The 136,273-nt window shown below is 44.9% G+C and overlaps 2 protein-coding genes across 2 annotated transcripts; both read right to left on the reverse strand.

The window, feature by feature from the left end:
- Positions 1-24,918: 24,918 nt before the first annotated feature.
- On the reverse strand, positions 24,919-50,994 carry engl (endoglin, like; the record flags this gene model as incomplete). Its single annotated transcript, XM_080723082.1, has 15 exons — positions 24,919-25,028; positions 25,572-25,704; positions 26,595-26,822; positions 27,115-27,283; positions 27,774-27,922; positions 29,625-29,849; positions 32,964-33,113; positions 34,021-34,202; positions 35,379-35,571; positions 37,146-37,290; positions 38,072-38,270; positions 38,834-39,011; positions 40,285-40,431; positions 41,350-41,528; positions 49,956-50,994. 15 exons carry the CDS (start codon positions 50,992-50,994, stop codon positions 24,919-24,921), a joined length of 3,426 nt encoding a protein of 1,141 aa, XP_080579208.1.
- Positions 50,995-54,184: 3,190 nt separating this feature from the next.
- On the reverse strand, positions 54,185-100,409 carry pkn1b (protein kinase N1b). Its single transcript, XM_080725098.1, has 22 exons — positions 100,296-100,409; positions 93,605-93,905; positions 91,674-91,813; positions 89,224-89,344; positions 82,673-82,818; positions 81,903-82,116; positions 78,852-79,073; positions 77,937-78,046; positions 73,933-74,076; positions 72,133-72,208; positions 71,889-72,030; positions 71,228-71,315; positions 69,966-70,057; positions 69,134-69,206; positions 68,883-68,974; positions 67,847-68,023; positions 67,125-67,187; positions 57,908-57,984; positions 57,105-57,247; positions 56,104-56,211; positions 55,285-55,365; positions 54,185-54,408 (listed from the first exon to the last, which is right to left on the reverse strand). The coding sequence occupies exons 1-22, from the start codon at positions 100,368-100,370 to the stop codon at positions 54,205-54,207; spliced, it is 2,889 nt and encodes a 962-aa protein (XP_080581224.1). The 5' UTR covers positions 100,371-100,409; the 3' UTR covers positions 54,185-54,204.
- Between the last annotated feature and the right edge of the window lie 35,864 nt (positions 100,410-136,273).

Consider the following 136,273-nt stretch of genomic DNA (forward strand, 5'->3'; position numbering starts at 1 on the left):
GTGTGCTGTTGTTTAAATGTCTTAATCCTAGAGTAAATGTTGCGTGTCCTTGCTGGATCTTAGAGACAAAACCACAATTTACTTCACCTGATTTAAGCCAGCATTCTTCTCATGACAGAGTAAAGCACAATTAAATCAAGGAAACATACATCCACTCACTACTGTCTGTAAACATAGACACATTTATTCCTTCAATTTCTATTCTGGCAGAGAAGCCAAAGTGACGGCTTCCTCCCCAGTGCTACTCTAACACAGACTCACTCACTCCACAACCTCATCCTCCTCGACCCCAGTGCTGCTTTTGACACCATAAAGTAAATCATTCTACACTGATCTCACGGCCCAAATCTATCCTCAGGATCACTGACACTGCCCTCTCCTGGTTCATACCTCTCTTACAGGGTTCAATTCATCTCTATAAACAGCTGCCAATCATGTATGTCTCCTGTCACCCATGGTGTCCCCCAAGGCACAGTGCTTGGCCCTCTCCTTTTCATTCTTGTACACGCTCCACTTCGGACTGATACTTTGCCGACATGGCCTCCGGTTTCACCATTAAGCTGGCTACATGCCAAACTACCGTCATTCCTTTACTACCAGTAAGACTCCCTAATCGGGAGATAAGCGACCGTCAGGTGACATGTATACACAAAGAGGGCTGTAAGTGCCATTGGTTCCTGGGTGTAGGGGGACGTGTAGACATAGTGTGTACCGATTTGTGTGATTTTAGGGCAAAATCTGTAGGAGCAATGTCCAAAAATGTGTTTTGCAAGAATCGGCCTCATGGTGGCGCTAGAAGAGGGGCATGTGAGAAATGAGGGGTGGGGTCTCCGCGTTGCCTTGGCGGACGAATAGGTACCGGCCCCGGCTCTCCCGGACGCTCCTAGCCCGAGTTATGGCATTTTATGTCAGCTGCAGTGGAGGGGGTCCTCCACTGGGGGCGCCACCACTTTTGCATCCGTTCTGGAGCACCAGGAGTCGGTGGTCCCCGGGAATTCCCCGTGAGCAGCCCCGTTGGCGTGGTCATTTTTGCACATTTGGTCATTTTTTACATCTGGGGGTCCCCCAGGGACCTGGGGGTCCTTGGAGCTCCGGGGGTCCTTGGAGGTTGTAGTTTGGCAGGCAAGGAACGTGTGTGCAAAATTTGGCATGGATCGGGGCAACGGTTGCGGAGATATGAGCAGGGCAAGAGTGTGACGTGTGAGGTGTGACAGACAGAGGGACTGACACTACTTACACTACTTACACTACTTACACTTTGTGGAGGTTTTGATAGTAAATGCGACCTACGGTCGCAATAACTTTACTTTATTATTACTATACTATTATAAATATTATTATTGCTTAAGGTACCTGTACAGCATACTGTAGGTGTAATCGTTTTTAGCAAGAGACCTTACCTTTAGAAGATCATTTAATGATCTTTAGTGTCATTTCTTTTAAGGGAGCCTGGATAGGCTTGTATGATGACATCAACAGCTGGAGATGGTTTCTGGTGGATCAACAGGAACAGAAGTTCTGGAATTGGGCTCCTGGTGAACCAAACAACTGGGATGGTGCAGAGTGTTGTACAAACATGTATTCTGACGGTACATGGAACGATGACGACTGTGCAGTACGTGTCTGTGCAATCTGCTTCGACGATAGAGGTAAGACGTGTTTGTCACCGCATTGGCTATCAGTTCTGAGCCTCACTCACTATTTTCCATTCTCACGCAACTTCACCAATCAGATCACACAAGTGCACACGAATGTTTCAACATTTCACTATCACTAACATGCCAGTTAACACTGCACATAGTCATACTGCTAGGACGTACTGAACGGTATGGCTACCACTAAATGTACGACTAAATCACCAGAGCATCCCATGTTCTTGTCCATTCCATACAGAAACTGACTGTAGTATTATTTTCAGAGCCGATAGAGAAATACATCTTCATTAACGAGAGTCTGACATGGGACGAAGCTCAGACACACTGCAGGGAGAGACACACAGACCTGGCCAGTGTGAGGAACCAGGCTGAGAATGACAAGATAAGGGAGAAGATCCCCTCCAACAATAAGTGCTGGATAGGCCTGTACCGAGACTGCTGGAAGTGGTCTGATGGGAGCAGCTACTCATTCAGGGACTGGAATACAGGGGAACCAACTGCAGGCATTAAGGAGAACTGTGTTTACTTGCCGTTTGACAAAGGGCTCAAATGGGAAGACGGGAATTGTGACGTAACACAAGCATTTATCTGCCACAGCAATGGTAAGAGAAGACTCATGGTTGAAATTGGTTAGATTGAAATTGCTGCGTTTTCAGTAGTTTACGGTTGTTGTTTTGCAGTTTCCATAATTAGACTTTTTTCTTCACAGAATAAAATGTTTTATGGTCATGATTCACCAGGATCCTGGATGGCTTGATTCTAGGCTTATAGTTATATTTAAAATTCTTTATTTAGGAATAAAACCCCTTGAGATGTAGCTTGTTTTCGAGGGGGTCCAGGGTCCTACTAGTTGATAATAGAATATTTTTGGAAATCTCTGTGGGAAAAATGTATCCATGGGCCTGCTATGTCTTTATTAGCACCAGGAGGTAGTGGCAGCTCAGAGTGTTGCACTTGTTGATCTGCGTGCTAGTGCTATGGAGATGATATCCAAAGGACCCTTGCGTTCATAAAACACCTATTAATGTTTGTTTTCAAATTCCCAGAAGTCTCCATGAAGAAAGTGAGAATAGAAGTGACCAGAAGAAACTCCTCCCTGGATCTGAACAACCCTGACGTGAAGGAGGCCATCTTGGAGCAGGTACGAGTAACGCCTTTCTATTGAAACACAAGTCAAACTGTAGGCAAGAAAGGCAAAGAAGTTTAGGGATAAGGGGTAAGGAAAATAGGGTCCAAAATGACTTTTGAACTCCGCCCTTAGGTTTTCCACCATTTGGAGCAGTTTGTAAAACACTTAAACCCGTTTTTATCCTGGGATTTTTGAGTAATTTGCATGAAACATTCTACACACAATCTAATGGATCATTATCCAGGAGAACTTTGTACGTGAAACAATGAAGCGTCCATAAGCCAATGGATATTGTAAAGACCTGGCTTCGAGGTGGGCGGAAGTGGGTGGGTGGGTGAGGTCTTCTTTCTCTCAAGTTCAGTATTCCATGTTTCTATGACTTATAATATCTTGCTTATAGTTTCATTTGTTTTCTGTTTGCCTTAGTCTATAGCTTGGCCCCGTTATTGCTGCTTGCAGCAATATTTCTGATGTGTATTTGTCAGTTCAAGCAGAGCCTGAAGGACGAGGGGGGAACGGCAGACATCAAACTGAAGTGGGTGGAGCAGTCTGATGGGAAGGTCTTCCACAAAGAAGACAAAATTATAATTACATCTAACGATGCTTCTCCTCCATTCACGTTTGGTGAATGTAGCCTTGGCCAGGAAAATTTGATGTCATCAGGTGGTAACCATCGATCATAAGGTGTTTCGAACCGCAAACCACAACACCCTCCTGATGGCCGGTTCGGCAGTGGTGGCCAAATCACTGCCCATCTCCTCCTCCTGACCAAGGCTAAACTCCCCTCTCCTGCTCTATTTGTTTTTTCCCAACAAGAGGCTTCTCTGGGGAGGTATTGGGTGGGTCCCTCCTGAGGTCTTGAGGTGACACAGGTGCGTAGAGTTCTCCAGTACTGTGGGGTTATTCCTGCCTGGAGTTCTCCTTCGTCTCATCAACTCACCAACCAAGTTGTGCGCTGCACCTGTGACCCCTCTTCTCCACACTTGGTCCTGGCTTGATGTATTTTTACCTTTTGTGTTCCTGCAGATGTTCTCGCAGTGACACTTTACTTCCAATTTCTCCCCAGCTGATGTTGTTTAGGTGAGCCATCTCGTTAGCTGTGATTAGTTAAGGGCTGTTACCGTTATGTTGTTATTGTTGAGTCTCACATACTCCCCCCCTCTCGGGAGACTCTGAGGGTATCTGTATAAATGTCTTTAGCTTGAGTTGGTGCCCTCTCGCGAGTGCTGTGCATGAGGTTGCTAACCTCATACACCCACGCCAGGCTCTTCCTGGTGGTCATCTGTCTCTCCAGCGTCACCAATCTTCCTCGGTTTCCATCCAGACTTTCCTGGAAGTCACTGGTTGCCCAGAGTTCTATGAATATAATTACATCTAACGATGCTTCTCCTCCATTCACGTTTGGTGAATGTAGCCTTGGCCAGGAAAATTTGATGTCATCAGGTGGTAACCATCGATCATAAGGTGTTTCGAACCGCAAACCACAACACCCTCCTGATGGCCGGTTCGGCAGTGGTGGCCAAATCACTGCCCATCTCCTCCTCCTGACCAAGGCTAAACTCCCCTCTCCTGTTCTATTTGTTTTTTCCCAACAAGAGGCTTCTCTGGGGAGGTATTGGGTGGGTCCCTCCTGAGGTCTTGAGGTGACACAGGTGCGTAGAGTTCTCCAGTACTGTGGGGTTATTCCTGCCTGGAGTTCTCCTTCGTCTCACCAACTCACCAACCAAGTTGTGCGCTGCACCTGTGACCCCTCTTCTCCACACTTGGTCCTGGCTTGATGTATTTTTACCTTTTGTGTTCCTGCAGATGTTCTCGCAGTGACACTTTACTTCCAATTTCTCCCCAGCTGATGTTGTTTAGGTGAGCCATCTCGTTAGCTGTGATTAGTTAAGGGCTGTTACCGTTATGTTGTTATTGTTGAGTCTCACATACTCCCCCCCTCTCGGGAGACTCTGAGGGTATCTGTATAAATGTCTTTAGCTTGAGTTGGTGCCCTCTCGCGAGTGCTGTGCATGAGGTTGCTAACCTCATACACCCACGCCAGGCTCTTCCTGGTGGTCATCTGTCTCTCCAGCGTCACCAATCTTCCTCGGTTTCCATCCAGACTTTCCTGGAAGTCACTGGTTGCCCAGAGTTCTATGATTATAATTACATCTAACGATGCTTCTCCTCCATTCACGTTTGGTGAATGTAGCCTTGGCCAGGAAAATTTGATGTCATCAGGTGGTAACCATCGATCATAAGGTGTTTCGAACCGCAAACCACAACACCCTCCTGATGGCCGGTTCGGCAGTGGTGGCCAAATCACTGCCCATCTCCTCCTCCTGACCAAGGCTAAACTCCCCTCTCCTGCTCTATTTGTTTTTTCCCAACAAGAGGCTTCTCTGGGGAGGTATTGGGTGGGTCCCTCCTGAGGTCTTGAGGTGACACAGGTGCGTAGAGTTCTCCAGTACTGTGGGGTTATTCCTGCCTGGAGTTCTCCTTCGTCTCACCAACTCACCAACCAAGTTGTGCGCTGCACCTGTGACCCCTCTTCTCCACACTTGGTCCTGGCTTGATGTATTTTTACCTTTTGTGTTCCTGCAGATGTTCTCGCAGTGACACTTTACTTCCAATTTCTCCCCAGCTGATGTTGTTTAGGTGAGCCATCTCGTTAGCTGTGATTAGTTAAGGGCTGTTACCGTTATGTTGTTATTGTTGAGTCTCACATACTCCCCCCCTCTCGGGAGACTCTGAGGGTATCTGTATAAATGTCTTTAGCTTGAGTTGGTGCCCTCTCGCGAGTGCTGTGCATGAGGTTGCTAACCTCATACACCCACGCCAGGCTCTTCCTGGTGGTCATCTGTCTCTCCAGCGTCACCAATCTTCCTCGGTTTCCATCCAGACTTTCCTGGAAGTCACTGGTTGCCCAGAGTTCTATGATTATAATTACATCTAACGATGCTTCTCCTCCATTCACGTTTGGTGAATGTAGCCTTGGCCAGGAAAATTTGATGTCATCAGGTGGTAACCATCGATCATAAGGTGTTTCGAACCGCAAACCACAACACCCTCCTGATGGCCGGTTCGGCAGTGGTGGCCAAATCACTGCCCATCTCCTCCTCCTGACCAAGGCTAAACTCCCCTCTCCTGCTCTATTTGTTTTTTCCCAACAAGAGGCTTCTCTGGGGAGGTATTGGGTGGGTCCCTCCTGAGGTCTTGAGGTGACACAGGTCCGTAGAGTTCTCCAGTACTGTGGGGTTATTCCTGCCTGGAGTTCTCCTTCGTCTCACCAACTCACCAACCAAGTTGTGCGCTGCACCTGTGACCCCTCTTCTCCACACTTGGTCCTGGCTTGATGTATTTTTACCTTTTGTGTTCCTGCAGATGTTCTCGCAGTGACACTTTACTTCCAATTTCTCCCCAGCTGATGTTGTTTAGGTGAGCCATCTCGTTAGCTGTGATTAGTTAAGGGCTGTTACCGTTATGTTGAAGAAGAAGAGAAAGAAGAAAAGACAGAGGAAGCCTGTTCTAACAAAGATGGAGCTTTAAGGGTGGGGTGGGGGGGGTCCAATGGTGGTTCAATGGTGAACAGTGATTCCCATGTGTGGGCCGCGAAGGTATTACAATTGGGCCCCCAAATAATTGCACTCGCTCCTTCTGGAGTCTACAGGATAGGCTTGCTGCATGTTAGTGCTCATGTTGTAGTTTTACACTAGATGGTGCCATTGAGCTACACACAGCAGGAAGTTCAGGAACTTCCTTTGAAGGATTACCTTTCTGTTTTCTATTTTATTTGCGGCAAAGCCACGGAGTGGCAAGGCCACTATTGATATTGAAGTTTATATTATTATTCCGCCACTTTTTCTCTCCTGGCTTGACCGTGCAGTTGCTTTTTACGAAACTCAGCAATATGGTAGAGGACTATGCCAAACGGCAAAAACACGAAGCTCGCAACAATTGGCCAAAGGGTGGCACTGTAGGAAGCCTTTGAAAGTGCAAACTTTGAACAGGTATAGCTCATGCTCTGTTTGACATACAGCCATGACAACTGGACACACATATGCGTCTCCTCATGCCGAACAACTTTGCCACTCTGACTTTTGACCTCTGACCTTTAGATCTCCCACCATTTTGAATTATATGAAAAACAGTAAAAATCTATCTCCTCCTGGGATTTTCGCGTCACATGCACAGAACTTTGGACCAATATGGTCAAACTGTCAGATTGGATTAAAAAAAATAAACATTATTTTTTAATAATTCAATGAATATTGCAGTTTTATGCAAATTATTCTTCTGCCTCTCTAAAACATGCATGCAAACTCACATTTTCATGATGAAATACTGTAGAGGGTTAGTCCAAATAACACTGAAACCAAACTTACCCCAATTGGCCAAAGGGGGGGCGCTATATCATTTTGAGCAGTTTGTAAAACGCTTAAACCTGTTTTTATCCTGGGATTTTTGAGCAATTAGCATGAAGCATTCTACACACAATCTAAGGAACTTTATGTAACATGCCTATGAAGAACAAAAATATATATAATAATATTAATAATAATAATAATAAATATAACTGCAAGCAGCGATAAAGCCAAAAACGCCTCAAATCATGAACACAGCCTGCGATGTGCGTGAAATTTTGCATGCACACTCCCACTAGGTCAAGGAACAGATGCCACCCTTCTCATATTGGCCTGTTATAGCACCACCAGCACCACCAGCACCACCAGCAGGTCACTTTTGCATAACACATTTTTGGAACAAAATGCCTCAAATCACACATGTAGCGTCCGATTGCCGTGAAATGCCCAAGAGCACGTGGCACCCTTTTCAAATTGGCCTATTACAGCGCCACCAGGAGGCAAAAAAAACCTACCTGCACTGCGGGAGACCAGTTCTCGGAAGAAGACTGCTTCTAGTTTTTCTTTGCTTTCTTTTCCCACTTTTCTTGCTTTTCCTACTTTTTTCCGCTGCTTTTTTCCTTTCCTACTTTTTGAGCGGTGGTCACACCGTCTCCATAGCGTGGCCGTGTGTGTAGGTATGTTTGTTTGTATGTGGGTGGGTGGGTGGGTGGGTCTGTATGTAGCCTCAAGCCTGTGGTGTAGTACCTTTTATGACCACACATGTTAAGGGAGGGGCGCTGTTTTCAGGCCAGGCCAGGCCAGGCACACACACACACACACACACACACACACACACACGCACACACACACACACACACACACACACACACACACACACACAGGGGGGAAGGGGGGAGGGGTAAACCGGTTGGTGGGTAAACCACCGCTCAGTTCACACGGGTGTGATTTTTCCTGGCTTGGCCACTTTATCACTGCTTGCAGCTATATTTTCTACTTATTTTCATTTCATTAGTTTTGTTTTCAAAATATGTTTATTATGCTCTGTCCTGATACCTTAAACTGCCGCAAGGCCCAGCACAGTTTGGCAACATTTATATTTTATCAAAAAGTTAGTTTCTTTTTTCACCTTAAAGGTGATACACCATGAAATTTCACTTTTCCTATTTTAAAACCTTTTTTTGGGGTCCCACTAGCACCTTCTATCCTCACAAAGTCCCATTTCTGACCGTTGTGTCTTTCTCTGGTTTTGAGAAGGCGAAGGTTAAAAGTATCCCACAGGTTCTCAAAACAGGCTATCCAGCTTTGGTGCCGCAAATATATATATAATGCTTAATGTTTTTCTTTTTCGTTTTCTTTTCTTTTTTTTCTAAAGCACTTTAAATTCCCTTGCAGTTGTGCTACGAAAAAAAAACTTGCCTTGCCTATAGGGATCATGTTGGATCAGAGGTTATGGTGAGTAGGGTATCATCATGTATGTGATTAATATTTAAAATAAAATGTCCAGGTTGTCAGCTTTTCCAATTGTGTTGAATTAATTTAAGAGAGGTTGCAGAGAGGAGAGACAGAGAGAGACAGAGGGGGAAAGTGAGGGAGACACACACACACACACACACACACACACACACACACACACACACACACACACACACACACACACACACACACACACACACACACACACACACACACACACACACACACACACACACACACAAAAATACCAGAAGACTCTCCCTAAAACACAGTCGCCCTGGGCGTCTATCCGGCGGAGCGGTAGGATGGTCTCTGCCTGGTATTCTTAAACGTAACCTCTGTAAACTATGCCTCAACGGTTAAACCTAACCTTATTCCTAACCTTAGCCTCAGTGAAACGGTGAGAAGGTTTGTTGGCGAGTAGACCGGTTACCGCACACAGCGCCTCGCATCGCAAGGTATTGTGTGCTTGTAGATCTGCTATTTTCCCTACTTTTGTGTGACACTTTTCTATGATAAAGTTGGGCTTTAATTTACCAAAAAACATACAAAATGTAAACTGCCTGACAGTGACGACATGGAAAACTATAAAGATTAAGCTGACAAACAGATTCTCTCTGCTGATTGGATGAAATTGTTAGCAACCCTAAACAAGTTCTGATAAATAGAGCGATGGGGAGACCCTTGTTATGGAGGGAAAAATGATTAGATTGATCGGAATATAGTGTACTGATTTGACCATTCAGCAACAACAAAACATATTTGTTTTAACCCAAACAGATCACTCAGAAAAAAAACTTTAAAGAAGGATTTGTGTACGGTCAAAAGGTGTTCGTTCAAATCAACAGAGGAGAGATTTAATTCAAAGTGGCAAAACAAATCCATTTTGAAGTTGCACTATGCGGACGCCTTCCGTTTTTTCACCTTCTCTTGCAACACACGCTCTCTCACACTGTGTGCATGTGTGCGTGTGCATGTGTCCGCTTTTTTTTGTCCTCTCAGGGTGGGGTTGTTAATGCGTGTAAAGGGGAATCACACTTCCACCCTGCTAAAGCGTAACGTTACAGACCGCACGTGTTAAAGCAGGCCGTGTGGATTGTACGTTCCATCAAAATCGCCGCACCATGCATGCGATGGTGTGAATCTGTTTCACACTTTGGTGCTGGGGAGGTGAGAGTTACGCTTAATGCGCACAGAGTTTCCTGTTTGGCGGCAGGCGTGGTGCTGTTAAGAATGCTGCAGATTTTCTCATATACAGTATAGGCATATTGCAGTTATAGTCAAAGTACATTATGTAATCCCCTATCATATCTATCTTATTGTATCTAATCTATCTTATTGTATCTAATCTATCTTATTGTATCTATCCATCCATCCATCCATCCATCCATCCATCCATCCATCTGGAGAACTTGGAATATCCAGTCAGGGTGAAGGTTGACAATGTATTTCAGCAGAGCAACAGCATTCACATATCATCAGGAGCAGGCCTCCTGGCCTGTCCCTGGCAGCCCTGTTGGGACACCAGCCTCCCCAGCCCTAAATGCTCATCTAAGGATATGTACTAAAGATAAGATATATACAAACAAAAACCACAGAAGTACATGATTCACCAACCGAGCAAGAGCAAGCGTGAGGGAGACAGCTCAGCTGTTAGATTGACAGCGGTAGACTAGTTGAGTTGGAATTAGCACAGTGATGTCAAAGCTTGCTGACTAGACCTTCAGATGAGTTTGAATGGAAGGCCAAACATATATTTGGCAATCTATAGAGTTCTGCCACCACATCTATCTATCTGTCTGTTTTGGATGAACCATGATGAAGATGTACATTATAGTTCACCTTCTATATGCATGGTTCAAGAAGAGGTGTGGCTCTGTATGAAGCACGCCGTCTATGAGAGGGTCTGTGTGTGTGAGTATGTCTGTGTATTTGTCCGGAGCTAATTTCACAAAGCCCCGGACCTGATCAGCGGCAGGTTTCTTGCTAACGTGCCCTTGAAGAACGGAAGAGCGTCTTCTTGCCTGTGGTTAACTGTTTGCTATTGCTCAACTGAAGTGACTTGTCATGACTGAATTACAAATGTGTTATTGTTTGTTTATCATATTCGCACGCAACGCTGTGGGCTGTGGGTTCAGGGACTGTCCCTTTCGTCACCAGCCCTTCACATTATCTCATGCTTTGTTACAATACATGTCACCTAGCCTGCCTGGTTCATGTAGGCTTATTCAAAGTGAAATCCAGCACACAGTGTTTACAATTTACAATCTGGGCTGGGCTTAATCCAGAGCGATTTACAATAAGCAAGCAACTGAAGTGGATGGTAGCGTCTTGTTGTCGGCAGGACAACAGGACAGCCGTTGGTGTTAAATATCAGTTAAAGTTAGTTATAGTGCCCGGTGGGAATGACGTTTTAGTCCAGCTAAGACCAGCTATAACCAGCTAAAATCAGTAACCATCATAAGCAGTTTGAGGGTGTTTTTTTCATTCATTCATTCATTCATTCACAACCTTTATTTAAACTCAGAGTATAATTAAGGGTCAGGCCCTCATTTTCAATATAGCCGAGATAGAATACAATAATCAACAGCAAAGTCATCATCATCAGGGTTGGTGGTGGTCTCTTCCCTGAACTACCCAGGTAAAGCCCTGCACTCTCCGTGAACCTAACTAACTAGAGAGGCAGTGAAATGACTAGAATGGGTGGGCGAGAGATTCTGGTGACACGCAGTTGGCCGTGGGAAAGTGGCACACAACCATTACCAACTACCCTGACTGAAACCACCGCACGATACCGACCGATATACCGTACAGGGCCAGCGCTGCATCTGAGACAGTGTTCCTTTGGTCGAAAAATGTTTGTTGACTACCTTTTTTCACTGAGGAAAACTAAATAAAAACTATGACGACTAAAACTCTGACAAAATATATTGATAATTTCATCAATAAAAGCTAGACAAAAATGTCAGGGAGGGACGAGTGGAGAAAAGATCCAGTAGAACTAAATGACACATCAATCATTTTATGTTTGGTTGAGCTCCGGTGTTGCGCTCTGAAAATAGCAGATCTACAAACTATTTTCAGCATGCAACCAATAATATTAGGTATTACAACGCCATCAAGGCCCGCCAAAATAAACCTCGTAGGCATTGTAATGAACTTGGTTGCATGCTAGAAATGTAGTAGAGGCAAAAGTACTGACTTACTTGACTGACTGACTGACTGACTGACTGACTGACTGACTGACTGACTGAACTATCGACCAATCAATTGATTTGTGACCGGAGGGAGATTTTACAGTCTTTATTTATGTTTCTTAAGGTACAATATCTTATCAACCACAAGGAACAGGTTGAGAAGATACGTTTTTAAAATGTCACACCACTGACATGCATCAACAGATCAGCAGTAGCCTACTGTATAGTGTAGCTGAGTTTCACTCACATATAATTAATGTGGTATCCAGACTATAAATAGGCAATTTACTGGACTATAAATAGGTCAAGCTTCACATGACATTCTATCCAGACTATAAATAGTCTTTCTTAATAGATAAACTATCCAGACTATTAAATTGTCAATTTACTGGCCTATAAATAGTTCAAGCCTCACAGTGGTTGCCCAAGAGAGGGCTTCACATGACAATTTGGCGATCCAGACAATAAATAGGCAAACACACTCGCAATTTCCCAGAATTGCATTCTTTTTAGTTACATATTGTAAGCATCTAAAATAAATCTTCCCTGAGGACTTCAAAACATGGAGTCCCCTCATTGCCTACCTGGAAGAGAAAGATCACCTAAACCTATGAGGTCGAAAGCAGATTATTTTTGACACCCTTGGGGCTGTGGGAGAGGGTTAACCACACAAACCCATGTGCTTGCTATTTGACGCAGTAACAATGCACGGTAGGTTGAGATCTAATACTCCTCTGTTGTTTTGTTTAGTATTGTGCTGAGGAAATGGAAACATGAAACATTCACCATACGATAAGTTGTCACCAAAACAGACGTGGAATCCAAAGCCTCTCTGTAAACACATTTGAAAAACAAACAGTCTCTTGTGGCTTACAGTAGGCCTACAGCTGTCACAAGTGTCACACTAAAGGCATCTGCAGCATTGTGAAGCCCCAATCAGATTGAAATCAAGCCATAACACAAGCTGGGACATGTCGAGTGAAAACCTAGCAGTGGTTCCCAAACTTTTTAGCCTGTGACCCAAAAGAGAAATGAGCAGCAGCAGAAAATAGCAGATCTACAAGTTCACAACACGCCGCATTGTGAGCTTGTAGATCGGCTATTTTCACAACTTCCTAGATATCTGTTCTAATTCAAGGAATGTCTTATGATTTCTTTTATTAGGCTAATTAAATCCATTTCATGGAATCAATCAATTCATGGAAATCTTAGCTTTTCGGGGAATGTAGTTTTGAAAATGCTTTATTATAATAATTAAAAACAAAATAAAGAGGGCTTCTGAATGGGGCTGGATTGTCACACGAGCAGGTGTGACTGTGTGTGCGTAGAGTCCCGGTGCGAGTGCACGACGGCGGCACACACAGCAGAGCTCCAACAACGTGCCTTGATGTGCTTGGTGAGGAGTCTGGAAGAGCGCTGTGTGGTTGGTGTGTGGTGGTGGCTGGGGGGGCCTCGCAGCCCTCCCGTGTAGGGAGCTGAGACGAGACGGGCTGGTGGGTTCGGTGGGTTTGTGTCTCATGGGTCTCGGGGGCTTGTTGCTGTACCCCCGAGGCTGGCAGAAAAGCTGCCTTTCTAGGAACACCTGAGCCCCTCGGGGGGTCTGTGGAGGTGAGGGTTTTGAACATCACAGGTAAAACACTGAAAGGGGAAAGAGCACCACATGAATGTCTGGCATTTAAAAGTTCTGTTTTGTTTCCAGAAGTTATTTTACTGTAATAGGCACTCTGATTTTACGTAGCTTTTTCGTAGCTATATATGAAGAACGGATATATGCATTTTTCAGGGGGAAAAAACGGAAATGTTCCAACCAATTTATACAAACGATGTAGGCAATTCTGTGGTGGTTGTTGATAAGCCACTCTAAAATAAATGTTGTGATTGTTGAGGTGAAATGTCATGAGAAAATGTCTTTGCAATGTTACTGAGAAGGCACATAACTGAATTAGGTATTATTGAAGAACTTGAGGTGTGCTTCAAGTTCTTCTTTTGTATAATTAATTTACATAGATAGTTTACATTTGGTTCAACACGCATTATCTAATAGCACTTGCACGTTTGGGATTAGGATCGTTTACAATATGCCTGTTTTAACATAATCTGCTGAAATCACACCGATCATTTCTTCTTTATTTGTTCATTTAGTAGGGACATAGCTCATTAATGACCGTTCCCAAAGAGAATATGTGACGTAAACATGCCGGAGTTAGAGTGGCAAGAAATCAGAAATGACATTTGTGAAATCACGCGAGCTCAGCTAATGTTTCTGTGTCAGGTTTTTTAAATCCCCATGACTCATGCACAGTACAGCTCAACAGCTCAGAGTAAAGTTGCAGATGATCTTTACTCACGCCAACGTGACACCTCTGCTTTACACATAATAATTTATGAATGCACACATTGCACGGTGCGGTCTGCCGTGTGATGCTGAGTGGGTGTCAAACAGGACAGTACTGTCAACTGTGGGTTCCCCTTAACAGCGAGCGTGGCAAACACTCAGCACTTTGACATTAACACATATTCTGCCACAGTCTCAGACATGCTGTAGTACAGTCTGATGCCTCGATGTGTTTATGGTTGTCAAAAGGTTAATGCATTCCGTCGGCGTCGCCGAAAAGTAGCAGATTTAGACATACATTGTTTCAGGGGTCCTTGATAGGGTGTCATAATAGATAGTTAGGAACCAAGTAGCCCCTTTCCATTCGGTTCCATTTGTATACTCACAGTTATGGGGGGGTCCATGGGCAAATACTGTACAAAATTGGGGGTCCTTGAAATTAAAAGGTCTGAAAACCACTGTTTTAGTGGTCTAAAGCAGTGTTTCCAAACCTTTTTTCCTCCAGGGCACACTTTTCATAGCCAAAAGATCCCAAGGCTGTGTGCATGCTATTTTCAAAATGTTTGCCTCTTTCTTATATTATTTTAAAATTTGGCCAATGTTTTACCAGGTTTTATATCGTTTGTTGATTACTTTTGATGCAGTAATAGTCTTTTTTCTTTTCTTTCTTGAGGTATTAAAAAGGCTTTAAAAGTCCTTATAGTGTGACATCAAATTTCAAAGGGAACACCAAAGCATCTCAAAGGGCACACCAAAAGGTCTGCAGCAGAGTGGTTGGAAAGGTCCTCCTGGTGACCCATCAAACGAGAAAAAAGTGTTTGGAAACGCCTTCCGTATAGGTGGCTGCACTTTCACTAGCGGGGCAAAAGGTGTGCACCGGCTAGCGCACTACTCCCCCCCCCCCCCCCCCCCCCCACACACACACACACACACATACATACCCACACAGAACGTGTGTCAAGGGTACATGTAAATTAAAGGTTCCAGAGTTCACATGAGAAAATGCCGAAACTTTCCAAAGGTTGTTCACTTCGCCCACTGGCACTGCATAGCTCAAATCAGTGAAGTGAAGTCTGATAAGCTTCACTCAACAATTCACAATGATCACATTTTACCGATAATGGCAGCAAATTCTAATGGGGGAAATGCATGATAGGAACAGTAATCAAGTTGAATAATCAATAAGGGTAGACATTTTTAAGTTAATCGAAAATGGCAGTTGATTATGGAAATTACAGTTTTAATAGAGGCAAATTTAGCTTGAAAGCAAAAGATGGATTCTTTTTTTTTTTATAATAATGGTGGCAATAATCATGATTTTTGACATGTTTTGTGAAAATATTACTCTTGTTGTGTATATAAATGAATTATTTTTATGATCATGCTGTTTCATTAAGTTTCATATACTGTTAAAAAGTCAAGCTTAAAACGGTTCATACTCCTATAAATCGAAGGTTTGTACAGTACAATGTTGTTGTGTGACAACTACGTTTGCCCCTCAATCCGGCTGAAAATCAAACCCAATCTGTTGGTGTCATCAGTGTAAGGAGGTTTGAGGAAGAACAGAGAGGACCTGAGCAACAGTGCAGACATATGAACCACTCAACATCCAGCTGTGCATTCCTGAGGTAAGAGCACTGTACTAAATTAGAACAACATTACAACTGTATATACTTGGCATTGGGGTCATATTATTAGCATCTTAATTTATTTGTAAATACAGATTTAACTACGATGTGTGGGCTGTAAATATAATCTTCTACTGTGAGATACAATGAGACTATTAGTTAAAATATATGTTATTAAAGTAATTAACACAAAAAGTCCTAACAGTTTTATGTTCCTATATCAGTCTGGTGCTCAAAACCTTTTCATGTCAAGGACCCCAAAATTATATATATGTGGCCACAGACCTCCTATCTCAAACATTTTGTTCCAGGGACCTCTCAGAAGCAAGGATTTTAGTTAAAAAGGTTCACTTTAAATTTATGCATAATATGCTCAAATGTTCCAAGATTTTTCAAAAATAGCAGATCTACAAGCGGCACAAAGTGACACGCTATGCTAATTTTGAATAACCAAAGTACAAACACAAGATTCTTTCCTGGTTTTGATGGGTAAGGGATGGGAAATGTGATGCATTTCAATTGATAAATATTGCATACAGTAGTTATGGCCTTAGTTTTCTGAAGATTTTGGAAATTATGTTAAAGATCCAAAATTAAATCAAACAAAATCTTCAAGAAAGTTAATAATAAATTCAATACAGCAAATCAATCTAGCTTTTAGGGATTTTCTTTATGTTCTTTGAATAATAATGATGAACAACATCATATGTGCATGCATACAGTAACAAAAAACAATATGTGGTTAGCCAGTCACTATGTATGTCATATATTATCATTTATAATCAGATAAGTACGTGGTTTTCTCCAAGTTACTATTTTTGTTGCAGCGCTGTCGCACCGACATCCAAAAAGTCTTAACGGCAGATTTATACAAAGTCGGGCCGCCGGTGCCGCACACAGAAAATACCCGATCTACAAGCTCACAACACCTCATGGCACGACACATTGTGAGCTTGTAGATCGGCCATTTTCTCAGCGCGCAACCACGTACAACTCAGGCATGACGATCCCACAATAGGGTTATCCACGAAAAAAAAAGAAAAGAAAAAGGCCCTGCAAAACTGCGTGCAGGTGTCCGTGGTGTTTGTGTCACCAACCTCAAGCTCTGCTATTCTAACTGAAAATCCTTCAGCAGGTGTGCAACTGCTCCGGTGTGTGTGTGTGTGTGTGTGTGTGTGTGTGTGTGTGTGTGTGTGTGTGTGTGTGTGTGTGTGTGTGTGTGCCAGCGTGTGGAACTATAGTCGTTGGAACACCACAATGAAAAAGCTCTCACTCTTGTTCGCTCAGATTCTCCTCCCTCGCCGCCACCGCTCCCCGTGAGACCACCGCTCCCCGTGAGACCACCATGCCCAGGTCCTTCCTCATCAAGAAGAGCAGGAGGACGCCCTGTCCCCTGCCCCGTCCCGGTGGCCCTGCAGGAGGGGGGGCCGGGGACCCCAGACGGTCCCGCGCGCAGTCACACGCCGGCCTGCAGCACGGCGTGTGGCAGGACAGGAGGCCCCCTGCAGAAGCCCTGCGGTGGCCTCTGCCCCCCGGGGGGTCCGAAGAGCCGGTTAGTGGCTGCACATCGCGGGACGGCATGGGGAATGACGGACCCCCCGGCACCTTGCAAGCAACTGAACCTTGGTTAACAGGTAACCAATATTGCTTTTTTTACCAAGGTCAACAGGTACCAACCAGTATTGCTTTTTTTGTCCAGTGTTAGGAACATCAGGCTGATTCTACAGAACACCTTCTAAAATCTGTAGTTCTCAAATGCAGTGACACAAATGTAATCTGTAAACATTCTCAGAGTTAAAGGTTAACTAGGTAACCTTGCGCCTAAATTTAATATATGGATTTTTTTTATATATCTTGCATTTTTTTCCCTCTATCAGCCACTATATAATTATGCTGGGATGTTTCCTGCAGAAAGACACATCCCTCTGGCTGTATCACACACAGATCTGTGATTCTACCTAGTATGCCTTTAAATGAACACAAAGGATCTTGCTGTGTAATGTTGTGGTCGTACTATTCCTGTATGAACTGCTGCCCTTGTAAGTAGCTTTGAATAAAGGTGCCGACTAAAATCCTGGAATGTTAAACACTGAGATTATTTTAAAGGTGCAAAATGTTAGGACAGCTCGCTTTAGCATTCATTTAAGGGTTTGCAAGCTTTTCAGTCCGTGAGCCCCTCAAAATAATCACATTTCAACTGTTGGAGTTGTAGGAGTTGACGCATTAGATGTAGTTTTACTCTGTTCCACAGATAAATATTGTGATAGCCAAATACAAGCTCATAACGCCTCACATTATAAGCTTGTAGATCAGTTATTTTCATAATATTTGCCTGTTTCTTAGGTAATATTTGACAATTTGGCCAATGTTTGACCATTCTTATAACATAATTGCTGGTTAATTTTGACGTAGTGATGGTTTTATTATTATTAGTTTATTTATTTTCATTTTAGAGGTGTTAAAAAGATCTTAAAATTCCTCAAATTGTAACTTTAGAAATGTGCAAATACCTTGTATACACTTAAACTGTATGTTAGTTTGTTTACTGTTGAGTGAGAAAACAATGTTGCACATTAAGTTAATCATCTGAGACCCCAAAATAATTTGGAGACCCCCAGTTAGGGAACCATTGATTTAGAGCACTATTAAATCTATGCAATGATGGGGTAAGAATTTAAACAAATGTTTCTCACCCTTTTTGGGCCTGTGCCCCCTATCCAATATCCAGGTCCCTTAATTGGTCAATGGTCCCCCAATGAAAATGGAAGCTTTATTTGTATTGCATATTGTGCTACTTATATAATTCAGCTCATCGAAGTATCAGTTTTTACATTAAACTGGATTGTGATTATTATGTAATTATTAGGCTTCTTCCCAGGGAGAGAAAAAAAAGCCTGTTACTGTATACTGTAAGTAGAATTGTATCTGGATGTCAGGCCCCTATCTCTCACAGCACTGCATGTGTCATGGCCCTTTCATGTTATCATGTTAGCATGGTAACATGTTACTGCCTTACCGGTCCTATCTCAGGCCCTGTCACATCCCTATGACATAATACTGACCACGATACTGACATCCTCACTGGCACAAAACATTATCAGATGGGAGTCTGTGACCAAGTACATATCATAAAAATATGACAACCAAATGATTTAGAAGGCAAGTAGGAGATGTCTGCGCGCTTCAGCCAGCAGTCAGGTAGAAGGACTCGTTGGTGCTCAACAAGGACGAAATGTATCAAAAAGACATATTACCTGGGCACTTCAAAAATGACTACCCAGATAAAAAAGATGGAGCACTCAACTGGTCTGCACGTTCATTTATTGCGACAGGGTGACTGACGTTTCGACTTTTCGTCCACCCTGTCGCAATAAATGAACGTGCAGACCAGTTGAGTGCTCCATCTTTTTTATCTGGGTAGTCATTTTTGAAGTGCCCAGGTAATATGTCTTTTTGATGATTTAGAAGGCATTTGTAAAATCAGCCCCAGGTCTTCTCTTGAAGGGATAGTTCAACCAAAAACCTTTTTCTATCGATTACACACACCATGGAGACATGGATATTTCTTTGTTTTCGTCGCATTCCTAGGCCAATAACTTGATGTCCAGCAGTCACCCTATGGAGACACAAAGAGCCTGCTTTGTTCCTTATATGGAGACACAAAGAGTCTCCTCAAATTATTGGCTTAAGGAATGTAAAAAAGAAAGTAGAAATTTTTGGGGAGTAATTGATTGATTGATAGGGAAAAAAGTCATGTTGGGGGTGAACTATCCCTTTAACTTTAATGGGTGAAAATTTGAAAGTTTGAGAAGCACTGCATTTAACCCTGACTGTGGTGGGGTCCCGTCAACAGGGGGAGCCACTGAGCACGGTGGTGCGGCAGGCCTGTCTCTGGTGTCTGACAGAGAGAGACAGCTAGAGGCTCTGGTGTTTGTGCTGCTCAGCCACGCCTCTCACACTGACCTGCAGTCCACACTCACACAATGCCTCCTCTGCCAGAAGGTAGGCTCTCACACTGACCTGCAGTCCACACTCACACAGTGCCTCCTCTGCCAGAAGGTAGGCTCTTCTTGGAAAAAGTATGCAACTTCTTTACTCAAGTAAAAGTATCAATAGGCTGTGTGCACGGCAGACATTTTTGGAGAGAAGTTGGGTCTCTTCTCATTAGAGTTATCAACAGGCCTGAAAATGAAGGGCCCTAACTTCATGGGCTGGCCCGAGGCCCTACCCAGCCTGACTAGTTAGCATACATTTTAGGCCCTACCCGGCCCGAAAGCGCCGGGTCGGGTATGGTCGGGTTTGGGCAGAATTTGAGAACTCTACTTCTCACTTCTTTTACAGGTGTTACCAATAATAATAATGATGAAGTCGCTGTTTCATTCTGGCCAAACAGAGTCAGGGCGCGGATATTGTGCATGTTGGCTAAAAAAAGAAAACAGTACCTTATCTCATTAGATAGTTAAGATCAGATGATTATATGGAATAATAACAGTGTATCCGTGTCTCTCCAGTCTCTCTCTCAGGTGCTGCCATCGGGAGCCGACCTGGAATCTCACGTTAACAGCGTGCTGTCTGTCCCTCTCTGTCCAACGCCCACCACAGCCTCACACACCACGCCACACCACCCTTATGGATACAGAGCCTATGGTAGACCCAAGGTACTCATCATGACACGATGTCACAGACAGTCACACGACCCTTATGGCTATAGAGCCTTAGGGGCCTAAGGTAGACCCAAGGTACTCATCATGACACAATGTCACACCACCCTTATGGCTACAGAGCCTTAGGGGCCTAAGGTAGACCCAAGGTACTCATCATGACACAATGTCACACCACCCTTATGGCTACAGAACCTTAGGGGCCTAAGGTAGACCCAAGGTACTCATCATGACACGATGTCACACGACCCTTATGGCTACAGAGCCTTAGGGGCCTAAGGTAGACCCAAGGTAACTCAATCTAATGACATGATGCCACAAGGCCCTTATGCAGTGGTCACCAATATGTCCGTACACGGACAAATGTGTCCGTGGCAAGACTTGTCGTTGTCCGTGGGAAATACTAGACTTTCTGTTTTACACACCATTACTGAATGTCAAGTGTACAGGGTTTCTTCAGAATATGTATGAAACTGATTTACCATGATGACACTAGTAGGCCTACTAGTGGTTCTCAAATGTTTTGTTTGCAAGGACCCCCCTTAGCTCTGAGTTACAGAACTGTTATGGTCATTCAGGGTTAGGTCTTTATGTATTTCTGATAATAATACGGTCCGCTCATTTAGTATTGACAAAAATGTCCACCGCAAGCTAGCATGGTGGTGACCCCTGCACTGCTGGCTACAGAGCCATAGGAGAAGGGTTCTTCAACAGGGGGCCAAGCCTTGTGTCCCCATTCTGAGCAAACCTTGGCCAGAAACAGCCAAATACTAGCTTGTAGATATTTTCAAAGAGGCAAAGAGGTTTGGTGTGGAGGAGAACTGTGTAAAAGTACAATTTTACTAACTATTGACAGTTTGGCAAGTGGCAAATGTCTGAAAATACACATGGAACATAAATCCAACATAGGCCTACATGATGTTATAATATCATGTGTACCTTGGGTCTATATGTGTTGTCCCATCACAGGTTTACAATGGTAAAAAAGAAAAAAGAAAAGAAAGTTAATTAAAAAAATTATTGCTGGACTATAAGCCGCACCTGAATATAAGCCGCACCAGCAAAATTTAGAACACAAAACAAATGTTTACATATATAAACCGCACCCGACTATAAGCCGCAGGTGTCCTTCCTGCTAGAGCGCCCCTGGTCACTGTTAGCTGTACAAATCTATATATAAATCCTTGTTAAAGACCATTCTAAAACTAACTAACTGGCCGTTAGCTGTAAAAATCTTTATATAAGCCGCACCGCTGTATAAGCCGCAAGGTTCAAAACATGTGGAAAAAGCCGCCGCTTATAGTCCGGCAATTACGGTATCTACATATACACGTTGTATATCTATCTGATGTGGTATGTTCCTGACGTTAAACATGATTTCTCCCATAACATTTCCAAATTTGTGAGAAAAAAGAAAAGAAAAGAGAAGTGAATAAGCATGCTGACACAGACTGACACAGGCTGACACCCAGCAGAGAGATATCTCAGCAGAAGTTACATACTTCTCTTGTTAACACAAAGTGAGAAAACCCTGTGACCATTTAATAGTGAGACATTCAGTGGGATATCGGGCACTGTTGTTCTACGTGTCAGCATGTCAGTGTCTGTCAACGTGCTTACTTGGTTCATTTCATTTATTGATTGATTTCATGTCTCCAGGAGCGTAGCTTTGGCTGTAAGGTGTGTGGGAAAGTGTTCAAGCGGTCGTCCACTCTCTCCACCCACCTGCTCATCCACTCAGACACCAGGCCCTACCCCTGTCTGTACTGTGGCAAGAGGTTCCACCAGAAGTCTGACATGAAGAAACACACCTTCATACACACCGGTGGGAGCATACACACACCACACCATAGTCAGAACCAGTGTCAGCACCAGTCATAGTCATTAACCATAGCAGCAGTCATTAACCACTGTCAGTACCATACTCATTAACCATAGTCATTAACAACAGTCAGTACCATAGTCATTAACTATTAGTCAATACCATAGTGACCCATTGTAAATACCATAATTCCACACGCACGCACGCACGCACGCACACACACACACGCACACATGCATACACGTACGCAAACACCCTGCAGTTTGGTAATGCTCTGTGCATTAAACCAGAAAAAAGTGTTTTGAATCACTGGCAGGTCCAAAAGGAAAAAAAAAACAGGCCACAGGCACACGCACACACACACTTCGAGTCAGTATCATGTCACATGATAGTGTGACAGAAAGACAGACAGGCAAACAGACAGACAGAGGTCTCTGCAATTTATTTATACATAATTTAGATAACCTTACAACTGAAGCTCTATGTTTCCACTATTGCAAAGAGCACATCTTGACGACCACTGTCCTTAATTCCTAAATCCCATTTCTCCCTTCAACTGTCTCCCCCTCGCCCTGCCTGCCCTACAACTGTCTCCCCTTGCAGGTGAGAAGCCACATGTGTGCCAGGTGTGTGGCAAGGCCTTCAGCCAGAGCTCCAACCTCATCACCCACAGCCGCAAGCACAGCGTCTACCGGCCGTTCAGCTGCCCTCGATGCCAGCGCTCCTTCCAGCGCAGTGTGGACCTACAGCACCACCAAGAGGCTCAGTGTAGCTATGGCAGCACTGTGTACACTCAGAGCTGAATGATGCCCTACAGCACCACCAAGAGGCTCAGTGTAGCTATGGCAGCACTGTGTACACTCAGAGCTGAATGATGCCCTACAGCACCACCAAGAGGCTCAGTGTAGCTATGGCAGCACTGTGTACACTCAGAGCTGAATGAAGCCCTACAGCACCTCCTAGAGGCTCAGTGTAGCTATGGCAGCACTGTGTACACTCAGAGCTGAATGATGCCCTACAGCACCTCCTAGAAGCTCAGTGTAGCTATGGCAGCGCTGTGAACTCTCAGAGCTGAAAGCTGCCCTGCTGGAACTAATTGCAGATGGACATAATTCAACTTTTTTGAAACTGCAAAGTTTCTTTACTTATTTATTTCAAGGACCCATGTAAATCTTAGAGTTTTACAAACTTGTATGAGTGAATTTAGAACGTTCTCTGAGGGAAAGAATGTGTTACAAGTCGGAACTCGGAAATTGGCACAGAGTGCCGCGCTGTGAGCTTGTATATCTGCTATTTTCGTGAAAGCGACATGGACTGTTATGAGGATTATGCAAAATAATTGTGATTAGCTCAAATAATTGCAATTAGGTGATTATGTAATAATTGAGAAAGGCCCAGTCATAACCCCAGCTTTGGTTTATTCCACACAGTGATTTGTGAGAGAAGAAAAGCAATACAGACCAAGTAAATGGTGATATCTCTGAGCTTGTTTAATGTGTGCTTCCGTTAGCAGACACATGCTGTACAGATAATAGTTATCACACAGATCAAATAGTAATAGTTTGTTTTATGACAAGCCCAGCAGGGGTTCACAGTTATGACATAAATACTCCATATATTATTGGCACAGTAAGTTCCTCGTCTCTAGATGACAAAGATCTGTTTTTCGGATCATCTATGACAACTTATATCAGTGGTTTGATGGCCCAAGCTTACAAAAAGACATGATGAATGAAGCACGTGAGCCCTATTTCAAAGACAGTGAGAATAGCATCACAAAGCATCGCATTGTAGCTCCGAAAAAAAACACAAATGTGTCTGATTTTCGTTTCTGAAAATATATTTTTTTATCATTATTTAAAAACATAAAAATAGGAAAGGAGAAACGGGATTTACTCGAGCCATAAAAATTGCTCTGGGACCCATTTTAGGTCACGGACCCTACAGTATATATTTGGGAAACCCTGCTTCTACAGAGTTAAATGCATGTCACGCGCGCGCGCGCGCACACACACACACACACACACACACACACACACACACACACACACACACACACACACACACACACACACACACACACACACACACACACACACACACACACACACACACACACACATTTGCAGGAGGAAATCCTGAGGGGAGAGAGAGGGGGTGGGGTCCAGTAAACCCCAAAATGATGTGTCCTGCACACTGTACAGTATCTTCACTGTTGCTTGGAAACTCTGAGTGTCAAATCAACAGAATGAGTCATCACTACCTCTACATAGACGTGTACTCCATCAGCGCAGGGGGGGTCCGGTTGCCATGGCGACCCTGACTCTCCTCCACGCCGTCCAGCACACTCACTTTTCTGATTGGTGGAGGCCGTCTCCCTTTATCCAATCACAACACATCAGATGACCCCATTGGTAACAAGCAATCAAACATGACACAACCTTGTATGTCCAAAATTGTTTTAAACTAGTTTTGTGCAACAGTCTTGTATGATGAAGCAGGGCTTTACTTTACGAGAAAAAAAAAACATACACATGTGAAACGAGGTTTCTGCCTGACAGTGACGATATTTAAAGACATGAATGAAATTAAATGAATCTTACGCACACTGGAATAGAGTTTGTGTTTCCATAACACAGCGAGATCAACTGGTGCTGGTGGGACTGGAGTCATTTACCTGTACGAGTGAAGATGAACCACAGCGCCCCCGTCAGGCTGATGCCCAGAGCAAAAGCAGCAAACACGATCCCCATCACTGGACCAGTATCCAACACCCAGTCTACAATACACAGAGTACAGCATTTACTCAAGTATAAGTACTTCAGTTCACAGGACCAGTATCACCACCCTACTGTACAATACACAGAGTACAGCATTTACTCAAGTATAAGTACTTTACAGGACCAGTATCACCATCCAGTCTACAGAGGAGACACAGGCAACAGCCAGAAGTCTATACTTCATTGATCTGCAAAGTTTTTGGGGGATTAACTAACCCTTTAAAGGGGAATGCCACTAATTTTCAACATTGAATTATGTCATTAATATAATGTACCTTAGAGTGTGGAAATAAGACAAAAGTTCCCCCTCATGAAGATGTACTCTTTGGCTTGCAGAGTACATTATTCATGATGTCACTGATCACATGACCCCACAATCAATCCTCCAGTTCGAGGCAACACAGAATGGGAGGACCTTTTTCTTATTTCCACACAACAACTCTAAGGTATATCAATGACATAGTTCAAAGTTGAAAATGAGTGGTATTCCTTTAATGGCGTAAACACAAATAACCAATGAGCTCAAAGCGGCAGCTCCTTACACTCCCGTTCTGGGCTGGGATTGGCCAGCTGGGACACAGCGGGTCTCTTGGCCCTCTGGCCAGCAGGGGGCAGCGGTGGTGCTCTGATGGGCTGGGTCACCACCATGGGCCTGGACAGATCCCTGCTCTCACACTGACAGGTGAGGGGACACAAAAAAACATCATAGTTAGGAGACACACACACAAGCTGCGGAAGGCGCGCATCAAAACAGCCGTCCCCGTTATGTTCAATGAACATACCAACACCGGCGGTGTCAGACACGTTCATGCCTCGTCCGCCACTCCGATAAGCCATTTTCCAGAGTTGACTCACAGTGAAAAATGTCTGCTGCCGCTCCTCAGACTGTGTGTGTTCCCCTTTAGGGATAATTTCCAGCACTTCTGTGACCGCGGAGAGCGGAGATTCGTATCTCAGTGGATTTGATTAAGGTTAAATAACGAATTGAGCCCCTATTCCCCTCACAGAAATGTGGCCAAAATTTGTGAGAGCCGCATATCCAAAATAGACGTGTCAATATCATGAAATACATAAAATGGAAAATGGTGCATTTATATAGCACCTTTATCTAAGGTGCTTTACATAGATTGTGCATTACATTCACCCATTCATCACACACACATTCATACACCGACGGCGGAGGAAACCATGCAAGGCACCAGCCTGCTCATCAAGAGCAATAAGGGGTTCAGTGTCCTGCTTAAGGACACTTCGACACTAACTCGTGGGGAGCCCATGATCAATTATTACAAAACATAGTTAACCACTTCAAACCTATACTTCAGCCATTTGAAAATAGCCGATTGCGACGCATTGTGAGCTTGTAGATCGGCTATTTAATTTTTTTTTATACATATACTTATACTTATACACATACTTGAAATGAGACACTCTGCATAATGAGTACTTGTATTTTTGGCACTTTAAGTACATTTTGATGCCAACACTTGTGCTACTCAAGTGATTTTTGAATTCCGGACTTTTACTCCTAACAGACTATTTCTACGTTGCAGTATTGTGCATACCTGCTTCGTGGAGGAGCCAGGGGACACCAGGGGAGGCAGGCGCAGTAGGTCACATGTGTCCCGGTCCCTCCTGGTGGCTGCTGTGTCCCCCCCGGTGCCACACAGACGCACACTGCAGTGCAGGAACTGCACTGAGTGGTTGAAGACGGGACGCAGGACGAAGCTGAAACGCAGCGAACGCAGGGTCCTCCCCTCCTCCTCCTTGGCAGGCAGTGGTGTTGATCTGGACTGCAAAGTTTGATTTGGTTTCAAGTAATGGTCTTTTGGGTACAATTTCATTTTGTTTTAATGGCACGTTAGTTTAGTTTTGGTCTGGTTTTGTCGAATAAATATCATGTAGCAGAACTATTTTCATAATAGAACCGTGTTATACAAAATGTAACTCTCTGTGGGGGGGTCCCCAGTTAAAATATGATTATTTTGTGGGTCACGGCCTGAAAAGGTTGAGAACCACTGGACAAAATCAACACTGGCCAGCCAGGCACCTTCCTCCCTTGATTCCGTTTTTGTTGTCCCTTACTGTGGTGCCGGTGGCAGGGTCTTTCGCCCGGCGTCCCCCCCGGGACGGGCCGTGGTGTTGGAGCCGGGAGCCACTGGGGGTGTCATCCTCGTCCCTGCTGTCTGCTTCCTCCTCCGAGACCTCCTCGTCTGGTTCCTCATCGTCAGACTCCTCCCTTTCCTCCGCTTTCCTGATATGAGGACCAGTGGTGGAAAAAACCCACATTATTTCACTTTAAGTAAAAGTATGAATACTGCAATGTAGAAATGCTCTGTTACAAGTAAAAGTCCAGAATTTAAAGTTTAAAAGTACGAAAGTGTTGGCATCAAAATGTACTTAAAGTACCAAAAGTACAAGTATATTGAAAGTATAAATGGAAAAAAATAATACAATAAAAAAGATCTGAGTCACCAAAAATAAGGACGGGCGTTTTCGATGTGTTTCGATCTATCGTGGTTAAAATGGAGTTTGAAGTTACAATGGGCTTATATAGGAAGGGGGCGTGTCTGATAAAATGAATATCAAATATCTAAATATTGAATCCAGCAACTTAATAACTGTCCGAGGTGTTCACAAAAGCCTGGGTCGACGATTAAATGACCCAAACTTGTTTTGAAAGTGAAATATCCCCTTAAATCACCTCCAAATCCTACTTAAAATGTAAATGTGCTTATAACTACCTTCCACCACTGCTGAGGACGAGCGAAGGGTCCGAGGAGCAGCCGTTCTTAACGAGGCTCCAGGAAGGGGACTTCCGAGGGTGTGAAAACGGTGACACGTCACATGACGTCACCTCCACGCCCCCGCTGACGGGCCTGTTGACCGACACCTGTGGACAGGAGCAGCGGTTCTCAAAGTGGGATTCAGGGACCCCCAGGAGTCCTTGGGTCCCCACCCAGCCCAAAATGATTGATTGCTAGGAACCAAAACGGACCCTTATGAGCTATATTTTCACCCATGCCTTACCCCTTATCCGTAAACTTCTTTGCCTCTTTTTACCATTTTGAAAAACATTTTAAAATAGTTAAAATAACCAATCTACATCGACATGCTGTGAGCTTGTAGATCAGCTATTTGAACTATTTAAACACGTTTCTCAAAATATTTAAAAAAGGCAAAGAAGTTTAGAGGTAAAGCATGGACAACTAGAAGCAGTGCTCTTCTGAGCACAGGTCTCCACCAGGCCGTGCGTCCTGGTGGTGCTACTGTATAATAGGCCAATGTAAAAAGGTAAAAAACAGCCCGATTCTATAAACTTTGGAAGCCAATCTTAGCCAATGAAGATGGAATATGGAAAATCAGATGGATCGTACTTGATCACATGACTATAGAGATATTGTGTACCGATTTGCATGATTTTTGGATAAAATCTCAAGGAATAATAGGAAAAATTGTGTTTTACATAAGTCGGCCTCCTGGTGGCGCTATAAAAGGCTGATGTGAAAAATGCAGGTAAAGGGTTTTTCCTTGGCCTCTAGGGAATGCGCTTACAAAGTTTGAAACTGATCGATGGAGTTATAGGTAAAACCACAAATCGGCCTGTTATAGCGCCACCATGAGGCCGATTTCAAAAATTTGAAGTGGCATTTCTTCTTCGACCTAGTGGGAACGTGTGTGCGCGATTTCATGATAATTGCACTTTGCGTTTGGGATTTGAGGCATTTTGTTCCAAACGGCTCAATCCTACAAACTTTGGAAGCCAATCTTAGCCAATCAGGATGGAATATGAAAAATCGGACAGATCCGTGTCGATCACATGACTGTGGAGATACTGCCTACCGATTTGTAGGATTTTTTGGAACAAATCTGTAAGAGTAGTGCACAGAAATGTGTCTTGCGAACATCGGCCACTAGGTGGCGCTAGAAAAAGCCCATTTGAAAAATTTAGGGCAGAGGTTCTAGATTGGCATCCAGGGAATGTGTGTGCTCACTTTGGCAGCGACCGGGCCAACGGCGACTGAGATTAGCTGCACACAAACTGCGAGGACACACGGACGGACACACGGACGGACGGACGGACGGACGGACGCACGGACGGACGGACGGAGGGGAAAACATAGTCTCCCCTCAGCCTTCGGCTGGTGGAGACAACAATAGGGCCTGCATAAGTGTCTTTAACACTGAGAGCATACAAATGGAACCAAAATGTGGTTCCATTTGTACACTCCCAGAGTTAAATTAACACTGCTGATATTACAGTGCAGATTGGGGTCCCCAGAGATCAACATAGTATGACATGGGGGTCCGTGGCCTCATGCATATCAAATTGGGGGTCCTTCAAATTAAACTGTTTCAGAATCCCTGCTAACGCTGTGAAAATCTTCTAGTGTCATTATAATTTTGTGTCAATTTGGGGTTCCTTAACAAGAAAAAGTTAGAGAAACACTAGACAAGATTATATTTGAAGAAATATATAGTTAACTAACCTTGTCACAAACAACACACACACACACACACACACACACACACACACACACACACTCACACTCACACTCACGCGCGCGCACACACACACACACACACACACACACCTCTACGTAGACGCGGCGGTTGGCGGTGATGACACAGGGGCCAGTGGGTCTGTGCTCGTAGTCTTGGGTGACAAACAGCTTCAGGGACAGCAGGGGCCCAGGCCTGTGGGGTCGGGGGGACGGGACAAGGGGTCCGGGGGGTCCTGGATTCTGGCGGGCCCACGGGCCCCGTGGCACCGGCTGAGGACGGGCGGGTGGGAGCGGGACAGAGGCCAAGCAGCTGAACTACACAAGGGGAGAGATGGAGTACTTAAAGTTAAACTAGTACAGTGGGTCCCCTGTATCGCGTTGCGACACGATGTGAGCTTGCAGATACAGTAAGCTAATGCATAAAGCATACACACTGGAGCTGGGATACCCGACCGAAAACCCACAGGGCCCGTCGGTACCCAAGGGTTCGGGCTCGGGGCGGACGCATGTTCATAATGGTCGGACGTCGATTCGGGTCGGACATATTGTTGCTATATAGCCTAAGATAAACTCTAAAGTAAATGTGTTGTTGTGATGAAGGGAGCTCGCAGCTTATAGTCCTACAGTACTTCGTCGCCACAAAAAAATGGGCCAGATCCCAACTCTAATACACACAAGCACGTAAACACACGCATGGACACAGGGCTCTCACATGTATGGCCAGGGGTCCTGCCATCCTCTCAGTCTGGTTGTGTGTGAGGTAATTCTGAGGTTGTTCTCTCCATAGCAACACCTAGGCAGAGAGAGAGAGAGAGAGAGAGAGAGAGAGAGAGAGAGAGAGAGAGAGAGAGAGAGAGAGAGAGAGAGAGAGAGAGAATTTACGGTTTAGGCATTTACAGTAGCAGACTCTAGTCCAGAGTGACTTAGTTACAGGTAGATCAGAGTAAGCATGAAGTGTAGTGGACAAACAACAAGGTAAATAGTCACACCAGAACAACCAAGTGCCTCAAAGAAGCTAGGATACCCAGCATCTGTCTATAATCACTGCTTCTCAAAGTGGGTTCCGTGGAGAGAGAGTCTGTTTTTTGTTTGTGTCCTAGTTTATTCAATCCATTTTGTAAAACTCTTAGATCAACAACATTCATAAAGGTGACGTTAAAGAACATGTAACGATACAATCAAAGAGAAGGTCACACTCTTGCCACTCTGTGTGCCACCCATTACCTTTATAAATGAATTTGGAAAAGTAACCACATTTGCTTTGTTGCAAAGTTCAACTGTAATTATGTCAAAGTGGTCTTTATATAACAGAGAGAGCGAGGCAGATAGGCAGACAGACATTCAGACAGACAGACAGACAGACAGACAGACAGACAGACAGACAGACAGACTCAGATGGACAGACAGACTCAGATGGACAGACAGACAGACAGACAGACAGACAGACAGACAGACAGACAGACAGACAGACAGACAGACAGACAGACTCAGATGGACAGACAGACTCAGACAGACAGACAGACAGACTCAGATGGACAGACAGACAGATTCTGATGGACAGACAGACAGACAGACACACGGTCCGTGGTGTTGCTTTTAGTCATGACAGATTCCTCTATAAATAATGAGTCAGCATCATGCGTCACTACATGTAATGTAATCACATGCAGCCACAGTCAGCATGGAACTAAACACAAAAGGTCCCCACTCCACTGGCTCAGCAAAACATCCCCGGTCACAGAATTAACTCATGTGAAATAACAACAAAATAAATAAAAGAAAAACATTAGTAGTTAAATAAAAATAAGAAATAGTGAATGATAACTAAATGAAGACGTATCCTGGTCTTGCCCCCACTTATTTCATACAGTACATAGTGGGTGGATATGAAATCTGTTTTAACTGAGACTGTATTATCTTTTAACTCTCCAAATTACAATAATAACTTAACCTAACACAAACACTAAATAGCCTGCTAAAACAATTAAAGTCTTTTAAAAGTAACTATGCAGTGTACCTGTTAATCAAACTTAGCACTGACGATAATATTATGAAAACGATGAATTATATTTCTCAAATCTATGTAGTGTTTTGTAAAGCATTGCTAAGGTTCAAAGACAAACAAAACTGCTTTAGCACACCTGTTACCACTGGTTATAGGAAAGCACTGGTTATAGTCATGCTTCATGTGTATGTGACAAGGCCTTTTCTATGTTTGGTCCTAAAATGAGTGTGGGTGGCCCGATTCAGTTTATGAGAAAGGTGCTTTTATGCTGAAACCTTTCTTAAGTTTGATTTGGTGACCCTGCCAGCAGCACTTTGTGGCAGGGGCATTGAATCCAGTGGTTCTCGACCTTTTAAATGTCAAGGACCCTCCCTTAACTATGACCTAACGCGTCTATTTGGTTACATTTGTATATTGTCAGAGTTACAGACTTGTAAGGGTCACATTTTTCTTGTTTCTTTCTTTATGGTTTGAACTCATCCAACTTAAACATTAGTCCAGTCCTGGGTTGGCGACTCTGCACTTATCTTTTAGAATAGATTTTTAAAGCACTTTCATTTGTTTACAAAGCACTTAGTAGCTTGGCATCTTCATGCATTAAGGAATCCATTACCTTTTATGTTCCAAACAGGTGTTCCTAAATGACATAAAACACTGGTGAGGTCACCTTCTCGTTCTATGGCTCCAAGTTGTGGAATACCCTTCCATATGAACTTAGAATGGCAAGCTCCTTTTGGTGGGTGTTTTTACGTTGAGTGCGGTGCGCATCTAACTAAATGTATCTTATGTTCGCGTCCTCTGTTGTTTTTTGAATGTTATTTAATTTGATTCATTTGTATTGGCCCTACTTTGTCTTGCTCTTCTAGCTTAAACTATACGGTTTAGTCATGTCTCAGTTTACCAATTTTGTTAATATTTGTTATCTTAATGTGAAGCACTTTTAAATGCCTCATTTTATTGATAGTCTCCTTAAACCATGCACCATTATTATGTTCATATCTGTTCATATTACAGTAGATCGGCTGTTGTTTTAACTGGCTGTTATTTTAATCATATATCCTTGTGTACATGCAGTCCAGCAACGTGCATCTTACATACTGTAAGATGCACCTGATGTTTATCATCTCAGTCGGGTGGAAACTGTTACTTTTCAGGATTAAAATGTAAAAATAGCAAAATAGCAGATAGCAGATATACGGTACGCATCGATTCGAGCTTGTAGATCTGCTGCTTTTGATACTTTTATGTGACGCTGTAGTATGATGCAAGTAGGGTGTTATTTTACAACAATTACAACAACAAAAAAGTGCAATGTCAGGTTTTGTCAGGACAGTGACGATATATTTTTCACACATTCGAGACTACAACAAAAACTAAAGAAATCACTCCCACCCAATTGTGAAGCTGTTGTTGTTGTTGCTCACCACGTTCTTGTACAGAAGGCCTCTGGGGTGGAGCAGGGCCGCGGTCCGACAGGAAAACACAGGGAACGCCAACAGGAAATGGCTGCCATTGGAGCGAGCCTGGCATTTAGGATCCTCCAGGGTCACTGAAGACACCCACATTGACAGGGTCTGTGGGTGAGAGACACAGAGAGAGAGAGAGAGAGAGAGAGAGAGAGAGAGAGTGCGACGTATGTAAGACTATGGTCTTCCTGACCGGGGAAAAATGCATGTTGTGAGCTTGTAGCTCGGCTATTTTCTGTCACCACACACACACACACACACACACACACACACACACACACACACACACACACACACACACACACACACACACACACACAGCGGGGGGAGAATTAATTAGTAAATGGTACATTTATATAGCGCTTTTATCCAAAGCGCTTTACAGAGATTGTGCATTACATTCACCCATTCACGCACACATTCATACACCGGAGGCGGAGGAAACCATGCAAGGCACCAACCTGCTCACCAGGAGCAACTAGGGGTTCAGAGTCTTGCCCAAGGACCCTTCGGCATTCACTCAGGGGGAGGCCGGATTCGAACTGGGAACCCTTCGTGCTCTAATAACGGTTTCTCTACCCCTGAGCTATGCTGAACAGTCAACATTCTCTGGTGCTTCCAGTCGATTAGACAACACCCCTGAAAGTAGTACAGTCCAGACAGAGTAGAAAAGGCTGCCAGTGCACTGGGGTCAATGTGATGTCCTTTTTGTATGGGGTGTCAATAAATGTACCTTCAAGTTAAACCCTATCAAGGCCTCTGTACTGAATTCCAACCGCTAAGACGGTCCAATCCTCACAATGAGGTAAAGTGAATTTGGCGACTTCCACATAAATTCTCTGCAACACTCAGAAAAGACTATCAGTGATTTCCATAGCCCAGTGGTTCTAAACCTTTTCATGCTGTGACCCTCCAAAATAATCATGTTTGAACTGGGGGAACTGGGCTGGGGTTCGTGGATAAATATTGTGAAAATAGCAGAATTTTTTAAGTGTGTGCAGTGCCGCATGCTGACCTGTAGGTGGTGCTGGCTCACGGCAACGCTGAGGCGGCCGTCCTCACACTGCACGGCCAGGGCGTCCTGACCTCGGCCGGCTCCGCCCCCTCCTCCTCCTCCTCCTTGGCTGAGCCACTGCCTGAACCTGAGCTCCTGCTGTTCCATGACCTCCTCCCCACCTACTGCTGGAAGCACCTCCCCTAGAGAGATGCACAGAGAGACAAACAGACAGACAGAGTGTGTGTGAGAGAGAGAGAGAGAGAGAGAGAGAGAGAGAGAGAGAGAGAGAAATGGTGCGTTCAAATCTGGATAGTTCGAGGGGACCTGATTACATACAAATTGAATGCAAAGACGAGATGACGAGTGACCGCACAATAGTGCGGGAACCATTTGAATGGGGCGGCGTGACCGGTCCCTTCGGTGTCTTCGCCCCAGTTGGAAAAATCCAAGTGAAGCGACCTTCGCTTCCCCCCCCCCTGACTCCACCCATCGCGTCCTGATAGCCAATCAGCATTGATGTTGTTCGAAGACACGGAAATGTTTTGGGTGTTAGGTTTTGGGACTCCCTTCAGCTTCAGGTTTGAACGCAGCAAAAGAGAGAGAATGAGAGTTACATATTTCATTCTCATGTTTAATTTCATTTCAAGGGTCCCCTGTTTGATATGCTTCCATTTGATACAGGCGTTAACAATGATACTGATTAAGGCTCTGTTCCATTCTGGTCCAACAGAGCCAGGGTGCAGATATTGTGCATGTCGGTTCACTGGAAACACTCTGCTACACCAGTGGGTCTCAGATTGGGGTCCGGGGATTCTTGTGGTTCCCCGAGCAGGTTCCAAAAGACCCCTTGCAGATGTGTAACTCTGAGAGTGTACACATGGAATCAAAAGGAACCCTTATGGGACCATTTGTACACTCTCTGAGTCATGGGGGTCCTTGGAATTAAAACATTTGAGAACCACTGTGCCACGCTAAATGGAACAGGGCCTTCATTCTTATCATTGGTAACACGTGAAGGAAGAGGCACAATATCAGAGTTACAGTACACACCTGTAAGGAGCCCAACGTTGAGGATCAGTGGTTTGGTTTGTTACAAATGTCAGTGTTATGTTATGTTATTTTATGATATGATTATGTTAGGATTCTTACAGTACTTGGTTACATAAACAATGTGGGTTTTCATACCAAAACACCCCATCTTCATAGATAATAACAGTAATAACTACTGCTATTGTCACATGCTGACACACACACACAGACACAGACACAGACACAGACACACACACACACACACACACACACACACACACACACACACACACACACACACACACACACACACACACACACACACACACACACACACACACACAGACCTGCCCCGCCCCCGGCGAGCCGGACCACAAAGCGATTGGCCAGGTGTGCCTCTGTGTAGGAGGCGGCGCCGGGGAAGCCGTTCCGATTGGCCCACGCCAGGAGGTCAGGCGTGGTTGAGAGGTCAGCGTCCAGCACACTGGACAGGCTCAGATCAGACTGCGCTGGGTAGGGCGGGGACACGCTGTCCGAGGACTGGGGACAGACACAGGGACAGACACCAGTGGTGTCAGTTCAGCAAAAGCTAGGGTATGGCAAAGATTGGAGTCCTCATGGAAAATAGGCATTACATTTTGTATAACACGGTTCTATTGTGAAAATAGCAGATCTACATGCTCACAACGCCTCGCGCTGCGAGACGTTGTGAGCATGTAGATCGGCTATTTTCACAATGTCTGGGGGAAAAAAACGAGTTCTGTCAGTTTTTTACACAGGTTTCTACGGTTTCTTGGGCTGGATATGGCAGCCTGGAACGGTTGTTCAAGTGCAGCTAAACTTGGCATGTTAGTAAACGTGTCTGACCTGCAGAACCTGGGAATTTACCATTCTGTGATGGGGAGAATAAAAGTGTGGAGAATATAATTAAATTTTGCATTTGTAGTTATTTTACAGTAATTTAACAACATAATAACCATCACAGATACACAAAGAGACATTCGTGGATTTATATTTAAAAGTAACTTTTATTTTCCCCCCTGGACCCAGGGTATGGCAGCTGCATACCCCTGCCATACCCAATTGACGCCCCTGAGAGACACAGACACAGATACAGACACAGACACAGACACAGACACAGACATTAGGCTGGGAAAAAAGAAGGAGAGTTTCTAGTACAGTGATTCCCAACCTGCATGCCGTGAGGACTCCAAATAATGAATTAACATGAACTCATTCACTGCCAAGAATATACTGTACTGTATAACCAAACCACTAAACACATTCGCCATCTTTCCTTTACCATTACTTTTTCAAGTAGTCTCAGAATATTTTTCTATTTTTTTTGATCGATCCCCCGACACGCTTTCTATCCTTCCGTAAAAAAAAAAGAATAATAATAATAATTTAAAAAAAACTTATGGTTGATTGAAAAATTCACTGTTTTCACCAACACGAGCGAGAACACAGAAGCGGAGAAAAAGACGATTCTGTGGGAAAAAAAATAAACAGGCAGAGGATGGAGATCTGGTTTTTCGATGACGTTATTTCTTATGTTCCGGTTCCGCTGTGATTCCAATGTCTTTACACCAGATGGGGCTGTTCGCTATGGGTGCTGTGGGCAAAACATCAAATTCCGGCAGTGAATGAGTTTATAGAATAAATATCAGGATATTTAAGTAAAATGACTTTGAATTACTTTTGTTTCAAATGCACAGCTCACAATGCAAAATAAATGGATACAAAATGAAAAATGCAAAAAAAAAAAAATGTTCAAAAGTCAACATGCCTGGCCTAGTGGTCCAGGCACATACCACATTCTAGGCTATGATGCCTACTGGCGTCACCGGTTCGATTCCCGATCTGGACGACCTTTGCCTGTCATTCCCCATCTCTCTCCCCATTTCCTGTAAAGTCTACTTTCCTATCAATAAGGCATAAAAAAGTCAACATAGGAAATGTACATCCCAAAGAATATCAAGTGAAAACATGTGAGACAGAGTGCGTGCGTGCGTGCGTGCGTGCGTGCGTGCGTGCGTGCGTGTGATCCATAACAGTATGCATTATGGTGCTTCCTGCTACGCTCACATGAACATAGAAGCTGCTATACTCACATGAACATAGATGCTGCCCCGGACACCAGGAGCGGTGACGGCCCAGTTGACTGGTGCTGCGCTGCTGAGAATCAGCACCACGTTGTGCGTCCCCGAGTTGGCCACAGGGGGCACCAAGGAGACCATCACCTCTATCTGCAGAGACCTGAGTGGCAGAGAGGCGAGAGACTCGTTTTTCAAACGCACTTCATGTTGTGGCGCCCCGCCTCCCCGTTCCTCTTTCTCAAAAACAAGTGGCACAACAAGCTCTTCTCTTTGAAAAACTAAATGATAGATCGTGTATTGCTCGTCTGTCTTCACGCCGTTCACGGTACCATTTCACAAAAAGCTCTCCAATTTTATTATTGCAATATCTCTCTTTTTTTCTCAAAGAGAAGCGCTTGTAGGACTACTGCGTATATATAGCTCTAACTGCATCAAAATGGCAATATCTATCTATTTATTTATTTTATCTATTTATTTATCTATCTATTTTTTCAAAGAGAATCGCTTATTGTGCCGCTTGGAACGGGGAGGCTGGGGCGGGGGGCCGCAACGTTAAGTGCGTTTGAAAAAATGGAGGCCCGCGGCAGAGAGAGAGAAAGACCACAAACAGATTGTCTTCGATATTTTTTTTAAGGAACCCCATATAATAACTCTGAGAGTGTACGAATGGAACCAAATGGACCTGTGTGCACTCTCAGAGTTTCAGACCTGTAAAGCAAAGTTTGATTTCGTTTTAGTCATAGTCTTTTGAATACAAAATCATTTAGTTTTAGTCACATTTTAGTCATCTGAAATAGTTTTAGTCGACTAAATCTAAAGCTGATTTTGTCAACAATAATGTATTCTCGCGGGCCTTGATGGCGCCCCAAAGACTCGCAAAATGCCTGATTTTACACTTGTTTGCATGCTGAAAACAGCCGGACAAGACAGGGCTCTCTCACCCACAGAGCGCAGAGCCGGCCGACAGCAGCTTGATCACATGCACTTCCTGGTCATTCACGCGCACGTGCGGGCCGTCGTCCCGCCTCCTCGCAGCGACGGGCGCGCAGCCTTGCACTTCCTGCGCCTGCAGCTGGGACGTCAGGTAGTTGTGAGAGAGGAACAGAGAGCGCAGCTTGCACGCCCTGGGCAGCGACGTGTCTGTGACAGACAGGACAGTGGAGTTAGTTCAGCTAAAGCTAAGGTATGGCAACAGGACTGGTGTCTTGCACCAGTCATGTTGCCATACCTTAGCAACAAGAAGGTGGAATTTATTTTAAGAAGGACATCTTATTTTTTCCCCTGTAGGTTGCCATACCCAATTGACGCCTCTGGGACAGGACATGGTATAGGTTTGCATTCGTCATTTCGGTTTCTGTTTTCATGTCGGTTCCGTTTGTAAAGCGGATTTTCTAGTTTAGTGGACTTCTTTTTCTTTCCGGCTTGGTTCTAGTATTTAGTGATTTTTCGAAAAGTAAGAAAGTCCCGGTAACGGAAGACAAACGTCTTTTCTTTCACACGGAAAAGGAAAAAATGCAACCGCGATGATCCGTGTGATGGTCCAAACGGGCCGTTTTGACTAAACGCACGATCTGCAAAAATCAGAGATTTATCCATTGTTCTGCAGTCATGATGAATACAAGTGAGTGGCACTCCAGGGGTGGAAACGCTAAGTCGTTCCTGGTCACTCAATGTGTTAACAATCCTATAAAAAAAGACCTCACCCTCTCCCAGGCCGATGTAGACCCGATTGGCGCGGTCCGTGTGCGTCAAAGAGCTCAGGTTGCCGTGGTGGCGCTGCGCCCAGCGGAGCAGCGCACGTGGGCGGAAGGGCAGCGACGCCACGACGCGCACCCGCAGGTCAGGGACGGTGTGGGACTGGACCGTGGAGTTCAGGGACACCTGAGACACAGGAGAGAGACAGAGAGAGAGAGTTTGAGCCTAGTGTTGATTTTGACAGCACATTTTGATTTAGTTTTAGTCATAGTCTTTTGACTAAAATTTCATTTCGTTTTAGTCATATTTTAGTTGTCTGAAATGTTTTAGTTTTTCAACTGGAAGACAGGAAGAGCTAGAGGTTGCAGAGACTAAATCTGTAGTCATCATATACGGTAGGTATACGTAACACTTGAAAACACTAGTGCATTTTAATATCGAAAGTACAGCCCTAATTGATCCTATTAAACTAAAACGTAATGCGTGATGACGCACGTCGATTCTACTTAATAATACATGAGGACAGAATGATTGACAGGTGCCTGTGTCAATCAATTTCAACAAATTCAACGTGGCTCCCCCTTCCCCCGCCTCCCCTTTCGTCCTCTCTGCGCAGCCGACGTCTCGTCTCGTCCTATGAACACAATTGTTTCCGTAGCCTCTGCCCTGTTATTAGCGACTTTAAGCTCGATGATTTTCAGGACGGCAACGCCAGGCGGACTACGGCTGCTAGGACGTAATCGCCGTAGCGGTCAAAATGGTTAAGCAAAGCCTCGGCGGCGACGGGGTCCCACCCCTTTCACTGAACGCTTTGGTTCCCATGGCGACGCGTACACCCAGCAGACGGAGTAGGCGCTACGTGGGAAGGGACCTTCTGCCGTAGTAGAGACGGCTGCGGCGACGGCAGGTTTATCTATCGATAAGGTCGCTATTGTCTATGCAAGCGTGGCTTTATGGCACTGCTATGGAAAATATGTGACACGATGCAGCGTCATCGCCGCCCATCTTTACTTGCGTTATAGCCCTCCTACTTTTTGACCATCAAATCAAATTCCCCCCAGCCCTATGTCCCTCCTTTCTGGACCATTTCACCAGGAAATTTGTCACCATAAGGAAGTGGAGCAAGTGGAGAACTTCCGTTGCAATCCGTTTTTAAGGTTCTCTCTGGGAGTAAAATGGGTGGAAAGGATCAAAGGGGCAGTAGTTTTGGAGACAAAGCCAGAGAGGCCAGACTGAGATGGTTTGGACGTATACAGAGTCAGAGGGGGGATAGTGAGTATATCGGTAGAAGGATTCTGATCTTGGAACTGCCAGGCAGGAGGCCTAGAGGAAGACCAAAGAGGAGATATATGGTCTGGTTGTAGTGAAAGAGGACATGTTTTTTGGTGTGAGAGAAGAGGAGGCAGAGGACGGGGAGAGATGGTGTCAAATGATTTGTTATACTTCACAAAAACAGTACCTGCACCGTGACAGGGAGGTGTGGCGGCAGCCTCTGGGCTTCTAGCCACCAGCTGACTGGCTGCAGGGAGCTGAGCACCAGGACACAGGCTCTGTGAGGGCCAGCAGGGGGCGCAGGAGGGGACACAGGCTTCAGGACCACCGTCACCTGCATGACAGACAGTAGAGTGGTGGGCAAAAACGTTAATTTCAGTGAACGAATCATTTCATTCACGTTCACGGTAATGATTCGTTCAAACGATTCGTTCACGTTCACAGTTTATAGCGCGATCGTGATGAGAATGACTGGTCTAGCTTATAGGTCTACCTTATAGGTCAGTTCACCTTAATTAGCTTGTTGACTCTGTGACATATCGTGTCTGATGTTGGGTTTGAACCACAAACAGAGCCCATAGATACAGTGGTGTAAAGTAACTAAGCACATGTACTCAAGTACTGTAGAATTTTGAGGTACTTTTACTTTACTTGAGTATTTCCAACAAACATTTTATAGTACCTTTAGTACTTTAAGTACATTTTGATGCCAATACTTTTGTACTTTTACTCAAGAAGATTTTGAATTCTGGACTTGTAACAGAGTACTTCTACAATGCAGTATTGATACTTTTAATTAAAGGAGCTATAGTCAACTTTTTCTTGAAAAACGGATGCTAAAATAAAAATAAAGTTTCGAAAATATTTTATAAAAAAATAAGCTTCATAATATGTGTTTCTATTAAAAAATGACCACAAAAAGCCTAAAATAATGATAAAATAATCATTTTGGCCATTGTCAGACTGACACTTTGTTTACATTCTAGTCTATAGACTAGATGATATTTTAAGTGTTTTAAATGGTATATTTTGGTTAAAGAGGGTTATTATAACATATTAAGGCCTACATGGCTTACTAGTCAAGGATCCTTTTAAATATTGTGTGCCTGGCTGTGAGCTTGTATATCTGCTATTTTTGAATAGTTAAAGCATAAAATAATGGTTAAAGTAATAATGCGTAACAATGCGTTCCCTTTCTTAATGTGTTAAATGAGCACTGAAGGATTGTACAGAGGTGAAAGCCAAGTGGGACCTCATTGTTGTCCGGGGCGTCCGTCGCCGCTCTCCCCACAGCGATGACGTGCGTCTCTTTCTCGCCACTCGCCCGGGCGGCACAGCCCGGCCCGGCCTCGAACCGCTCCAACAGGGCCTGGACCGGGTGACGCGTCCCCACGGGGGACACAGAGCACCGCGCCTCCCCGCCACTCTGAGCTGACAGACAGACAGGACAAGACAAGACAAGACAAGACAAGACAAGACAAGACAAGACAAGACAAGACATACGTTGGGTAACTCAAAACCTGATGTACTGAGGTAGCCTACAGCAGGGGTTCCCACACTTTTTTGGCTCAGGGCACCCCTTTAAATATTTTTTTCATCTGGAGGTACCCCTACAATATATTCATAATTTTCGCTCCCAGCACCTTAAATTTATGGCATATTTTATAATAGCCATTTTCATTAGAATTGACTGAAAATAACTTTGTACTTCAAGTTTATTACACAAAATATTTTTTAAGTGTCCAAATAAATTCCAAATATTATCAAATTATCTTGTGGCACCCTTGGACTGCCGTCATGGCACCCCAAGGTGCCCTGTCACCCACCTTGAAAACCCCTGGCCTACAGTATTTCATAAACAAAATAGATAATAAATAAAATAGAAAGTTACTTAAAAGAGCGAGTGATAGTGGGTGAATTCACCAAATTGTGGCTGTGCCATATTGTTGCTCTATACATCTCCATATTCTAGATTCTGTTTTTTCTTTTTTACTTGATCATATTACAGCGTAGCAGATCTGCATGCTCGAAAGACACGTTTCGAGCTTGTAGATCTGCTACTTTTGCCGTTTCTGAAAAGTGACAGTTTTGGACACAAGAGGTTTCCACTCAACAGAGTGGTATACTGTAGTATCTTCAACACAACATCCAATCACCCTCAAATTGGATTTATTGGAATCACAAAGGGCCTCTACAGAGTGCTCAGATAGCCCTTTCACTTCTGCCCAAACGCGAATATAGCTGCACAGTTTGAGGAAATGGAAGTCGTAGCTATAAATATGCTACAAGACTATTCTACTTTGTGACGCATTCATACATTCCTACAACCTTTAAACAACTTGTTAGTCACAATTATCACTTTTTATCGATTTCACAACAGTCTTTTTGTTTGCCTAGAATAGATAGGATTTGTTGCAGAGTAGGTTATGTTGTGGTTGGATCATTCGGTGTCATTCATTTACAGAATAGAACAAGGATATAAAACAGGATAGAACAGGATATTAACATTATTTTAAGCCTGAGAACCATGACTAATGCCAGAGCCAAATAATTAGCTCTTTGTGTTTCAGTCTGGCCATGCCAGGCTAACGTTATTAAGATGGCACGGTGTATGGCAGTGGTTCTGTAACTTGCAATGGGCCTGGTTTTAAAGAACCACTTCAAAAGAGTGAGAAACGCCCACAGACAACACCAGAGAGAGCTGCACTGATCTCATACGCCCTAGATTTGGCACAAACATGGGGATGAATTAATTGTAGGGATGGGACGCTAATTGTAATTATCGTTTATCGTGATAAAAAAACACTCAATATCGTGGAGATTTGTATTTATCGTGAAATTATGAAATCAGGTGATATTCTAGGCCAGATAAATATCTTAACTAGTTAGATATGTCCCAGAATATAGCCTTATATACTCATATTTCAACTAACATTACAAACAATAACAATAATCCTGTCACAACAAAAAAAGTCCATATGACGTCCTTGTAATGATGTCAAGATCATCCCCATATTATTGTTCCTTACCTGTTAATTTCTTTGCCATTAGGAGGAGACAGAGAATGGTCCATACAGTGTCTGGCAGAGCTCCCATCATCAGTGATTCACTACACCTGTTAGTGATTGATTGCAATGAAATATTCTTTAAAGACATATACCAGCCTACACACAAATGCATGTTACATATGGCCATAAAGTGTTTCTCAAAATGAGCACAATGGCAGTCATACACGATTTGAGAGAGCACATTATGAAGAGCAAAAAATCATTTTGCCACTTGCCAGATCTTTATTCTTTACTATTAGGCCTATATGAGAAACAACATAATGGCTATAGCCATATACTCTCTCAGAACATGTTAATCACATTAACATAAATATGGAATTAGGCTACATAGATTTTTTCTTTTATTGTTTATTAATTATTAAATTACTTAGAAAAATCCTTAATTATTCATGAAAATCTTAGCTTTTTGGGGAATGTTTTCCTTTTTTTTTCCCTTTTTTGCAAATGTTTTGAAATAATAATAAATAATAAATAAATAAAATTAGGACCCATAAAAATATGTCCGTGACCCACAAACGGGTCCCGGCCCAGTGTTTGGGGACCAGTGCTTTAGGCCACTGATTGTGATTGGTGAAACGATCAGGCTAATTAAGCGTCCCTTTATGATTTGCAGTGCCAGTCTGGCCGGCCAGCTATTCTGCGGTCATCACTCATCAGTCTAGCAGTCTATTTAACACACGAGTCACGACAGAAGCAGCTGGATACTGGGCTCAGGCTGACTTTATGTCCTTAAATAAAACCTCTTATAGCCAAACAAAACAGTAGCAGTGAGAGAGAGACAGCATAGTGGAGAAATAAAAACTGATACAGAAAATGCAAAGCTCGTTTGTCAGTATAGGCCTAATGAACAAAAGTTCATCTATCCCAAACAAAACAAATTAAAACTATTGTGTTCACATTTATGTCTAAAGAAATGATAAGGCATGTAGCCAAAAACATAAACCAAAACAATTAAGACGACAACAACTCACCTGATTGACCTGAACGACAGACGGACGAACTGATTTGTGTCGCTTCTCAAACTGCTGTGCAGTTTTGACAACAAAAAACATGCAGTCTCTCCTCTCTCCCCCTCAAACCGTTTGACAAATAAAATGCAACTGAGAGTCAAGTTGTGTGGAAAATACATCCCTCCGGGGTCATGCATTTTCATCTCCATTGAGGGGAGACAAGGAAAAAACGAAAAGGTGGGGGTAAAGGGTGGAGTGGAGGGGAGGGGAAGGGGGGTCTCTTAGTCTTAATGGGAGGGGCTGTAGGATGGTGTGACTGGCTGGAGAGAGGACAGGAATAAAGGCAGCGGAAACAGCAGGCAGGGAGGAGTGTGTAGGCTGTGTAGCAGACACACTGGAGGAGGCTGGACTGGAGGCTGACTGACAGAGAGAGAGAGAGAGAGAGAGAGAGAGAGAGGAGAGAGGACTCTAACTTTTACATTTGAAGGTCTCCCCTTAACTCAGGGTCCATTTGGTTCCATTTTGTACGCTGTCGGAGTTACAGACTTGTATGGGTCAATGTATGCTCCCAAAAGGAACTATAGAGTCCCTGAAAATAATTTTGAGAACCACTGAATATCAGATTTTGTTTTTGCCTCTGTCTGTCAGTCAGTCTGTCTGTCTGTATATTTACAGGAGTTATTGTCTGCTTGCCAATTCAAGAAACCTCTGAGATCACTGCTACCATAAACACGGTCCATATTGGTCTGCCTAATTAAGCTGCATGGTGGGTCTATTCAATATTTCCCCCAGAGGTTTAGTTTACTTCTATGGTTGTACAGTACTAGAGGGTCGCGGCCCTTCGGGCCGCTCACATCTAGTAAAAAAAAAAAAAAAGAAAAAGTTAAAAAAAAAAAAAAGTTAAAAAAATAAAAAATAAATAAACGTTAAAAAAAAAGGAAAAATTGGGGGGGGAACTATTGTGGCGGAACTATTGTGCCACAGCGCACGTTTCCGGTCGGACATATTTGACCGGCGGACTATTTTATACAGAGGCAAAATATGAGGGTAATAACGAATACAACTGTATACAGAGGTTTGGAAACGACATCTTGCAAAGGTGACATGGGTGTTTGAATTTTTAAGCTATATTTAGTACATATGTAGTACATCTTGGCCAAGTGGTTTGGTATTTAAGTTAGCGATACATGACCCGGAAGTAGATCACTTACTCTTTTGTAATATAAAGATGTGTGTGTGTGTGTGTGTGTGTGTGTGTGTGCATGTGTGAGTGTGTGTGTGCGTAAGAAAAGGAGGGTCTCCATGGGAAAGCGGTGGAGAACCACTGGATTAGAGGTGCGGGCTCAAGACACAGCCCTGAGGGACTCCGGGTTTCAAGGTCAAAGGAGTGGTCCAGCCTCGTTAGTTTCAGAAAGCAAGTGAGTGCAACCAAACATAAAATGACTTGGATGATTTCGTTTTTGTCAGTGTCAAAAAGGTAGTTGACAAAATGAACGCTGTATTAGGCCTACACAGAATGCAGCGTGCCTGCTTTGTCAATGGTTTACAGGTCCAGGCACGTGTACTGTACACATTGACGTCAAAGTGGGCTTGAGCCCCTGCCCTTTATCCGTCTGTAAAAAGTGCCCTCTCCACTGTCTCCAGACCATGAATGCAGCTTTTACTATTGTGAAAGAAATGCAAATGCCCTCTTTCCATGCCTTACCTGAAGGCAGCATTCAAGAGAATTGCCCTGTCCAAACTCTCCTGAACTTGAATGCAGCATCTTATAGAGAAGAATTGCCCTCTCTGTGTGTAGAAATCCATGCCATTACGCCACATCTCCAGTATTGACTTGATTATGCTTAGTTCAGTGTGGTATCACGCACCGAAAATAGCCGACCTCCAAGCTCACAGCGCATCGCAGCATGACGCGTTGTGAGCTTGGAGGTCTGCTATTTTCGATATTTCAACCAAAAGGCCCTTTTAGAAATGTCAGCCCCTGCCATTCTCTGCACGTCCCTGTACAGGTCTGAATCATTCAGACCACACGAGCCAAACCACTCCCCATTGCAATGCAGCTCTGGTATTTTGAAACGTGCCTTTCGCGCCCGACAGAAGCCATACACGTAAATCACGTTTTGTCAGTCAGACTGAAAAGTGAAAGCTGTGGGATAGCAGGCAGCCACGCAAACCTCAAAATAACGCTTTCGTCGCTAAAAGCCCTGGTGTGGTGAATACAGCATATGCTTATGTATACAGCAGGCTTATAGGGAACCTATGACATATGGTTTGGTCTAAAGGTGCTGACAGACATACAGTATACACTCTCTGTCTGTCTGCGTAACCGTCACACGCACAGCGGTATCTGTGCGTCATCTGTGCGTCTGTGTTTACACCCGTAGCCAATCAGGGAGCTTGACCAATCCTCATGCTTGCACCGCTCCTCCATTACAGAAAAGGTTAACAGAAAAATGATATACTCTAGTCTAGGTGAAATAAATGGATTGTATTTATAATGCACTCTCTATTATGTGAAAATCTCAAAGTGCTACATTCGGCAATCGCATAAAAAAGGAATCGTCACACCATTAAAAGAGTTTGAAGAGCGGAGGTTGCGGGTCGAGGGTTGTGGGGATGCCATTATGCATTTATTTTTTTAAATATATTTTTTGGGCCTTTTTCTGCCTTTATTGATAGATTGGCGAGAGATGGGGGCGACACACAGCAAAGGTCATCGGGATCGGGACTTGAACCCGCGACACTCTGTCAGGTTGGGTTACCAGCCTAGGTGCCCAGACGGCTACGGTGCTACGCCAACCGCCCAGGACAGCATCATGCCATATTAACCCCACTCTACCCACACTTTTTTTGTACTTTTTTTATTTGGAGTAGCTAATTGTTTGTTCCCGTTTCTCCCCACATTATGCCAATTAATTCACCCCTACACATTTACAGTAGAGGCACTCTAAGCCAGTGGTTCTCAACCTTTTCAGGTTGCAACCCCCAAAATAATCATATTTGAACTGGGGACACCTCCATCCTGACGACTAAGAGTTGAGGCATTACATTTTGTATAACATGGTTCTATTGTGAAAATAGCAGATCTACATGTAGATCTGCTATTTTCACAATTTCTGCCTCTAATATTTGACAATTTTGGCCAATGTTTAATTTGTCATTTAAGAGATATTAACACATCTGGTGCCAACCCCGAGTTTCCCGAGTTTGTATTGGTACTAGTGCTGTGCCAACCCCGAGTTTCCCGAGTTTGGGCCGTTTTTGAAAAAACATTTTTTTTTCCTTTTTTTCAAAAAAAAAAAAAACAATTTTTTTTTTTGGACCTCCAGAAATGTGTTAGGCATGATCGCGATCGCGAAATTGCATGTTTAACCCCCATACCAACCCATTCTTTCAAACATGGCAGCCATGTTTGTTTACATCTGAAGAAAACATAATGGCTCATAAATCATGAATGCCTGAACGGATTTCCAAGCGGATTTTTTTGTTTGAAAGCTGTGAACAGCCTGCACACACGTGGTGCATCATCTAGGCATGGGCGTGCACTTTTTACACAATTGCACAATTACATGGAAGTCTATGGTAACCATGGCAACGCGGGACATTGGCCGGAAAAAATCATTGCAACATAAGTGTTAAGAAATTATTTAGAAATGTGTAGATACCCTCTATAGACTTAAACTTTATGTTGGTTTGTTTACTGTTGAGTGATAAAACAATGTTGCACATTAAGTTAATCATCTGGGGACCCCCAAAATAATTTAGGGACCCCCCCCTGGGGGTCCCGACCCACAGGCTGAGAACCACTGCTCTAAACCAGTGGTTCCCACACTTTTCAGGTAGAGACCCGAAAGAGAGATTAGACCCAAACTAGTGAAAATAGCAAATTACGCTTTGTGCCGCGTTGCGAGCTTGCAGATCGGCTATTTTCACCACTAATTTTTCATTCATGGAATTTGCTTGTTTGTTTTGAAATGTATACAATTATTAGATTTTTTTATTTATTTAGAAAAGATATATAACTGTATATTTTTTTAAGAGTAGGAAAAGAGTCGTGACACATAAAAATTGGTCCGTGACCCTCAAATGGGTCCCGACCCACTGTTTGGGAAACAGCGGTCTAAACCAATCGCTGCAGGAGCTCACTAGACGTTCACATCTTCCACAGTAGTTCTGTTCCTTTGTTTTTAACATTCTATTGTTTTGTTTGTCCTTTTTTTGTAGCCTTCATTTCTTTATCTTTTCTGTTTTTCTTTAATAAAGTTATCAATTCTGTTCACGTAAAGTTTGGGTTGTGAAGCCGTGCCTCTGCAAGAGCCTATGTTGTTAGAAGTTAGAAGTTCTTGTTGTTACAAGAAATGGACCCTACACAACTGTGAAAAGTGGTGACTCATCACACTAAACCATAGTTTTGTGGGGTCCATTTCTTGCCCAAGGAATGTTTTTGTGCAAAACAAATGCTTGGAATGGATTCAGAATCATGAAAACCCCCTAGATAGACCCCTCACATGCTACTTAAAGAAGATTTTTGGGGGGTCTTTTTTTCCTAAACCCAACCCTATGGTAAGTGAATTAGAGAAAAGTTAATTTGAGAAAAGTGCTTGGGACGGTCAATTTTTTAATTCAGCACACAAAAATACCCCTAGGTGCAAATTTTCACACTTTCTGCCGGAAGTGAACACCTTTTTCACATATTTCTCCCACTAAGTTTGGTGGAACAAGCGAATTAAAATCTTTACTGTACAGTGAGTATGCACACTTGTCTTAAATGAAAATTAGTCTTTTCATGTCAATCCAATTAACCAGTAAGATCCCTAAGCGGGAGATAAGCGACCGTCAGGTCGCATGTATACACAACCTCATGGTGGCGCTAGAAGAGGGGAATGTGAGAAATGAGGGGCGGAGGTTGTGGTTTGTCAGCCAAGGAGTGTGTGTGCAAAGTTTGGCATGGATAGGGGCAACGGTGCCGGAGATAAGAGTAGGGCCAAAAGTGTGACGTGACGGACAGCCGGTGGAGGTTTTCATAGTAACTTGCTACCTGACGACACAGGGACTGAGGACTGGATAGAGTTTCTCAGTGAAGGTGCAGCCACTGAAAGAGTAGAGATGAACTCTGGCCTCCGCATCATAAAAGGAGACCAGACCCTCCTCATTATCCACAAACACTCATACATTCTCGAGCTCCTCTCGTACAGCGAGGAGGACAAGAGGTTCAGCAAGAGCCTGGTACCCACATTAATGATTCCTCAAAAAACATACCCACGAGTTTCCAGCATCCCATCGTGCAATGCACAGCGGGTGGGCGGCAGTTCCGGCGTCGCAGCCGAGTGTGATCTACAAACTCACAACGGTCGCATCTGGGACGCGATCTGAGCTTGTATGTCAGCTGTTTTCTACGCTTACCGGATGTGTGCCACACAATTCTACAGTAAATTCCCACGGAAACAGGTGGATAGTGCTGTCAATCAATCAAACAATTAATCAATGAATCAATCGCTATTGTCACATCACATACAGAGCAAAGGCAAACGCATAATATAATATAAAACTACAAAGTGCATTATAATATATAACTAATCTACATAATGAAGTACGGGAATGCATCCTATGTCATGTCAAAGAGTCATGAAATGTATGTAATGGAGACTCCATCAAAACACAGTTCAGTTCAGTCTGTGCAGTGGCACCAGGTTTAGATCTTAGTCAGCAGTCTATAATTGCTGCTAGATAAAAACTGCTCTCCAGCCAAAGCATCATCATTTTAATCACTTTATCCATTTTAGCATATTTTAGCAAAATCTTGTAGATCTGCTATTTTCTTTCTTCCACCTTTGGTCCACATCTCTGGTCCACATCCGCTGCATCCTGCTGTGTCCTCCTTAACTCTGCATAATGCAGCTTCTCCATCTCTTTGCTGAACTGAGCCACAGCCGTCCTCACAGACCCCACGTATGAAGACTGATGGACGTAGACCTTTGTCCAGTCCTTGGTGGGTGCAGGGGTGTTGATGGAGGTGTAGTTCTGGAGGAGGTGGACGTGGTCTTCGGTGAGCGAGAGCTTCTTCAGCTCAGCGCTCGTCTTCTTCAACTCAGCGATGTCCTTGTTCAGCTCTTTAGTGAAGTCTTCAGCCTGTTTCTCCATTGCTTTATGCTCCTCTCCCATAAAGCCACTCAGCGCAGTGAAGGCCTGCAAGATATCAGCTATGCCTCTGGCCATCTCTTTACTGCTGAGCTCCACAGAGTGTTTGAACTTCTGAATCTTCAGCTGTCTCTCCTGGATCATCTGCTGAACTTCGGCCTCCGTCTTTCTCAGCTCGGCCTTCTTCCCCTCGCATTCGTCTTCCAGAGACACCATCTGATGCTGCTGGTGGTCCGCCTCTGCGCAGACCTGACACACGCACACGCTGTCGGTCTTGCAGAACAGCTCCAGAGGCTTGTCGTGCTTCTGACACATGATGTTCTCCAGGTTCTTCACGGGGTCGATCAGCGTGTGGCGTTTCAACGCTGGGACCTTCTGGTGGCGCTCCAGGTGGGCCTCGCAGTAGGAGGTGAGACACACCAGGCAGGACTTCAGGGCCTTGAGCTTGGCCTCGACGCAGATGTCACAGGAGACCTCGCCCGGCTCCGCAGGCTTCATCTGCGACTTCCTGTACTGGTCGGCCATCTTGGAGATCAGGGTGTTGACGGAGAGCTTTGGCCTCTTGAAGAATTTCTTCTTGCATATCGAACAGAGCCAGTGTACGGCGTTGGTTTTCCAGCAATGCTTGATGCAGGCTTTGCAGTAGTTGTGTCCACACGGGGTGGTCACCGGGTTAGTGAACACGCCCAGGCAGATGGAGCAGAGCAGCTGCTCTTCGGAGAGTAGTCTGCTAGACGCCATCTTGTACACACTGACAACGATCTTGAAAGCAGGTCATACTTGTTTTATAGACCGGCCTATTAGACCCATGTCACAATGATATCACAGGGGCTCAGAGATGCCACGATAATTACTTGCGCAAGCAGAGCACGCAAGTACTGCGTTCAGTGCCGTCTGTTTCTGACCGACAGTACAAAGGCAGGGTCTTTAGCCAATGAGGGAGCAGCGTTCTTGCTGACGTCATCACCACCAACAAGTGCGACCTGCTATAAATAACAAGGAGCAAGTTGGCACCTCGAGAGAGTTGCCAACTTGCCCACCCACATACAGGTATACAGACAGCACCGAACAGCACCGATCGCAGTACTTGCGCTCTCTTCCGGTGCACAAGTAGGCCATATATGGCCACGAGTGCACATGATGCAAGTTGGCACCTCGACAGAGTGCAGTCTAATTCAGTTTAAGTTGTTTGTATGTCTGTGCGGGGTCTCCGGACAATGGGTGCAATATACTGTACAATATATACCCACACAGCCCTCCATGTGCATGTCTATCATAGAAGGAACATTGTCACTGTTGGGCAGAAACCTCTTATCTCCATGTTCTAACTTTTTGTGTTAGCGCACTACTTGATCATACCAGTGTCACACAAAAGCATCAAAAGTTGCAGATCTGATCAAAAGTTAGCAGTTCTTCAGTTTAGATCTGCTGCTTGTGAATTCTGAAAAGAAACAGCTTTGGACATCGACATATGCTGATGTCATAGAAGTGAAATCACATTACTGATGTCATAGGCACTTAAACTGTCTATATACCCTTTTTCCCTTTCAGACTTCTTGTCCAGTTATATTACTAGAGGTTTATGTTACCGTCTATCTGGTACTTGCTGAATTTTAAACATTTTGTAGTCTTCTTCCAACGCTATCCTTTCATGCAGTCTTCCAGGACTCATGTCAATGATATTTTGGTGACTGATTTCCCCCCACATCAATGAAGGTCCATCTACCGTTAGTGTCTATTGAAATTTGCAGATTTCACCCAGGTTTTTTCATCTCACTCACGTCACTTTGTCTGCTAACCTCACTCAGCAACGAAATAAAAATTAAATAAACAAAACAAAAAACAAGTTCACTGGAGGCAAACAGTGATCACCGCATGATGTGCACTGCAATGTAGTTTCAAATGCACTACATTGCAGGCACATTTTTTAGAGTAAAAAAACAAAAAAAAGAAGACACGTGTGACGTGTGATCTTGGCAGGTTGCCCCAGAAAATGTGCTAATCTCAACAGGCACCAACGGTATGTATCTAGCCCTATATCTACAGTACCTATCTGAGTCCAGGCACCTTTCCTGCCTATTCATCCATATATATTGTGTATTGTACGGATATATATATACTGTACATATATGCCCGAAAAACACTCTGAAAAGAAACAACCTGACCATTTAGGCTCACATCTTTACTGATTTTCAAAACATGTCGGCAGCATGAATCCACAAGTGACAGAACAAACACAGGAGGTCAAACCAGGAGGAAAGACAAGGAATCACGGGCAACACAGCTTTGCAAAATGAAGCTCTTTAACATTCAACAAATGATTGGGGTTAAACGTTGATCCCTGCTCCCCCCCCCCCCGCCCCCTCCCCTCCCCTCCCCCCCACGGGATACGCACAGCACGCAAGCAAGCACCTGCATCATCTCTCTCTGGCTGTCTGCTCTCCTCTACAAAACAAGCCCTCATCCTACCACTTAACTCAATACATGAGCTCCCTCTAGTGGTGATGGGTGAGTGGTGCGAGAGTGCCACAGGATGCTGAATTGTTTTTCTCAATAATGGTCAGGGAAGAGGAACGCTTTGTTTTTGTTACAGGGCAGGCCTCTCGAGCCAACGGCGAGTGGCACAATGGACGTGCCGTCGGTAAAACCGCGGTTGGACGGAATTGTTTATCAATTATCACGCAAAGCACAACAAGCGCTCCCTTCTCCCCAGTCTCGGCGAATCACAAGTTGCATCCTCCCCCAGGAATTCCCCCGTTAACCATAGTGGGGGAAACAAGCAATATCGTCACTGTCGTTCAGAAACCTTGTATGTCCATAATTAAGTGTCATACAAAAGTCGTGAAAATAGTAGATCTACAAGCTCACAAAGTATCACATTGTGACACACTGTCACTACTTTGATTTTCTCATTCATAATATATCGTGTCCATGTCATTATAAAAAAGGAACGCTTTTGGACCCGATAGCGAAGATATGACGACACATTCATGAGACAGGGAACAACGACTTACACCTGATTTATACTCAGCTGCGCAGCGGAATCTCCACAACCGGAAATACCAGACGCACAAGCTCAGTTGTGAGCTCGTAGATGTGCTATTCGCAGTGCAAGACCCAAGTGTCCAAATCAGCCGCTGGTGTTTCATAACTGTCCCAGATATTTAGCAGCAACAAACAAACAAAGAGAGACAGAGGGGCATAGCATGGGGGTGGGGGGAAACGAGGAAAGAGCAGACTGCGGATCACGTAAGAAACGTGGCGTACAACAGCGTACAATGGTATCTTTATTACTTTGTGGAAATGGATCACGTGACTGCCCGGTTGCTCTGAGGTCTGGGTTCATCCGTGCTGCAGTCACCACAGAGCCCTTTCAGTCTATGCAGCGCCGTGGGAACCTTGGGTCACATGATCATCCCTCCCTCTTCTTCAGGAACCTTCGACACGCCTTGTCGCGGATTGTCGCGTAAGCGCACGGCGACATGCCGTTCAATTTTAAAACATTGTGGGTTTTTTTCTTTCGCCGATAAAACCGTACAGGCAGTACAATGTTGCGGCCACAATTGGCCTTCATGAGGCGACGGCACAATTGTGGCCGAAACGTTGTACTGTTTTTTTTTTCTCTGTGTTTTCAAGTTTACTCCACATCAGGAGCAACGCCGTCGCGCAGACCTTTATTATTCTTTTGGAGCGTTTACTCTCTGTCCAGCACCAGCGACGAACTGGATGTGCGCAACCCCACTTTCGGAACAGTTTTTATTTTTCACTTTCGGAACAGTTTTTTCTTTTGCCCGGCAACACGATCCACACCTGCAGTGTGGCTTTTTAAAAAGTCCCCCCCCCCCAGTACCCCTTCCTCTCCTGCCAGATCATAGTCTTGGGGGGTGGGTAAAGGATGGGGGTAAGGGGGGGCGGGGGCTCTGGCAGCCCCGCACCACCCCCCAACCCCCCCTAGCAGAGTTCGGAGACGTAGTCGAAGTCCCTGAAGCAGTCCTGGTCCTTGCGGGAGAGCGAGCGGCGCTCGCGGGGCGGCGTGAGGGCGGGCCGCTCGGCCGTGAACTCCTCGTCGAAGTTGCTCACGTCCTCCTTGCTGCCCACGGTGGGGACGAACGGCGGCGGCAGCTTCCTCTGGAGGAGGGCCTCCCAGTCCATGGTCTGAGAGAGAGAGAGGGAGAGGGAGAGGGAGAGGGAGAGAGAGAGAGAGAGAGAGAGAGGGAGAGAGAGGGGGAGAGAGAGAGAGAAAAGAGAGAGAGAGAGAGAGAGAGAGAGAGAGAGAGAGGGAGAGAGAGAGAGGGAGAGAGAGAGAGAGAGAGAGAGAGAGAGAGAGAGGGGGAGAGAGAGAGAGAGAGAGAGAGAGAGAGAGAGAGAGAGAGAGAGACACAGGACAAGCAGCTTGTCATTTACTCTCTTATCATCACAGAAACCTTGTATCTCCATGTTCTGACTTTTTGTGTTGTTTTCGCGTAAATTAAAGGAATAGTTCACTCCCAAATTGACTTTTTTTCTATTGACTACTCATGGACGACACATGGAGATTTTTTGGGGTTTTTGTCAAAAATTCACTCTCAAATTGACTTTTTTTCTATTGACTACCTGTACTCATGGACGACACATTTATTTGATTTTAGTAAATTTACCCCCATTGATTCCGGATGACATCCAGAATCAATGGGGGTTACATTTATTGTAATCAAATTGACATCAAGAAAGGCCTGTCGGCTCCCTTCATGGCTTCTAAAGTAAGCAAAACCCCGATGCAATGCTTTGTTTTCAAAAGTCAGTAGCATTACAAAGAACCCGAAAACCTACCACTTCCGTACAGAATGGGATGAAGACTTTTTCCCCCACTATTTCTCATTCCAAGTGCGTATGTCTTTTATGAAACGCCAGAGCCCCCTCAGGTAAATGTTTTTTGGTGGATAGATCATGTTGAGCTGGTTATTTAAAAAGTTGTGTAGCAGCATAGGGCTGCTACACTAGGGTTGATGTGGTTCAAAGCAGGAGGAGCAGACTGAACAGAGAGACTCTCACCCTGAAGAAAGGTTGCTTCTTCACATCCTCAGCGTCTTTCTCTCCAGAGCCCAGACGCCGTTCAGGATTCCTTCTCAGCAGCTACAAAACAAACAAGTAACAGAATGTCCCATTTCACAAGTTTTCAAATGTATAAAAATCTTTTGAAAAGCAGATCCACAAGCTCACAATGCGTTGCATCGCGACACATTGTGAGCTTGTAGATTGGCTATTTTCAAATGGCCGAAATGTATATAGAGTTGAAGTGGTTACTGTATGTTTTGTAAAAATAATCAAAATCTACTAAATAACTAGTTAGGCTACATTTTCAAATAAAAGTAGTGGAGCAAAAGTACAATATTTGGATCCGAGATTTAGTGGGGTAGAAGTAAACGTATTGGAACAGACAGACTTAACAGGCTGGAAAACGTCTAGATTTCCTGGAAACTGTTTCCAGGAAATACAGACAGTCTGTTCAGACAGTGGTTCTCAGAGTGGGGTCAGGGGTCCTTGACAGGGTTCCAAGGGGTCCCAAGCTAAACCAAATGGACCCTTACTGGCCTGCAACTCTGATATGAATAGGGGTCCAGGCCAGGGCCTAATGCATACCAAACTGAGGGGGGGGGGGGGGGGGGGGGGTCCTTGAAAAGTCCTTTCTGGTTTAAAGACGGCGGATTTAAATTTGCCAAAAAGTGTATTCAAAACGGTCCGTAGAAACCAATGTCAATTAATTTTTTTACAGTCTATGGTTACTTAGGATATGTGGGGAAAGTGCCACGTTTCCAGCAACAACTAGTGAACTCCAGGCCAGGTGGTGGTGCTGTGTTTGAATGGTCTTACCCGTCTCATGATGCCGATGGCCTCTGTGGACAGGAAGCGAGGGTAGCGCACCTCGTCGTTCACTATGCTGTCAAACACCTCCTCCTCATCGTCACCGGGGAACGGAGACTGAAACAAACGCACCACACAGTGGATACTGAAACAACGCACCACACAGTGGAGACTAAAACAACGCACCACACAGTGGAGACTGAAACAAACGCACCACACAGTGGAGACTGAAACAAACGCACCACACAGTGGAGAAGGAAACAAACGCACCACAGTTTTGATTTTGTTGACTAATACCACGACGATAAATGTTCACAGACAACCTTTCACTGATGAAAACGAAATAAAAAATAAGCTGTGGAAACAAAACCTATGACTAAATACACTGACAATTTCGTCAACAAATAAAAACTAAGAACTAAGTCTAAACAACGATCTACAAGCTCACAGTGTGCTGCTTCGCGCCGTGTTGTGACCTTGTAGATCGGCTATTTTCACTTCTTAAACATTTGTGTTCTAATTTATGGAATTTCTACGATTTCTTCATGGAATTACTGAAGAAAAAAAAAATGTAATCCATGAAAATGTTGGGAACCAGTGTCCTATCACACTGGTTCTCAACTTTTTCAGACCGCAACCCCCAAAATAATCATATTTGAACTGGGGACCCACCACCCTGATGAGCACTAAGAGTTCTATTATGAAAATAGCAGATCTATGCGAGGCGTTGTGAGCATGTAGATCGTCTATTTTCACAATTTCTGCCTCTAATATTTGACAATTTGGCATTTTAAAGGTATTAAAAAGTCCTTAAATTGTCACTTTAGAAATGTGCATATACACTCTAGAAACTTAAAAATTATGTTGGTTTGTTTACTGTTGAGTGAGAAAACAACATTGCACATTAAGTTAATCATCTGGGGACCCCCCACCAATAATTTGGGGACACCCTTGGGGGGTCCCGACCCACAGGTTGAGAACCAGTGTCCTATCAGAGCGTCCCTCCTCACCTCTCCCACCAGCATCTCGTAGACGAGGACCCCCAGGCCCCACCAGTCCACCGCTCTGGTGTAGGACGTGTCGGTCAGAACCTCCGGAGCCAGGAACTCTGGTGTCCCACAGAACGTGCTGGTCCTGTCCCCGTAACCCATACCTGAAGGGTGGAGAGAGCCACGTTGTTACTGTAGCTCACTGAAACTAAAGCAGAATGACACAGGCTGTTTAACTGAAATACATATAAAAAGTCTATTGTCCTTAAGTACAGTACTTAAAGGAGTAGTTCACCACTTTTCAACCTGTCTTCATATAATAGGTCCTCACTAATGTTCATGATAAAATATCAACAAAAAAAAATCTACTCAGTCCAAGTCTACTAGGAGAGCTGTGGGAAGATCAGAATCCATCGTCTTGTGACATCATCATTTCCCCCCCCCCCAAAAAAAATCAATATTTTTGAAAAAAATATTTAGATTTTTATTATCGCGAGAACAATGGCTTCCACTTTAAAATTTTAAACTTTTCAGGAATAGAAAGCCTGCAGTTTCTACAAGCTGGATTGGCAATCGATGATGTCACAAGACGATGGGTTTCTGACCTGCCCACAGCCCTCCTCTGAAAAAAAAAAAAAAAAGTAAAAAGAAAAAGCTATTTTTGAGTGAGGACCAATTATATGAACATAGGTTGAAAAGTGGTGGAGTGCCCCTTTAAGTAAAAGTACTTTACACCACTAGTGGAGGTGGAGGGAACTGGAGTATTCCCTAACGCAGTGCTTCTCTCTATGCAATGTTGTCTTGTCAATCAATCAATACATCACCTTCTTTACACAGCCCGAAATCTGCAATCTTCACAAAGCCCTCAGTGTCCAGCAACAGGTTGTCCAACTTCAGGTCCCTGAGAGAGAGAGAGAGAGAGAGAGAGAGAGAGAGAGAGAGAGAGAGAGAGAGAGAGAGAGAGAGAGACATATTATTAAAGCTGCAATCCATAACTTATTTTTGTGTGAGTGAATAAAAACACAATTTGAACAAAATCTGTTGACTTTTTGGTGATCAAATATAAGTAGTGTTTATTTTCGGTCTTCCAGTTCGGTACTCCCTCCTTTGGGTGGCGCTATTGCGTCAGCCTCACAACAGAACGTACTCACGTTAACTCCCGCAGGGCGATCCCTGATTGGCCGGAGGGCTTGTCACTCAAGTTTTACGGTACTGGGTCAGTCCCCTATAAAACCTGTGGCATCCCATAATACTGTCTCTTTTCGCTATCTGCTCCTCAAATGGTACAGCGCGAAATCTCACAGCTCCTGACCTACGTAATTTGTAAGTATATTTCAACCTATTCTAGAAGATATAATCGTCTCGAGGATAACCGAGAGCGACAGCTTAGGACCAGTCCACCGGTCTCGGGACTATTCTTCTCTTCAATGTTCAACGTAAAGTTTCACAGCACCGCTGTTTCCCTTTGTTGTTAGCTTCACGTTACTTTGCCTAGTGTTAGCTCTTAGCTACCGGCTTCGTTGTTTTTGCTAACGCAGCGCTCAGCTGTTTTTTCCTTGTTGTTAGCTTCACGATAGCCTAGTGTTAGCTCTTAGCTACCGGCTTCGTTGTTTGTGCTAACGCAGCGCTCAGCTGTTTTTTCCTTGTTGTTAGCTTCACGATAGCCTAGTGTTAGCTCTTAGCTACCGGCTTCGTTGTTTGTGCTAACGCAGCGCTCAGCTGTTTAATCCTTGTTATTAGCTTCACGATAGCCTAGCGTTAGCTCTTAGCTACCGGCTTCGTTGTTTATGCTAACGCAGCGCTCAGCTGTTTATTCCTTGTTATTAGCCTCACGATAGCCTAGCGTTAGCTCTTAGCTACCGGCTTCGTTGTATTGTGCTAGCTTTGTTGTTGTTGAGCACTGGCCTTGCCTGTGCTCACGCTGATATACGCTTTTCTGCCTTAGACTCTCGGCTCTTGTGTCGACGCTAAGGCTATTGGAAAAAAGCTATTTTGGATATGGCGTCCTCGCGCTCCTACGGCCGTTGTGCTAACCCTGCCTGTAGGTTGCTGGTAGCCCCGGACGATCTGCATGGGGCGTGTATCGCCTGCATGGGCTGGCGTCACGCCTTGGATGCTCTGGAGGAAGATCCTCCTGTGTGTCTGGAGTGTCGCGACCTACCTCTAGGTGCGCGTCGGCTCCGCCTCGACACGATCTCTCTTCTCTCGGGTCTCGCCTCTGCTGTTTCCCCGGGCCTCCCTGTAGGCCGGTGCGGCGGTGACCCTCCTGCGTTTGGCGGCGCTCCTCCGGGTGGCGGCGCCTCCGTTCCGGCCGACGGCGCCGCTCCCCCGGCCGATGGCGGCGCTTCTCCAGCCGGCGGTGCTCCGGCTGACGGCGCTGCTCCTCCGGCCAATGGTGGTGCCTCTCCAGCCCACTCCAGGGCTGTCAGCGATTCATCAGAGTTTTCCTTCTCTGCTTTCGACCGCTATAGCGAGGAGGAGGATGTTGGGGAAGAGGGGGACTTTTCCTCCACCCAGCATCCTGATGAGGACGTGGTCTTGATGGAAGTAGGGTCCCCTGTGATCTCTCTGCACCCTGATGAAAATGACTCGCCTCGCTCTACTCACGCCTCCGTCTCTGCTGTGGCCAGGGCCCCGGCAGGCCTCGCTGCCGCCCCGAGTCAAGTAGCTTCTGTTCCCCCTACCACCGCTCAGGCCGGGAGTCAAGCAGGCCTTGCTGCTTCCCCAGCCCCCGGTGGCACTGAACCTGCTGCCTCCGCCTTGCCGGAGTCACAGGCCTCCTCCTCTGCTGCCGGCGGTTCGAGTCTGACACAGACGGTGGCCCTGTCCGCGTCTCAGCTCCCTCCTTCCGGCCCCGTAGCAGCTTCAGGTGGCGCCACTGGCGCCAGCCCTCCCCTTCCCATGGACCCCTGGTCTCTGCTGGAGAGGGCCGCTCGCTTGCAGAACCTCACCGTCCCTGTACGTCAGCAGCCTGCAACTTCCCGCCAACCGCGGCTGGGCGTGGACCTTGCTCCACCGCCGCCGCCTGTTATGGCTTGCCTGCCGGCCATCACTGGCCTACAGCAGGTTTTCCAGGAGACTTGGACCTCTCACAAGGACCCGGAAAAGCTGGACTTTTCCACGGAGTTCGAGGGGGTGCAGGAGATGGGGATTCCTAGATGCCCGCACATCAGCCCTGCCTTGGCCTCCATGCTCCAGGCCCGGTTCCTCCATGATAATCCTGGTGGGCCGAGCCCCTATTCGCTGGCGGGTGTCCACCCGCTTCTGGAGAACAAATGGGAAAGGGCCATGTCCAAGGCCACCCAGGAGGCTTACAGAGCTGATGGACATGCTGTGAGGGCTCTCAATGCCGCGGGCCTCTTGGCGGCCTATGTGAAGCTCCTGCAGAACCCACCGGCCTCTGACCCTCCCCTCGATGTAGCGGCTGAGACCAAGGCCTCGCTGGACCTCCTGATCGGACTCAATTTCCATGCCATGGCTTGGGTGGGCCGTTCCATGGACCAGTGTATGCAAATGGAGTCCACCCGCTGGCTGGAGCCCATTGACTGGAAGGATGAGGAGACGGACAAGAAAGAGCTCCGCAACCTGCCTTCTTCGGGAACGGAGATTATGGCGGGCGGGCTCAGTCTCTTCCAGGCACGGGCGGATGCCAGGAAGGAGACCAGGGAGTTGGTGGTTGAGACTGTACCTCCGACAAAACCTGCTGCCCAGTCTTCTCAGCGGTCGGCCACCAAGCAGTGTGCCCCGCGTTCTATGGTGAAGGCGGGTTCTTGTGTGCAGTGTGTTTGTGTTGTGAACCCGCCCGTGTTGTGTGCTGCAAAAATTCTGGCTGCTGTACATTTCGTGCCTTGCCAGTCGAAAATACCAGTAAAGAATTGTGTGTTCGATACAAACTGTGTCTTTCTTCCCTGTGCATCTTCTGCTGTAGAGAAAGTTGTATGTGCTCAGCCTCCTTAGGCACCTTCGCTGCCTCAGCTAGTTTCGCACTCACACAGTCTGTACAAGGGTTTGGTTTCTCGGCCTATTCAGGCTCCAGTTCCTTCTCTGCTAGAGCCACTCACACTCAGCTCACATTCCCCTCCTCTCGAGGGCAGCATAGTTCACACTCCTCACAAGGTTTTGGGTGTAGTAAACTGCCCACTGCGGCAGCCCAGGAACAACCTGCTAATGTTAAAGACCATGAGCTCTTCCGGGACGTTTCCAGGAAAGCTAAGGGTAAAGCGCGCTTCCCCTCAGGTGGTGGAAACGCTTTCTGTAGGCCCGAGTCGGGCGAAGGTAAAGAAAGTGGATCACAGGTGGGTTCCTGCGCTGGAAGTAGGGTCCCCTGTGATCTCTCTGCACCCTGATGAAAATGACTCGCCTCGCTCTACTCACGCCTCCGTCTCTGCTGTGGCCAGGGCCCCGGCAGGCCTCGCTGCCGCCCCGAGTCAAGTAGCTTCTGTTCCCCCTACCACCGCTCAGGCCGGGAGTCAAGCAGGCCTTGCTGCTTCCCCAGCCCCCGGTGGCACTGAACCTGCTGCCTCCGCCTTGCCGGAGTCACAGGCCTCCTCCTCTGCTGCCGGCGGTTCGAGTCTGACACAGACGGTGGCCCTGTCCGCGTCTCAGCTCCCTCCTTCCGGCCCCGTAGCAGCTTCAGGTGGCGCCACTGGCGCCAGCCCTCCCCTTCCCATGGACCCCTGGTCTCTGCTGGAGAGGGCCGCTCGCTTGCAGAACCTCACCGTCCCTGTACGTCAGCAGCCTGCAACTTCCCGCCAACCGCGGCTGGGCGTGGACCTTGCTCCACCGCCGCCGCCTGTTATGGCTTGCCTGCCGGCCATCACTGGCCTACAGCAGGTTTTCCAGGAGACTTGGACCTCTCACAAGGACCCGGAAAAGCTGGACTTCTCCACGGAGTTCGAGGGGGTGCAGGAGATGGGGATTCCTAGATGCCCGCACATCAGCCCTGCCTTGGCCTCCATGCTCCAGGCCCGGTTCCTCCATGATAATCCTGGTGGGCCGAGCCCCTATTCGCTGGCGGGTGTCCACCCGCTTCTGGAGAACAAATGGGAAAGGGCCATGTCCAAGGCCACCCAGGAGGCTTACAGAGCTGATGGACATGCTGTGAGGGCTCTCAATGCCGCGGGCCTCTTGGCGGCCTATGTGAAGCTCCTGCAGAACCCACCGGCCTCTGACCCTCCCCTCGATGTAGCGGCTGAGACCAAGGCCTCGCTGGACCTCCTGATCGGACTCAATTTCCATGCCATGGCTTGGGTGGGCCGTTCCATGGACCAGTGTATGCAAATGGAGTCCACCCGCTGGCTGGAGCCCATTGACTGGAAGGATGAGGAGACGGACAAGAAAGAGCTCCGCAACCTGCCTTCTTCGGGAACGGAGATTATGGCGGGCGGGCTCAGTCTCTTCCAGGCACGGGCGGATGCCAGGAAGGAGACCAGGGAGTTGGTGGTTGAGACTGTACCTCCGACAAAACCTGCTGCCCAGTCTTCTCAGCGGTCGGCCACCAAGCAGTGTGCCCCGCGTTCTATGGTGAAGGCGGGTTCTTGTGTGCAGTGTGTTTGTGTTGTGAACCCGCCCGTGTTGTGTGCTGCAAAAATTCTGGCTGCTGTACATTTCGTGCCTTGCCAGTCGAAAATACCAGTAAAGAATTGTGTGTTCGATACAAACTGTGTCTTTCTTCCCTGTGCATCTTCTGCTGTAGAGAAAGTTGTATGTGCTCAGCCTCCTTAGGCACCTTCGCTGCCTCAGCTAGTTTCGCACTCACACAGTCTGTACAAGGGTTTGGTTTCTCGGCCTATTCAGGCTCCAGTTCCTTCTCTGCTAGAGCCACTCACACTCAGCTCACATTCCCCTCCTCTCGAGGGCAGCATAGTTCACACTCCTCACAAGGTTTTGGGTGTAGTAAACTGCCCACTGCGGCAGCCCAGGAACAACCTGCTAATGTTAAAGACCATGAGCTCTTCCGGGACGTTTCCAGGAAAGCTAAGGGTAAAGCGCGCTTCCCCTCAGGTGGTGGAAACGCTTTCTGTAGGCCCGAGTCGGGCGAAGGTAAAGAAAGTGGATCACAGGTGGGTTCCTGCGCTGCCTGTGGCGCACCACGTGACCAGGTCAGCGGCAGCTTCCTCCGGCCACAGCGGACGGCCTGCAGTGTCGCGGCCGTTGGCTCGGCAGGTGTTGCCAGCACATCTTTACGCTCCGCTGGCACCTTGTGCAGATCAGTGGAGGAGGTGCAATCCAAGCCATTGGATTTATCGCACTATTACAAAGGGCTACAGAATACAGTTCAAGATGTCGCCCCCGCTTTCTCCCACGGTGAGCTTCACCAGGGCCGAGGGCGAGAACGCCCGCATTCTGGAGGAAGAGATACAGGCCCTCCTCTTGAAGGGGGCTGTACGGGAGGTCCCGTGGAGTCAGCTCCATCTAGGGTTCTACTCCACATACTTCCTGGTTCCCAAGAAGAAGGGGGGCTGCGGCCCATATTGGACCTCCGGGGTCTCAACCAGTACTTGATGACCTTCAAGTTCAGGATGTTGACCGTTGCCAGCCTGCTTCGATCCGTCAGAGAGAACGATTGGTTCACCTCAATAGATCTGAAGGATGCTTACACGCACGTGTCGATCTATCCTCCTCACAGAAAGTTTCTGAGGTTCGCTTTCCAGGGGAAGGTCTACGAGTACGCAGTCCTCCCCTTTGGCCTGTCTCTCAGTCCACGCGGTTTCGTGATGGTTACGAAGGCAGCTCTAGAACCTCTCAGGCGGCAGGGGATAAGGATCTCACCTCGACGATTGGCTTATAAGCGCAAGCTCGAGCCAGGAGGTGGCGCAACACACCCGGGTGGTGATAGCGCACCTCGAGTCCTTGGGGTTCGCAGTCAACTACAAGAAGAGTGTGCTGAACCCATCTCAGCGGACCACCTTCCTGGGTGCAGAGTGGGACTCCCGGGAGATGGTCGCCCGCCTCTCTCAGCAGAGGGTGGACAAGTTCTTGTCCTGTGCCAGCACCTTCCTTTCCGAGGAGGAAATCTCCTTCAAGTTGGTGCAGCGTCTCACGGGCCTGATGGCTTCGGCCGTGGACCTCGTGAGTCTGGGAAGGTTTCACTTGAGGCCTTTCCAGCAATGGATGCTCTCCCTGAACATCCCTCCTTGCCAGGGCGGCACTCTGGTCCGGGTCTCCGAGCGAGCACGGACGGCCCTGAGCCCTTGGCTGGTTCCCGGCTTCCTTCGAAGCGGCGCCAGGCTAGGGGCGGTGATTCACAGGGAGGTAGTCACCACGGACGCCAGTCTTTCGGGTTGGGGTGCAACCCTGGAAGGGCGTACGGCGAGGGGACCTTGGGGCCCCGATTTATTGAACAAGCACATCAATTACTTGGAATTGATGGCGGTGTTCCTGGCGCTCCAGGAATTCGAGCCCTTCATCCGGAACTGTCACGTCCTCATCAGGACGGACAATACCGTGACAATGTGTTATGTGAACAAACAGGGGGGCGGCGGCGAGCCCTGGACGGGCTGGCTCGCAAAGTGGCCCTTTGGTGCTCGGAGCACCTACAGTCGGTCAAGGCCTCCTACGTCCCTGGTCTCCTGAACAGCGGGGCGGACCTGCTGTCCAGGAGGAGGGTTCGCGACGAGGACTGGTCCCTGAACCAGTCAGTAGCGTTTCAGATCTGGACCAAGTATGGTCATCCGGTGGTGGATTTGTTCGCCTCACGCGAGGACGCGGAGTGCTCACTGTTCTTCTCCCTGGGGGGGCCTGCACCCTTGGGGATAGACGCTATGGCGCACGATTGGCCCCAGGGCCTGCTGTACGCCTTCCCACCGATGGACCTCATTACTCCGACCCTCGAGAGGGTTCGTCGTTACGGTCACGAACTGCTTCTAATAGCACCGAGGACGGGGACTTGGAGCTCACTGATAGCTCCGCTCCTGTACAGGGATCCTTGGCAATTGCCCCAGATACGGGATCTGCTGAGTCAAGCGGATCGCGAGATCTTCCACCCGGACCCTCAGAGGTTAGACCTGTGGGTCTGGCCCGTGAGAGGGAAAGGCTGATCGCAGCCGGCCTGGAGCCTTCAGTCGTTGATACGATGCAGAGGTCCAGGGCTCCTTCTACTCGTAAGGTGTATCAGGGCAAGTTGGAAGCCTTTGAGGAGTGGTGTCGGGTTAAAACACCCTTTGGTGAACCCGGTGTTCTCCTCAATACCGATCATTTTGGAGTTCCTCCAAGATCGGGTGGATAGGAATTGTAAGGCCTCTACGGTGAGAGGTTACCTTGCGGCCATTAAGGCCTGTCACCAGAGCCTTGATGGCGACCAACTGTCCAAACACCCGTGGGTGGTACAGTTTATGGCAGCGGTTAGGCGGGACTCCCTGACGGCGAGACCCCTGGCCCCGGCCTGGGACTTGGAGGTGGTCTTACGGGGGTTGAGGCAACCCCTGTTTGAGCCTCTAGAGAGCATCTCTCTGAAGCTCCTTAGCTACAAGACTGCTCTTCTTCTGGCCTTAACTACAGCCAAGAGGGCTAGTGACCTACATGCCCTCTCAGTGTCAGAGGATTGCATGAGGTTCTCCCCGGACGGCCGGCAGGTGCTGCTTTAACCTCACCTTCACTTCATTCCGAAGAATAAGGTGGTGCAGCATGTTCCGGTGCGGCTTTTGGCCCTTCATCCTCCTCCCCTTGGTACGGAGGAGGACAGGCGCCTTAATCTTCTTTGCCCTGTGAGGGCACTGAAGATTTATTGTGAGAGGACTCAGGCGCGCAGGAAGTCGCGCAGCCTGTTCGTTCCTCACGGCAAGTCCACCGCGAAGATGGAGATTGCTAAAGCAACCCTTTCGGGGTGGATTGTCGACGCCATTAGGTTGGCGTATGATAGTGCGAATGTGGCTAGACCTGTGGGTTTCACAGCTCATTCCACTAGGGGGATGTCTTCCTCTTGGGGTCTCTGGCAAGGGACCACCATTCAGGAGATTTGGTTGGCGGCGAACTGGACTTCGCCGTCCACCTTTGCAGCTCTTTACCAGTTGGACGTGGCTCCGCGCTCGTTAGCGCATTCAGTCCTCCAGGTGGCTGCTGACTCTTCTGCAGAATGAGGAGGACCCTTGTGTCTTCCTCCTCGTCTGGAGCGCTTGGACTGCCCTTGTGCTTTCTGGCGCGCTCCTCTTCCTTTTCTTTCCTACTCACTGCCCCCGACTGATTCCGGTGGTCTCAGGGGGGGACCTTGTGGGCGAAGGTGTGTCTGGAAGACATCTCCTTTGCCGTTCATGTGTATGGTGAGTAGACGTTGGCCGACGTCGCTTACGGGAGTTGACGTACCCAAAGGAGGGAGTACCGAACTGGAAGACCGAAAATAAACACAAGTGTTTCGAACGAAACACCTGTTTATTTAGGTCTGGAAGGAGGTACTCCCTCCGAGTCTCTGCCCTCTGTTCGATTTTTCGGAGCAGATGCTTTCAAGAGACAGTATTATGGGATGCCACAGGTTTTATAGGGGACTGACCCAGTACCGTAAAACTTGAGTGACAAGCCCTCCGGCCAATCAGGGATCGCCCTGCGGGAGTTAACGTGAGTACGTTCTGTTGTGAGGCTGACGCAATAGCGCCACCCAAAGGAGGGAGTACCTCCTTCCAGACCTAAATAAACAGGTGTTTCGTTCGAAACACTTGTGTTTGTGTTGGGTCTCCCTCCTTCCTGTGGTCATGTAGGACCTCTACTGGTTGACAAGTGGTATTACATGAAGCTGATGAAGCTCCTTGTACTGCTTGTTCAGTTCAAACTGGTTTCTGTATATTAGCTAGGCAGTAGAAATGTTGGCGCTTGCACAGGGAACCCGGGTTCCACCCACGGGTTCGACATATAAGCTACGGAACTTTAACTGATGTATTAGTATAGGATAAAGGAGTAGTTCACACAAAAAACATTTTTATTTTCTACCAATTCATGGAAATTTGTTTTCTTTTTGTCGCAAGCCAATAATTTGATGACCACCGGAGTCGATAAGAGACTCAATGGACACTCTCCAGGAGTCCAGGACTTTTAGTAAAGTACGGTACTCACCGATACACTATCTTGTGGTCATGGAGGAACTGCAGACCCAGGACCACACAGGCTGAGTAGAACCTGACCAGAACACACACACACACACACACACACACACACACACACACACACACACACACACACACACACACACACACACACACACACACACACACACACACACACACACACACACACACACACACACACACAATCCTTTGTTTTACTGCACAGTACACCAATATTTTACGACAGAGATTTTATAAATGTCATTTTATAATGTTTGACCATTTTTAACCCTATATGACTGGAGCCGAGAACAGCCGATCTACAAGCTCATTTATTTTGGGTGTGCAACACTGGTGCACAACTAAGTGTAAATCGAGCATCCAACCCCTAAACTTCTAATGTTTTATCCAAACCTGAATCTTTTCCTAATAAAAAAATCTAATTTTAAACACAAAACAACCATTGCTCAGGAGAGGATGTGCATTTTAAGACGAGTGATTTTATGAATGCCACTTTTCTAAATTGCCATTTTAACCATAAGCTTGAGCTGAAAATATAGCAGATCTACAAGCTCACAATGCATCGCAGCGCACAGTTGCAAACACACACACACACACACACACACACACACACACACACACACACACACACACACACACACACACACACACACACACACACACACACACACACACACACACACACACACACACACACACACACACACTCACACGGAGCGCGGCTCGGTGAAGACGTCGGCGTGGATATGCATCATGAGGTCGCCGCCGGCCGTGTACTCCATGACAAAGCACACGTGCTCCGGCGTCTGGAAACACGCAAACAGGTTGACCAGGAAGGGGTGGTGAGAGCCGTTCACCGTCTCAAAGATCCTCTTCTCACACATCAGACTGGAGAGAGAGAGACAGAGAGAGAGAGAGAGACTTGATTTATGTACTTACCGGTATGTACAGCACAAATTGTAAAAAGAAATACAAAAAAACAGTAGACAAAATATAAAAAGGAAATTGTCCAGGAGGAGGCAAGAAGCCCAGAGATCTCTACCTACTATGTACTCTACTGTAACACAGTAACAACATTAATAGAACAAATTAGCTAACAAAGTTGAGATAGAGAGAGATAGAGAGATACAGGAAGAAGAGATGGGGTCCTTGAGGCGGTTCCAGGGGGTCCCCCGGCTAATTCACCGTTTGTCAGCCTTCTGATTGGTCCCTGAGACTCCCTGACTGGCCAACCAGAAAAAACCATTCACTTTTTGCTATCGGGGGTGGAGTTTGTGCAGTGGAGAATGTTGCTTCAGGCTTTCAACAACTGTCCGCTCTGCGCGACACGGCGTTCGTCCAGTACGGCCGCGGGCGGTGATAGCGATCTCGCTTTACTTAAGTAAAGTATCAATACTGCCAGTAAAAGTACAAAAGTCTTGGCATCAAAATGTACCAAAAGTAAAAGTACCAAAAGTGAAAGTACTCATTGTGCAGAATCTCCCATTCAAGTTTTCAAATGTATAACAATGTTTTGAAAATAGCCAAACTACAAGCTCACAAAGCATCGCATCGCAACGCATTGTGAGCTTGTAGATCAGCTATTTTCAAAAGGCCGGAATGTATCTAGGGTTGAAGTGGTTTGTAATAATAATTGATCTACAAAGTAATTAGTAACTAAAGTTTTCAAGTAAAGGTAGTGGAGTAAAAGAAGACAAGCTGGCTTCCATGGAATCCAAATGACGTGAGAAATTGCAAACAAGCGTACCTGTCCACCTCGTCTCTGGCCACGATGTCTCCCTTCTTCAGGGCCTTGATGGCGTACAGGTTGCCCGACCGCTTGTACTCCGACAGCAACACCTGGAGAGAGCGGTCACATATATAATATATATAACGACTCACAATGTGTCGTGAGCTTGCAGATCTGCTATTTTCTCCTGGTTAGTGGCAAAGCATCGCTGGTCGTGTGAATTCACATCATCGTAAATGAAAGATAGGTGAAATGATAGTTTTTTGTACCTTTCCAAAGTGCCCCCTGCCCAGCACCGCCATCAGCCTGAAGTCCTGTAGGCACACTGGACCCCGGCTCAGCCTGACACGCACACGCACACACGCACACAGACACACACACACACACACACACACACACACACACACACACACACAGACACAGACACAGACACAGACACGCACACACACCCACACACACACACACAGACAGACAGACACACACACACACACACACACACACACACACACACACGCACACAGACACACATACAGACACACACACAGACACACACACACACACACACACACACCAGGTTGACATACAGTACTCTATATTTTTGAGCGGCACCATGAGGTGCGCTCACCACTGGCATCACCAGGAATGCTGGTCCCCTCATTGGTTGTTAATGATGACGTTGCCAGAAATGCTGGTCCCTGATTGGGCTATGGGCTTAAACAAAGAAGGACACCGACATACATACGCAGCCGAACGCAGTACTTGTGCGCTCAAGTACTGCTGGTGCAAGTAAATATGGAATATGGAAATATGGATATGGAACCCCAGGGGGTGAACGAGTGATGCTACTCTACAAACTCAAGAGTTAATATTAACACTGGCCTGGTTGGCCATGTGTTACGAAACAGGCCAGCTTAAAGGAGCATATTGAGTGTGGGTGTGCTGCTGGACTCACACTGTGCGGGCCATATTGGGCACTCAGGTGTGTGTGTTTGTGTGTGTGTGTGTGTGTGTGTGTGTGTGTGTGTGTGTGTGTGTGTGTGTGTGTGCGTGTGTGCGTGTGTGCGTGTGTGTGTGTGTGTGTGCGTGCGTGCGTTTCCACACCTGCGTGTGGAGTTCCGGGAGACCGATCTGGCTGGCCGTTGGCTGTCAGGGACATCCGGAGGTGATAAGGGCTCCGTCACCGTCATCTGTTCCTGAGCGAGAGAGAGAGAGAGAGAGAGAGAGAGAGAGAGAGAGAGAGAGAGTAAGGTGGAGAACAATGGGAGCGAGGTTAGTAAGAGCCTATCTATAGAACCAGTGGTGAGATAGTATGTAGTAGGACTGTAGTTCCCAAACTTTTCAGGTCGAGACCCTAATAAAGAGAGATTAGACGTTTGCCCGGGACCCAAACTAGTGAAAGCAGCAGATCTACAAGCACACAATCTGCTACTTTTACGACTTCTTAATTATTACATATTTTTTATTCATGGAATGGTTTGCGTTTGTTTGTTTGCCTTACCTTTTTGAGACAAAAAGGTAAGGAAGGAAGGAAGTAAAAAGTCCTACATTCAGAGTTTGACTACAGAAAAGAAGTATTGACACCAAATGCACAAGTAGTCATAACAAAGAATTCACAATCATATTATGGGGATTGTAATCACTGATGCATTCAAGTGTTCATCCCTTTTAATATAGCAGAGGTGCCGCTGGGTAGCTATTTTACTAATACATCATAATTCATCACTTAAAGCATGTTTTGTATTCATAATCTAAATCCGCAGAGTAACTAGAACTAACAAATAACGCTAGTGGTGTAAAAAGGGCAATATTTGGAGTCTGCGTAGGAGGAAGTGTTATCAGTTGTGGTGTGGATGGGGTGCCGTCGCCCCTGCACGCCGCTCCCGTGCTACTGTTAATTACTAATCTCTGAAAATGATGAAAGTTAAATTAATCCCTGTAAATCCCCTACACTGTGTTGTCCACGCCATCTGTCCACCACCGGACTCCCCCATCTAGTGTAGATTCTTTAGCTATGAGAGGGTGCAAACGGGTCCGTGTGGTTCCGTTTGCACCCTCTCAGAGCTGGGTTCTTGCAGTGGGACGTGGAGGAAGGCCAGCAGACAGACAGACAGACGCGGCTCTCTGGGAGTTCACAGTGAGGGCCGGTTTTCACACTCTCAGCAGTTTAAATAGAAACTCTGGACTCGTGTACGTCCCGATCTGTCTCCTCTGCTTCATTGCTTCCCTCATCCTCTCTGCCTCAACCCCTCCACCCCACGCTCCCATCCCTCTATCCATGTATCTCTCTGACTCTCTCTCTCTCTCCAACTCTCTCCCTCTCTCTCCGAGTCTCTGTCCCTCTGTCCCTCTGTCCAGTGTCTCACCGGCAGAGCTGTGTCCACCACGTCTCTCCTGGTCTCTGGTCTGGGTGGAGTGTTCCCGTCCAGCGTTAGCTTCTCCACTGAGATCTCCCTGCACGCAACACACACACACACACACACACACACACACACACACACACACACACACACACACACACACACACACACACACACACACACACACACACACACACACACACACACACACACACACACACACACACACACACACACAGAGTTGTACTTCATAGATGTCTTTTCATTAAGTAAAGCCCTGCTTCATCATGCAAGACTGTGGCACAAAAGTAGTGAAAATAGCAGATCTGCAAGCACACACTGCCTCGCGTTGTGTGGTTGTAGATCGGCTATTTTCATTAGTTTAAACAATTTTTAAAATGCTAAATACAAAACGGTTTTGGACATAGGTTAGGGTTAGGTTTCCGGTGCCATGGCATTGGCCTGAAGTTTCATTAGTCCGAATTTGTTAAGAAAACTATGCCTAAACCTAACCCTAACCCTAATCTCAGTAACCCTGACTAAATTCAGACTAATGAACCTTCGGACTTATAGGCAGTCCCCAGGTTTCCACCCGACAGCGACAATAAATATATTTTTTCTGGTCAACAGCTGTGTGGACAGTTTGGACAGTCACATGGTACTGTACCCTGCGTTGTGGGCGAGCGTGGCAGAGGTGTAGCTGGAGGGGAAGGCGGGCGCCTGGCTTCCTGACGGGATGGCGTTCCTGAGCAGACGCACCCACGTGGCGATGTCCACGTTCATCTGGCGGGCTCTCAGGAACGCCTTACCTGGAAACGACACGCACGCATGCAAACACGCACAGAGTTTAAAGGGAGATGCTAAGGATTCGACTGGTTCAAAGCAGCGAAGATCCTGTGTATTATCTTAACCTTGCTGTTTGGAGAAGACTTTCTTCTGCCGTCGGAGCCGCGGTCCTCTCGCTATGACTGGGTTGAAGAAGGTCACCTGACAAAACATTACATTTACTGTTACTGGAAGTAGCCTATACATGTGGTCATCAGGTCATGTACGGCAGGGGTTCCCTCATATATGTCACCTCAGCCAGCAGTGTGTGTACATGCTCATATATGTCACCTCAGCCAGCAGTGTGTGTGTACATGCTCATATATGTCACCTCAGCCAGCAGTGTGTGTACATGCTCATATATGTCACCTCAGCCAGCAGTGTGTGTACATGCTCATATATGTCACCTCAGCCAGCAGTGTGCGTACATGCTCATAAGGTCACCTCAGCCAGCAGTGTGTGTACATGCTCATAAGGTCACCTCAGCCAGCAGTGTGCGTACATGCTCATAAGGTCACCTCAGCCAGCAGTGTGTGTACATGCTCATAAGGTCACCTCAGCCAGCAGTGTGTGTACATGCTCATAAGGTCACCTCAGCCAGCAGTGTGCGTACATGCTCATAAGGTCACCTCAGCCAGCAGTGTGTGTACATGCTCATAAGGTCACCTCAGCCAGCAGTGTGTGTACATGCTCATAAGGTCACCTCAGCCAGCAGTGTGTGTACATGCTCATATACAGTATGTCACCTCAGCCAGCATTGTGTGTGTACATGCTCATATATGTCACCTCAGCCAGCAGTGTGTGTACATGCTCCCCTGCTCATATCTCCACAACCGTTGCCCCCATCCATGCCAAATTTTGCACACACACTCCTTGACTGCCAAACTACAACCTCCAAGGACCCCCGGAGCCCCAGGGACCCCCAGGTCCCTGGATGCAAAAGTGGTGGCGCCCCCAGTGGAGGACCCCCTGCCACTGCAGCGCACATAAAATGCCGTAACTCGGGCTAGGAGCGTCCTGGAGAGCCGGGGCCGGTACCTATTCGTCCGCCAAGGCAACGCGGAGACCCCACCCCTCATTTCTCACATGGCCCTATTCTAGTGCCACCTTCAGGCCGATTTTTAAAACACATTTTTGGACACTGCTCCTACAGTTTTTGCCCTAAAATCACGAATATCACTACACAGCATGTCTACACTCATGTCATCAACATGGATCAGGAAGATTTGGGAAAAACAAATTTGTGGAGATAAGCCACCTACGGTCGCTTATCTCCCGATTAGGGAGTCTTACTGGTATATGTCACCTCAGCCAGCAGTGTGTGTACATGCTCATATATGTCACCTCAGCCAGCAGTGTGTGTACATGCTCATATACAGTATGTCACCTCAGCCAGCAGTGTGTGTACATGCTCATATATGTCACCTCAGCCAGCAGTGTGTGTGTACATGCTCATAAGGTCACCTCAGCCAGCAGTGTGTGTGTACATGCTCATAAGGTCACCTCAGCCAGCAGCAGTGTGTGTACATGCTCATATATGTCACCTCAGCCAGCAGTGTGTGTACATGCTCATATATGTCACCTCAGCCAGCAGTGTGTGTACATGCTCATATATGTCACCTCAGCCAGCAGTGTGTGTACATGCTCATATATGTCACCTCAGCCATCAGTGTGTGTACATGCTCATATATGTCACCTCAGCCAGCAGTGTGTGTACATGCTCATATATGTCACCTCAGCCAGCAGTGTGTGTGTACATGCTCATAAGGTCACCTCAGCCAGCAGTGTGTGTACATGCTCATAAGGTCACCTCAGCCAGCAGTGTGTGTGTACATGCTCATAAGGTCACCTCAGCCAGCAGTGTGTGTACATGCTCATAAGGTCACCTCAGCCAGCAGCAGGCCTTGCGGCTCCAGCTCCAGCTGGACCTGGTGTCTCTGGTTGTCCAGGTAGTCCTCCAGCTTCAGGTACTTGAGGGCACACAGCGACCGCCAGTCCCGCCAGTACACCGCCATCTCCATCTCCCTGGACTGGGACACACCATGCAGGTTATTACAGTTTTAAACACACAGGAACCGCCAGTCCCGCCAGTACACCGCATCTCCATCTCCAGTACACCATCCAGGCTATGATAGTTTTAAAGAAATCTCCCTGGACTGGGGAGGACACAGCACACCCATGAACATTTTGTGCAAGTCTTTGAATATGTTTGACCCGATTCTATAAATGTCTTCTAAATCCTTCTTCTAAATCAGTGGTTCTCAAACTTTTTCATGTCAAGGACCCCCAAATTAAATTAAATGCATTTGTCCGCGGACCCCCCCAATCTCAAAATATGTTGTTCCAGGGACCCCCCACAAGCAAATATTTGAGTTACAAATGTTCGCTTTTAACTCATTAAATGCCCTTTTCAAGATGGCCGCCAAGTACCAGGATGCCACGTTCCTAAATTTCTAGTGCACGGATCAATTTTTAGTGCACGGATCGTGCACACCCATGCACCTATATATGCACCATATGTGTAGTACTTTTTAACAGCTTTCAAACAAAAAAAAATCCGCTTGGAAATCCGTTCAGGCATTCATGAGATAGAAGCCTTCAAAGTCAGACAAAACAAACACTGCCACCTTCCTCAATTTTTAGTGCACGGATCGTGCACGCCCATGCCTAGATCATGCACCATATGTGTAGTACTTTTTAACAGCTTTCAAACAAAAAAATCCGCTTGGAAATCCGTTCAGGCATTCATGAGATACAAGCCTTCAAAGTCAGACAAAACAGCCATTTTTGACATTTTGAAAGATGTGTTTGTTATGGGGCTAAACATGCAATTTCGCATTTTTAGATTTTTTTTTTTTTTTTTTTTGGAGCGGTGAAAGCGCTCCCAATAGACAGGTATGTCCGTGGGTATGTCCGTGGGTGGCTGGGTGGCTGGGTGGCTGGGTGGCTGGCTGGCCGTGTCCGTAGCCTGGCAATACCTTGAGTGGCCACACACAACACACTAGTTAAAGGAGGGGCGCTGTTTTGTGCAGGCCAGGCACACTCACCACTCACTCACAGGCACAGTTTACACTCACTCACTCACTCACATAGGGTACAGCTGCTCAAATTCACCGCTCCACTTCGAACCGAGGTTTGATTTTTTTTTTAAATGGCTTCCAACTCGGGAAACTCGGGCTGTGGCAGCCTGGGACTACTGTAATAACTCGGGAAACTCGGGCCTTGGCAGTCAATGAGTTTAAAAGATAATAAGACTCAGTGCTGCGCTGTGAGCTTGTATATCTGCTATTTTTCAATAGTTAAAGCATGAAATAATCCCAGGCCTAAATGGGTCAAGCGGACGTGGCAACAGTGATTGTACGGTGTAAGTGTGTAGTGTAGTAGTAGTTGCGACCGTAGGTCGCATTTACTATCAAACCCTGCACAAAGTGTAAGTCCATCAGTCAGTCAGTCAGTCAGTCAGTCTGTCTGTCACACCTCACACGTCACACTCTTGCCCTTTACTTTACTTTACTTTATTTGTTTATTTAGACGGGACAATGCATATTAATGAACACTACATGAATGCAATGTAAATAAGCCGGAATTAGCAAGAATGCTAAATTTCATCCGTAGTCCCCACATGAAGACAAAACAATACATACCAACAAACAGTAACCCTACATTAGGAGAGGGCGCCTAAGAACATACATACAAATACTATTTTTCCTGAACCAAGAAAAAAAACAACAAAACAACACATATTACTAACAGTACCCTACATTAAAAAAGGATAGTTAAAAATATACGTACATGGCATGAGCTGTACTCTTAGAACTATACATGGTCACAGGTTTGATTGTCAACTAACCATTTTTTTAGATTGAACTTGAAGGATGGAAATGACAAACAGTCTCTTATTGTTAGAGGTAGGTCATTCCAGATTGAACATCCCTGCACTGAAAGGGTGTTTTTTCCAAAAGCGGTTACCCGGTACGGTACTTCGCAATCCCCTCTAGTGATTGCTCTAGTATTGAGTCCTCTATCAGGCTTCCTTTTTATGAATTCCTTTAGGGGAGGTGGGCATAGACCATTTAGTGTCTTATATATGATACTGACCTGTTTAAAAACCTTAAAATTAGCGAAACTCAAAAAACGGTACCTCTGAAGAATATTACAATGGTGATATGAGTGGGGTTTCCTATCGAATACCTTAAGCGCACTCTTATATAGCTGTTCAATGGGTTTGAGAGTCGTTATACCTGCGCAAGACCAGTTTGTGAAACAGTACTCAATGTGTGATAGGATCATGCATTGGAGATACGATTTAGCAGCACTAACTGCCAAAAAAGGTGTGATTTGTTTAAAGTTCTGAAGGTTGAACTTGATTGTGTTTGTAACCTTTTTTACATGTTTTTTAAAGGTTAGGGTTGAGTCTAACATGACCCCGAGGTACTTGAACTCTGACACAAGTTCAAGTTCCTCTCCACCCAGAAACACATTTGATGACTCCATCACAACTGGTCTTTTGGAAAAAGCCATGCAGACCGTCTTTTTTGCATTCAGGAGCAGGCATGAGTCTGTAAGCCAGTCCTGAACGCTGGTCAGAACAGAAGTTAAAACCGTTGACACCTCTGCATAGCTCTTTCCATGAGTCAGTATAACAGCATCATCTGCGTACATCTGAATATGTACATCTTTACATACATCAGGTAGATCGTTTATAAACAGAGAAAACAGAATTGGTCCTACTATTGATCCCTGGGGGACACCAACCGAGCAAGTGTGATAAGGAGACTTGATGCCATTTATACTAACACACTGTTCTCTATTTGATAGGTATGATGTAAACCATTTGATGGCCTCTGGGGACAAGTTGAAATGTGTTAGTTTGGACAAGAGGACCTGATGGCTGACAGAGTCAAATGCTTTCTTGAAATCCAAAAATACTGCCATTGCGCATGGGGCTTTGTTTAAAGCACACTTTAACTTTTCAATGAATAAGCAATTTGCTGACTCAGTGGAGTGGAAGGCTCGAAACCCAAACTGCATAGGATGCAGAGGGGTGTAGCCTTTGTCTAGATGTTTAACAATAGACTTTACAATCCACTTTTCAGCCACTGCTCATATCTCCGCAACCGTTGCCCCGATCCATGCCAAATTTTGCACACACCTTCCTTACCTGCCAAACTACAACCTCCAAGGACCCCCGGAGCTCCAGGGACCCCCAGGTCCCTGGGGGACCCCCAGATGTAAAAAATGACCAAATGTGCTAAACTGACCAAATGACCACCCCCACGGGGCTGCTCACGGGGAATTCCCGGGGACCACCCACTCCTGGTGCTTCAGAACGGATGCAAAAGTGGTGGCGCCCCCAGTGGAGGACCCCCTACACTGCAGCTCACATAAAATGCCGTAACTCCGGCTAGGAGCGACCGGGACAGCCGGGGCCCGTACCTATTCGTCCGCCTTGCCGGCGCGGAGACCCCACCCCTCATTTCTCACATGGCCCTCTTCTAGCGCCACCATGAGGCCGATTCTTGCAAAACACATTTTTGGACACTGCTCCTACAATGTTTGCCCTAAAATCACGCAAATCGGTACACAGTATGTCTACACTCATCCCATCAACATGAATCTCTCCCATATAGCGCCACCTCCAGGCCGATTTTTAAAAACACATTTTTGGACACTGCTCCTACAGATTTTGCCCTAAAATCACGAAAATCACTACACAGTATGTCTACACTCATGTCATCAACATGGATCAGGAAGATTTTGGCAAAACACATTTTTGCCCTATTTGTGGAGATAAGTGACCTACGGTCGCTTATCTCCCGATTAGGGAGTGTTACTGGTAGTAGTAGTAGTAGTAGTAGTAGTAGTAGTAGTAGTAGTAGTGTGGTCTCACTCTCTCCAGCTCCACGGTGAAGGTGTGGTCCCACGCCTGTTGTCCCACCGTCTTCCATGCCGTCTGTCCCACCACCGTGTTCTCTAGCTTCAGCACCGCACACACCTCCGCTGGACACACACACACACACACACAGGCACGCACACACACAACCGCACGCGCACACACGCACGGCACGCGCACACACACACACACACACACGCGCGCACACACACACACACACACACACACACACACACACACACACACACACACACACACACACACACAGTTAATTAGAAGCTAAATGATAGTGATTTCCAGGTTTTTGGCCAATAATTAGCTAATTATGCAAATCACACAAAGTAAATGCAACAGAAGAAAATGGAGATATCTTTATTTGATTTACTAAGAACCCCAAGAATCAAAATAACTACTTGAACTTGAACTGAACTACTTTAACCAAATGTTTATGCTTTAGCTATTAAAAATAGCAGATATACAAGCTCACAGCACGCTGCAAGCTTGTAGATTTGCTATTTTTGAGTCTTTGAATATTTTGACCCGATTCTATTAATGTCTTCTAAATCCTTCTTCTAAATCAGTGGTTCTCAAACCTTTTCGGGTCAAGGACCCCCAAAAAATGACATGTATTTGGCCACGGACGTCGGACCCCCATCTCAAAATATGTTGTTCCAGGGACCCCCAGAAGCAGAGATTTGAGTTACAAAAGTTTGCTTTGAAATATATACATTCAAAGATTTGCAACAATTTTAACAATAAAGAAATTGCAGATCTACAAGCTCGCAGCGCGGCACCGAGCTTGTAGATCTGCTATTTTTCAATAGTTAAAGCATAAAATAATGATACACAATAATGTGTACGCGTTCTGAATGGATTCCAGATCTAAATGGGGTTGAGCAGTGTGTGACTCACAGGACAGCTCGTCGGTCTTGCCGGGGATCCTTAGGCTCATGCTGCTGGTGCTGCGGCTGTACAGACCGCTCAGCTTGAAGGAGGAGCGCCCGTCGCCGCCGCCGCCGCCGCCACCGCCGCCCACGCTGCTGTAGGAGGGCAGCACCACGGGGGTCCCCCGGCTCCGCCCCGGGACCACCTCCAACAGGCCCACACAGCCCAGCAGACGCACCTGCAGGGTACCTGGTGACCAACACGGGACAGCGGGGAGGGGTGAAGTACTTTACATGACTCACCACTTCCTTCACAGGTGTTAGCAATATAATACTAATGAAAGCTCTGTTGTGCCATTCTGGTCATACAGAGTCACGGTGCGTAGGGCTGTCACGATTATTACATTTTATATGACGATTAATTGTCACTCAAATAATTTGCGATTAACGATTTAATTGTGTTGTTGACAATAGACCATTTGTCAGCCTTCTGATTGGTCCAATGTAATTACTGTACTTTTTTCTTCTCTTTGTATTAATATCACGTAGATGTGTTTTTTTTGGTACTTTAAATAGCTATAATGAGGCTATGAAAAATCTTTTTCCCCCATCCACTTCCATTATAAAAGAATCTGCCCTGGTAAATTCGTCCCACCTAGTAACAAGAGCAAAATGGGGCAGGATTTGACATACGGTCTATTACATTCCTGTTTGGCTTGTAGGCTTTAAAGTTGCACATGGCACAATGGACGGGTCCATTTGTACACTCTCAGAGTGAAGGGTCATTCCCACCGGACGCGTTAAAGTTAACGATAACGATATGTCGGCGTTCACATCAACTATGACGGCTTTATCGTTGTGGTGTGGACGATCCACTTCAATTGAAAACGATATGTTTTATCTTTATCGCGCTCAGTGGGAAAGGGCCTTTATGGGGGTCCTTGAAATGTTCAAGTTTGAGAACCACTGCGCTAGACTAAATGGAACAGAGCCTTCATCACTATTATTACCCGGCTTAGTTGAATGTTTGATGCTGATTCGTCAAGCGCTGAAATCAGCGGTGAATTATAGGAGAATAATGACCGCTCCGCTCTATAACGGACCGCTGCCTAATCAAAGGCTCAGTACACCTTCTGCACTCAGGCTGCGCTGTGTGAATTTAGTGCCGTATCCAATATGTCAGCCATGTAAACAAACACACAGTGTCATTTACAACTATGAGGCGAGAAATAGAACACGCAGTATCAGAAAATGGATTCTATTTGATCAGCACTTCCTTGTTTTCCAATGCGACCATGTTGCGCTGGGGGGGGGGGGGACGCCCAGTGCAACACTTGTGGAACACTTTCAGCAGTCTGTAAACATGGAAATACTTTGTTTTGTTTTTAGTTATATCAAGTGATAGGAGCCCTTCAGGTTGATATGCCACCTCCGCTATCGTGTCGGTGCCATATCAACCTGTCGGTCTCCTATCACTCCATAATCACCACTGAGCGAGATGTTATCCCTTACTTATTGGCAGTGTTGGGCAGTAACGAATTACTAGAGATGTTACCGATCAATCGGCAATGGATCGGATCGGGCCGATCAAAGCGTGATCGGCGATAATCGGTGGTTTAGATCAAAAGGTAAATTCACCGATCTGATCCGATCGGTGCATCCGATCAACCAGCCGTTCAGTATGCCCACTTGAGGCCATTTTGGGGTATTGATTTCCACAGTGCTGAAGGAATAATTAGTTACTGCTATGATAATAAATACATAGTAATGCTAGTAAATAACTATAAGGCAAATATATAAATGAATTCATGAGTGAATTAATTAATTAAAGTTAAAACATTAACATTTAGAAAATATAAATAATATATAAATAATAACTTGATCGGATCGGTGATTGATCGGTATCGGGTGATCAAACTTTTGTGATCGGTGCTCGGTGATCGGTTCCAAAAAACCTGATCGGACCATCCCTACGAATTACTAATTATATATTACTGTAATATTATTACTTTTTCCAGTAACGAGTAGTGTAAGGTATTACTCTAAAAAAATGGTAATATATAACGCTTATTTACTCCGCAAAAAAAAAGCCTTGTTACTCCGTTACTAGCCATTTTAGCCGATTGCAGAAAAAGAACAGATCTACAAGACATCAACATACATCTACAGAGATGCGATGTAGCTTGTAGATCAGTCATTTGCGCAGCGCGCACGTCATGAGACCAGTGCATGGACCAGTGTCAGCGCTGCGTTGCCTGTCACAGTCACAGAGAGAGCATACAGCGTGCGACGCGCTTATATGGATGGGACATTTACAATCTACAAGCACTCCTCTCGGCCGCGGAGGGGTCCGTCGCGGGGGTCCGCCGCGGAGGGGTCCGTCGCGGGGGTCCGCCGCGGACCGTCCGCGGAGCTCAGCGGGACCACCGTGGACCACTGCGGACTGAGTTGCTGCTGTTAGCCAGTTAGCGTAGCCTCCACTGTCTGAGCCCAGCCTCATAGCCTACACTTTTTAGGCAGAAAAGAAAATATGTAGCCTATTATTTAAGGATAATATAGGCAGGGGTCTTCAACAGAGCTGAGAGTTTTAAATGTAATAAAAAATAAGCAATGTTTTGTTGGGTTATATATTATATGTCTTAATTATTAATTGATTCGCTTGTAGGCCTATACCAAAATCCATTAAAAAAAGTTTCTAACTGTTCCCAGGTCAAATATTGATGTGTGATTAAAATGTGATTAATTGAGATTAATTAATTACAAAGCCTGCAATTATAATTTCTTTAATTGCATCCCAGAGACTCTTATTGTTCCAATAAATTGGATTCAGTTCTAAAAGGAGCTGGCTAAACAGATTTTGCAGGTAAAAAAGAAAAAGAAAAAAAAAGTAATATAACTTAATATATTACATATTACTCTTGATTCCAAGTAATAAGTAATATAATATTATTACTTTTTCCAAGGAGTAATAAGTAATAAGTAACGATTACGATATTAAGTAATATTGCCCAACACTGCTTATTGGTAACCAATTTGGCTGCTGTGCACAGAGCCAAACATTTGCATTTCGGTTCCTTACCAGTGAGTGGCGAGGGCTTGCTGAGCGTGCTGTACTGGTTGTGCATGTAGGGGGCGCCGTGGAGCGAGGACAGCGAGGAGGAGTTGGCCAGCGCCAACTCCTCCTTGATGAGGCAGGCCTTGGGGTGGTCCTCAGGCAGCTCCACCAGACGATGCTCCAGGGACCCCCGCAGCAGGTCCAGACGCTGGGACGACTCGCTCAGCCCACACTGAGCCTGGAGGATGCACCGTGCATGGGGGAGGAGACGGTAAATGTTAAATGGTGCATTTATATAGCGCCTTTATCCAAGGTGCTTTACAGAGATTGTGCATTACATTCACCCGTTCACACACACATTCATACACCGATGGTGGAGGAAACCATGCAAGGCATCAACCAGCTCAACGGGAGCTCAAGGGCTCTTCAACACTAACTCTGGGGAAGCCCGGGATCGAATTGGGAAACCCTCCTTGTTCTAATGACGGTTTCTCTACCCCTGAGCCACAAACTTTCACCAACTTAAAGGAGTTGTTCACCCCCAAAATAACTTTTTTTTCTCCTATTGATTACTCACGCCATTGGAGACTTCAGTTCAATAATATGTTGTTGTATTTGTCACATTCCTAAGACAAAAGATATATATTATAGTAAATTTACCCCCATTGATTCCGGATGGGGACCCAAAATGCCATAATGCTCCACCCCATTTTATGTATGTACGCACACACACACACACACACGCACACACACGCACACAGCGTCTCCATCATTACGCGTCCACAGAGACTGACCTCGGCGATAGCCTTCTTGTCCTGGAGCTTGCCGGTTCCCAGCAGCCTCAGCATGTTCTTGGCGCCCTCGGCCATGGCGTGCTCCACGCGGTAGTGGTGCCACAGCTCCTCCACCCGCCACTCCACCCCGCACATGTCTGGCTTACCTGAGAACACACGGATGTCAGGGGAGGGTCAATCGAATGGTTTCTCCAGGCCAGCGGTTCCCAAGCTTTTTTTAGCTCAAGACCCAAAAGGGAGATTCAAACATTATGGCCTGGGACCCAAATTGGTGAAAATAGAAGATCTGCAAGCTCACAACGCGTCAGCTTGCAGATCTTCTATTTTCTCTTAAACTGTCTGAGCGTTGCTAACTGCTCCAATTAGTAACTTTGTGTGTATGTCCATGTGTTTTCCCATGGTATTAAATACTCCTGTGACGACCCACTGTTCGGGAAACAGTGCTCTAGACAATTTACAATTTAAGCATTTAGCAGACACTCTTAATCCAGATTCTACCACTTTTTCGAGTCACGTGTTCAAATACTGGATTCTGATTGGCTAAATTCCGGAGGTTATGAGAGGACCACTGCCGCAAAGTTGTGTGTCCGAGATCAATGCGCCTCAGTGTACATCCGGGGACTTTCCCCCAACCAACAAATGAAGGTCGCAGCGGTCCTATGTTTACTAACGTGCGTACTATCGTCGCCGATTTATTTGGATCCAATGCAATCCGCCAACTTTAAAGCCCCTTTTCTCTGAACCTATGCCTTTCTGGAAGCGAACAGCCTCTATTTACGGCCGGAACGGTCCTTCTAACTGACGTTAGCTTAGCTGTATGCTAGACATCTTTCTCTGCATGGAGTTGGCGTCATCTGGTGGTGAGTAGAAGATGTTGTTTGTGGAACTATTTGCTGTCGTCGCGGAAGTTTTATAGGCAATAATGATTGTAACTTAAGATCCTTGCAAGTTACAACTATGTGTTTTCTTTCATGTATACGGGAAAAAGTGGTAGAAAAGCTATTTACCACTCGGGGTCGGACATTATGCTCTCATAATGTCCTGAGTGCGGGTGTTATCGGACTCGGCTGCGCCTCGTCCGATAACACCCGCACTCAGGACATTATGAGAGCATAATGTCCTCTCACTCGGGGTAAATTGCTTACGCGACTTACAATAAGAAAGGTAACATCAGTACAGTCATCAACATCAATACATCAAATGGAAAGAAATCTAGGACACAGGTAGACCAAGCACTTATTCAGTAAAAACATCATAAAAAATAAAACCTAAAATGCTTTCTAAATTACATGTATGGTCATTGAGGGTACTAGGCAAGTGCTCCAGTAAGTGCTATGGGCCAGACAGCACCGACGGCCCTTATAGAGCAGATCTACAAGTTCACAAGTGATCTTGTAGAAAGTAGATCGTCTATTTTCTTTTCTTTTTTTTGCCTCTTTCTTAAATTATTTAACCAATGTGTGAGCAGTTTTTACAGAATAGTTTGTTGATTACTTTTGATGCTGCAATGGTCTTTTTCTCTCTCATTTTCAGACTTGAAATGTCACTTTGCTGTCATCTAGTAATTTTCCACACCCGGTTACATTTTGGCTACACTGTCATTTGAACAAAAGACAATTTACTGGACCGTAACAATAATAGCAAATGCAGGGGAGAAAAGAAAAAGGCTGAATTGCCTTGTTTTGTTCCCAAGCACCGATGAGTGGCTTTCAGTATTGTCAATGTCGGTCAGAAACCTTGTATCTCCAAGTTTCAAATGTGTGCGTGTTTTTTTTAAATGAAAGCCAGCTACTTCATCATACAAGAGCATTGCACAAAAGTAGTGAAAATAGCAGATCTACAAGCACATAACACAGCGTTGTGTGCTTGTAGATCTGCTATTTTCACAATTTTAAAGCATTTTTTTAAAACCATGACTACAAAACGAACGGTTTTGGACATACAAGGTTTCCACCTGACAACAACATCTTTGCTGGATTTAGCTACACTGCGCTGTTATGATGAGCACTGGAGCCCCGGCTCCTCATAAATGGCTCGATAGATGTGATTTTAACCCATTCAGAAAGGGTTCACATTATTGCGTATCATTATTTTATGCTTTAACCATTGAAAAATAGCAGATATACAAGCTCACAGCGCGGCACCGAGTGCCGCGCTGCGAGCTTGTAGATCTGCTATTTTTGAAAAATTGTGAAAATTAGAATGTTGACCCGATTCTATGAGTGTCTTTTGAATCCTTCTAAGATTTTTTGAAAAACCTATGTTTCTATGAGTCAGCAATCTGGCTAGCCGTCGTCAAAGAAAAGGTCCTTTTCACTTAAATGGAGCTCAGTTGGTCCGTTCTTGAGAGACTAGTAGACTACTGTGTCAGTGGTTCTCAAACCTTTTCATGTGAAGGACCCCCAAACTGATATTTATTTGGCCACGGACCCCCATTCAACATATTTAGTTCCAGGGACCCCCCCAGAAGCAAAATTTGAGTTACAAACGTTCACTTTGAAAATACATATAGTCAAAGATTTGCACACATTTTCACGACTTTTAAAAAAATAGCAGATCTACAAGCTCGCAGCGCGGCACTCGGTGCCGCACTGTGAGCTTGTATATCTGCTATTTTTCACTGGTTAAAGCGTTCAATAATTCTAGGCCTAAATGGGTTTTAATGTAGCCGTGGTGGGTGCCAGCAAACAATGCTTATGAAATGTGTTTATAATGTACAGGTAGCTGTAGTTTGAAGCAATACGACATGGCAGGGAAGGCTATATCGTCTCTGTGGGGTGGAAACCTCATGTCCACAACTGTTACTTTTCAGGATTCAAATTCAAAAGTATCAAAAAAGAGCAAGCTAAAAACAAACTCAAGCTTTTGTTTCGAGCTTTTTTTTGTCGATCTGCATGTTAATAATATTAATATGCAACTTGTAAATTGTATCTCCGTAACTTATATATTAACTTAATATATAAGTTACGGAGATACAATTTACAAGTTACAAGTTATGGAGATACAAGGTTTCTGATCGACAGTGATGATATGGTGGCGATTGGCACGGCTGCGCCGTATGGCGGGCATGTCTCCGCTCCCTTGGCGATACGTGGGGGCTGACTGAGACGCTAAGCGCCCCCTGTTCATTCCACCAGCACACCAGCCAACGTACGCTGGTGAGGTAAACCGAGGGTGTCATGTATTTCATTTGATTCATGAAATACTATGTCGGAATCGTCACTGTCGGGCAAATTTGTATGTTTTTTCACAAAGAAAGCCCTGCTTCATCATACAAGGCCGTCGCACAAAAGTAGTGGAATCAGCAGATCTACAGTACAAGCACCCAACGCCTCGCTGTTTTCACTAGTTTAAATCATTTTTAACTCTCCTACTGCCAGATTATTTATTTATTTATTGGGTCTGGTGCCATCAAAAAGCGGCTTACCTTTGCGACGTTATAGTAGATAGATAGACATTTATTTATTTATTATTATTATTTTTTTTGATTGTGCAATAGTGCACTTTGGTCTGCCAGGCAGCAGAGGGCGGCGTCATGCGAGAATGAATGTGAATTTGCCTGTTATGTGTTGCCGTGCATTCAGACCAGTCACTGGCCACAGAGCCTCACAGCCAGAGAAATCAACAAGGAAGTGAATTGGTCTCCGTTGATGTTAACGCATAATGGATTTTTTACACCATCACCGCGGAAAATGTGTTTACAGTACACGGCGGCGCGACCCCTCATCAGCTTAAGGACATCAACAAGGTAAACGAACGAACGCGAACGAGCGCCGTATTGGCGCGGAGGTCTCCTGAGAATTGGGGCGAACAGGAACGTCCAAAGCAGTATAAGAGTTAAAATGATAAATACAAAGCAAACGGTTTTGAACATACAAGGTTTCCACCCGACAAAAACGATTTTATTTTATAGAAGACACAAAAAAGGGGATATTTACTTGCGGCCCATAAAAAATTGGTCTGTACATTTAGCATCTCATCTACGTGACCTGGTTTTCACAGCATGCTGAGGGTGTTATTAATAGAGCAAGGGTGTGGTGTTCTGTGGGTTTGTCTTCCTAATCCTGACCCGTATACAGGTGGTCTATTTTTGGGGAGGTGTTCTAACAGATGTAAGGGACGTTGTTGTGCTATGGTGCTTAATGTATTCCCATGCTGAGAGGCCCCGACAAGGAAGGGCACGCGGAGAGACATCCATTACAGTTTATGTTCCCAAAACATCTCCCTCTGGTTTCACTCTTCACCCCTTTACTGGCTCTGAATTTGTGTCTCTGTTTCTCTCTGTCTCTTTCTGTGTGTCTATCTCTCCCTGGCTCTGTCCCCCTCTGTCTGTCTGTCTGTCTGTCTGTCCCCCCTTCTTTACTTGCGCCAGCAGAGCGCGCAAGTACTGCGTTCGGCTGTGTATGTAGGTATGTATGTATGTAGGTAGAGGTGTGTGTTTAAGCCCGTAGCCCAATCAGGGACCAGCATTTCTGACAACGTCATCATTAACACAACTACTGCCTTTTAATCTGAAGGGATGCTTGGTGCCTTGGTGCCGCGCCGCTTTCTCCGTAGGCTGCAGCTATTATTTTGAAGGGCCGGAAGGGGGTTGTTTTTTTTGGATTATCACTTGACGGCAACGATTACGTCATCTAGTCACATGACAGTGTGGGCCCAGAAGAGAAACATGGCTGCGCCCAGCCGAGTGAATTTTGTACAGTAATCAGCCCACCCTTTGGCTCAAACTGTCTCTTTTAAAGTAAATGAAGTCTCTTTATGGGCCTCTCAATGGATTTACTATGGCGGAGCTTCACTTCGCGTGCACGCCCCAACGTGCGTTGTAAACAAATCACGGACATTACCGATGCGGGCGGGACCGGAGCGACGTACTGTAAGTACCGGTAATTATACTTTTACAGTAAATACAGCTTTCAATGACGGTGAGGATTGTCAACGGCAGCAGAACTGTTAACAGCCAATGAGGGACCAGTATTCCTGGTGATGCCAGTGGTGATGTCACTGGCATCGCCAGAGTGATGCCAGTAGTGAGTGCACCTCACAGCGCATTCTGCTGGCGCACAAGTAGGACTTATGCACAAAACGCAAGTTGGCACCTCGACAGAGTTCAGTTCTAGTTTTGTTTGTCTCTCTCTTTCTCTGTCTGTCTGTCTGTCTGTCTGTCTGTCTGTCTGTCTGTCTGTCTGTCTGTCTGTCTGTCTGTCTGTCTGTCTGTGTCTCTCACTCTTCTCTCTCTCTCTCTCTCTCTCTCTCTCTCTCTATCTTTATTTCATCAACTGTGTCATCTTCTTTCTAGTAGTGCCCCCACCCCACCCCATCTCTCTACACTCTTTGTTAAATGAGGCATGGCTTTTAGCTGTTGGCCAACATCAAGGCAATGCGGGGAAATCAATAACACCCTGACCTGAGACTGTGTCTGTGTGCGCGTGCGTGCGTGCGTGCGTGCGTGCGTGCGTGTGTGTGTGTGTGTGTGTGTGAACGTGCGTGCGCTGCATGTGTGCCCTGCGAACGGACGCGTGCAGGTTTGTGTGTGGTGTCTCTATCCCGCGGCGTGTGCGAGGAACGCATCGATCCGTTAGGGAACTTCTGGGAACGGAGAGACGATGGCGGCTCATTTAAGCTCCGCCCGTGCGGCGGGGCGCCGCCGTGTGCAGCTCTACAGGCTCACGCCACGCTGTGAGCTCGTATTCAGATCAGCCAGCACAGGGAAAGCTGTCTGAACCTTCACTAAAACAGTGGTTCTCAACCTTTTCAGGCCGTGACCCCCCCCCCCACCCCCCAAAAATTTCTGAGGTTTTCAACCCTTTTCATAACAAGGTCCATTATTTATCAGGCGTTTGAGCCACGGACCACCATTTGATGAGATCTTCCTCGCAGACCCAAAACGTACAATATTTTGTTATAGTTGGATACGATTTTGTCCACAATTCCATAATGTATTGATGTTCGGTACCATAGGTGAGATGACAGGCAAACGCAAAAAAAGAAAAATCTCTACCGGTAATTGTGTTTAATTTAACTCTTGAGAGCGTACAATGAAAACAAATGGGCCTATAAGGGTCCATTTGGTTACCAACTCCGCATCATTTTGCTGGGAACCAACTGGAACACCCTCAAGGACCACTGGTTCACAGCGCGGCACCGAGTGCCGCGCTGCGAGCTTGTATATCTGCTATTTTTGAAAAATCGTGAAAATGTGTGCAAGAAACCTATGTCAAGAACCCCCAAGATGATATGTATTTGGCCACGGACCCCGATCTTAAAAAATTTAGTTCCAGGGACCCCCAGAAGCAAAATTTGATTTAAAAATGTTCGCTTAAAAAGATACATATATTCAAAGATTTTGCACACATTTTCACGACTTTTCCAAGAATAGCAGATCTACAAGCTCGCAGCGCGGCACTCGGTGCCGCGCTGTGAGCTTGTATATCTGCTATTTTTCAATAGATAAAGTTATTAGGGCCCCTCCACCTTGGGCCCCAGTAACTCAGTCCCACTTTCCTACCCCTTGTGACGCCCCTGCATATATTTGTGACAACACAACGAGGCACCTTGGTTGTCCTCCGTCTGCTCCGTGGCCTGCATGGACTTGCGGATCTGCATGCGGATGATGTCGATCTTGGTCTTACTGTCCTGCAGCATCTGCTGGGCGGTCTGGAGAAGCTTCTTGTCCTACCAGGAGAGTAGTGAGTGATGGTACAGTTAATCAAACAAATCAATACTTTTTTTCCCTGTTTTCTATTTTACTGTATAATCGATTTAGGGGGAAATAAAAAGATTTCTTGAGCCTTTCTTTTTATAGTAACGTGTTGTGAGCTTGTAGATCAGCTCATTTAGCTATCTTTGTGTGACACCAATGTAAAAAATATATATATAAACTAGAAGCAGTGCTCTTCCGAGCACAGGCCTCCAGGTGTTTCTCATTTTGTTCAAAAGAAATGTGTTTAGCAAAAGGGTTGGGTTGACCTGCTGGTGGCGCTATAACAGGCCAATGTGAAAAGGGTGGCATTTGTTCCTTGACCTAGTGGGAATGTGTGTGCAGAATTTCTGGGGAATCACAAGCTCCTCCTGCATTGTCCCGGTGCCTAAGAAGATCCGTCCCTCTGTCCTCAACGACTACAGACCAGTTGCCCTGACATCACAGGTCATGAAGGCCTTTGAGCGGCTGGTACTGAACTTCAGTTTGATTACCAGGCTGACATCGGAGTCGACGACGCCATCACCTACAACATGCCACCTACACCAACCTCGGAGATCTGGGCTGCACAGTCAGAATGATGTTTTTTTACTTCTCCGGTGCCTTAAAAAGGGCTTCAGGGCAATCAAAGTAGTTGTTTACAGAGAAACAAATCTTTTAATTCATTGATATAAGTACTTATCGATTGTTTCAATGAATCTAAGAAGTACTCGTAGTGGTATAATCAGTAAGGGATAGTTTTGCAGTCCTACAGCAAAGCGAACGCAGTGAGACAGCAGACATGAGCAAGCACTCTTCTTCCAGTAACCTGGTTCATTATCTATTATACAGCCCTCTTCCCACACTGCTGAGGGGAGGGGAGGAGAGGGGAGGAGAGGGGACGAGAGGAGAGGAGAGGAGACGAGAGGAGAGGAGAGGAGAGGAGAGGAGAGGAGAGGAGAGGAGAGGAGAGGAGAGGAGAGGAGAGGAGAGGAGAGGAGAGGAGAGGAGAGGAGAGTGTTAAGCCCGTATCATAGTCGGGTCTTTTCGAGTCTTTTTGAGTCATGAAACTACAACGTTACATCATTCCTCACGGTGGAGAACTTTCCACCGTGAGTCCCAACACATCTCTCTGTTTTTACTATCAGACAGACAGGCTCTACACCCCGTTCACTGATTGGTCGACCTGAACCGGTCTAGACGGGGTAAAGGACTTCACCGTGGGCCGTGACTATGATGGCCTGCACTTATTTTCTGACTTGAGGTGGAAAGCTTTCCTGAGTTTCCACCTCAAATTTGCGGTGGATAGGTCTCCACCGTACACTCTGATACGGGCTTTAGGGTCCCTTCACTTTTTAGGGTTTGATCCGGTCGGGAATGGAGACCACTTTACGTCATGTTGTAGTCCTAGATGGACTACACTTTGGCCGGAACTATCAAACCGGAAACAGTTTTAACCCAAAATATTCCCCTGCACTCAAGGACATACTTTTAGGGCCTACCTAATAAACTCCTTGATGCGGCATAGTTTTGCTTTTGGAAAATTTGTTTGGTATGCATCTTTTAGTCCAACTCGTAGCGACTGGCAAGACTACACTAGGCTACTGGAGCATTTTAATAGGGATTGGGGAAACAAAAGGGAGGAAACAAAACAAAGCGACACCGCTTATTCTGCTTGTGGTTTCCGCCTAGAACGGATCAAACGGCCTGTTGTAAACGAACACCAGGCTTTCCCCCAGAAAGCCCGGTGAGGCGAGGTTAGTTACTGCCAGACATTCTGACAGTGAGGACATTAACAGTAATTTACATTACATAGATAAGAGATAATGTGAAGTATCTTGTTACCGTAACCTCTAATGATAGTGAATGGATAAGCACTCTTTAAAGCTACTGTGCTCCCTCTTCAAAGTGACTCAGAGGAAAGCATTAGGTAGGCCATTTAGGAGGCCAAAGCAAATATTAATTGATGTACAAATTGCAACAAGTTGATAGTGATATTTGTTGGTCAAAACAAAAAAGTGGTGTTTTATTTATAGAGTGTTTGTTCATTAAGGGCCGATGCATACTCCACTTTTAGAGCCGAAATTATTTTGGTTCGGTATGCATCCAACAGATGGAGCTGTGCTAAAGGGAATGTCAATGTCAATGAATGATCCATATACAGGTATAAGGCGCACTGGACTATAAGGCGCACTGTAGTTATTTGAGAAAATGAAGGGCTTTTAAGTGCGCCTTATAGTCCGGAAAATACGGTAATACAAATAAAACATGCTTCCGATCACTCCATTGATGGGACAAAGTGTAAGCGACAGAAACGAGGCGTACTTTGGTGGCTCCGTTGGCGTAGATGGGGATCATGTTCTCCGCTCCCTGCTTGACCTTCAGCTCGATGTTCAGCTGTCTCTCCAGGGCAGAGATACGCTCCTGGCTGGCCGTGGTGCGGCTGACCGGAGACCGGGGAGCATCTGTGTCACGATATGACATTTTACATGACCATTAATTGTCACTCAAATAATTCACCCTTTGTCAGACTTCTGGTTGGTCCCTGACTGACCAACCAGCAGGCTCTATCTGCCTTGTCCCGCCCTGGTTCCGCCTTTTTGATGTTGAATTTGCTAAAACGTAATTTTTGGAGAAATAAAAACATTTAAAAACATGCTGAGTCACTATACTGCCACTGAGCAGCTCCATTTGACTGAAACCAAGTTTGAAATTAGAATTGAACACACAGAATAACAATACGAAGCAACTGAATTAGAATGGTAGTGGATGGAGTGTCCCACCGAATGTCCCACCAAGACACTGCAACCAATGGGTGTGAAGAGGGACGGGACAATGGGCGGGACTTGACAAAGGGTGAATTGGCGATTAACGATTTAATTGTGTTTTTGTCATTGACAATTACATTTCTGTTTGGCTTTTAGTGCTTTGAAGTTGCACATGGCAGATATGACACAAAACCTAAATACATGAAGAAATTACTGACATATTTGACAACTTACTACTTAAAAAATAACATTGATAGTGGAAATAGCCGATCTACAAGCTCACAACGCGTCGCGATGCGACGCGTTGTGAGCAGGGGCGTCACAAGGGGGGGGGAGGGGGGGGGGAGTGGGAATGAGTTACTAGGGGCCAAGGGGAAGGGGCCTGGAATTTTTTTATACTTTAGCTGATAATAGCAGATATACAAGCTCACAGCGAGCTTGTAGATCTGATATTTTTGAAAAGTTGTGAAAATGTGTGCAAATCATGTATTTTTTTAAGCGAGAATGTTTAACTCAAATTTTGCTTCTGGGGGGTCCCTAGCTGGAACTAAATATTTTGAGATGGGGGTCCGTGGCCAAATACATATAATTTTGGGGGTCCTTCAAATGAAAAAGTTTGAGCACTACCGACATAGAAACATAGGTTTCTTGCACACATTTTCACAATAAAAAATAAATAAATAGCAGATCTACAAGCTCGCTGCGCAGCACTCAGCTATTTTTGAGCGGTGCTAACCGCTCCTATAGACCGCTTTTTTACCAAAACTATGATGTCACAAATGATGATGACATGAGTTCGCTAGACCAATGAAACACTTCGATTCTGTTGATCTGTCCATGATGTCATAGTCACAGAGGCACTCGATTGGTTCACCCTGATTTAGAACGCGTTTAGGCCGCGTAAAATACGTCATAACGCGTTTAGGCCGCGTAAAATACGTCATAACGCGTTTAGGCCGCGTAAAATACGTCATAAAAAATTATTGAGCGGTGCTAACCTTGAATTTCAAAATTATATTAGATGAATATCACTTATAAGCGATAAAATAACCACACTTTTAGACAGACTGTGGACAATCTTACAGGTTATAAATGATAGGCAGGTAATACAAGTTTAAAATACAAATGAACAGACTTTGAAAAACTAAAATATTCATCTTCTGGCCTCTTCTCTCCCCTCTGGAGGCCTCTCTGGAGGTAAATAAGGTCACTTATCATTACACTATGACACTCTTACAAGCTACAATCCGTAGCTTGGTCAACTAACTGATGAGAAATGACAATAAAGACTTATATAGTCTGAGCAGACCTCTAGACTGACATCATACACAACAAAAAGAATATTGCCATGCATGCCTATCAACACTGATTTGCGCAGGAATTAGTTTGCACCGCTCACTTCGCACGGGTGCGATTTTTCAATAGCTAAAGCACAAAATAATAATAATGGAGTCATCATGACGTCATTTGGCTTGCAGGGCCACTCACCCTTGTTGTTGTCGTCGTGTCCCTTGACCACGATGTGCGCGTCCAGGTCCTGCAGCTCTTCCTGCAGCGCGTCCAGCCGGCGCGCCGAGCTACGCAGCTGCGAGTCCACCTGCTGCCCGCTGCGCTTGTCGGTGGTGGCGCGCCGCAGCTTCTCGGCGCCCTCCTTGATCTTGAGCTCCTGGCGGATCTCGCGGCGGATGCGCACTCGCTCCTCGTCCAGCCGCTGCTGCACGCGCGAGTCAGAGAGGTCTGCGCCCTCCTGGCCCAGCCGCTGCAGCACCGACAGCCCGCCCGGGTCACCCTGAGGGAGGGGGCGGGGGGGGAGTGAGTGAGTGAGTTTTAACACATTTACCACCATTAACCCATTTAGGCCTAGAATTAGAAGGATTCAAAAGACAATTATAGAATCGGGTCAAAATTCTAATGCTCACGACTTTTCAAAAATAGCAGATCTACAAGCTCGCAGCGCGGCACTCGGTGCTGCGCTGTGAGCTTGTATATCTGCTATTTTTCAATAGTTAAAGCATAAAATAATGATACACAAAATGTGTACCCGTTCTAAATGGGTTAACCCATTAACTCATATTGACCGCCACCATTAGCTGCAGTTTAAACACTAGTGTAAACTTGTAGCCTACATTTACGTCTCAATGGGTTAAGTAATCGATGGAAAAAAGTATTTGGGGGGTGAACTACTCCTTTAAGGACTTGTTATATAAGTGTACATGAAAAAAAGTAAATCTATTATGCAAAAAGTCTAATCTGTTAAAACGACGAAGCATCATATAGACTAGAGCTTGGCAGGCAGCGCACAAAGGCTTTCATATCATCACATTTTAATACATCGCTGCTGTCGGTCACAAACCTCTTATCTCCATATTTGAACTTTTTGTGTTTTTTTTTTTTTGTGAATGAACGCCCGACGTGATCATACCACTGCGTCACACTAAAGAATTAGCTAGCTCAAAAGCAATGCATTTCAAGCTTGCAGATCTGCTACTTTTGCCGTTTTAGCAGTCTTGGAGATATGAGGTTTCCACGCGACAAGAGAGAGGACATTGTAAAGCTCTGGGAGACGACCTGGGTGGCATTCATCCAACGTTCACACTGCGCCACGGGTTAGGGTTAGGGTTATTATATCACACACACTCACATGTGTGTGCACGCACGCACGTACGGAGGTTTGCATTACTATACATGTGAGGACATCAAATGTTTAGCACAGCATCGAAAATGCCTGAGAAATATAGCAGGAACATACAGCAGATCTACAGGCTTGTGTGTGATGTCGCCGCACAGGTTTACCTACGTTTAAAAATGGGAAAATAGAATAGAACGTTTGGTCCTCGCAAGTATGGTGATACAAGTACACAAACACACACACACACACACACACACGCACGCACACACACACACACACACACACACACACACACAAACACACACGCGCGCGCGCGCACACACACACACACACACACACACACGCAGTGTAGAAGGCCATTGAGCCATCCTGCCATCCATCCAGCCTCCCATTCAGCTCATAGTGGATCTGATTACACCCTCCTCTCCTCTCAGATATCTGGCTATATTCATAGAGAAGGCTCCTCTCCTCTCAGATATCTGGCTATATTCATAGAGAAGGCTCCTCTCCTCTCAGATATCTGGCTATATTCATAGAGAAGGCTCCTCTCCTCTCAGATATCTGGCTATATTCATAGAGAAGGCTCCTCTCCTCTCAGATATCTGGCTATATTCATAGAGAAGGCTCCTCTCCTCTCAGATATCTGGCTATATTCATAGAGAAGGCTCCTCTCCTATCTGGCTATATTCACAGAGAAGGCAAATCCCTCATGTTTGTCAAGCCTGATCTTGACCGGGCCACTGTTGTTTGCAAAGTGATCCAATTGGATTTGTCGGCGCTGTCGACCGGCTATTTCCCGCAGAATGCTTTCCCCCACGATGACAGAAAACAGAAAAGACGCTGGTATAGAGCAGTGGTTCTCAACCTTTTCAGGCCGCGACCCCCAAACGAATCATATTTTAACTGAGGACCCCCCCCCCAAAAGTAGAAAGTAAAGTACTCATTATGCAGAATGTCCCACTTCACACAAGTTTCAAATGTATACAAATCTTTTGAAAATATTATTTGTAATAAAAATAAAAATAAACAAATGTATATCTGCAAAGTAAGTAAAGTAAAATTACCTCAAAATAATACTTAAGCACAGTACTTGAGTAAATGTACTTAGTTACTTTACACCACTGACCACACTCATGTTTAAACCATGCAACAGAATACAGGTATTTCATCACAGTCCTCACACATTCTGCCAAGGCAAGCCAGACAGGCACGTGCACACACATATCAAAGGGGGCTTGAGCCCCTGCCCTTTTATCCTTCTGTAAAAAAGTGCCCTCTTCAGACCATGAATGCAGTTTTTACTATGGTGAAAGAAATGCAAATGTCCTCTTTCCATGCCATAGCTGAAGTCAGCATTCAAGAGAATTGCCTTGTCCAAACTCTCCTGAACTTGAACGCAGCATCTTATGCTGAAAGAATTGTCCTCTCTGCGTAGAAACCAACCATCGAAAATAGCCGACCTCTACTGCTTTCTTTTTTCTTTTTCTTTTTTACCTTTTCTTTTAATGTACCATGCTTATCTTTATAAGAAATGTGCTACTATAACTCACAATATATTTATACAGCAGAACAGTAAAGAACACCTAGACCTCTTTCTACCATTATATGATGTTCGGCAGCCCTATATGTTGTTATTTTATTTCTTTTTATTTCTTTTGTTTTGTGTTTGATATATGTGTGTTAATTGTTTGTTTAATGTCCTTAACTTTATACTTGTCAAATAAAAAATTTAAGTGAAAAAAAAAAAAGAAAATAGCCGACCTCCAAGCTCGGAGGCTTGCTCGATATTTTCACCAAAAGGGCCCTTTTAGAAATGTCAGCCCCTGCCTCTCTAACATTCTCTGTACATCCCTGAAGCCAGACATGGCACAAGTCCAGGGCCTGCATGGTGAGTGTGTAATAACGCGTGGCCCATTGCACAAACATGGCAATCATGAGACCATAACGTGTGACGTATGGAGAGTGGTGTGGCGTAACAGGGGGCCAAAGCTGCAGGAAAAAATCATGACATGTAGCCTGCACAAAGAGAAAAGTGAACTGAAAATAGTATCAGATTTCACAATACTTCTTGTTAACCAAGTGAGCGATCAGACATATAACCAGCTATTTTTTATTTAGTCTATTCATGGTCTTTTGAATACAATTTTGTTTTATTTTAGTCATCTAAAAGGTTTTAGTTTCAGTCGACTAAATATCATTAGATTGATTATGTCGGGAAAAAAATGCATTTTGGCGGGCCTTGATGGTGTCATAAGGGCTGATTTTACACTTGGTTGCATGTTGAAAATAGACAACCTACAAGCTCACAATGCCTCACAGCACAACGTGTTGTCGACAAAATGAACATGGCATACAATCATAGACATACTGTATAGTATGGAAACACCCAGATTCTATGCTGTACTTGTTGTTCCACTTAACCCACCTTAGCCCACCCATCTGACCACTTAACAGGGCTTCAGTAGTTTAGCAACAGTTTCGATACTTTTGAGTGGGCCCTGAACCAGAAAAGATTTGGGAACCGCTCATCTCTGAAGTAAGATTCTGCTAACAGCCGTATCTCTCAGCACCACTGCCATAAACATGTAATGTTTCCATCCATCCATCCATCTTCATTCCCAGGCCAGTGTGAAGATATAATCCCTCCATCTGGTCTTTGGTCTGCCCCGGGGTCTCCTCCCAGAGGAAGGTGCTTGGGAGTAGGGCTGTCACAATTATTACATAATCGTCTAATCGCAATTATTTGACATAATCGCGATTATTTTTCATAATCGTCATAATCGTGTCCATGCTGAAAAATGTTCATATATCTTTTTTTTGTAAAAATAGTGGAAATAGCAGATCTACAAGCTCACAACGCGTCGCATCGTGACGCGTTGTGAGCTTGTAGATCGGCTATTTCCACTATCAATGTTCTTTTTTAAGTGTAAAGTTGTCGAATATGTCAATAACTTCTTTGTATATTTAGGTTGTGTCATATCTACCATGTGCAACTTCAAAGCCTAAAAGCCAAACAGAAATGTAATTTCGACTAGTATGTGTTTTTGTAATTTTCAATGGCAAAAACACAATTAAATCGTTAATCGCAATTATTTGAGTGACAATTAATCGTCATGTAAAATGTCATAACCGTGACAGCCCTACTTGGGAGGCATCCGTACTAGATGCCCGAACCACCTAAGCTGACTCCTTTCCAAGTGAAGGAGCAGTGGTAGGCTACTCCAAGTCTCAATAAACACAGAAGCCCCCCGGGAGGACGTGGGCTGAGAAAGGAGAGGAGTGCCCGGACCACCTATAGACCTTATTCACATCGCGGCCATCTTGGATCACATGACCACATGGGGTGGCAGCCTGCATTACAAACCATTGTGAACAATGGAGCGATGGTCCCAAAATATGAGTTCAGTTCAACCAATTTCTTTTGACCAAATTGACAAATGGGCAGATGACAACATCAACATCCCCAAAAGGATTAAATAGAAGGGTACATCTACCATATATTCATGGCAGTTAGGTTACAATGTTACTTACGTATCTGTGCAGACTAGTGCTTGCTCTTCCATCATATTAACTTACTGTATTGTGATTTTTTGCATATTAATCAGGAACAATCTAACAACAAAGAGTTAATATGATGGTGAAGCAAGCACACAGATAGAAAGTCTTTGTACACAGTAAGGTTGCAACCTAGCTTACCTTGAATATTGTTAACGTGGATGTAATCAATTCAGTCACTGTAGCCCTTCTATTACGAAACATGTTCGTCGACTAAGTTTTTTCACTGATGAAAACTAAATGATGACTATTGCCAATTTCTTCAACCAAATAAAAACTAGACTAAAACATTAGGGAGGGACAAGTGGTCGCTCTCAGGCTGAAAATAGTGAAAACTACTCCTTTAAGGTCAATCAATCAATCCAAAATGAAGTACATTAATCTATGAAAAAACAACATTTGAAACATGAGGTTTCTGCCCGACAGCAACAATATCAACGCGCACACGCACACGCACAGGCACACGCACACGCACACACACACACACACACACACACACACACACACACACACACACACACACACACACACCTTGATGTACTGTAGCAGGGCCAGTGACCCTGTCAGCCATCAGAATCAATAAGCATTAATCCCCAGCAGTGGCTTTATTGAGTGCAGACAGACAGACAGACAGACAGACAGACAGACAGAGCCAGGTCCAACAGTCAGGAAGTCAGCACAAGCAGCCTGTCTGTGACGCTGCACACCCACAACCACAGCACAACACAACACTAACTGAATCCCTGGCCCTAACTACAAAAAGAAAGAGGTTTGACCCCCCCACTCCCCCATGCCACGATGAAAAAGAAAAACATGAAGGGAAAGAAAGCTCAAAGGCTGAGTCAGCCTCCTAAATAAAGATTATTTTTTTCTTTACCAGGAAGTGAACGAGGAAGTGGAGAGAACATAGAGGCGGCGGGTTGGGTTCAGATAACTCCTGATTTATGCTGCGCTTGGCTGCGTACTGGTGTCGCACGGCACCACTAAAAAATAGACCATCTACGGCTTAACTTGTAGATCTGCTATTTTGGTGCGTGACTGCAGACCGTTACACACCGGGGCGCGTGACTAATACGGCAATACGCGATCCAAAAATGCACCTGCGAATACTAATTTGGTGATTCTGCAAACATGCACAATTTAGGCATTTAGCCAGAGCGACTTATCATAAGCAAGGTAAACATCAAAGCATCAAATGCAGAGACAGCGTAGCGCCTCAGTAAACTAGGACCACATTTAACAAAGGACAGAGCATCAGTCTAAACGATGAAAAAGTACTAATACTATCAAACATAATAGTCTGCATATTGAAACTATATTATTCCAGGTAAACAATGAACCTACAGTGGCATTTGTCTAAAAGAATGACCTGCTATCGAAACCGATGACGATGCCTTGTTGATGCGTGTCGACGCGTCAACGCGTCACAACAACCTGACACGTTGTGGGCTTGTAGATCAGCAGTTTTTTTTTTGGCAGAGATTTGGTGTAGATGATAAAACGTTGGTGTAAGTACGTAGTCGAACCTCCAGGCCGTTATACTAAGAATAAGAGGGTTTAAGTGCTGCTTCAACCCATGTAGACCTGAGGCAGATTCTGGAAAAAACGCCTTCTATTAATCCTAACAGTTTTCTGGAAAGCACACACCGTCTCTGTCGGGTGCAAACCTCATTACAGTTGTGTCCAAAACTGTTACTTTTGCAGGGTTCAAATTCAAAATTTGCAAAAGTAGCAGATCAACTACTTTTGATACTATAGCAGAATCTAAAATGACACAGATGCTTTCCCTGGACTGAACGGTGTTTAAATCAAGTATAAATCACCCACCCCCCCCAAAAAAAGCAGTGGCGTAGACACATTTAAACAAATCTAAGAAAAAACATCTAAAAAATATAAAATAATTATTAAGAATGAATGAAAATAGGCAATCTTCAAGCTCACGACACGTTGTGAGCTTGTAGATCTCCTATTATCTCTAGATCGGGTCCAGCCTACCGGAGGGGGCTCTGTCTCTCTGTGCAGGGTGAGGTCGCTGCTCTGCTCCTCATGCAAGTCCTCCACTACCTCCATGATAGGCCTACTGTCCTCTGTCACACACACACACACGCACACACACACACACACGCACAGCGGCTGTATCCCCCGACCAGCTGAGATTCCCAGGATGTGCTTCCCTTCCCGCCAGGAATCAAAAAGAAGGCCTAAAAACCCGGATCGAGCGGAACGGAGCGAACAGGAAGACTAGACGATAAGACACATTCACACTGTAGGCAGCGAGTCAGGCCCGCCCCCACCAGGGCTTCCTGTTCTGTTCTGTTCTGTTCTGTTGCCACAGACAGGCAGACCGTGCCAGACGTCATGGTGCGTGTGTGCGTGCGTGATGTGCGAACTCTTAATTCAGTTTTGCTTTTGATTCGGTTTTGTATGCTTATATTTATGTTTTTAGGATTTATTTACTTTAGGTTATTTACAGAATATATATAGGTAGTAGAGTATTTTTATTTATTTTAAGAATTATTGCCGTCTTAAACTGGGAGAAACACAATGTTTTTTTTCTAACGCTGGTTGCAGATGGAAAAATCAATGACAAATAAAGCAATCTTGAATCTTGTGTTATTTTTGGAAAACATTTTGCCGTTTTTAACCCGTTTACAGACCTGAGGCTGAGACCAATTCCAAAAACACTGAAAATCCTGAACTTTCCTGAAGTTTCCTGAAAAAAATACAAAAACATTATTATACACTGCACATACTGGAGCAATACAAGCACACACACACACACGCACACACACACACAGTGGTTTTGTAAGCGACAGTGAGCTCACACAGCCACACTGCTTCCTGCCGACGGTTGCCCTGTGTTGCTGTGATACTCATGACAGATGCACTGCACCCGTGCGTGCGTACGTGCGTGCGTGCGTGCGTGCGTGCGACAGTAGAGTGTACAATTGGGGGCAAATGAACCAACCCACATCAAGGAGCTGAAGGGTCAACAGTCAACAAATGCAAACAAGGAAGTGAACAGAAAGAAAGACAATTTCTCCTTTGTTTCCTATTACATCAATAATATTGAGACATGGTCGCAATGGAACTGACTTTTTAGTTTCGTTATTCTTGTGACAATTCCTTACATTTTAAGGACACCCGTAACTCTGATGGTACATATGGAACCTTGGACCATGGAGTCTATTGTGCAGAATTGCCCCTGTCGTCTAGTTTCCCCAGCAAAACCCGGCAGCCCTTATAGCATAATGTTGTGTTGTGTTCAAAAGTTTTTTTCTTTTCATCAAATCCATGCTTTGGTTGTCCCACACGAGCCACCACAGTCTGCTAAGATGTTATGCTGTCATGCATTTTGTCAAGTCCTGGAAAAGATGCACTGTGATTGGCCAGTACAGCCTCTTTGATTAGCAGTTGTGTCGAATGCTCACCCCAAAACATGCATTTATGAGACTGTGGGACAATCAAGGCATGGATGTGTATAATGACAACTAGTACGAAAAAAAAAAAAAAAAAACGATAGATATGCTTATGTGCTTCGCTCTATGCTATGAGGGCTGCTGGGGTCTGTTGGGGAAACGATTATGGCAATTATGCAAAATTGCGATTTTTGTGATTATGTAACAATATGTAATAATTGTTGGCAGACCACTGAGACCAGTGACCGCGCCACGTCCTCACGTCCTCCTCGTCGTGACAGTTGAGTGTCACACAAGTCATATGTTCCTCTGACTCACACACACACACACACACACACACACACACACACACACACACACTGTGGCTATGGGTCACTGACTCTTCTCTCTCTCTCACACACACTCTCACACACACACACACACACTCTCACACACACACACACACACACACACACACACACACACACACACACACACACACACACACACACACACACACACACACACACACACACACACACACACACACACACACACACACACACACACACACGAACAGGAAGCAGTGTGTTCAGTTGTTCCAAAACAGAGCAAGGCTGCCTGGTCTTGCAATGCCATCTTAAAGGAAAAGTTCAGCGTCATCAGCGTAGAGATGATGCCAACTTTGCAAATTAAACACCCAGGCTACTATTTGGAAAAATATAGTATTCTGGTAATCCAATGTAAGACGAGCTGATTATGTATCTTCTGATGACAAGATGACATCACCCTCTGAAATCACTGAGATGTCAGGGGAACCACACTAATAAAATCCCTTTTATGCCCTTATATGGAGATCCCTGATGTCATCAATATTAAGCCCATATCTAACAGGACTTCATATGGGAATGGCCATATATGTGTGGCTGGTTCTACAGACAGGGATCTCCATATATAGGCATAAAAGGGATTGTATGTATGATGTCAGATGTCATAGACGTCATAGGACTTTCACATGACGAATAACTGAGTAAGCATATTTGGGGTCTCACAGCATATCTCCATATACTGTACATGGATCTCCATATATGGGTATTAGGGGTCTCCATATATGGGTAACTGGTCCGATATACATCACTGGCCAGATGGCCAAGACAGGTCGCTTGTCTCCCTTAGGCGTCTTACCGGTTATTATTATTTTACCCACTGTATACACCTGTAAACCTATGATGTGACATGGAAGCTGATAGTGACAGGGATTGACAGACACTAGCAATTGCCCGACTGCCTGTGGCAAGTACAGGTAAATAAAATGTTCGGGCAACAAGAGGAGTTTGCTTTCAGTTTCCCCGACGATCAAGAGCATTCCGTGATTTCCGTCTTCATTGTCTATTTATAATACTAGAAGCTGGGCCGCCCTTCGGGCGGCCCAGCGTCTAGTCGGCGACCTGGCCAACTCGGAACAATGTAAATAGGGAATGAATGCCCCGCCCTTTAATGCAAACCCCATTATACCTGTTTTCATAGGACCCGTTTTGACCATTTGTCTGCCTGTGTCCATTTTTGCCCATATATGGAGATATCTGTATCTGTCTGTCGGTGTCCATTTTATGTCCATATATGGAGATCACTGCAGTTATAGTTCTGGGTCCATTTTATGCCCATATATGCCCATATATGGAGATATCTGTCTATCTGCATCCATTTTATGCCCATATATGGAGATCTCTGTATCTGTCTGTCTGTGTCCCTTTTATGCCCGTATATGGAGATCTTTGTGATTCTGCATCCATTGTATGCCCATATATGCCATATATGGAGATATCTGTTTATCTGCGTCCATTTTATGCCCATATATGAGATTTCTGGGCGGCCCAGGGTCTAGTCGGCGACCTGGCCAACTCGGAACAATGTAAATAGGGAATGAATGCCCCGCCCTTTAATGCAAACCCCATTATACCTGTTTTCATAGGACCCGTTTTGACCATTTGTCTGCCTGTGTCCATTTATGCCCATATATGGAGATATCTGTATCTGTCTGTCTGTCGGTGTCCATTTTATGTCCATATATGGAGATCACTGCAGTTATAGTTCTGGGTCCATTTTATGCCCATATATGCCCATATATGGAGATATCTGTCTATCTGCGTCCATTTTATGCCCATATATGGAGATCTCTGTATCTGTCTGTCTGTGTCCCTTTTATGCCCGTATATGGAGATCGTTGTGATTCTGCATCCATTGTATGCCCATATATGCCATATATGGAGATATCTGTTTATCTGCGTCCATTTTATGCCCATATATGAGATTTCTGTCGCTTTTTCAAACAGATGGTCAAAACGGGTCCTATGACAACAGGTATAATGGGGTTTGCATTAAAGGGGGAACCGGCACTGTGTCTGCAACACAGTCGGAGGCACAGACAGATACAGAGATCTCCATAATGGGAATAAAGGGACACAGACAAACAGATGGAGGAGGAGACAAACTTAATGCAAACCCCATTATACCTGTTGTCATAGGACCCGTTTTGACCATCTGTTTGCCTGTGTCCATTTATGCCCATATATGGAGATATCTGTATCTGTCTGTCTGCGTCCACTTTATGCCCATATATGGAGATCTTTGACCATCTGTTTGCCTGTGTCCATTTATGCCCATATATGGAGATATCTGTATTTGTCTGTCTGCATCCATTTTATGCCCATAAATGGAGATCTATGCAGACACAGTGCCAGTTCCGGAAAATCCTGATGTCAGACATCAGAATCCGAACCTTTCGTGCTGGTTCCAGAAAATCGTGTATCGGGTCGGGTCGGGTCGAGGCCGAGCACTGCACTACCTGCTGCGGTGGGGAACGCACGTGCCGAATTTGAAATAGGGAATGAATGCCCCACCCTTTAATGCAAACCCCATGAATGCCCCACCCTTTAATGCAAACCCCAATATACCTGTTGTCATAGGACCCGTTTTGACCATCTGTTTGTCTTTGTCCACTTATGCCCATATATGAAGATCTCTGCACACACAGTACCGGTTGCAGAAAACTCTGATGTCAGACTTTATGCCCATATCTGGAGAACGCGCGTGCCGGTGGGAAGAAGGGTTCTCGAGATACGCGGATTACATACATACATACACATTCACAGAGATTTTGTGTTGACTCATGTGGCGTACGTGATGTCAGAGCCTTTTATGAAGTGACGTCACAATGACTCAGCGCTTGCGCCGATTTCCTCCGGAACAGCCTGATGTCAACAATCAGCTCCGCATAAGGAGACGGTTCTCGAGATACGCGGATTACGCGGATTACAAACAAACAGACAGAGATTTGTCGCATTTATAGATAGATATGGTTGAAGAGAAACCTGCACACTCTGCTCCAAATGACTGAATTTTATTGACGTTTCGAGCACTAGCTCTTCATCTGGTCAAACAAAGAGTTTGACCAGATGAAGAGCTAGTGCTCGAAACGTTGTCAATAAAATTCAGTCATTTGGAGCAGAGTGTGCGGGTTTCTCTTCAATCTTGCTATTTTTCACCCAGCACCTCATTTAAGAGATGTGCGTATTCTTCTACTTTTGACTATTTATAATATATACATCATTTATTGGTTTTCACTCGGCAGTTATCGAGTGGATTTAACATACATTCGTTCTACAAGCGCACATTTTACCTGTCCTTTTTTATGCACTCATACTATTGTATTATGCAGATTAGTCATGCACTTGTTGTTCTCCTCTTTCTCTATGAGATAACTCTGTATCTTTTATAACTGCAATGATGAGCCTGCATGACCCACTTTACTTGTAATGTGGTGTGACAATAAAGATTGATTCTGATTCATAATGGACTATTTACTTTTCAGGCGAGACCTTCGGGCAAATAGAACATGCCACCGAGACCTTAAGTATCAACCCCAGCAGAGGATGATGGCTCCTTACCGAGAAGCAGGCGCCTCCCCCCTGGTGGCAGTGGTCTGGTGGCGGTGGACTGTTGTTACGGGCTCCACCGGCCGCGGCGCCACAGCAACATCCATCCATGCCTCCTGGACGCTCCGAGGCATCCGTTCTACACGCGGTCCACTTGGCTAATAAAGAGGCATACTTTCAGAAACAGGGTCATGGCCGCCTCGGTCTAGACTGTCTTTTTGTGAAACTAAAGTCTAAAAGAGGAGTACGTATACGCAACTCTATGAGTTTGCCACACGCAGCGTTGCCAGATTCTGTGAGAGAGACAAGCAACCAGGTCTATGAAAACAAGCCCAATAGAAGCGACTGTTATGGGCCATATGAGCACTTTAAAACCTAAATGCATCAGCGATTGGAAAATAGCCGATCTATCTCTGTGAGCTTGTAAATCCGCTATTTTCAATCAATGCAATGTGGAATATTTTGGAAACATTTTAACAATGCAATTCTTGTATTGAAGTCCCTGGCACAACATATCCAGATGGGTGGTACACAGAGTCGCAGACAAATAAGTATTAATCTGGGGGTCCTTCTCACGAAATATTTATGTTTGAGAATCACTGGTTTAAACAACATTAAGAGACAAGCCCAAATGAACCGCAACCCGAAGCCACCAAAACATACAGTATAAGCGACCTTACAGAAAGACGAGACCAAGTCACTTATAATAAGCAGACATGGCAACACTGGCCACATTACTGACCACATGCAGAGCAATATAGGAACTGAGGAGATAAGCAACATTCAGGGACCTTAAAGCTACAGACGCAAACAAGCTTGTAGATCTGCTACTGTATGTTAACAATATTTAACAACTATATCTGTGGAAGATTTGGTCAACACACCGATGGTTGTGAATGCAAGAGAACCACTGCAATGAGTTGCAGAGAGAAATGGAATTGCTCTGTTGCAGATCGGTGCCATTTTTGTGGGTTGCAATGTCGTGATCCTCATAACCCTATGGCTGAAACTAAAGATTATCTTTGTAGGGATTATTCTAGGATATTTTTTATAAATCAAGTGATTTGTTTTGTCTGATTAACCCCTGTTTTATAGCTTACTTCATTGTACAAGGGTGTCACACAAGAACAGCGAAAATACATATACAGTAGCTCTGTGTGTGTGTGTGTGTGTGTGTGTGTGTGTGTGTGTGTGTGTGTGTGTGTGTGTGTGTGTGTGTGTGTGTGTGTGTGTGTGTGTGTGTGTGTGTGTGTGCGTGCGACCACTCATTAATTGACACACGTTAAAGGAGGATGGAGAAACAGATGTAGGGAGAGAGAGACAGACAGAGACAGAGAGATAGAGAGATATAGACAGAGAGAGGAGGGAATCAAACCAAGACAAAGGGGGACAGTCAAGAAAGACTGAGTGGAAACAGTTCTGAATACGCTCAATGGTGCCATTGATTAGCTACTGTGTGTGTGTGTGTGTGTGTGTGTGTGTGTGTGTGTGTGTGTGTGTGTGTGTGTGTGTGTGTGTGTGTGTGTGTGTGTGTGTGTGTGTGTGTGTGTGTGTGTGTGTGCGTGCGTGAGAGAGAGAGAGAGAGAGAGAGAGAGAGAGAGAGAGAGAGAGAGAGAGAGAGAGAGAGAGAGAGGAGGGAGACAATTTGAATTAGAATGTTCCCCACGTTCTCATCTGTACACTAGTGTTATTGAGATGGTTGTGACTGGCGGTTGGTTTGGGAAGACACGTGTGCAGAAAGAAGGATCATTGAGCGGAGAACGGTTACTTTCCTGGACTTAAAACTATTTACGGCTGTTACACCATAAGTGTTCACCCATGTAACTCCAGAGTAGCTCTGGTCCAGACGCTCTGACAGACCCGTTGCTAAATGACTAGACAGGGATTTCTCAGCCCCTACAAGCACTCCACTTGAGTCAAAATAAACTAAACTAGTCTTCACTACTAGTACTCACCAAACCAAAGGTAGTTTTTCGTTGTTGAAAGTCCATTCTCTGCGATGGGAAACCTCTCAGCACCCCACCCACTCTGTAAAATACATTATTTTTGTCATGAAATAAAACGCATTCAACTCGACTGCCGCTTATTTCCGGGTTGTGAACCGTTGTGTCTGCGGTGGCCGCTGTGTGGCTCGAGGTGGGTGCGTTTTATTTCATGACAAAGATAATGTATTTTACAGAGTGGGTGGTGTGCTGAGAGGTTTCCCACCGCGGAGAATAGACTTTCAACAACGCAAAACTACCTTTGGTTTGGTGAGTAGTGAAGTAGTTTAGTTTATTTTGACTCAAGTTGAGCGCTCGTAGGGGCTGAGAAATCCCGGTCTAGTCATTTAGCGACGGGTCTGTCAGAGCGTCAGTGCAGCTGACGCTCTGGACCAGAGCTACCTCCAGAGGTGCTCACAGTGATGGAAAGGTTTGCCTGATAAAAAGAGCAAACCTAATTTGCACGATAGCGCTCACACACACACACACACACACACACACACACACACACACACACACGCACGCACGATACTGTTGAGTTCCAAGCATTCACGCGTGACGTCACAGTCATTACACAACGTCGGCCGGTGCTGACCGGAAACAAACAACCACTACGTCACTGAGGTAGGCTTTAGCCCCTTTTCGACTGCAGCTTTAGCACCACACCACACCACACTACACCACACCACACCGCACCACATAACAATATCTACATTTTCCATTACACAAAAGTACCCCTATCGGTAAGAAACAAATTGACCCTTTTAACTGTGATTATAATACAATATAAATTTGTATTACAACTATCCTAAATTATAATACACTATAATGGATTATAACTGTGATTATAATACACTTTAAAGTATTAATGTATTACTATGATAATTATAATTCACTATAATAGATTATAATAGTGATCACAACTCAATAGAACCTATTATCATGTATTACAACTATATCCTGGTGGTCTAAATGAAAAGTGATCAGTCATTATGAAGTGTTTGGCCCCGTTTGGCCTAGCTCAGACCTACTCTAGAGTGGATACTTTTTAGTACCACGTTTAGTACCACCTTCACACCACTCTACCCAGTTCCTTGTAGTGGAAAACTTGTCACAAGTGGGCGGTGTGGTGTGGAGTGGTGTGGTGTCGGGCCTGTGGAAAAGGGGCTTTTGTGAACAGCACCGTGCTCTGCATTCAATCGCTTCAATATGTTGTGCTTTACCTTTGCAGGAAGGACCCCCACCACACCACACCACACCACACCACGCCACCCCACACCACACCACACCACACCACACCACACCACACCACACCACTGTTTGTGCGTCTGCCGGTCAGGCAACGCATGCAGGGCCATCACAGGGGGGGGGGGAGTTACTAGGGCCCTGGGCGCTGCGTGCTTGTAGATCTTATTCAAAGCACACATTTTCACGATTTTTCAAAAATAGCAGATCTACAAGCTTGCAGCACGGCCACGCTGTGAGCTTGTATATCTGCTATTTTTCAATAGTTAAAGCACCCAGGGCCCAGCATTTGGTGTGACACCCCTGAACGCATGTGTGTCACTAAGCCACCACAGAGACATGCAGGAAGAGGTTCCCCTCAAACTATCACAGCTCCCAACAAGGACCCAGCTGTCTTTAACCTGCAATTACCCACTCACCACTAATTACTACTAGACCGTTTTGTTTTTTTGGGTGTCTATATCAGAATTGCTATTGTTCATTGTGACGTGTTGTTTGTTAGCTTGCAGATCGCTTCATTTGAAGCAGAGGTCTTCAACAGGGGCTCCTGGACCCCTGCGGGGGTCCTCAGCGTTACTATTTGTTTTTACATTAATGACTTGAACCCTAGCATCTAAGGGTGCCGGAAAAAATCGATATGAATCGATTATCGGTTTCAACGCTAGCGATACGGCCGCATCGATGCGCGTTTACCCGGATCGGTCCAAATCGCGGCCGTATCGGTCGATGTATCGGTCCTAAAGTTAATAATCGGATTATCTGGATTTTAGCATTAAATAATTAACCTGCTGTTAAATTCTGAACTTACTTACTCAGTGTTTACTGTTACAAATCATTACTTCAAAAGTGAGCGCTGCTACAACACAGTCAGTGCTGCAGTGCAACTGAAAGAAAAAAATCACACCCGTCACCCGTGTGAACTGAGCGGTGGTCATGGAGGCTGTGCAACAGCACTACTGGGTGGGTGCAGCGGGGTTAGTGTGCTTTACAATGCTGTAGTTTCTTCACACACTCTAATTTATTTGACCCTAAAACATTCAGTTTGTTAATAATAATAATAATACTTGACCACACATGCTGACCCACCCTTCCCCCTGTGTGTGTGTGTGTGTGTGTGTGTGTGTGTGTGTGTGTGTGTGTGTGTGTGTGTGTGTGTGTGTGTGTGAGAACAACAGCGCCCCTCCCTTAACATGTGTGGTCAAAAAAGGTACTGCAGGCTTGAGGCTACATACACGGCCGGACGGCCGGACGGCCGGACGGACGCATACCCACACACACGGCCACGTATAGGAGACGGTGTGACCACCGCTCAAAAAAGAAAAAGCTGCCTGCTGCTCTGTCCTCTGATAGAGCTGGATTTCTGCGTACTGCAGTCACTGTCCTGCGGGAAGCCGCAGATCTACAGTACAAGCCCACAGCGTGTTGCATGTGGATGGGTTGTAAACTTATAGATCTGCTACTTCCGACGCAGCACACTGGTGCGTGTATGACGCTAGCAATTGCGTGACACACAGCGACTTGTAAACAAACCAACAACGTGGTAGTTCCATATAACACTATGGATAATTCCAGTGGAGAAACGAAACGTTTGGATGTTATAAGAATGAGACAGTAATGGATTGGATAACACTTTTCCCAGTGGAACCATCAGAAGTCCCTGCACTTCGACAGCAAAGGTAATAATCACAGCATTAGCTTTTATTGCAAAGGGCGAATATTGGTTTTCAAAGTGGGGTCCGGGGACCCCCAAGGGTCCTTGAGGGAGTTCTAGGGGGTCCTCGACGAAATGATAGGAACCAAATGGACCCTTGGGTATGTGTAACTCAGGGGAGTGTACAAATGGAACCAAATGGACCCTAATGGACCCTTGGGTATGTGTAACTCAGGGGAGTGTACAAATGGAACCAAATGGACCCTAATGGGTCCATTTGGTTCCATTTAAACTTAAGACAAGAGCCTGATCCATGTCAAACTGGGTGTCCTTGACATTGATTTCTTTTTAGAACTACTGCAGTAGAGCCATAAGATAACAAGAAGACATGATGTGTGCCAGACTTCAAATGTTGCACTTACTTTATACTGCTGTTGTTACTGTTGTAAAGTGGATCTTTTTGAAATGATCTTATTGATTGAATAACAGCAGGTTCTTTTACTAGTTTTATTTGGTGATCTGATCTGTGGCATTGCTGAGGATTGATCTGATCTGTGGCATTGGTGAGGATGTAATATTTTAGTTTTTCAGTGTTATTATAGCAGCTTTGCAAAGTACAATTATTGCACTGTACTGAAGCCTGACGGGCCAGGCCTTTTGTGTGTTTGTTTTATATTTCTCCACCTGACCAACTGTAACTGCTAAAGTGAAGCTCTTTGAAATGGGTGTGGAGACAGATTTTCAAACCATGTCAGTAGGCTTTGTAGTTTACATTAATTATTTTTTGTATCTACATGTCTGTGTCTATTTAGAATGAACACAACAATGACATGATACTAAAATGATTTGTCATCCATCTTTCTTTACAATTATTCCTTGGTCTTTTATGAGATATTCATTATTTGAAGGTCAGCAATGCTACTTTATAGATTATAGCTTCTTAATTGAATGGAAAATTAATGTTTCATTAAACGTATGTATCAGATCACACCGTATCGCATCGAATTGTATCGAATCCAATCGAATCGCATAAAATTCCACAAAATCGAAATCGTATCGAAATTGCACCGAATCGAATCGTATCGAATCGTTCTGTATGTAAGATGTATCGTCTCTGAATCGAATCGGAGCCCATGTATCGGATACGTATCGAATCGCCATGTAAGGGATGGATACACACCCCTACTAGCATCCCTATATTCTGAGGCGAACATTAGCCGAAAATAGCCAAGCTCACAGCGCTCAATTGTAGATCTGCTATTTTCTGCAAAGTGGTTTGGTGTAGACGGAACTTTTCAGGTGACTAAAATATGACTATATCGAAGTGATATTTTATTCAAAAGAGTACGACTAAAACTAAATCCAAAAAATTGCTGCCAAAATCAACACTGCTTCACACCGTCCAGTCACACATGGAGGACAGAAAGCTGAAGGACAAGTGCGTGCACATGTTGTTCGTGGACTACAGCTCAGCTTTGGGAAACGGTGTCCCAGCAAGACTTGACACACAGCTAGCTCAAGAGACCTATTGCTACACCCAGCCAGGGACACGCAGAGAATGTTAGAGAGGCAGGGGTTGAAATGTCATGGTCTGGACTGGAGAGGGCACTTTTTACAGATGGGTAAAAGGGCAGGGGCTCAAGCCCCCTTTGATGTCTATGTGTGCACGTGCCTGCACCCAGCCATGTGCGATACTAGACTTCCAGGTAGGGAGAGATGGTGAGAATGGGCAGCATCACATTTGACACACATTTGATTGATTGATCGAAGACTTTATCAGAAGTTTGCGTAGGAAAAGGTACATGACAGTACACTTCACTGGTACATGCCAAGAAAGATCAACTAAAAGGATTAACACCACATGAAAAGCTTTTGGGCTTGTTTCAATTGGGGTCCGTTTTTTAAAAAACTCATATAACATTGAATGACAGACAAACACAACACAGTATTATGCAGAAAATATCATGAAACAGTCGTAAAACTAACTGCAACATAAATGGTATTTATATCCCTGGCACCCCCATGTCAAGGATATACAGGCGTGCTTGAGGCCTCAGCTTTACTCCCTGTACACATGCATGACTGCACAGTAGGATGGGACGATATGAACATTTCATAATCACGATTATTGTGACAAAAGAAATCGCGATTTACCATTATCCTGGTGGCGGAACATTTGCCCAAAAAATAGCAGATCTACAGTACAAGCTCGAGAGCTTGTAGATCGGCTATTTTTTTTGGCAGACATTTGATAGAGAGTGAAAAAAGACTGTATCAAGTACTGTAGGTATATTATTTATAAGTACCTTAGTAATTCACCTAATCTAATCTAGGGTTTGATCTTGGAGACCATGTCTGAAAGCGGCGTGACCTACTTCTGTGTCCGAAGCCAACCATTGAGCAGCTTTGTGTGTGTTTATTCCTTTAATGCCAGGTTTTTAACGAGCGCACCTTGGACTGTGAGGGCTCAGGGCCAGTGTTGCCATGCCTGCTTTTTATAAGTGACTTTGGCGGACCCCCCCATCTGAAAATAAAATGAAATACCAAATGATATTCTTTGTGCCAATGTGTGTATTTTAAATGTTTTCAAAATATATATATATATATATATGTCATAGTATATTAGAGAAACAGCACATTCGAGACGCGGAGCACTCGTGGTGCGGCACGGGGCGGAGCAAGCGGTCGCCACAACAACGTACTCCAGGCGGTGCGCCGCTCTATTGTCCACGACACTGCGAGCGGCTACCGAAGCCCCCCTGTATCCACGAAGCCCAAACGAGTTACGAGGCCCCCCTGGGTCCACGAAGCCCCAAGCGGCGCGAAGGCCAGCGGACCTTGGTCCTGCTCTTCGCCCCCGAGCGCCGCAGGCGCGAGTGGCCGCGAAGAGCGGGCCAGGGCCGCGCGGCCGGCGGAGCGCCGCGCGAGTTACGAAGCCGTGGTGAATGCAATCGTTATATTTATGCCCAGGCCGTAAGGCCTGGGCAAGCGCACGTTAAACGCCCTGTCCAAGTGACTACAATGGAGCTAATGGCTAGGCTAGGCTAGGCTAGGCTAGGCTAGGCTAGTAAATAAAGAGTAAACACTTCCGGTCTGCGGCGAGTTCAAAGCGTGACGTAACTCTCTTATATACACTCTGGTGAATGGCAGAGCAGTGGCTGACGTCGCCATCTGGTGGTGATTAGTGTGTGGTGAACGTCAAAACGAGTGCTCCTTGACAACTTTTACTGGTTTCTTGAACATACTGTAACATATATATATAAAAATAAATATGATTTCATTTTTTTAAGATTTATTTTGAAAATAGCAGATCATCAAACTTGTAGATCGGCTATTTTCAAACAGCCTCCCTTTTGGGGCTTGTTTTCATAGACCCGGTTGCTTGTTTCTCTGGTGAACTACTGGCAACGGCGCTCAGGGCTTTGTAAGCGGGCCGGCCGGCCCTCCTAATCCTTGTAAGTACTTTTCATTTCAAAGTTTCAAATGGATGGAGCGTTCAAATCTCCTTTGGGCTGTGTGACGCTGTAACGCCATGCCATGCCTTCACATTTACATTGGTGGGAAAAAGTACTCACATTTTGTGCTAAACTATAAAACCCACATGGGTTTACAACTCAGAGAGAGTGCGAAAGAAGGTCGTACAATTTGGTCCCATCATGAATTCTCTCTGAGTTACTGACCGCGCCCATGCCAGAGCGTGTGAGATAGTGTGTGTGTGTGTGTGTGTGTGTGTGTGTGTGTGTGTGTGTGTGTGCGTGCGTGCGTGCGTGCGTGCGTGCGTGCGTGCGTGCGTGCGTGCGTGCGTGCGTGCGTGCGTGCGTGCGTGTACGTGTGTGTGTATTGTGTTGCCATAGTTGAGTGTTGGTTCCACAGCTGGGGGAGAACCCCATCAGTGTGAAACTATGAATGTTATTCATTGTGTGCAGTGGTGGAAGAAGTCCTCACATGTTTTATTTAAGTAAAAGTATCAGCTATTAGCACTGTAGAAATACTCTGTTACAAGTACATTTCGAAATTCAAAATGTATTCCAGTAAAAGTACAAAAGCATTGGTATCAAAATGTACTTAAAGTACCAAACGAAAGTACTTTAGTAGTTTCTGTTAATATAGAAAGTATTATGCAGAAGGTTCCATTTCACAAGTTTTCAAATGTGTAAAAAATAAATATTTTGGAAATAGCAGCAATAGCAGCAATCTACAAGATCACAATGCGTCGCATCGCATCGCAATTGTGCACTAGTAGATGGACTATTTTCAAATGGACGAAATGTAGGACTGAAGTGGCTAACGTATTTTGTAATAATAATTACAATCTATAAAGTAACTAGTAACTAAAGTTTTCAAATAATTTAAAGTATAATATTTGCCTCTGGGATGTAGTGGAGTATAGAAGTAAAAGTACTGAAAATAGGAAATACTCCAGTAAAGTAAAAAAATACCTCAAAACTGTATTTAAGTACAGTACTCGAGTAAATGTATCAGTTACTTTACACCACTGATGTGAGCAGTAGGGAGTTCATCTCCTCAGGAGACTTCAGTAAATTGCTTGCAGAGCAGTGTTGTGTGTTCTGCCGCTTGTGTGTCTCTTTGTCCATTATGAACAGCAGAGCTGCTCTCCGTCTGTCCTCACACACACTCTACCCAGGAAGAGGGCGGCATGGTAAATGGTGCGTTTATATAGCGCCTTCATCCAAGGCGCTTTACATTCACCCATTCACACACATGCACAGTTCACCGATGGCGGAGGAAACCATGCAAGGCACCAAACTGCTCACCGGGAGCAACTAGGGGTTCAGAGTCTTGCTCAAGGACTCGTCGACACTAACTCTGGGGGAGTGCGGGATCGAACTGAGAAACCTCTGTGTTCTAATGACGGTTTCTCTACCCCTGAGCCACTGTCGCATGCACATCCAGTTTCAGTTATCACATTAATACCTGGAATTATTTTATACTTTAGCTATTGAGAAATAGCGAAATCTCCGGTTTACTTCCTGTATCTGCGGGAAGCAGGTTGGAGTCTATTCATTTCAATGGGAGAGTGAACGTGAACACAGCTTCTGAACCATTCTTTAGCCCCATGGCCACTAAAATAAATATTGGACCCGATCGTCACAAGCCACACTATATTCCCAACATTTTCATACTAAAAGGGCTTTTTTTTTCAGAGACACAAATAAGGACAAAATAAACTTTATTATGGACCTTTCTTAGTCCCAGCAACACACTCTCGCGAGATCTAGCGCCAGTAAACGTGGGACGTGCGCGAGATTTGACGTCAGGCCCCCACTTAGGAGAGCACTATGTAGGATTTGGGTAACATCTCGCCTCTAGTGGCTCCAAATGAGATTGTGTATAGGGCTGTCACGACATTTTACATTACGATTAATTGTCACTCAAATAATTGCGATTAACGATTTAATTGTGTTTTTGTCTTTGACAATTACATTTCTGTTTGGCTTTTAGGCTTTGAAGTTGCACATGGTAGATATGACACATAACCTAAATATACAAAGAAATTACTGACATATTTGACAACTTCATACTTAAAAAAGAACATTGATAGTGGAAATAGCCGATCTACAAGCTCACAACGCGTCGCGATGCGACGCGTTGTGAGCTTGTAGATCTGCTATTTCCACTATTTTTTACATGGAAACGATTATGACGATTGTGAAAAATAATCACGATTATGTCAAATAATCATGATTAGACGATTATGTAATAATTGTGACAGCCCTAATTGCGTATCTTCTGATATTACAAATCTTTGGTGCCGTTCTCAAACAGCTGAAAAATAAAAAGAAAGAGCTAAATTCAGAGATGGAGAATGTGTAGTAATGGAACACGCAGACCTTTTTTTGCTTAGAGAGGGACACAATGGAAAGCTCCAGAACTCCACCTCGGAGAAATGGAATTTGGGTCATAAAGTGTACACGGCATTAGGAGTGATGCACAGCTGGAAACAGATGGCAGAACAAGGATTTGGTGCCCTGTGTTACAGATTGGATTATTTGGTGACGTTCATCCCACATTCAACAAGATGTTGCACTGCAAATAGACCTTTTGTTTAGTTTTTTTAACGGACTGGGAGCCATGTTGACATCAAATAAATAAGTGAAGGTTTACCAAAATATCCGATTCAGTGGATCTGTGTGGACATGAAAAACAGAGCGGCTCTGAAAATGATGATGCGTGTGTGTGTGTGTGTGTGTGTGTGTGTGTGTGTGCGTGTGTGTGTGTGTGCGTGTGTGCGTGCGTGAGCGCATAGCATCTGTGTGGTGCTCCATGCATGTGAGAGAGAGAGTCACTCTTTCACGTTTGGGAAGATATTTAAGTTTGTGTTTTGGGGAACTATGGGAATTATGTCATCGTCAAAAGAGTACACCTTCATGACGTCACTGATCACATGATCCCACAATCAATTCTCCAGTTCTAGGCAACACAGAAGGAAAGATTTTTTTCTTATTTCCACACAACTCTACGGTATATTAATGACATGATAGTTCAATGTTGAAAATTAGTGCTATTCCCCTTTAAAACCAAAGAATAAAGTTGAAACAATTAACTGAAGAGTACGTCTCTGCCAGATGTCAACCAGTCGATCATTCTTTTATTGGGTCCATGTGTTAATTGTGTTATTGAGTTGTGCATTTTTTTTGTTTGTTTTCTGTGTCGCTTTCTTTGGAGCCCTGGTGTTATCGTCTCCACTGTTTGTTTTGGGTTTGATGCGCAACACAACACATGGAAGCTCTCACCGAGCGCTGGAATCGCATAATGATCTTGTCACAGAGGCTTTCACACACAGAGCGCAAAACCTTGGCGAGAGCCACTGGTCTATACTATACACACTACAGTATATTATAGTAGAAATAGCAGATCTACAAGCTCACATTCCCGCTATTGAACACTGAACATTTCTTTTATTCATTCGTTTTCATGAACATTACTTCCAACCGATGAACTCATACAGACGAGCTGAACCGATCGCGACGATGCAAACTATTTTAGATTAGCTCAAATAATTGTGATCAGGCAATTACATAATTAGCTAAAGTTCATAAATTACTCTGTTACAAAGTCCTGTATTCAAAATGTACTTGAGTAAAAGCACAAAAGGATTGGCAATTTGGCATCAAAATATACAAAAGGAAAAAAGGACTCATTATGCACAATGTCCTGTTTATGAAGTTTTCAAAATGTATTAAAAAAAATTGTACTTAGAGTACCTGAGTACATGTACTTGGTTACTTTGCACAGTCAGGCTCCTCCTCTGACTTTTACTGAAGCACGTACTGCCAGTTAGTCCAGTAGCCATCCCATAGAGCCCCATTGTGAACCCGGACATTTTGAGTACCCTAAAGTTTTATGTTAGAAATGTTGAGTATGGGTCCCCAGCAGTTAGAAACTGCCGGATGCTAACTTGCATATGTTGGGCAATTTTCATAATTAGCATAATTAGATTAAATTAGCATAATCACCTATAATAATGGAAAATATGTCAAAAACTGATTGGACGATTTGAACAATATTGGAGTGGTTTTTTAAATTCAAAACGGCCGTTTTAAACCGGAAATGGCCATATACCAACTTAAATTGGGATGATTTTGATACTTTTTTGTTGATTTTGATTATGAATTAAATTATAAATGTGGTTATTTATATGCGTATAGATTATCTGCATTTCAAAAGCAAAATATAGACAATCCACACAAATTATTAGAACAATGACTGCCACAATAGCCTATCAAAAATAGTCACTTCATCATTTGGAAAATCAACAAAAAATTATCAAAATCATCCCAATTTAAGTTGGTATATGGCCATTTCCGGTTTAAAACGGCCATTTTGAATTTCGAAAATGGCAGAAATGGATTCAGCATCCTCAATAACCCCCAAAACCACTCCAATATTGTTCAAATCGGCCAATCAGTTTTTGACATATTTTTCATTATTATAGGTGATTATGCTAATTAAAGCTAATTATGCTAATTATGAAAATTGCCCAACATGTGCAAGTTAGCATCCGGCAGTTTTTAACTGCTGGGGACCCATACTCAACATTTCTAACATAAAACTTTAGGGTACTCAAAATGTCCGGGTTCACTTTCTGGCTACTAGACTAAGTGTGGAGTACAAACCTTTATGCACCACAGCACAATACAAGTGCACGCACGCACGCACGCACACACGCACACACACACACACACACACACACACACACACACACAGCCTGGAGACAACGGGTGGTGCCAGTAGAACAAAAAGTGAGAGGTTGTGGTTGGTCTCTGACTAAATGCCTCACGCAGACAAACACATGCGGCCTGCATGCATGCGACGCCTCAAATAACACCAATCCTCTGTCCACAACCAGGGGCGGGCTGGCCATCTGGCATACAGGGCATTTGCCCGGTGGGCTGGTAGGCTAGGGGGCTGGGGGGGCTGGTGGCAAGTCTACTGCATATTGAGCAATCAAATACAACTTGTTTGTCCAATTCTCAGATCAATATGCTTATTTTCTATTCATTAGCTAACTATAGTCAAAGTTCCGACACATTTTGGCACTATAATCATGTTCATACTCCGCTTGTTGGTGGTGAGAACTGTACGCTAACTTATACAATTTATGAATTGTGTAGTTGTGTAGTTATCATTTATGTTGTCTGTAAAAGTTGTGGTATTAAACGCTTGTGTAGTTATATGTGCCGCCCTCAACCGGAAGAGTATCTTCGGGCACGCTGGTTGTGGGGGCTGGTCTGGTCAAGATGCCAGGGCTGAATTTTAGTCCCAGTCCGTCCCTGTCCACAACGCTCAGTCCATCACTCTGACGCCGGACGGACGTTTCGCTTCTGCGATCTGTGGCGAATGGTTAAGAGCAGCCTTCATCCAATGAGCTTTAATTACGATGATTGATTGATAGATTTTAAACTTTTTGTGCTTTCTTGTAAAATTAACGTATATGTACTGCACGTGTCACACTAAAGCATGAAAAATGGCAGATCTTCAAGCTCGAAGTGGCGGTGCAAGGCAACGTGTTTTTGAGCTTGTAGATCTGCTTCTTCAGCTGTTTTGAGTTGAATTCTGAAAAGTAGCAGTTTTGGACATAGCTTGTAGATTGCCTGTTTTTTTTTTTTTTATTGCTTTTTTTTAATAATAAATAAATAAAAGATATACTTGGTAGATTGCAATTTGAATTTTTTAACACATTGCAAGACAAAGACGCATCAAATCAGGTTTCATCATGCATGCATGCAACATGGGCGCAGCTACATCGTTTTGGTCATAATACATTTTACAGTAACAGCTGGAATCCCCCACTGATGCCGTCAACACACGCAGCATTTACTGTACAACATGTACTACTGTACTCATGTCCCAACTCTCCTTGGGTCAAATCCAAACTCCACAGTCCACACACTCACTGCAGCCACGGTGCGTGCGCGCACGCACGCACACACACACACACACACACACACACACACACACACACACACACACACACACACACACACACACACACACACACACACACACACACCCCCACACCCCCTCAGTGAACGCACCGATTAACCCATCAATGACCTGGAATTATTTTATACTTTAGCTATCGAAAAATAGCATATATACAAGATCACAGTGCGGCACTCTCAAACTCAGACTTTTTCATGTCAAGAACCCCTAGAATTATATGTATTTGGGGAGACCCCATCTCGAAATATTATGTATCAGGCGCTGTAATTGGCGCTGAAATAATTGAGATAAACGATTTAATTGAGTTATTGTAGCTGACAATTACATTTCTGTTAGGCTTGTAGACTTTGAAAGTTGCACATGGCAGATATGACGCTAAATATACAAAGAAATTACTGACATATTTGACAACTTTATACTTAAAAAGGCACATTGATAGTGGAAATCGATCTACAAGCTCACAACGCGTCGCATCACATTCTTTAAAATGTTTGAACATATAAAAAGCTTTTCCAACATGGAAACGATCATGACTATTATGACAATATAATTGCGATTGCGTCAAATAATTGCGATTAGGCGATGTAATAATTGTGACAGGCCTACCCGGAACTAGAGGCAAGCAAACTCACACTATGTGAGCCAATTAGGGCAAAGCCGGGAGGGGCAAGAAGCGCACCACCTGTCCTACGTAGACGCCCTGCTAAATGGGAACACCTCTTGGTGGGCCGGCCCTGCTTGGGGGGGTCCCAACCCACAGTTTGAGAAGCACTGGTTACAGCGGAGCGTGTGCGTGATGCTAATGGAGGGAGGAAAGCAGATTAGGAATGATTATGGCCAGAGGAGTGCAGCGCAGGGGGCTAAAAGCCTCCATTCTGTAATAGCAGACCATTATCCCTCCTTAGCCGCTGCTGCCGATTATACCACAGCACCAGCCGTCATTCAACATGGGCCGGCACGGCAGGGCAGGGGGGGGGGGGGGGGGGGTCGGGCATGTTTAGAACCACATGAACCAGGGGTCTTCAACGTGTTTCACTATTTTTCAAGTCGATGGTAGGGATAGGATGATATGAAAATTTCATATCACGATTATTGTGACCAAAACCTTTTTTATCACGATAAAATGTCCCCAACATCCTTTATCCTGGGGCAGAACAATTGCCAAAAAATTGAATATCTACAAGCTTACGTGTCACAACAGAGATTTGGTAGAGAGTGAAAAAAAGACTATCAATTAAAGACCCAGTGAAATGAAAAATATGTTTTTCACACTTTTAGAGCTTATCCGTGGTAATCATATGGGCATTCCAACACTAGATGCCAAAAAAATAGAAAAGAAACTCTTGTTGTGTATTTTTATATCAAAGGTCCCTAAATAGGCCATTCTTAATTATTTCCTGTGAACAGAATGTGCTGTGTGATGACATAGATAAACTTTTTGAATATAAATTAACCTTTGATTACATTCACCTGTTTGTTTCCCATTGCTGGCTCCCATTACTCCCATTACTCAGATTTTACATCCCATCGCCTGAAGGGCTGGTCCCTTCTCATTGGTTCAGAAACACACAGGCTTCCTTTTCAGACTGAAACTTCAAAATAAAATACAGGTCCGTTTTACCAATTATAGAGGGTTTGAATGGTACCTGGATATGCAGCTCAGCAAATAAAAGGTGAATTGATCCCAGTGCATGACGATTGAGGACGATTTCACGATAAATTAAATTGCCACGATACGATTATCGTGAGTGTTTTTTATCACGATAAATGATAATAGCAATTATTGTCCCATCCAGGACCCCCTAGCTGAGAGAGAGAGATGAAGCAGGGACCGCCACTAGATACTGTATAACAGGGGTCTTCATCAGGGGGTCCGGGACCCCTAGGGGGTCCTCAGAGTTACTGTAGGGGGTCCTCCAAATCTTTGTGTGACTTTTTTTTCCTTTTTTATATCAACCACTTGAACCCTAGTGTCCATATTCTGAGGACTTTAGCCAAAAATAGCAGATCTACAAGCTCACAACGCCGTTGTGAGTTTGTAGATCGGCTATTTTCAGCAAAGAAGTTTTGTGTAGAGGGGAAAAAGAGCAGACTAAGTACAGAGTGAAAGGTCAAGTTTATTAACAGTTTGGCTGCTCTTGGTAGCCAAACACGTTCACAGACGAGATAAGGTTTCCATGGTAACCCGCATCTCAGACGCTTGCTACGGGTGCTGGTGAAAGAAAAAACTGCATACGTCATGACGCAACGCAGCCAGAAGCAACTGAGAGCGGCCATTATCCATTGACTCCTATTCTATACTGAAACATAAAAACGTCTTTATCTCGAAATAAGGTGCAAATAACGCCGAGGAGGCCGAGATCAGCTTGTCTTCACGGCGACACTATGCCGTGATGGTCGGCCCCGGTTAGGATTTTAGTTTTCGCGACCGTTTGTAAACAAACAGATCTCCTTCCTGGATCGTCAGTGTACACCCACGTGCACACGCACAGAGCTTCCGGGGCTCTTCAAAATAAAGCGCAAGTGAATGGTGGCGTCCTGAGTGTTAAGTATTGACGGTTCAAGTGGTTAAATATCGGAAACACCAATTTACATGAATCCAAAATACACTGATGATTGAACTGTCAGGAATCTATGAACAGGTTGTGGGGGTCCCTGCTTCATCTCTCTCTCAACTAAGGGGTCCTTGGCCTGAAAACTTTGAAGACCCCTGATGTATAACATTGTGTTGCAGATTCAACTTTTTCATAGATTTCATACAGTAGATGGCTTCATAGACTTGTTTGACAGCACTATAGGCCTACTTTCAGTTATTTAACCACTTACTGTAAACCCTCAAAACTTAGTGAACTTGACCTTTGGCTCTGTAGGCTACTTGGTCTTTTCTTTTTTTCCCTCCACTAGGGATGGCCAAATGGAGATTTTTTCATAACCGATAACCGAAAGGCCTTATCAGTTAATTAACCGTTAACCGTTAAGGAAATGTCTTCAAAAATGCGTTAAGGAAATGTGTTCAAAAATGCGCTATTTTAGCGATTTAAAAAAGGAAAATACACCTGTTTTTCCCCATAATAAAGTGCCATATTTACACATTACAAACAATACAACTAGGAGAAACAAGAATACAAATGTTTTCTAAAAGAAATGTGTTTTTGCAAAGAAACGGGGGCATTGAAATGATCAGTCTGTAATGTGATGCGCTTTCGCCAGGCAGGTGCGCACATACAGCAAAGGGGGCTGGAGCCCTTAACTTTTATCAACAGAATTGTCCACCAAAAGGCCATTCAGCCCATGCCTCTCTAACATTCTGTGCACTCCCTGGCTATCGCTTAACTAAACAGCCGCAGCGAGATGCTCGTATGTAGAACAACAACTTTCAATCGTATAACTTTTGGAATGGTTGAATCGGCTAAACGTGATGTCCATTTCATTATTTTTCTTCTCTCTCGCCCGTGTTTTGTGTGTGCTGATGCAGCGATCATTGAATTTGCGACTCTGAGCTCAGCTTTGTTATTTTCGCATATCCTACTCTGTAACCAAGACGACTTTAGCGTTCCTCACGTCATCAACATGTAACATTAGAAAGTTGTGTTTTAAGCTCTTCTTAAACGGGATTCAATGTGACGGGGTCTGTTTTGTAAAATCCAATCGACGACGGAGCATTTGTTGAATAAGTCAGCGTGTACGACTCGCGTCGCAGACTCGCAGTTGCGTGAATGCTGGATGTTACACAGCCATTGGTGTCCCAGAAATGTGTGACCACAGCGCGTATAGTTGCATGGTTGATGACTTGATGTTGCGTAGATATTGGTGTACGGGGCTTTTGGTGTGACACATGGGTTGATTTCCTTTTTCTTTTCTTTTTTATCGGTCAAAATTGACCGTTAGTGCTTACCGGTAACCAATTTCTTATCGGTTTAACGGTAACGGTTAGCCGTTGGCCCCCCTACCCTCCACACCAAACCACTTTGCAGAAAATAGCAGATCCACAAGCTCACAACGCCTCGCGCTGCTGTGAGCTTGTAGATTTGCTATTTTCGGCTAATGTTCTTGTCAGAATATGGATGCTAGGTTCAAGTGGTTAATATAGACCTACAAAAAAATCGTTATGACAACGGGGAGAAAAAGTTGTTTCTCCCTGTGAAGATTACGAAGAGGGTGTGTGTGTGTGTGTGTGTGTGTGTGTGTGTGTGTGTGTGTGTGTGTGTGTGTGTGTGTGTGTGTGTGTGTGTGTGTGTGTGTGTGTGTGTGTGTGACAACATTTCCTTGGGTTGCTGGTGGCAGGCGTACTTGTTTGTAGTCAACACAGTACAGCAGTGAAATGGTTATGTGCCATGGGAGTTCCCCGGGTGTGAATCTGTAGGAGCACTGAAAAGGTGTGCACGGCACATGCAATAATGTAGTTGCATAAAAATACAAATTGTCCAGTAAATTCGATAGGTGGAATGATGAAGTTTAGTGCATTGCGTTCCATTGGCATGCATACCGGTATTATTATTTATGTACAGTGCGCAATTGGTGCTGTAGAAGAAGGCACACAGATTAACGGCATACTCCTTCTCTTTTAGGGTGGCAGGATTTGCCATAATCCGCCCTGTACACATTGTGTGTGTTTGCAAAGCCTGAACGGCAAACAGACATGTGCGCTTTATTTGTATGTTTCAATGTGCAGTGCCAAAAATCACAATCAAGTTAATAGCAATTATTTCCATGACATGAATGAATTAATCGTCACATACAATTTGATGATGGGCACAGCCACGTGTCTCTCAAGGCACCACTGCCTTAAATTCAATCAAAAGTCTAATATGCTGGTGGTCCGGAGCTCCAAAATAAATCACACAGAGAAGAACCACTACAGTAATAATAATAGACGCATAGATTCTATAATAGAATAAAACGTGATGCCAAAAACACACTCATGACCCACAGTGAGGGGGAATTCCCGCTTTTAGTCGGAGGCCTTAGGGGTTCTTCATGCTAATCAGTCTAAAAGCGCCAACTTTTGCACAGATGTAGTAGCCCAGGGCTTGCTTTAATGATTTAGCTAGAGCGCCCGAGTCGGCGACCTTCGGGGTCGCCACAGCGGCCAAATGAAGTTGAGCTCCCATCGACTTTCTATACAGGAGGAAAATACCCAGAAAAACTTTTTTTTTCTGGGTATTTAAGTAGGATGTGACAGGTCTAACTTTTTATCATGATGCTGAATCCATTGCAAGCATTTGATTTGCACAAAAAACATTCCTTGGGCTACAAATGGCCCCAGAAACTGATGAAAAGTGACTCATCACTTTTCATCACTAAACCATCGTTTTCTGGGGCCATTTGTAGCTCAATGAATGTTTTATGTGCAAAACAAATGCTTGCAATGGATTCAGCATCATGACAAACCCCTAGTTAGACCCCTCACATCCTACTAAATACCCAGTTTTTCTGGGTATTTTCCTCCTGTATAGAAAGTCGATGGGAGCCCAACTTGATTTGAGCAAGCCCTGGGCTACATCTGTGCAAAATGTGGCACTTTTAGCCTGATTAGCGTGAAATTATCATTCTATCTCCCTAAGGCCCCCGACTATTTGATACGTAGCTCCTCTATTCAACACAGCTTTAGCGCGTCGCTGCCCTTAATGGGAAGCCAGTGGTGCAATTTGGGAGCTACAAAAAAAATAAAAAATTAATGATGTTGCGAGCTGCATTTGAGGCTATCCCAAAAATGAAAGATATGTTAAAATGAGTGTCTTATGTCTTGTCACCAGCTGGGACAAATGACACACACACAGGCAGCCCATGGTTGTAACCTCAACCCAATTAAGTGTACCGGCTGTTTAAGTGAATACCAGACATTTAACTGCTACCCTACAAGCTAAGAAAACATCTTTCATCTGTGTGTAGCCTACAACCCCTCTGTCTCAGTGTTGATTTCAGCGACTAAAACTATGGCAAAAAATGTCCGTCAACTACCTTTTTTCACTGAAGAAAACTAAATAAAAACGAAATAAACCTAAGCTATGATGACTAATTATTATTATTTGTCAAAAAAAAATAAAAACTAGAATGTTGGGGAGGGAACACTGGAGAAGAGATCCAGTTGAACTAAAAGACAAGTCATGTTATGTTTGGTTGCGCTCTGTGATGCTATTTTCAGCACGCAAACCAAGTGTAAAATCAGGCATTACGAGTCTTTACGACGCCATCAAGGCCTGCCACAATACATTTTGGGAGACAAAATCAACTGTAGATTTAGTCGACTAAAACTAGTAAAAACATTTTCAAATGACTCAAATGTGACTAAAAATTTGCTGTCAAAACCAACACTAGACTGTTTGTCAGGCTTTTCTCGTCTCCCTAATCCAGCGGTCCTCAAAGTTATTTTTGGCTGTAAATAACTTCCTCCCCTTCCATAGCAGCCCTGAATTACTGTACATTGTTATTTTACAGCACCTTACATTTATGTCATATCATGCTATGTAAAAATAAATCGTTTGTTCCCACTAAGACAAGGTAGCCTATATACTGTATGTCATGAGGAAAACTGCATGGAGAAAATATAAGTTTCCAAATAGGACAGATTGAAAACAACTTTATATACTTTTTAATACAGTTTAACCGGAAGTGATATCGATGAATTCAATTATCAAGTATTGATAAGGACCAATTATATGAAGATAGGATGAAAAAGGGTGAAATCGTCTTTTGTTCTCAACTGTATAACACATTCTCTCTCTCTCTCTCTCTCTCTCTCTCTCTCTCTCTCTCTCTCTCGTTCTCCTGTGCATTGAACTAGTCTCTGGGGAAAGGACGGTGACTCACAAAGGCCTGTGGCTGCTATGTGTGTCTCCCCATCCCACCGCCATTCAAGCAATTCACTCTGAGAAGTCTTTGAAACACAACAATGACTGCAGTTTGAGTTACATTTTCAAGGGGGTCGGTTCTTTCTCACTCTCTCTTTCTTCCCTTCTCTCCCTCTCTCCTCGTCTCTCCAATGTATCTCTCTGTGTCTTTCTTACCGTCTCTCTCCTGCCAGTTCACACCACAACAACAACTAAGACAATGGTGAACGATAGATATAGTTATTGTTATATTTAGTGCCTGGTGGTGAGAAGAACCCTTAAATCTGTCTAGAATGTCTCTCTGTCTCTGAAACTAAACATTCACCACTGTCTTTGTTATGGCGCAGAAGAAACCTCCTATCTCCATATTCTTGCTTTTTGTGTTTTTCCGTAAAGGAACTTCCTACTTGATCACACTACAGCATCACACAATGTTTTGAAATAATAATACTTAAAAACGAAATGTAGGAAACAAAAAATTGAGGGACCCACAAAAATGTGTCCACGACCCACAAATGTGTCCCGGTGCTGGTAGTAGTGTGTCTGTGTCACTCCTTTTCTCAGACTAGTTAAAAAAGAATACATTTTGAATAAAGTCATTGGTTTAAGAAAGCAGCTGTCTGTGCTAGTGTCACTGTGTCTGTACCTTTGTGCAAAATCATAACGGTGCAAAGTCTTTGCACAATGCACACAGAAAAGGGGCCTGTTTTCATTCCAGCTCAAAAATGCATATCGGTTATTGGTGATTGTCGCCTCTCTCGAATCGGTTATCAATCAGAACTACTTTTTATACTTAAAAAATGTATTGTTTAAATAGTGGAAATGGCTGCTACTGTTTGGAAAATAGTTGGAGAAAACGTATATGGACATTTTTCAACATGGATTATGATTATGACGGTCATGCAAAAGTAATTACAATTAGGCGATTATGTAATGATTGTGAGGGGCTAAGATTTTTTTAACCCATTTAGGCCTATGATTATTGACTGCTTTAACTATTGAAAAATAGCAGATATACAAGCTCACAGCGCGGCACCGAGTGCCGCGCTTTTTTGCAAGTCTTTGAATATATCTACTTAAAAGCTAACATTTGTAACTCAAATATTTGCTTCTGGGTGGTCCCTGGAACAACATATTTTGAGATGGGGGACCGTGGCCAAATACATGTAATTTTGGGGGTCCTTGACATGAAAAAGTTTCAGAACAGCATGATTTAAAAGAAGGATTTGGAAGTCGGGTCAAAGATCGGGTCAAAGATATTCAAAGACTTGCATTCATTTTCACGATTTTTCTAAAATAGCAGATCTACAAGCTCGCAGCGCGGCACTCGGTGCCGCGCTGTGAGCTTGTATATCTGCTATTTTTCTAAAGTTAAAGCATAAAATAATGGTTAAAGTGGTTAAAATCTAGCGCGACTCAGGCGCGTTATAGTGCTTGCGGAGAATGGCCCACTTGTGCGTGCGTGCGTCTCTCTCTCTCTCCCTCCCTCAGGGTGATACTAATGGTTTGTTTGCTTTCTCTCTCCGTCTCATATTGGTGTCCCGGGGGCAGCATAGACAGACTGTGTGCTGTTGTTGTAGGATAGGCTAAGGGACAGGCTGGGGGACATACGTTTATTTTGCTTATGTTTTTGAACCAACAATCGTGGGAACAAAACGCGAATAGATAACAGCTAGGGCAGGTACTTCTTCGCTGATCGGTCCATCGGTTTGCGAGATCAGCCACACACACACACACACACACACACACACACACACACACACACACACACACACACACACACACACACACACACACACACACACACACACACACACACACACACACACACACAGTTATTGATGGCAAGATCTCAGGGGATTGAAGTACTTAGATGACCCCTAGAGTTACTACAGGGCGGGCGCCAAATCTTTGTGTGATATGACGAAAATAGGTTTGGTGTAGAGGGAAGAAAAGAGCAGACCAAGTACAGAGCGAAAGGTCAAGCTTACCAAGTATTAAGGGGTTTAAGTGGTTACATGTCTGAAAACACATGTTGGCGTGAATCCAACACAACACTGATGACAAGTGCTGACAAATGTATATGAAACTATCTGTGAAATCTATGTTTAATCTGTGACCCAATTTCATTCAATATGTTGTGAGGGGTCCTCCTGCTTCATCTCTCTCTCAGCTGAAGACCCCTGATGTAGTTAGTATGAAGGCTCTATTCCAAGTCATTTCACAAACACCCTGGAACTCTGGCGGCTGGCTTTACAAACCAGTTTGCTGTAGACGCCGGCTAAATGTCCGGTTCTGCGTGGACGCACATACATTTGCCTTTTAAATGACTCATGATTGATTTGGATCCTCATTTCCATACAGTGACGATGGTTTGTGTTGTGGAAGCACACTAGGGTTGCCACCTTTCAGAAATTGAAATAAGGAACACCTCTTCCGGGCACGCGGTGCGTGCGTTCTGTGCGTTCCGTGCGCGTGGCACAGCCGCCGGCCGGCGAAGAAATGCAGTCCCAAACCCATGAAATGCATAGAATAGTTATAACTATAACACACAACATGATATAACCTATATTGTATTTTTGCTATGTTTGATTTGTTCTTTTCTTATTTAAATAAAAAATGAGAACTTCCCCATAGGGGTGCTGTAACACCTGCAGCATCCCTAGTTCCCATGCTGTTCCCATGCTCCTGCACAGTGACCACTGTGCCAAAAAATCACATTCACTTTGTCTTTCAGCAGTGTGCTGTGGAGATGCGTGGAAGCAAAGAAAGTCATCACAGTTTGATTTGATCATTGCTTTAGTCAATTATGAAGGGATTTTAAAAATTAAAACGTCTCCATGTTGCTTGGGAAGACTACTTCGCAGAGAAACCGTGGCCTTTGCGATTCGCTAATCGCGGGATTTCACATCGCGATTTCGGTTTGAAAACGATTAACCATGGAGCACTAATTCTTTTCTGCTTTTAAAGCGTGCGGTGTGCATCTGCCTGGTGGAAGGAGGAAGTTCAGTGATCACTGACTGTAACTAGGTAACGGTGATTGACAGCGACATGCAGCGCATTATGCAGACAGGGGCCGGGCAGCCCGGGCAGAGAGGAGAGGAGAGGACGAGGCAGAGCGCAGAGCGCAGAGCGCAGCGACTGCGAGCCTCTCTCTCCTTTTGCTGTCTTTTCCTGTGTTTTATTTCATTCATTATTGTTAAATGCTGTGTTGAGGTTTGTGTGACAGGCCTTTATGGGGCATTTGGTTAAATACGGAACAAACCGCGTTCCGTATTGGTTCAATACGGAACGCATCTTTTAATTGTCCAATACGGAACGATTCCGTATTATACGGTACGGGTGGCAACCCTAAAGCACACACACAGGTATCATGGGCTCTAGTGTTGACTGCATTTTGACTGCACATTTTAATTTAGTTCTAGTCATAGTATTTTGAATAAAATTCCATTTAGTTTTAGTAATATTTTAGTAATCTAAATGCCAATGGTGCATTTATATAGCGCCTTTATCCAAGGTGCTTTACAGAGATTGTTCAATCAGGGTTCCCACACATTTTTACCAATTAATTTCCAAAACTCTTCCAAAACGTTTCCAGAATATTTAACCCGATTTCCAGGACTATATAACAGGTCGCTGTTATATAGTCCTCCACAGGTCTCCTATGTGCAATGCCCAAATACAGGTAGTGTAGTGTTTTCAGGCCGTGACCCCCCAAATAATCATGTTTTAACTGGGGACCCGGCACCCTGACGAGCACTAAGAGTTGAGGAATTTTGTATAACACGGTTCTATTTTTTTCTGCTTCTATATAATTGACAATTTGGCCAATGTTTAATGCGTCATTTCAGAGGTAATAACAAAATCAATAACCAGAGACAATGCATAGCTATTTTTTTCCAGGACCTTCCAGGACCCTTGATAAATTCCAAAACTTTTCCAGTACTGGAAAAATATTTTTCTAATTTCAAAATATTTCCAGGAATTTCATGACTGTGGGAACCCTGTGCATTACATTCACCCATTCACCCACATATTCATACACCGATGGCGGAGGAAACCATGCAAGGCGCCAACCTTCTCACCGGGAGCAACTAGGGCTTCAGAGTCTTGCTCAGGGACTCTTCGATACAGACAGTATCTCTTCGAACTCTGGGGGAGCTCGGGATCGAACTGAGAACCCTTCGGGAACCCTCCGTGTTCCAATGACGGTTTCTCTACCCCTGAGCCAATGCCGCCCCTGAAAGGTTTTAGTTTTAGTAAAGTCTATACTAAAACTAAAACTGTTCATATATAACTAAAATGTGTGTGTGTCCACTGTCCAGCACTCTCATACCTGAGAGGTAATCATCAGATCTGGTGGAGCAGGGGCGTCACAAGGGGTAGGAAAGTAGGATTGAGTTACTGGGCCCTAGGTGGAGGGGCCCTAATAACTTTATCTTTTGAAAAATAGCAGATCTAAGCGCTGCGAGCTTGTAGATCTGCTATTTTTGAAAAGTTGTGAAAATGTGTGAAAATCTTTGAATATATGTATTTTTTAAGCGAACATTTCTAACTCAAATTTTGCTTCTGGGGGTCCCTCCCTGGAACTAAATATTTTGAGATCGGGGTCCGTGGCCAAATACATATCATCTTGGGGGTCCTTGACATAGGGTTCTTGCACAAATTTTCACGATTTAAAAAAAAAATAGCAGATATACGTACAAGCTCGCAGCGCGGCACTCGGTGCCGCGCTGTGAGCTTGTATATCTGCTATTTTTCAATAGTTAACATTCATGGGGGGCCCGCAGTGAATCCTAGGGCCCACTAGGGCCCAGAATTTGGTGTGACGCCCCTGGGTGCCACAGCTACCACAGTGGCTGAGTGCCATTAGGACCAGCTGGTGGTCAGACTGGCTGGGCAGAGTGGGACTGGACTAGGATTGGGACCATAAGCGATATTATCGTTTATCGTGATAAAAAAACACTCGCGATAATCGTATCGTGGATATTTAATTTATCGTGAAATCGTCCTCAGTCATGCACTGGGATCAATTTATTTGCAGAGCTGCACATCTGGTACCATCTAAACCCTCTATTGGTAAAACGTACTTATAATATACGTACTTGATACATACTGTACTTGATACAGTATTTTTTTCACCAAATATCGTTGCGACGTGTTGTGTTGTGAGCTTGTAGATTGGCTATTTTTGGGGCAAATGTTCCACCCCAGGATAATGGATGTTGGGGATAGATTTTGATTATCACGATAATATCGTACATCGCGATTTCTTTGGTCACAATAATCGTGATATGAATGTTCATATCGTTCCATATAGACTGGACTTGAGTCTGACTGGACTGCACTGAACTGGACTGGGATGGATTAGGACAGTTCTTGTCAAACCCTTTTCCTGTCAAGGACCCTCAAATTGAGATACTGTATATTTGTCCGGGGACCCCATCTGAGGTGGTTTTGTGCCAGGGACCCCCCAGAAGAAGATATTTGTGTACAACAACAACAACAACAAAGCTAAATTATTCCAAATATTCTGAATAATTTTGAAATTTTTCAAATATTTTAACATATGAGTGGATGAAAATGATTGCGATGCTATATTAATTACTTTTGGACCCCACTTAGAGAACCACTAGGCTAGACTAGGGGGTTGCCACTTGCCAGGCTATCCCTGTGATTTGTTCACCTTTATCACAGCTATACTTAGTTTCGTAATACACTTATTGAAAATGTATTTTAGACCAGTGTGCACAATGCACATACTGTAGAATAGATTCATATATTTGGTGCTATAAATCTCGTATATTTCTATTTCATATGGGATCTTCCAAAATGAGAATTTTAGATATTATGAGCAAAAAAAAACAACTGCTAATATTGCTTGTTGGCACTAGCAGGCACGGCATGCTGGCTTAGCATGTGGCTATCACTGCTGTCCAAGGAAAGCGAATATTGCTTACAGGCCATTTACCAAGCTGCTTCCCTGCTTTGTTTACAGGCATCCCCAGGCGAGTTTTCTAAGGGATAACCACGCCCCGAGCGCTTGTTTTTGGTGGTGATGACGGAGGCGTGCCGTCTCAGGCGACCTTGAGCCACGTGAGACACCGGCGAGCGAGCGCTAGCGAGCGAGTCTCCGTGTCGAGCGCTGCGAAGGTCGCATGAGCCGACTCAGCGCCGTCCAAGTTACAGTACGTACACTGGGGGACAGAATTGTAAATCTTCGTCCCCCTGACTTTCCTCCTGGGGGTCCCGACCCACAGGTTGAGAACCTCTGATGTACTGTACTGTACTGTACTGTACTGTACTGCACTGTACTGTACTGTACTGTACTGTACTGTACTGTACTGTACTGTACTGTACATGCAGATGGATTAATCCTGGATACTGGAGGGGGGGTTGTAGAGAGCCCGTGTGAGGGAGGGTATTAATGACACATCTTATACTAGGGGTCAAGACTGTCCTAAAACCCATTATCTACTACAGCTATCAGCCCTGACAGCTGGAAACACACATGTTGTTAGGCGCACGCGCCTGTGTGTGTGTGTGTGTGTGTGTGTGTGTGTGTGTGTGTGTGTGTGCCTGTGTGTGTGCCTGTGTGTGTGCGTCTAGAGCATCCCCTAGTAACTCTGAGAGTGTACAAAATACAAATTAAACCAAATGGACCCATAAGGGTCTCCCAGAGTTGCAATATGCTCGTATGGGTTTGCACATTTTGTAACGTATTAATTGTTCATTATTTTAGGTGAGAACCTTGTATAAGCCTTTCTCACCTGTACTTGTTTTTGTCTTTTAATGATGTCACCTTTGTACTGTTTCTATTGTGGGAACACATAAATCAAGTATATCAAACTGTACAAAATGTTTAAAGCTTTGGTCATTTTGTAGCCTGGTTCCAGACCCTGAATCGCTAGCCACGCCCTTTTAGATGGAATGAAATGAAATGTAAATTCAGGCTGAGTGTCAGGCTAGTCATTTGGTTCTACATTTTTAACTGGAGAACCCCTGGAACCTACTGAGACTCAGATTAAGTCATTTCTCATAATATTTCAAACTTTCTTTTATTGTGTGTGTGTGTGTGTGTATGTGTGTGTGTGTGTGTGTGTGTGTGTGTGTGTGTGTGTGTGTGTGTGTGTGTGTGTGTGTGCGTGCGTGCGTGCGTGCGTGCGTGCGTGCGTGCGTGCGTGCGTGCGTGCGTGCGTGCGTACGCTCCCTGAGCCAGGCAAGCAAACTGCACATTCAAATGTTATCTTAATCCCGATGTAACTCTGAGAGTGTACACGTGTGTAGGGAAACATACATGGAAGAGAGGGAGACGGAGAGATAGAACAGAGGTACAGCGAACACAACAGAGAGAGAGAGAGAGAGAGAGAGAGAGAGAGAGAGAGAGAGAGAGAGAGAGAGAGAGAGAGAGAGAGGGAGGTCATACAGTACATGTTTTTGCTCAGTGACACCAGCAGTCCTGTCACCATATATAAGACACACACAAATGTCTTCCATTTACAGTAAATCAGCGATGGGGTCGCCAAAACAAATCCCACATAATCAGCGAACTATATGAACAACTCTAACCCAGCCCCTAAATGCCTAATCCTAACCTCAACCTGAATCTTTTCCTAAATGTAAGTTTGTTTAATGTTTAAAACACGTTTAACCATAAAACAACCATTTCTCTTTTTAGGTCAAGGAAAAGTGTCCACTCCTCACAGCGTCTAAATGTATTTACTTGCGCCAGCAGAGCGCGCAAGTACTGTGTTCGGTGCTGTCTGTTTTTCGGGCCGACAGTACAAACAAATATCCTCACAAATATAGTACCAGTGAGACGCCTAAGGGCAAAAAGCGACCTCGCCCTAAAGGGCCATGTCCTTGCCATCTGGCCAAAGGGATTTGGTTCCCCTGGCATCACAGGGATCTCCATATATGGCAATAAAAGGGATTTGTTTCCCTGACATCAGCGTGATTATATTGGCATTCACAGATGGGGCTTAATATTGATGATATCAGGGATCTCCATATATGGGCATATAAGGAATTTGGTTCCCCTGGCATCACAGGGATCTCCATATCTCCATATATGGGCATAAAAGGGATTTGGTTCCCCTGGCATCACAGGGATCTCCATATCTTCATATATGGGCATAAAAGGGATTGGTTCCCCTGGCATCACAGGGATCTCCATATATGGCAATAAAGGGGATTTGGTTCCCCTGACATCAGTGTGATTATATATTGGCATTCACAGATATGGGCTTAATATTGATGACATCAGGGATCTCCATATATGGGCATATAAGGGATTTGGTTCCCCTGGCATCACAGGGATCTCCATATCTCCATATATGGGCATAAAAGGGATTTGGTTCCCACAACATCATAGTGATGTCAGAGCATGATGTCAGAACTTGAGAGTCAATCAACAAAAAAGACAAGCTTTATACAAGCAACAAACACACACACACACACACACACACACACACACACACACACACACACACACACACACACACACACACACACACACACACACACACACACACACACACACACACACACACACACACACACACACACACACACACACACACACACACACACACACACACACACACAGGCGCGCGCTCGTACAAAGAGCACTGTTCCACTGGTTTCCAAAGCCCACCCATTGAAGAATTTATTAGAAGTTTGCAATAGAAAAAAGTACAGTTTCATGACAGTACAAATCACTGGTACAAGGTCAACTAAAAGGAGATCCTAGAAAGCCGAGGCTTATTTCCACAGGAACCACACTTTAAGTATCTCATATAACATTGAAAGACAGACGGATAGAACATAGTACTTTATCTAGGATAATATCAGTTTCAAAAGCATAACATCAAAAACAAAAAAAGAGAAAGGGGGGGGGGGGGGGGGGAGCATGGGGGCTTAGTCTATTTACAAGTCACGGGTAGCAGCTGTCTGAAGGTGACTTTTCATACCAATTTTGAAGGAGGCTAGGGATTTGCTCTCCTTTAGGGCTTGTGGAAGGGCGTTCCACATGTTGATGGTGTAGCAGGAGAAGGAGTTAGAGCCTTGTTTAGTGTTAAATCTACGTTGATGATGATTAGTGGAGCTGCCTCTGGTGTTGTGATTGTGAACATCCTTGACCTTTAAGAAGTAGTTTGTCAGGTACATGGGAATCTTGGAGGTGTAGTGTATCTTGTACACCAGGCCCATTGCAAGATGCTGTACTCTGTCAGCTACTTTGAGCCATCCCACGCTTTCGTGGTGATGATCGGTAAGGTGGGTCTGAGGAGGGAGACCAAGCACAACCCTAATTAGTTTGTTTTGGGCTGTTTGGAGCTTTAACTTTAAGGCAGCTGGGGCGTCGCGATACCAGACAAGGACTCCGTAATCAATGAGGGGCCCAATAAGAGCACCTCCTAGTGTCTTTCTGGATTTAATATTGATCAGCGGGGCAACCCTTTGCA

Source organism: Nannobrachium achirus (assembly GCF_963921795.1).
Source record: "Nannobrachium achirus genome assembly, chromosome: 4".
NCBI classification, from domain to species: Eukaryota; Metazoa; Chordata; class Actinopteri; order Myctophiformes; family Myctophidae; genus Nannobrachium; species Nannobrachium achirus.

What these genes read in the sequence shown, in the direction of transcription:
- pkn1b (XM_080725098.1), bottom strand. Translation starts at nt 100,370, where the DNA reads ATGGAGGTAGTGGAGGACTTGCATGAGGAGCAGAGCAGCGACCTCACC. An exon ending in ACACGACGACAACAACAAGG is followed by an intron (nt 91,814 to 93,604) that starts GTGAGTGGCCCT and finishes ATCGTGACACAG; the next exon opens with ATGCTCCCCGGTCTCCGGTC. An exon ending in GCCAGAGACGAGGTGGACAG is followed by an intron (nt 68,024 to 68,882) that starts GTACGCTTGTTT and finishes CTCTCTCTCCAG; the next exon opens with TCTGATGTGTGAGAAGAGGA.